This window comes from Podarcis erhardii (genome assembly GCF_964252035.2).
Source record: "Podarcis erhardii genome assembly, chromosome: 7".
In the NCBI taxonomy this organism is placed as follows: domain Eukaryota; kingdom Metazoa; phylum Chordata; class Lepidosauria; order Squamata; family Lacertidae; genus Podarcis; species Podarcis erhardii.
Window position 1 is genome coordinate 81,266,744 of NC_138511.1, and position 138,979 is coordinate 81,405,722.

General features: G+C 48.1%; 9 protein-coding genes and 1 long non-coding RNA gene across 18 annotated transcripts in view; 4 read left to right on the forward strand and 6 right to left on the reverse strand.

Moving 5' to 3' along the window:
• Positions 1-291: 291 nt before the first annotated feature.
• On the reverse strand, positions 292-30,637 carry LOC309345910 (urokinase plasminogen activator surface receptor-like). Of its 4 annotated transcripts, XM_081869384.1 has the most exons (10): positions 29,405-29,581; positions 27,842-28,423; positions 10,241-10,697; positions 8,367-8,480; positions 7,620-7,655; positions 7,176-7,322; positions 6,027-6,164; positions 4,704-4,880; positions 3,626-3,757; positions 292-1,729 (listed from the first exon to the last, which is right to left on the reverse strand). In XM_081869384.1, the coding sequence occupies exons 3-10, from the start codon at positions 10,320-10,322 to the stop codon at positions 1,518-1,520; spliced, it is 1,038 nt and encodes a 345-aa protein (XP_081725510.1). In that variant the 5' UTR covers positions 10,323-10,697; positions 27,842-28,423; positions 29,405-29,581; the 3' UTR covers positions 292-1,517. The 4 variants fall into 4 exon arrangements, with proteins under 4 accessions (XP_081725510.1, XP_081725511.1, XP_081725508.1 ...); XM_081869385.1 differs by lacking the exons at positions 27,842-28,423; positions 29,405-29,581 and adding an exon at positions 30,617-30,637; XM_081869382.1 differs by lacking the exons at positions 27,842-28,423; positions 29,405-29,581 and adding an exon at positions 27,536-27,832.
• Positions 12,134-25,548, forward strand: LOC309345939 (urokinase plasminogen activator surface receptor-like). Its single transcript, XM_081869449.1, has 7 exons — positions 12,134-13,580; positions 16,664-16,792; positions 18,959-19,096; positions 20,132-20,275; positions 21,464-21,610; positions 22,438-22,569; positions 24,345-25,548. Exons 1-7 carry the CDS (start codon positions 13,532-13,534, stop codon positions 24,560-24,562), a joined length of 957 nt encoding a protein of 318 aa, XP_081725575.1. The 5' UTR covers positions 12,134-13,531; the 3' UTR covers positions 24,563-25,548.
• A 1,050-nt stretch (positions 30,638-31,687) lies between the features above and the next one.
• LOC309345945 (phospholipase A2 inhibitor NAI-like) lies at positions 31,688-44,693 on the reverse strand. Of its 2 annotated transcripts, XM_081869460.1 has the most exons (8): positions 44,542-44,691; positions 43,103-43,285; positions 41,595-41,714; positions 40,217-40,351; positions 37,253-37,393; positions 35,754-35,897; positions 34,989-35,126; positions 31,689-32,496 (listed from the first exon to the last, which is right to left on the reverse strand). In XM_081869460.1, the coding sequence occupies exons 2-8, from the start codon at positions 43,149-43,151 to the stop codon at positions 32,291-32,293; spliced, it is 933 nt and encodes a 310-aa protein (XP_081725586.1). In that variant the 5' UTR covers positions 43,152-43,285; positions 44,542-44,691; the 3' UTR covers positions 31,689-32,290. The 2 variants fall into 2 exon arrangements, with proteins under 2 accessions (XP_081725587.1, XP_081725586.1); XM_081869461.1 differs by lacking the exon at positions 40,217-40,351 and having other exon boundaries at positions 31,688-32,496; positions 44,542-44,693.
• Positions 44,694-48,584: 3,891 nt separating this feature from the next.
• Positions 48,585-54,150, reverse strand: LOC309345680 (interferon-inducible GTPase 5-like; the record flags this gene model as incomplete). Its single annotated transcript, XM_081868960.1, has 3 exons — positions 48,585-50,834; positions 52,494-53,121; positions 53,880-54,150. The coding sequence occupies 3 exons, from the start codon at positions 54,148-54,150 to the stop codon at positions 49,631-49,633; spliced, it is 2,103 nt and encodes a 700-aa protein (XP_081725086.1). The 3' UTR covers positions 48,585-49,630.
• Positions 54,103-63,916, forward strand: LOC309345726 (interferon-inducible GTPase 5-like). The gene is made up of 4 exons (XM_081869051.1): positions 54,103-54,197; positions 55,711-55,761; positions 57,731-58,433; positions 60,714-63,916. The coding sequence occupies exons 2-4, from the start codon at positions 55,737-55,739 to the stop codon at positions 61,879-61,881; spliced, it is 1,896 nt and encodes a 631-aa protein (XP_081725177.1). The 5' UTR covers positions 54,103-54,197; positions 55,711-55,736; the 3' UTR covers positions 61,882-63,916.
• A 3,885-nt stretch (positions 63,917-67,801) lies between these two features.
• LOC309345995 (uncharacterized protein) lies at positions 67,802-71,166 on the reverse strand. Of its 4 annotated transcripts, none has more exons than XM_081869559.1 (3): positions 71,104-71,166; positions 69,803-70,028; positions 67,802-69,004 (listed from the first exon to the last, which is right to left on the reverse strand). In XM_081869559.1, the coding sequence occupies exons 2-3, from the start codon at positions 70,020-70,022 to the stop codon at positions 68,415-68,417; spliced, it is 810 nt and encodes a 269-aa protein (XP_081725685.1). In that variant the 5' UTR covers positions 70,023-70,028; positions 71,104-71,166; the 3' UTR covers positions 67,802-68,414. The 4 variants fall into 4 exon arrangements, with proteins under 4 accessions (XP_081725685.1, XP_081725684.1, XP_081725686.1 ...); XM_081869558.1 differs by having other exon boundaries at positions 70,943-71,125; XM_081869560.1 differs by having other exon boundaries at positions 67,802-68,932; positions 70,937-71,125.
• Positions 71,167-73,587: 2,421 nt separating this feature from the next.
• Positions 73,588-78,503, reverse strand: LOC309347633 (zinc finger protein 629-like). Of its 2 annotated transcripts, XM_081872334.1 has the most exons (4): positions 78,348-78,503; positions 77,789-77,899; positions 75,436-75,534; positions 73,588-74,958 (listed from the first exon to the last, which is right to left on the reverse strand). In XM_081872334.1, the coding sequence occupies exons 2-4, from the start codon at positions 77,871-77,873 to the stop codon at positions 74,393-74,395; spliced, it is 750 nt and encodes a 249-aa protein (XP_081728460.1). In that variant the 5' UTR covers positions 77,874-77,899; positions 78,348-78,503; the 3' UTR covers positions 73,588-74,392. The 2 variants fall into 2 exon arrangements, with proteins under 2 accessions (XP_081728460.1, XP_081728461.1); XM_081872335.1 differs by lacking the exon at positions 77,789-77,899 and having other exon boundaries at positions 78,348-78,496.
• An 11,710-nt stretch (positions 78,504-90,213) lies between these two features.
• On the forward strand, positions 90,214-122,322 carry LOC309345942 (basal cell adhesion molecule-like). Its single transcript, XM_081869453.1, has 9 exons — positions 90,214-90,337; positions 104,419-104,566; positions 107,576-107,700; positions 110,874-111,075; positions 113,851-113,993; positions 116,435-116,600; positions 117,709-117,844; positions 119,006-119,110; positions 121,110-122,322. The coding sequence occupies exons 2-8, from the start codon at positions 104,488-104,490 to the stop codon at positions 119,094-119,096; spliced, it is 942 nt and encodes a 313-aa protein (XP_081725579.1). The 5' UTR covers positions 90,214-90,337; positions 104,419-104,487; the 3' UTR covers positions 119,097-119,110; positions 121,110-122,322.
• Positions 122,323-123,768: 1,446 nt separating this feature from the next.
• Positions 123,769-129,123, forward strand: LOC309346303. Its single transcript, XR_014158585.1, has 2 exons — positions 123,769-124,960; positions 124,999-129,123. It is a non-coding gene; the product is annotated as an uncharacterized lncRNA (long non-coding RNA).
• A 3,789-nt stretch (positions 129,124-132,912) lies between these two features.
• The window catches only part of CADM4 (cell adhesion molecule 4), a 135,191-nt gene continuing 129,124 nt past the window's right edge, over positions 132,913-138,979 (reverse strand). The window contains exons 7-9 of the mRNA XM_081869314.1: positions 138,910-138,979; positions 137,883-138,011; positions 132,913-135,308 (exon numbers count right to left, since the gene is read on the reverse strand). The exon at positions 138,910-138,979 is cut by the window's right edge and continues 103 nt beyond it. Of these exons, the coding sequence (XP_081725440.1) occupies positions 135,199-135,308; positions 137,883-138,011; positions 138,910-138,979 (309 nt within the window). The 3' untranslated portion in view covers positions 132,913-135,198. The remainder of the gene's footprint in view (positions 135,309-137,882; positions 138,012-138,909) is intronic.

Here is a 138,979-nt window from a genome sequence, read left to right on the forward strand (position 1 = left end):
GGAGGCTGCAAAAGCATGCTGCTTGGTGCTACAAGGTCACCTCCAAACTGTTGGTATTTTGTGGGAGGCATTCCAGGCATTAGGTTTGTGCGAGTATTAAAACACCACTGTCCTGGGGCAGCGAGATCCAATTAAAATGAAAACAGACTTTCTGTGGTCAGGAATATGATGGGGAAAGCAAACTTCAAGCGTGGGATGAGGAAAAGTTGAATGAGAAGACGCATAGCCAAGCAAGTCAGGATAGACTGCTGTTTGTTGTCTAACCTCCCCACGAGCAAATCAGAACAAATGTTCAATGAAGACGCCCCAGTTTACTGTGCACTTGCTGCGTTTCCGGGGCCGGGTTTTTAATGGATTTCACACTCCCTTGTCCAAAACACATACCCTGTACTTTGTAATAAAACACTACTGTGTGATGTGCTACTTCTCAAATGAGCTTCATGCTGATTGGAGTCCTTAAGCTGGTCCTTATTCATCTCTAGCCAAGGTCAGACCACCTTTGCATAGTGTAAAGACAAACTTTGCCCTGTCATTACCCCCGGGTGTGTACAGAAACAGAAATAAATCTGACATTAATGAAGCTGTGCTGATGTGGACAATGCCTGGCGGGAGGGAACAGATGAATACACTGCAGGGGACAACTTCACCACACTCTAAGGTGCTAATGTGAACACACTCATCAGGAGTGCCAACTTGACCCTGTGTCTGTGAATACCTGGGGCAGCGGGTGCCATGCAGCGTGCATGGCCCTGGCACAGAAATTTGTGGGTGCCCAGCCCTTTCATGGGGAATTTTGTGAGTCCTCGGGCACCCAGATCCCCAGGGAGTATGACACCCATAGTCTAACTTCTGCATTAAGCTTTGCACAAGCAAATCAGGATAAGTGCTCAATAACCACTCCACTCTTCTTAGGCTTTGGTGCAGCAGGCGAGAGATGGAGGTGACTGCTTAAAGGTCTTCCATGGACAGTAGCCATGCCAAGTCGCTGTTGTTTGTGTCTACCACCACACCTGGAATGAAGGAATCAGTTCTCTAGTTTCAATCAGGGCAGCAACAGAGAAGGAAGCCAAGGCTTCTGAGATTGGCAGATGAGAAGCAGTTGCGAGGGTGTGTGGTCGCTTTGGGGAAGACTGACATTATTTCAAGACTGGTACTACAAGTCTGGGTGTCTCTGCCAACCTATTGCCGCCATCCTGGCATTGTTTGTAAACAGATCCTCTCTTCCCTCGCAAGGAAACTGACCCTTCCCTGACAGTTCCAGTCTGGGAAGTAGGAAGCAGAAGTCGCAGAGGGTGCCGTGGAATCCAGCCTTGCATGCAACACTGCCACATTCTTGGACCAGATGCTGCAATGCGCAGGCACCTGCGATGCATGGCAGACCAGAGCAACGTTGCAGGTGACAAAAATGCCGCATTGGCTGCAAGAATGTAACTGCGCATGCAATGCTGGTCAAGTGTTTTCTGCCCTTCTCCTGTCTTTGGCCCTTTCGGTGGAGTCCACACATCCTTAGGTGTCCGTCAGAGCAGCCGCATCATCATCATCATCATCATCAGGAGAGTGGGCAGCAGCAAGTGCAACAGCATAGCCCCCGAGGTCAGCTCCGTGCTGCGGTTGCAGAGGGAGCCAGAGCAGCATCGGATGGAGGCATTCCGGCTCAGGCCCAGCAGCTGTGGCTTCTCCCAGCAAAGCTTCTCCAAGCTGCAGCCACGCAGCAACGTCTGGCCTTCCTCTAGAAACAAACACAGATGAGACGTCCAGTATAGAGGCACAGCAGGGACTTGCAGATCATGTAGTAGTAGTAGTAGTAGTAGTAGTAGTAGTAGTAGTAGTAATTTATACCCTGCCCATCTGGCTGGGTTTCCCCAGCCACTCTGGGTGGCTCCCAACAGAATATTAAAAACACAATAAAACATCAAACATTAAAAACTTCCCTAAACAGGGCTGCCTTCAGATGTCTTCTAAAAGTCAGATACAGTGGTACCTTGGGTTACAGATACTTCAGGTTACAGACACTTCAGGTTACAGACTCTGCTAACCCAGAAATAGTACCTTGGGTTAAGAACTTTGCTTCAGCGACAGCAGCGGGAGGCCCCATTAGCTAAAGTGGTGTCTCAGGTTAAGAACAGTTTCAGGTTAAGAACCGACCTCTGGAACGAATTAAGTTCTTAACCCAAGATACCACTGTAGTTGTTTCATTGTTTCATTTCACTGTAGTTGTTTCATTTCATTGACATCTGGTGGGAGGGCGTTCCACAGGGCTGGCGCCACCACTGAGAAGGCCCTTTGCCTGGTTCCCTGTAACCTCACTTCTCACAGTGAGGGAACTGCCAGAGGGCCCTCGGAGCTGGACCTCAGTGTCTGGGCTGAACAATGGAAGTGGAGTCGCTCCTTCAGGTATACACGGCCAAGGCCGTTTAGGGTTCTAAAGGTCAGCACCAACACTTTGAGTTGTGCTCAGAAACGTGCTGGGAGCCAATGTAGGTCTTTCATGATTGGTGTTATATGAGGATCCTCTATTGCAGGGGTGGAGAACCTCAATCCCACAGGTTGATTGTGGTCCTAGGGCAATGCCACTTGCAAAATCCACACCTCTCACTGGTCCTGCTCAGAACTCTCCTCTAGTGGTTTTATCTGGCTGGAATCTGTCAGTGGTGTAGCAGCCCAGGACCTGCGGTGAGTTGGAAACCCATTGCTATTTCTGCAACGGAGTCCCAATCTCCAGCAGACTACAGCCACCCAAACAGCACAAAGGGGGAGCTCTGCACCCACTGTCTGCACCAAAGCTGACCATTTAGGAACATTGAAAACAGAAGGTGCTTCCATTTCAAGAGAATTTACCGGTACATTGCGTACAGTGGAACTTTAAGGAAAACACAACTTAAGATTGCTCTGAAAGAAGACATTAGAGCAGCCCTCCGAATCATTTGCCCATTTATGTGCACCAAAAATAGTAGATCTATCAAAAAGGCAATGCATGGAAATCTGCACTGATTCCTACGTCTGGGGCCCTTATTAAGGTCCAGAGATTGCATACTCATGGGAGTGGTAGGTTGCCGATGGAGGATACTGAGTGAGAGACAGGGAAAGGTTGGTCTCCCAGGACAAGAGGCAAAGGGGGAGAATGGAAAAATCCCCTGTGAGAGCTGTCATGAGCTACTGTCTTCAGTGAGTGTAAGAGCTAATAATTATTTTTAAGAGATGACTCTGTATTTGACTTATTCTATTTGTAGTTTCTTGTAGCCGAAAAACTTTAATAAAAATCTCATAAAGGAAACCTGCACTGATTGTTGCAGTGCATCCCAGATTATTATTACAGTGGTACCTCGGGTTAAGTACTTAATTTGTTCCGGAGGTCCGATCTTAACTAGAAACTGTTCTTAACCTGAAGCACCACTTTAGCTAATGGGGCCTCTTGCTGCCGCCATGCCGCCGGAGTACGATTTCTGTTCTCATCCTGAAGCAAAGTTCTTAACCCGAGGTACTATTTCTGGGTTAGCAGAGTCTGTAACCTGAAGCGTATGTAACCCGAGGGACCACTGTATTATTATTGCATAACTATAAGATCTCTAATGGCATCACCTCAATTCCACCCGCTTCCTAGTACCTACACACACATAAAGCTCACCTGTGACATTCACACACATGTTCTGGTCCCCAACGCACTTGACATGAGTCCAGTTCCCTGTGGCACATTCCCCTTGTCCTGAGTCACAGCAGCTGGCGCATTCCAGGCCATTTTCAGGCTTCCGCTTGACTCCTGGGAAACAAAGAGGAAACTGGGCTTTGACTTAGAGCAGGGGAACTCATTGACCATTCAGATGTTGTTGGACTACAACTCCCATCATCCCACACTAGTGGGGTTTGGTAGGAGTCCAACAATATCTAGAGGCCCCTGTGTCCTTAAGTTCCTTCCAAGTTACAGGTCCTCTGTCCCTGAGGACCACCCCTCCAAACCTAATGCTGAACACCACCACCAGTCCATCCTAGAAGCCAATTTCAGGACAGCAGGGCCAGTCTGCATGGATGCAAAGAGCGAGCCTCCTGTTCTAGCCCATACCTCACTGTGCCAGTTTGCTGTCACTATCCTGTCAAGTATAACTGATTTAATTCACACTGCAATGGGAATGGCTGTGTGTATTGGTGAAAAACTTTAAGTGGAAGATTCCACTGAAGTATGCTAAGCTCAATTAAGAGCAAAAGGGGCTCTCTGCTGCCTTGATGAGTGGATTATTAACCACTGTTGTTTTCTGCAAGCTAACATGTGAGTGTTTAACCTAAGATCACACTAGAGATGTTGAATTGCAAATTCGCCATCTTGGAAGGGTGGTGGCTGAAGTATTTTGCTCTCAGACTCTGTGAGAGTAAGGGTGCAAATGAAGCTTTCCAGGTAAGCAGCCTCCAGCAAACTGCAGGCTGCAGGGAGAGACAGACCTCTGCTTCTAGGTCTGTTGAAATTATGTCATATTTTGGAAGATGCTGAGCTTATGCCTTGGACAGACATACGCCTTATGGAACTGTTTGGATGTATCGTTTGGTGTTTCTGTTCTGTTTAGAAGAAAGTTCTGCAAGGAAAGGTTTGAATAACATCTAATGGGTCTGGACAATGCTTCATTTTCAAAAGGGGTTGGTTTTTATGTATCCAGTTGCTTCAAGCTGCACACTATTAATATCTGCAATATATCCAGGAAAGGCACAAATGTTACCTTGCTCTGAAAAGTGGCTGCAGATGCTCTTCTGTCCCGGCCGGCCATCATTACACAGCGGGGTGGAACAGCAGCTGATGTCCAGCCTTCCCGAGAGCTCCGGGAGTACGTACTGGCGGCGGCACAGTGTCTCAAGGCCGCACGTCCGGTAGGTCATTTTCCAGGCACCGTCGGTCACTGGGAAGCAACATTCATTTATAAGAATAGCACATTGCAGCCTGCAAGCAGCTTAGAACAGGGGGTCTCAGAACTGGCTATGGCTTCATTGCTTGCCTGCTGCAAGCCAATGTACAAATTTCAGCCTTCCTCACTCCTTTAGGCTCTTGGCCTGCCTTCTCCAACCAAGTGACCTCCAAATGCTTTGGCCTACATACAACTCCCAAGAGCCCCAGCCTGCTGGGAGTTTATAGTCCAAAAAAAAATCAGGAGGACACCAGGTTGACAAAGGCTCTCCTGGTTTGTTTCTTCCTTTGTGCCCATCATCTCTCCCAGTTCTCACTTCCCCTCCTCCCTCCAGCCTTTGCCTCTTCCCCTCCTTCCTCTGGACCACTCATTCTTCCATCCCTCTATCATTAGCCACTGCTGCTTCCTCCTCAGTCCACTGCCTCTTCATTTCCTAGGACGCAGCTGCTTCTACCTTTGCTTCCCAAACACCTTCCTCACCTGCCTAGGTCTTCAGTGCAGAGCAGCTCTGCTAGTGAAAGCCAGAGACCTGTCTGCCCGCCACATCCCTTCTGTGACAGCATAGCAGCATAGCCAATTGCCATTCCTAGGCCCTTGAGTGTCGCCCATTTTGCTTCTGCAACAGTTCCTCAGAGTTACAAATGTGCCCCCATCACCAGGTACCAAAAGGTTGTGGGACTCCTGTTTTGCATATTCATGATCCTTTCACGCTATGACAAATTCTCCCCACGTCCTCGAAGCGCATCCCTTAACCCCTGCTGGTCTAGCACTATTGCTAATAAATTCCTTCCCAGCAAATGCAACATCCTTTCTGAGGAGGAGGGTTAATTCCTTAACACTATATCAAAACTTTGAAAGTCTACACACACAAACATACACCCATTTTTACTATATAGCAGGAGGGGGCACACTTCTGCCAACAGAGCACCTTGGATTGTGCAAAGATCTACAAGGTGCAGGGAGTAAGCAGGATTTGACCAACTTGGTGCACTTTCAATATGTCTTGCAAGCAGGCCGTCCTTCTTCCCAAACCACTTTCACATTCCTTTTTTTCTCTCCCCGCCCCCAACAGCCTCCCATTCACACTCTGTCCTTTCAATAGCCTCTGATATACATATTCCAAAAGAGGCCCCATCTTACCAGTAAAATCCATGCACTGGTTCATGTCCCCCAAACACTTGATCCGGGTGGCATTCCCTGGAGCACACTCTCCAGTGCCTCGATCGAAGCAGCTGTAACACTCCATGCCATTGGGCACCTGGGGAGAACTGGCCGGAACTGAAAAGGCAGAGAAGGGTGACAGTTTACTGTGTGATTTGTATTGCATTGCATTGCCTTGTCTGTAATCCCAGGTCAGATTCCAACATACAATGCAACTCAGTTTTCAATATCTTTAAGTAAAACTAATTATTATTATTATTATTATTATTATTATTATTATTATTATTATTATTATTATTATACCCCACCCATCTGGCTGTGTTTTTCCAGCCACTCTGGGTGGCTCCCAACAGAATATTAAAAACACAATAAAACATCAAGCATTAAAAACTTCCCTAAACAGCTGACTGCTTTTAATGTAACTATTTTTTACCAAGGGCACAGGAAGCAAGTCGTTGCACATCATACAAACAAAACTTACTTGAGAAATAAATCATGTTCCAGTCCTAGTAGGGTTTCTCTCTCATGAAACCACTGTGAATAACCCAACAGTAGCCAATTAACTCTGTACATCAGGAAAGAAATTTGTAGCTAGATAAAACTCAAATCTGTGCCCTGGACTAAGTAAGCCCCACTTTTGCTGGTGTGTCATCTCTTTTTTAAAAAATCTCATTTTTCTTCAACAGCCATGATTTCATCACCTCTAAGCTGATGCTTTGGGTCTCTTTCTGCATGATATTCTGGCTCCTAGCACTTATAAGTGAAAACAGAATGCTTTAAACAAATTTCCCTCCTCTCTATTATTCAGTTGTTCTCACTTTCTCAGATCCAAGCACAACTGCATCTGTCTAGAGGTCAATAACAACAGTGGATCTCATTGAGGAGGATGTGAGTTGTTTCGACTCCAGATGTTTGGGGTTACACCTCCAGATGTTTCAGGTTACGACCCCAGATGCTGTGACTCAATATTTGACTCTCACGTGGAGGAGGCACACGAAGAAGGGCCTCAAGTGATGAGCGCAGAGTCTGGGTGGTTTATATGGGGAGAGGCAGTCCTCCAGGTATTGTGGTCCTGAGTTCGGGACCTGCTATCCCCCACAAGAAAACTCCCCAAAGGGTTTTGCTCACCGCCTGTGAAACGGATGTTGCAGAGGTCTGAGTCACAGTAGTAAGTATTGTGCACCTCTCGGTCATCTTCAGAGTACACATTGGCTGTGCGGTTGGACACACCCTCCCCAGAGCAGCCTTTCATGACGTATTCGGCTATTTCCAGGTCTGGGGACATAAAATGCAGGGAATTGAAAATACGGAGAGAAACAGCCACATCAGTGCATTTAAAGCCATTAGCCCTGGAGGAAATAAGGCACCATAGCCTGAAAGTTCTTGAAGCATCTGCTCCTCACCATGTCAGGATGTTTACTTAGGTATCCCATCCACACGATAACATGTGAAGCACTATGATACCACTTTAAACAGTAGTGTAAACATCCTGGCAGGAAAGAGCAACACTCAGGTTTGAGTCTCGGGTCTTTCATTAAGTAAACAAGCAAGCATGCAAACAGTGTGACTCACCTGGCAGCATAAAAACTCCAGCGTAGTTGTTTGTATCTGGAAGACAATTGGGAGGCAGATGATCAGTAAAGCGGTCTGGGGCTCAAATGAGGCAGAGTTGCTTCTTTCGTTTGTTCTACCAGAACGTTTCACACCAGGCGTGCCAACTGTAGGGAGCCAAAGGCACCTTGGCCCCCTCAATATTTGTTTTGAGGGGGGCCGAACCCCCTCAGTCTTAAGGTGCCCCTGCATGCGCCACATGCATGGCACACAACATGTGTCACAGGCATAGCAGTCGGCTCCTCCAGAGCACTCAGCCTCCTGCGTCAAGCGTACCTTGCACATGCGTCATAACACATGTGCAACATGTGTGACATCACACGTACACCTCATGTGCCAGCCCCCCCCCCCCCAATCTTGGGGCAACCCAACGTCTTCACCAGAGATGGAGAACCTATGTCCCTCCATAACTTCCTGGACTCCAACTCCCATCAGTCCCAGACACCATGGCCAATGGCCAGGCATGATGGGGCCTGTAGGTCACATTCGCACTATACAGTTTAAGCACTATTATACCACTTAAGCAGTCCTCCCCCAAGGAATTCTGGGAACTGTAGTTTGTCAAGGGTGCTAAGAGCTGTTAGGAAGACCATTGGTTCCCCTCCTAGAACTACAATTCCCAGAGTGGTTTAACAGTCAATCCCTCTTCACAGAGGACTCTGAGAACTCTAGGTCTGGGAGGAGACCCGTGCTTTTTTGTTCTCTTACAGAAGAGCTTGATGGTGGATGAGAAGCAGGAGCGATCTCTGGGCGTACAGAGCTGCTCGGACTGTACGCATTCATGGAACATCCCCACGCACTGATAGCACCGCAGGCTGTTGGCTGAAAGGGTGAAAACAATAGATTAGCCAAACAAAAACCATGAACACTGATGGTAGGAAAGGTGGGGTTCTGCCACTGCTAAGGCAGCACACAGGATGTGACCCCAAGACTTCCATGTTATTTCCTCTCTGGGGAGGGAGAAGCAGTTGCTGGTTGCTTTCAAACTGCTTGTAGATTTATAATTGCTTTTCTATATTCCAGTGTTTTAACAGTGTTCAGCACTGAGTGACTCAGCAGGCAGACTAAGCTTGTGCTTAGGGCTAACAAAAACGATATGGGAGGGGGGTTACATTTGACATTTTTTAATATAAAAAAGCATTAAAAGTAGCCATGATAGGGAAGAAATCAGAACTTTGTTAGACTTCCTCACACACTTTCCTCATTTTTTATTACTTCTACCCAAATTAACCAAGGGGCGTCCTACTAATGTTTATTGAAATAATGATCCTGTTATGTTCTGCAATAAATCTATTTTTTTGTATTTTAAAACTTTATTTTATGCTTTACTGTTGTTTATATTTTGAATTTACATTGTAGGAGTGGACTATGGGGATTGTGTCCAATGCTAGTTCAACTCAGAGGGCTTATCCACACTTGTCCCATGCCTGGAAAGCACGAGTCTAAGCAGTTTTTCCCTTGCCCCACTCCTTTCCCAGGGAAAACCCGCTCTCTAGTGCTAAATTGGAGCAAATGTCAGTATGGAGAAAATTCATTGACATTTGCTTCGATTACGCACTAAAGAGCGGTTCCCCTCGAGGGAAAGCTGCAGAACAAGAGGAATTGTGGGTCAGCCCAGAGTAAACTCATTGAAATTAATGGGCATGACTAACTTAGGTAGAATTTGGCAGGAAGGAGGGTGGGGCCAAAACTAAAATTGACTGGCTTTGCCGGCCATTGGCTCTGACTCCCCCTTACTAATTGCCTCGCCCCGAAACCTTTGCAGGAGCCAATAGTAATGAGCGTGGGATTGCATATACCCACCGTGATACCACAGCGAGCGCAAGTCATCTGTTTGTTCATTTTTACAACATTTATATACCTTTTGATTGTAAGCAGAACCTTTACGCGGTTTGCAAATAATGAAACAAACATTAAAATTATCAATTAAAGTTTAAAAAGAGGTGTTTGGAAAATTCAAAATGTAATTCAAATCAACAGTTGAGCTTTAAAAGAGCTTAAAACACACATCAACGTCTGTATGCCTGGATAGACTTGCCGGAACAAAAATGTTTTTAGCAAACACCGAAAATAGTAAAACAAAGGTACTGCCTGGTGGTGCACAGGTTTTTCCTTCCATCCATTCACCTATAGAACGGAGTGGAGGAGATCAAAATCCCCACACAACCTTCCTCCACCCCCAGTACAAGATGCAGGAGGGAGACAATGGCAATGGCATTATTTTTCATTGCTTGCACTGGTCCTGGGCGGGTTGGGTTGCCTGGCAGATCAGCCAAAGAGGATCTGCTATGGAGGCAGAATACCCTGGTTTCAATTATTTGGCTTCTCCAGGTAGGGCTAGGAATGTCCCTCTGCCAGAAACCTTGGAGAGCCTTTGGTGTTAGTCGGTGTAGGCAATCCTGAGATAGATGGACCATTTGTCTGACTCAGTATAAAAACTCTTTCTGTGTTCCTGCAAGAAATATTCTGTGGGAGAGGGGGGAGGAAAAGAATAGAAGCCTTTCTCCCCTCAAGCCCTGCTTTGCTCTGCCTTATTCCACAGCAAAAATCCACCATTAAGCAGCTTAATGAATAGATCTTACCTGCAGCCAACATGGAGAAGAAGACCGTAGCTATCGCCAGCACAGCCTGGCTCCTGTGCCGGAACATCTCCCGTTCTCCCATCGTCTTCGTGGGTTAGGCAAGTGGCTGTTTTCCCTTTCCAGTGAAAAGTGTGTTTGCAACAGCCGCGTCTGGCTAGGTTTAACCGGAAGATGCGTCCTGTAACCTCAAGCCAGCTGGAGGCTTCTGGGAACTCCTGCAACCCACTCTCCAAAAGCCAAAGAGGCTGGGTTTGGCAGAAGACAAGGTGCAAGATACAGTATGTTTCTCTTGGGAAATTCACCACCATTTGATTTCCAGAGTACAAACAGGAGGCTTGTTTGGAGATTCCAGCTTAACACAACCTTTGGGGGTTTTTTAACTGCATAGCAAACAGAAGGGTTATTTCTGTGGACTTCAGACTCCAGAGATATTCCCCAAGCAGCCTCCTTTCATCCCCTGGAAAATCAACAGAAACGTAAGATTTAGATTCATTCATCTGTATATGTAGTCATCAGGGCAAAAGATTTTGACAGTGCAAAAGTAACACAAAGGTGACATCGATAGAAGTCAACTCAGACCCAAACAGGCTGTGATGTAAATGAGCTTAAAGTGCTAGCATGTCCCTTTAAACAAAGATATTTCAAATGAAAATGTTAAAGAAAAATGGGATGAAATAAAAAAAGGAATTAATGCAAACCTGAATGGAATTAGGTAAAATGTACATGAATGAAAGCATAAGAAAAACTTACAGTTGTGAATCTCCCTGACAAGATATGGCAGAAACATAAGGGGCACATTGAGCCCATTAACTTTCCATGCAATGCACCGCTGCTCTTCAGGATTTCAGTTCTCCTGACTTGCTGGCCCCTTCTGAACACAGTCTAATTTCTGGGTACCCAACCATAGGGAAAAAGTCAAAAAGTGGGTTCAGAGAACCACAGTGCACTGAGGCTTCTAGGGACACCCTTCCCACTGCTGTCCTCCAAAGAGTGCTCTGGAATGGGTTTTCGCTGGGATCAAAGTATCAGATCTGTAGTACTGGAGTCTGGGGGCAAATGGAAATGCTGCCAGACCGCACTGGAGGCTGCAACAAAGAAAGCTTTTTTGCCCTTCTCCTTCTGCTCCCAAGCCAAGAAGGCCAGCACACCCCCAAGCTAGCTGCTCAGGCAAGGAAAACTGCAGCTGCCCAGCCACTGACGGTCCAACTGAAAATTATTCACACCTGACCTTCCATGAAGGTCTCTCATGCTCCACCTCTGGGGTTGGTCAGCCTCCCATTTAAGAAATACTGCTGTACACACAAGCACATGACCTCCGACATTTCACAAAACAAAAACAGAAGCATGTTTGTAACACCCTATTCTCACATCAAAGATACAACATAGGGTTCCCAGACCTCCAGGGCTGACCCCAGGTTGAAAAAGTTTCCCCACCCCTGAACTCCCAACAGATGGATATCCAATTTCTGCTTAAATTCTTCCAAGGAAGGAGAGTTCCCTGTTAAGTTCTTATTTAATACTAGGGGCTGCTACCTGTCCTTGCTTCATTCACCAGTCGGCAACTATGCAGTCCTCAGCGTGACAGCATCCTTACAATTCATTATATAGATAGATATGGCAAGGTTACTCACTTTGTCGACCCAGAACTAGAGGCTGTTTATTAAGGCTAGCACACAACAACAATGGAAAATGAAAATATGCCCCTGAATAAAAGTTGCTGGGATTCACTAGTAGGGGAAGTGTCATTGCATTCTAGTCCTGCTTGTGAGCTCACAAGCCCATAGGTTAACCACTGTGGGAACAGGATGCTAGACTAGATGGGCCACTGGACTGTGTGTTATTAACTATTAAAGCAAATATGACTGTTTGTAGCAAAAAAAATTTAAAAAACAACTGCCTCCCAACACAACACACCTCCCTGGAAGCCTGAGCAAAATTGGGCAATGCCATCCAGGGGGTGAAAAACACTCCATTTATGAGGAAGCCATGTGGGTGATGAAGCGAGACATTACCTTAGGTGTTTCACAGTATATTTCTGAAGTTATGCCTCATAAATTTTAACAAGCTTCAGTTGGAAAACAGCCAGCTCCCACACTGAGGCTGCACTCCCTAACCTTCGGTGACCAAAATTTTCCACTCAGTCTGCTTGCTGCTATTGCTGTACCCACCTGCCTGGTGTTGTTATTATTTGCTACTGCAATCCATGCCACCGGGAAGCCGAAATTCTGCAACTGTGCGACGGGGAAACAAATCATTCTGCAACTGGAGTGCATTGCATTATGCAATGGCTACAGATTTGCTATGCTCATGAACTATGATCCCAGCCTTCTTTTTTTAAACACTGGCCTTAGAAGCCCCTTGCACGGCCGCCAACCTGGAAAGTCAGAATACTCTTAGCTATTGGACCACCTAGTTCAGCATTCCAGGGTTTCCCAAACTTGGGTCTCCAGCTGTTTTTGGACTACACCTCCCATCATCCCTAGCTAGCAGGACCAGTAGTCAGGGATGACGGGGTTGTAGTCCAGAAACAGCTGGAGACCCAAGTTTCGGGAACCCTGGTCTACACTGTTTACACTGAGTGGCACCCAGTGTTGGCTGTTGCCCATTGGGAGCCCAAACAGTAAGGGGAGCCAGAGCCAATGGCAGGCTCCAGTTTTGGAGCCATCCTCCTCCCTGCTAAGTCCTACCAACAAAGGCAACAAGGAGACTAAGGAAGGAGGAGAGGAGGAGGAGGCAACTGACAGCCAGGGCCATCTTCTGGCCAGGTTGTAAGTAGATATGTAGGCAGATGCGGGGCTGGCTAAGGGGACACTGTAGACCAGCCTCCACTGCTTTCAACATCTCTCCAGGATCTCAGGTGTTCCCTGGAGATGGCGGGTGGGGATCAAACCTGGGACCTTCTCCATGCCAAGCAGATGCTCTAACACTGAGTTCTGGCTGCACCTTCCATCTTTCCGTCTCTTCCGAACCACTTCCCTAGGAGCCCTGCAGCCCATCTTGAGATCTGCTCTTCCCCCTTTTCACACTTCGGCTTGTCCATTCTGTCCCATCCCCGAGAGTGCTGATTTCATCTGGTCCAGAAGGAACTGGCCAAGGTTCCCAGGGCAGCATCTTGTTGATGAATGGATGGGTTGCATCACCCTGTCCTCTCCCCTGCCAAGCAGGTTTTAGGACCAAGCTGCCTTTCCCAACCAGAGGCAATCAGGACAGAGAGCTGGGAGTGTACACCTCGCCAAGCCAAGCCGGAGAACAGGACAGACCGGAGAAGTGATTAAAAAAGGGGGGAAGACAATGAAGGCGGCCATAGAGCTCACCATCCTGATTGCCTTGTTGGCCACAGGTGGGTTGCCACCAGGGGAACTCCCTGCTGCTCCGAATAACCTTTCTTCCCCTTACACCCAAGAGAGAAGGCAGTCGTTCTGACTCCCGGCTCCCTCAGGTAGAGTAACCGAGGCTGTGTACACATCATGGACTTAAAGCATTCTCCCCTCCCCTTCCAAGAATCCTGGGAACTGTAGCTTACCTCTTCTCAGCACCCTTAACAAACTACAGTTTCCAGGATTCTTTGGGGCGGGTATGCTTCAAAAGTATGTGCAGCTTCAGAGCAACAGGGACGAGGGCTCCTGCACCTAAAACAATTGCACTGAAGACAAAATTTTGGTGGGGATTAGCTTGTCCTCTCACAGTGCTACAGAGTGGAGAAAAGCTGCCCCCCACAAAATTCCCTCTTCCATTCCAATATTAATGGTTCCACCCTTAGTAAGGGACCTTCTTTGTATCAGCGCCTTACTTACTCCTTTGCCTAATTCTCAAATAGAAATACGGCAACCCGTGGCTCCCATCCCTCCAATTTTAACCACACAGTTCCTCTCCCACATCATGTACTGGAATCCGACCAACCACAGGCTCATCTTCTAATTATCATCTACCGGTCCCTTTCTGAGCTGGAAAAAGTAATGTGTATCCCTGGCTTTTAGCAGCACCCGTCATTGACCCTGTTCGCAGCATTCGATTCTACTGCTCCTTTCCTCTAGGTGGAAAGTGGACCCAAATTGGTTCTGACCCACAGTTCTTTCCCTCAAAAGCAGGTGGGGAATAGGGCCAGCTCCAGAGCTTGGTAAGGTCAGGCATTTGCTGAGGGTTGCCAAAATTAGCAAAGGGTCACTGCCCCCCATCTTCATTTGCATTCTCTCTTTTGACATAGAGCATTCAAAATAGGTGTGTGAAAATTCTGAATTTTCACCCCTGCCTATTCCAGATATCCTATTCATTGTGCATTCAAAATTATTTGTGCTCATGAAGGTATCGACAATGTAGTTTTCCTTGCAGTTTTCAATACAGGTTGTGCCTTCAGAGTTTTCAGGGCAGACACACAGCATGGCTTCCAAACCAGTACATGTTCCAGAACATCCTTCTGTTATCCTGAAACTCTTTATACAGTCATACCTTGGCTCCCAAATGCCTTGGGAGTCAAATGTTCTGGCTCCCAAAGTGAGTGTTCCAGTTTCCGAACATTGTTTTGGAAGCTGAATGTCTGGCTTGCCTTCCACTATTGCTTCCGGTGTGCCTGAGCAATCAGAAAGTGCACCTTGGTTTCCAAACTTTTCAGAAGTCAAACTGACTTCTGGAATGGATTCCATTCAGCTTCCAAGGTACGATTGTACAGTAATTGCTCTGATTTGTTTCTCCATCCCACTTTTGTTGCTCTACACCGCAAGAGCAGCCCTCCAGATAGAAATAATGCAATAATACTGGACAACTTCTAAAGCAGAATGATGTGAGGACAGGATAAATCCACCACTCATGCAACTGTTATTGTTGCATGAACGACGTGTTGCAGAACACATACAAACACACAAAAACAGACCAGGTGGAAAGAAACCCCCTGCAGGACTCCCTACAGGTGCCTTGCCACAGAGTCACCCCCCCCCCCGCCACAAACACACACACACCAAACTTTCAGATGGTACCACCATGGAATTAAAATCCAGGATCCCTAGCTTTACCTGCTCCAATCGCTTCTCTTGCCGAATGGTTTCAGGGAGGCAACTCAGGAATCTCAGCCTGCATCCTGCCTTGCATATGAACACATCGCCGTACAACCTCAGAAACACCAACCTACCCACACAATTCAGTGGGAAAACTTTAAGTGAAAGATAATTAACTCTTCCTCCTTCGTTCCTCCACTGCCCTGGGCTGAAATGGGCTTATTGGTCAGCTTGGTGCTTATTTAATATACATGGGTTCTTGGTTTCCACAAAGTCCATCAACACTTTTTCAGTGGGCCTTAGGCTGTAATACGAGCCCCACATGCCAGGCAGCAAAGCCAATTTAATTCTGAGTGGACATAGCTAGGATCATGCTGTTAAAGAACAACTTGCTTTTTATTGTTGCTCAAAGTGCCTATTCCACAGTTATTGCTTGTTTTTTTTGCTACGGTCCCATCATTCTACTAGGTACTAGTTCTAACAGCATTTTGGTGCCGTTTGGAGTGCTTCCTTCCCTTTTTGCTTTAAAACTGAGTTGTGATTTATTTGCTGATGTGTATTGCTCCGAACTTCTTTGTGAAACTTCTTCTATGAAGAGGAGCATATGCTTTTTTAAAATAAAAAATTAAAAGTTAATCAAATGTGGGGTTTTTTTTAAAAAAAAAATTATTTTAAAAACAGCCCAAACCTCACCCTCAATAAAACACAGAGAGATGAGGAAATCCTTGTTCCTTAAAAAAAAAAAAAGTGTTGTAAGGTAGGCATGTCCAGACCCCGAGAAGGCCCTGTACATTTAAGGCAGAGCTGGGGAAACTGAGGCCTGGGTCCCAAATGTGGCACTTGAAACACTTTCGGTCTGGCCCTCACAACACTCTCCAAACCTCTCTCCCTCCCAGCCACACCCTCACTGTCCCTGCTTCACACCCTCTGTGAAATTGTTTTTTCTGGTTGGAATCTGTCCTTGAACTCTGATCACGCTTCTTGCTTGGCTGGAGGTAGCGGGGTGGGAGTATGTTTGTGTGTGTGCAAATCCACCTTCTATACAAAGGCTTTTTTTTTTTTTTTTTTACATTTACTGCTTCACCTTCTTTTGCCTCTGGCCTCACCCACCACTGGCATGTGGGTTTTTTATATTCATTTTTGCTTTTCTAAAAGCGAAGGCAAAGTATCCCAAAGAAAGGCAACCTCTTGGCTGGTAGCTGATCTGAAGAAGGGCTTTCAACAGAGGTTAGGTGCCCATCCATGAGGAATTTTTTCAGCTGCAATTCCTGCTTTTGCTAGATGGCCCCTGAGGTCCCTTCCAATGTTGCCCCAGGAAGGTTCTCCATCGCCAGATTTAAGGGGTGCCCAGTTCCACAGGGACATCTTATCCAAGCACTCTGATGGGGAAATATGTCCTGATGAGGAAAGACTCCTTTGCAAAATGTCATTTCAGCTTTGCTTCCTGAAGCTCGTGGCCTGTCTTGCCACAAGTGCCTGGGAACACGTGAGAATTGCACGAACCAGCAGCAACTCTGTGGCAGCAACGAGACCCTTTGCATGGAGGAAACCCGAGCTACCTACGGTACGTGGCCTGGGGAAGAGGTTGCCAACTGACCTGGCCTGCGCATGTCCCTTGATCTGCAGCAGGGCCGTCTTACCCATAAGCGCTAGGGGTGCAGGGCACCTGGGCGCCAGGCTCTCAGGGGTGCCAAGCCAAGAGTCCAGGGCCGAGATTTGGAATCCAGGGATTGGGAAGAGCCGACAGCCGCTGCCGAGTGGAGCAGAGCCTGTTGGAGAACCGCAGCTCTTCTGCTGCGGGTGAGCGAGGCACTGAGGCAGCCATCCAGCTCCGCTCTCCTGCGCACCAGGGATTGGTGGACCATCGAGAGGTCTGCCCAGCGCACATTGCACACACAAGGTGCCCTGTTTCACTCAGTCGCTGCCACTGCCGTCTTGGGCTCCTCTGTTGCTGCTGAGGCAGCTGGCCAGCTCTGCCGTGCACATCTCACAGGCCCGCCCTAAAAAAAGGTCGACAACCCTAGCGCCACATATGCTTAAGATGGCCCTGATCTGCAGAATGTGGTGCTTTAAGAAAAAAAATGTTGCAGAGAGTTGTGCATCACCACCTGCCTGCAATGTAGTGGTCAGAGTGTGGGAGTGGGACCTGCGAGACCTGAGTTCAAATCCCCACTCAGCCGTGAAGCTCACTGGGTGACCTTGAGCTAGTAGTCACCCCAAATCTCACCCTAACTAAAGTACCTGACACAGGGCTGTTGTAAGGATAATGCAGAGAAGGGGAGGAGGCATGTGCACCACCTAGAGCTCTTTGAAGAAGGCATAAATGCAATAATATACGAAATAAATCCAGCCGCTGCACAGGCACAGTGACACACTGAAAGGGTAGTAGCCCTTTGCTGTCCCAACAGGAAAAGTTGGTCATCATTCCCTCTAGATGCCCCACTCGCCTTAATGAACGGGTTCATCAAGCCTGTGTTTGGGCTGTGTTTTGCCCAGTGCGTCACAATTTCTACAGGCCCGATTTGGAATAGTCTTATCTCAGATCTCTATCACTTAAAAAAAAAAAAATCAAGTGTGACCTTGGCTGGTTAGCCAAGGCAAGGAGGGTCATTAGCTGCCTGTCTCCAGGCAAGGAGGGTCATTAGCTGCCTGTTTAAGGGCTTCCTGGCCTGGCATTTAACATTCAATTTGCTGCTTCAGAGGTTTATGTGTTTGTTTAAAGGAAGCATATGACTAAGTAAGAGAAGGCACTGCTGTAGGTTAACATCGGGCAGGAAAACAGAGGTCAGTTCTGAGAAGCCTAGAGGCCTAGTTCACTACCTTTTGGAACTTTTCTCTTTGCAGAACTCAGCAGGGAGGAGGAGGATGGGTTCAAAACCAGAATCAGCTGGCTCTGCCTGCCATTGGCTCTGGCTTCACCTATTGCTGGTTTCCCTGCTGGGGTGGCACATCTTGTTTTGCAACTTACTGCTATGCATACTTACCCCTAATATAGGGTTGCCATACAGTCGTACCTCGGAAGTCGAACAGAATCCATTCCGGAAGTCCGTCCGACTTCCAAAACGTTCGACTTCCAAAGCGCAGCTTCTGATTGGCTGCAGGAAGCTCCTGCAGTCAATCGGAAGCCGTGGAAGTCCCATCAGATGTTCGGCTTCCAAAAGAACATTTGAAGACCCAAACAGTCACTTCTGGTTTTCAATTGTTCGGGAGCAGGAACGTTCAACTCCCAAGGTATTTGGGAACCGAGGTATGACTGTATTTCAAAAAGCAAAAATCTGGACACAAAAAGTTGTTGAGGGGTTTTTGGGGGGGAAATTGCCCCAAAAGTTGTTTGGGGGAATCGCCCCAAAACAACACTTCCTGCTTCTGTTTTCAAAAAACCCAGACGTTTTGCCTATTTTTGAAAATTCCCCCTGGATGGTAATTTTGCCATTGCAATCCCAGACGTGTCTGGAGGAAAATGGATGTATGGCAACCCTACCTAATATATGCCTTTTTATAAGTATTGTTTAGTTAGGTAACTGCATTGCAAAATTCGGATAACTGCAAATTCTGAAGGATGGCTGTGTTTCGTCTCCTTTTTTTTAAAGTGTGGGTTTCATAACCGCACATTTAAACGTGAACTGAAGCAAATTACTCCCCCCCTCCCTAGTGATCAGTGAGTTACTTGCTGTTTGTAAGCCTCATCATGCACCTTAGCTACCATCTTGCTGTGCCTTCCCTTCTCTAGGCCCCATAAGTGAGACCCTGAAGAGAGGGTGCACCACATCCCAGTACTGCCAGTCCTACTTCTCCACCCGCAGGGGCTTCATATCACGAAGCATCTACTGCTGTTCCGAAGACCTTTGTAACGATGTCCCCTACAATGGTAAGAGTCCCTGGAGTATGGTGAACCCTGAAGTGGAAATGATCAGACCTATGCGCTCTCCAGAGTCATGTGTGACACACTGGAAAAAGAGCTGACTTGCTTACTTTCATGAGCTACTAAGTATGGCCACATTCACACCATACATTTAAAGCACGATGCTCTACGCTGTCATGGCTTCCCCCAAAGAATTCTGGGAGCTGTGATTTAAAAGTGCCAAGAGGAGACCCTTGTTTCCCTCACATCATTCCCTCTTCACAGGGAACTCTGGGAACTGTAGCTCAGGGAGGGAAATAGGGGTCTCCTAACAACTCTCAGCACCCTTAACAAACGACAGCTCCCAAAATTCTGCGGGGGAAGCCTTGACTGCTTAAACTGGTATCATCATGCTTTAAATTTATGGTGTGAATGTGGCCTATCTCCTGCTCTCTGTATGGGGCAGTCAGTGATGTCAAATATTTATTGTTGTTATTTTGGTTTAATACCCATCCTTGATCAGGAGTCCCCAAATGGGTCACAACCATTTAAAACAACAATACTGAAAAGAGTTTGAAACAAATTCCAATTGCAAGAGTAGGGTGGGTCCCAAATATATATATATATCTGTCAAATGTCAAAGGCCAATGAAAACAGGTGTGTCCTCTGCAAATGACCAAAATATGTATAATGAAGGTGCCAGACGCACCTCTCTGGTGAGGGAATTCCACAACTCAGGGACTGCTGCAAAGAATGCCCTCTGCCAGGTCACACTCACCCCAAATTTCTGAGGGAGGTGGAACCACCAAGAGGGTCTGTGCAAAAGGAAGTGGCCTTTTAGATATTTGGGGTCTACATTGTTTTTAGGGCTTTAAACATTGGCATGGGCTCCTTGACCACCTTCTGGACTACTGCTGCCACCGAAGCTCCTGAGGGAGGTAGAACCACCAAGAGGGCCTCTTAGAATGTGGATTTTTGAGGTGCTATTTACTGAAGCCTTCCACAAGCAGTGCTCGTGAGCCTCAGAATTGGTGACCCTTCTTTTTTCTTGCCTTCCCGCAGTCACGTACAGCACCGAACGCAACGGAGTGGAGTGTTACAGTTGCATCGGCAGTTTGGAGGAGTGTAATGGGACCAGCATTCCCACAGCCCAGTGCAGAGGTAAAGAGAACCTCTGTGTGGAAATCTCTCGCCAGTGGCTGCCAGGTAATCTATCTGAGAGGTGTTTTTGTGCCCTTCCAATTTGTCACTTCTTTCAAAATTCAGGCCCCCACCCCACCCCTGGCACAGTTGCCCCAAAGCTATAACTGCATCTATGGTTCCCCCGCTTTGATGTCAAAAGGCATTTTGTACGTCCTCAAGCCCTGCTGGGAAAAAAAATCCATTTAAAATAATAATACAGTGGAACCTTGGTTCTCAAAAGGCTTAGTTGATGAACAAATTGGTAAGTGTTCCGGTTTTCGTACATTTTTTGGAAGCCGAACATCCGAATGGGCAGTCAGCTATTGTTTCCAGGGCGCCTGCACCAATCAGAAGCCGCGCCTTGATTTTCGAACGTTTCGGGAGTCAAACGGACTTCCGGAACAGATTACATTCAAGAACCAAGGTTCCACTGTAATAATAATAATTACTAAACTGCTCCCATCAGTACCCCACTGTGATGCCAAAAGGCTTTGGGAGATGAACCCCAGAATTTGCCCTTTAAAAAAAACAGTTTAAAAGTTGTGTGCGTGTATGCATTTTACCAACCACTTCTGCAGATCCTCGGCTGAGGTTCTGGGATGCCAAAAGGTTTTTGTGATTCCCCGACTCCCCAGAGTGTAAAGAAAAGAAAATGAAAGAAAAGCCACACTCACGTTGCACTTTGGTATGTTGCCCCTGCCCACCTTGGCATGGGGGCAGCAGGCCCCAGCCCTTGACCCCAAAAATGATTAGCCAGCCCTTATAGAAACAGAGGTGTATCTGCTGAAGAACCCCTGCTGGTTTTTGTGGCAGAAGCCATGTGTGCATTGCAAAAGATCTCAGGTTGGATTCTAGAGTGCACTCTCAGTTCATGTGGGGCAATGGCCTGGCCTTTCCAATGTCCCGTGAGAACTGGCAGTGTGCTGGTGGCGCCTGGTGCCCATTGGAACTGGAGGAGCAGAGGGAGAGGAGACCAATGGAAAGTGGAGCCAGAGCTATTGAGAGGTGGAGGCATCTCCTGCCTGGTTGTACGTAAGTGCACATTGTACTGCAAGAGAAGATCAAGGAGTCCTACATGGTTGTCTACTCACTGCGAACGCATTGAGCTCCTCTGTAGTGTGCTTGGCGTACAGAATAGTCCAGCCTTTTGCTCAAATACATTCCCCAACAGCCATTGGCAAGGATCTTTGACACCCTCCTCTGTTTCTACAGGAACAGGTCTGGTGGAGCCCATCATCAAAGGCTGTGGGAATTACCCCAAGGAGGAAACACTCTTGGCATACAGCATAGGAGGCAAAATCAGCTACGTGACCATCCGTGTCTGTGAAGGTTCCAGGTGCAACAACAGTTCTTTCACAGGTAACTCTGGGTTGCAGGTTTCTTGGGATGACCCAAATTGGAGCGGCAGGAGTCCAGAGCCAATTTCAACTCAAATGTGCATGCCAAAATTAAAATAAAACTTTGGGTGCTTTGTGTTTAGAATTCCTTCCCCACTGAGGACTTTAAAACCAAAATTTGAAAATTGCAAAAACTCAGAAGTCCGGGGTTTTTTTTAATATCTCTGGATTGCATAAATGTATTTTTGAAGTCCTTTTGGCTCACATGCTTCCCCCCCCCCCTTATAAAAATATCCTACCCACAAAAAGCAGCATTATTAGGCAGTAAATATCTGTGGACAAGACTGGGAAATATTTGTTATTATATTTAATAATAAAACTGGGGGGGGCAAAGCAGTTCCCCCAAATGTGGGTTAACTACCCTCCTACAAGTAAGTACACAGGCAAGAATCCAACACAATAGCTTTCGCTCTCCCCCCCCCCCCCGCATCTCTGATCCTGGAAATATTATATGGTCATCCCTGAATAATAGCCATGAATTTGTCCAATCTTTTTTAAAGTCCTGCATTACTTCCAAGCTCCTCCACTCTCACTGTCTCAGTATGACTGTGTCAGAAATGGAATCCATGAATTTCTGATTCCAAATTTTGTCCCACGTCATTTCTGGCCTCAAAAAATGCAAATAGCAGCTTTGGGGAGATGAGGTTTGTGTTGGGGCTGGAAGAAAAAGAATTAAACTCCTCATTCCCACAGTCCAGAGGCTGCTCAGCTCTCCTAACAGCAGAACAAACAAACAAAATCATGGTAATTGTCACACCTAATCTGGCCCTTTCGTCTCCTACCTTTCAGAGTTTTCTGTGAGGGAACTCAACGGGCTGGTGTGTTACAGCTGCCTAGATACAGGAAATGATGAATGCAGCGCAGGGAATCTGCAACTCATGAACTGCGTGGGAAACATGGACCATTGCATGAATGTCATAGGTAAGAGATGGTGCAAGATTTATGGCAAAATGTGGATGGAGGCTTTTGACTAGGCGGTGCCTCCTCAGGTGGTGGTAATGATAATTATCTTACCATTCTAAAGTGCCTAACATTTTCTAAGTGTTGTACCAGTACTAAAAGATAGGGCTGTCCCTGCCCACAGGCACACAATCTGATAGGCATCATACGAAAGGAAAAGGGAATGGGGAGGGTAAAGGAAAGCAAGCACCAAAGCAGGTGTGCCTTCACTCACCAGTGGATTGGGCCATGTTGGTTTCCTCTTTGTTGTGATCCTAAAATACCTTCTTAGGTCCAACTCACATGTACCAATCACGGTACTAGCCAAGGTAAGTTCTCGTTCCTAAGGCCTACAGATGGCTTACTTGCAGCACTGGAAAGCCCAAATGGTTTAAGAACCCAAAGCTTACATGCACACCAGCATGATAATAAACAGCTTTGGCCCAGTATACCTGAAGGAGCATCTCCACCCCCAGCATTCTGCCCGGACACTGAGGTCCAGCTCCAAGGGCCTTCTGGCGATTCCCTCACTGTGAGAAGTGAGGTTACAGGGAACCAGGCAGAGGGCCTTCTTGGTAGTGGCACCCACCCTGTGGAATTCCCTCCCATCAGATGTCAAGGAAATAAACAACTATCTGACTTTTAGAAGACATATGAAGGCAGCCTTGTTTAGGGAAGTTTTTAATGTTTTATGTTTTATCGTGTTGTTAATATTCTGTTGGAAGCCACCCAGAGCAGCTGGGGAAACCCAGCCAGATGGGCAGGGTATAAATAATAAATTATGATGATGTTGATGATCCTACAGCCAGGGCCAGCCCAAGACATTTTGGCACTTGAAGCAAACCACAAAATGGTACCCCCCACGCCCTGCCCAGGGAAGGAAGTGTGAGTGAAGATCTACATCAGGAGCAATTGGGGAGACAAATCAACCTTATCCAGTGGGGGATGTTGGAGTCAAAGAGTTTCACAGCGGGGAAAGGGGCCCATTCTGAATCATGCCAGGCAGGTGCAGAGCCCAGGAGAGCCCATAGGGCAGCCAGTAGACATTCCCAGCTCTATCTGAAGATGTCACAGACTGAACCTGAGACCTTCTGCATGCAAAGCAGATATGGCCCTTCCTCAGAGTCCTGTCACATTCTGGCCCTTCCAGCTTCTGGTTACAGGAAACTGAGTAAGTTGATTTGCCCCAAACACAAGGAATGCATGATTAGGATTCAGATGAAGGATGGATGAGAAATTTGATTCAGGATGCATTTAAAGCTGAATCAATCAAATTTGCACTTTCTGAAACAATACGCAAACCGAAACACAGCGATCCTACAAAATTCACACTTCTCTGAATTTTTCAATGCAGTTCTCCAATCAAGCAATGTTCATAAGAATACATATATTAGGGGAGAGTGTGCATCGAAATGAAGCTATAAAATGCATTGGATACAAAAATGCATTAGATTGTAGGGAATCGCTTGCCCAAAATGTGTCACATTAGTCAAAAGTGCCTGGAATGATGTCTTTGTTAGGAGAAATTTGCCCTGAAATGCTGGTGAATTTGTGTGTGTGTGTGTGTGTGTGTGTGTGTGTGTGTGTGTGTGTGTGTGTTTGCAGCAGAAATGTGATGAACTGAATTTAAGATTGGGGAAATGAGTAATGGAGAGAAATGAAATTGACCAACACTCCTGTCCCTACTCATATGATCTGATCCCTTGTCTTGGGAAGATATGCAACTCCCTTCCCTCCTTTCCTCTCTTCCAATGCAGATTACGTCCGCGGTGCCACTCTCCGAGCTGGCTGCGCCAACCAGCAGCTCTGCCAGGATACGGTCTTCTATGGAACACTGCTGCCCAAACTTCCCGTCAGCTACGTGACCTGCTGCCAGGGCCCCTTCTGCAACAGAGCGGCGGGCCAGGGTGGAAGGAGAGGCGAGGGCATCCTCTTTGCCCTCCTGGCAGCCTCATTGCTCATAGCCCTGAACTGAACCGCAAATGCCTTCTTCACCTGTCTGCCCCCATCCCAAATGCAAAACTCCTGTAGATCAGCCTCCACGGAAAGACAATCCCTCTATCCCAGGTCTGGCAGTGCCCCACCTGCGTCACCAAGGTGTGTCTTTCTTTGGGAACGTGATGGGAGCAGGACTTCTGGAAGTCTTCCTACCCACAAGGCCCTCCTTCTTAGCCCTGCCAGGTTTCACTGAACTTCGCCAACCCTCCCACAACAACTCAAAAGGACGCAGCCCGCAAGAGGGCAAGCTGTTTGCTTCTTTAACTTTCCACCCACGTCCGGTGCAGCCACTCGGGATTACTTGCTCCGGGAGCTTTAATAAGATTATATAATGGAAAAACCAGGCCATCTCTCATGGCCCCTGAGCCACCCCCTTGAGTGTGAAAAGGGGCTTTTAACGTCACGTTTTGTATTTCCCTTTTTTGTAGCGGTTGCCTCTCTCAACTCATCTCAGAAGGTTGAGAGGGAGGGGGGAATAAGCAAGCGGAAAACCAAATAAATGGCTTGGAAAGCAGTGGCGCAGCTGGGTTAGTTCCAGCCTCGGATCCAGGGAGATTAATTTCTACTTCATTTCTGCAGATTTCATGCCAGTGGCTGGTCTGTTTGTTGGCAGGACCATCTTCGGCTGTAGCAGGTTGCAATTTCCAACCCTGCAGTGTCTCTAGTTTAGCCAGAAAAGGCAAGGCTTTCGATATACAGTGGTGCCTCAGGTTACGAACTTAATTCGTTTCGGAGGTCCATTCTTAACCAGAAACCATTCTTAACCTGAGGTACCACTTTAGGTAATGGGGCCTCCAGCTGCCACCACACCGCCACCACGCGATTTCTGTTCTCATCCTAAGGTAAAGTTCTTAACCTGAGGTACTACTTCAGGGTTAGCGGACTCTGTATCCTGAAGTGTTTGTAACCCAAGGTTTTTGTAACCTGAGGTACCACTGTACTCTTCCTGGAGGATTTCCCCCCTACTTCTCCCCAACCCCCCAAAAAAACTTTATAACATTTGTTATAACCCCAGATGAGCAGGGTAGAAATAATAAATTATTATAATTATAATTATTCAGTTGAGGGGTTGCACAGGCAAATGAACTGCAATCAGGTTGAAGATGGGTCATCACAATACAGTGGTACTTCAGAAGTCGAATGGAATCTGTTCTGGAAGTCCTTTCGACTTCCAAAATGTTTGGAAACCAAGGCGCGGCTTCCAATTTGCTGCAGGAAGCTCCAATTGGCTGCAGGAAGTTGGATGTTCAGGTTCCAAAGAACATTCACAAACTGGAACACTCACTTCCGGGTTTGCGGCGTTTGGAAGCCAAAACGTTTGACTCGCAAGGCGTTCACAAACCAAGTTACGACTGTACATCATAAAAGCATCTTTGGGGAAAGTGGGGAGGATTGGGGAGGCCCAGGGCAATCCAGGTTCAAATTCCTGCTCATCCTGAAAGCAAATTTGGTGATGTTGGGCCAGATTCTCACTTTCAATCCAGCCTACCCCATAGGGTTGTTGAAATGATAAAACTGGAGGTAGACCATGAACAGTACTCTGTGTTCCATAGAGGGAGGACAGGAGAAAAATATAACTACATAAATGAATGAAGATGGATGGAGAAATACAGAGAGGAAGCTGACTAAGGCGCATCCACACTCCTGCTTGTCCCATGCCTCGAAAGCTTGGGTCCAAGTAGTTCTCCAATGTGCTTTATAGGCATGGATCTGAGCAGTTTTCTGTTTGCCCTGCTGCTTTCCCGGGAAAGCCTTCTCTTTAGCGCAGAATCAGAGCAAATGTCAAGCAGTAAAGGGTGGTTTTTCCCGGGGGGGGGGGGATGCGACACAACAAGCAGAAGTCTGGATGAGCCCAGAGGTCACTGCCAGGCAGGGGGTGGTGATGATTTGCAATAATTTAACATGCAACATTAAAAATGGCTTAAGGGCCATTCACATATTGCAAGGGGGATGTTGACAACAGTTTATTTGTTTTTAACTGAGGGCCTCAGGATATCCATGCACATGCACGATGATTTGCGCTTGTGCTGCTATCAGGGTTGGTCATACACAATCGTGCTTTCAACACTGGTTGTGCCCCCAAGGTTTTGGGGTGATCATACGGCTTCCTTTCCAAGCAGTGCCTATCCCGCAACTTCCTAGTGAAATACCGTAACTTTTTACACCACAAATGTTCTGGTTTGCTTTCCTTCCGCTTTTTGTTGCACCATAGCCCTTTTGGACAGCAATAATAAATTCACCACAAATGCACTATTGTTGTGTCAAGACTGTGTTGCAGAATGCATCCACAGTAAAACGCCAGCCTCAAGGGTCCCTTGCTTGATTTCTCCTGGAAAGGGTAAATTCAGATTAAATTTCCAACAATGCCCTGCAGATGCTGTTTTTTAAAAAATGTTGCACAAATGAGGAGCACCCATGATAGATACCTATCTGGAAGCACTCAGAGAGAAAGGGGGTTGGAGGTGATTGGTTAAGCCCAAAACAGCACATGGAATAACAATATTTAAAACAGTTGCTATATTGCAGGTTGGTGGGTGGACCTTGGCTTTGAAGCCTGACACTTAGTTTTCTGTGTCTGTTCCTCAGAACTGGGGTTGGGGGGGGGTCCTCATAAGCTTGTCAACAGTTCCTTGTTAAGGGCAAACAAGGGCCACGTTCACACCATACATTTAAAGTGCTTTGATACAGCTTTAAATAGCCATGGCTTCGCTCAAAGCATTCTGGGAGCCATCGTCAGTTAAGGGTACTGAGAGCTGTTCCCCTCCCAAAGAGACCATACCCAGAGTGGTTTAACAATCCATCTTCACAGAGGATTCTGGGAATTGTAGCTCTGCGAGAGGAATAGAGGCCCTCCTAGCAGCTCTCGAAACCCTTAACAAACTACAGCTCCCACAATTCTTTGGGGGAAGCAGCGCCCTAGGTTCCTCCCTATCCAAGGTGTCTCTCTTACCTTGGACTCTGCTTTGAGATGTAAGGCTTTCTGGCTGGAGATACCATCCTCTTCTCTTCAGGAGTGACTCAGTTTCCCACTTCCCTGCGTTCCTTCCTCCTTTGAGGAGGAAGGGCTGAAACCGCCCTAAAAATAAGCAGATGCCAGCGACTGTTCCGGAGCCAACTGCGCTCTGCTTTGCCAGAAAACACCACTCCGATTCCAAGCTCTCGGCATGGTTCCCACAGTCATTTTACATCTTCCAGAGTCCACAAGGGCCCTCCCCAAAGCCAGCAGGTTGCTGTGCCTCGTTATTATCCTAATTACCTTGCATCACAGGAGGGTACAACCTTTTTATGAAACATGCTGTTTGGCTGCAGCTCAGCCCTGATGGTTTTAATTCACATCCGTAAGCAAAGGAGCAGCTTCCAGAGGAGTGGAAGACGATGCATTAAGGCTCCTCCTGACTTGCTTGTACAAAAACTACACCGTGGTTAGATGCCAGGTACTTCCAGAGAAATTGTTTGTCGATCATCCACCCTGATTTGTTTGCGGAGAGGTTGGAGACTGTGTTGGCTCCTTAACGAGCATCCTTTCTGTGTGGAGGTGTGATGCCCTTGCGTCACAGGAAGTGTCAGTCACTTTCCAGCACATCTTCCCATCACTTTCCTTCTTGCACAACCCAAAGTGGGTTTGTTATGCAGGACCTCCCAATCGACTTCTCTCGCCCTTTGAAGAATGGCTGCTAGCCAAGGTGACTGTTCTACACCCACAGTAAGCCTCTAAACGCCAGCTTCTGAGATGCATGGGTGTGGAGATTGCACTTGTGCTCAGGCCCAGCTTCTCGGCTTCCCATAGGCATCTGGCTGGCCGCTGTGAGGTTAGATGGGCCTTTGGCATAGCTGTCAACTTACTGATTTGAAAATAAGGGACCAGCAGCCTCGAAAATAAGGGATTGGCAGCCAAAATAAGGGATTTTAGTCAACCAGCCGAAATACGAAGTTAAAAGGGACCAGATAATTTTGGAGAGCAGCGCCGGCTTTTGGCCTTTCATTTCCAGAGGTTGCTGCTCAAGACACCAGCTGATGAAACACTGTGAAATAACTACAAGCAGCAACCACTTTTTGCACAAAACGAAGTCCAAGCTACGAAGATGCTGCTGCAGTTCTGTATCTTTTCTCTCGTGCTCCATCTGCAGCTCTCAGTTCCATCAGGCGGGGTGGGAGGAAGGGGGGGGGAAATAGCGCCCGAAGTTAACCTGCAGATCAGAGCATCTATGCTAGTCTACCACTACAAATATATGGGAGAAGCACTTGCGGTCCTTCCTCCGCTCTCCCCCTCTATGGTTAGCCCTTGGAACACCTGCCCGCGCCTCTGCCTCCGCCTCCTCCTCCTCTCTCTGAACTGCTTTCTCTATGGTTGCCCTCGCTCTCCTCTCAAGGCTCCTCAGCAATTCATAGGCCACGCCAGGCTGCCCATCTCATCCAGGTCCTTTGGTGGCACAGCCACAGTACGGCCTAGTGGGAGCGGCGGTGGCGGGTAGAGGGGAGATCCCAGGCAGAGACGCTCAGTTTGGTGGCTGCGAGGAGGATGGCAGCGGAAGGGGCCCGAGGCTCCCGCCAGTCCCGGCAGGGAGGGGCTCCCAGGGGCCGAGGCTGGTGAGAGGAGGCCAGAGGGGGGTGGGCCGGGCAACCAAGCAACACAGTTGGAGCCTCCCTCCTCCCTGGCCGGCAGGGAGAGAGGGAGAAGAGCTGCTTCCTTTGAAACCCAGGAAATTTAAGGGACATCATCAATAAGGGACAGCAGTGGGACACGGAGCTGGGATAAAGGAGTTTCCCGCCAAATAAGGGACGGTTGACAGCTATGGCCTTTGGTTTGATCCAGCAGAACTCTCTTTATGTCCTATTGCTGGGGTGGAGAACCTCACGCCCAGGGTGTGTGTGGAATGCAACCTGCCATGTCTCTCTTTCTGGCCCTTGGGTCTCTCTCCCCACCATCATTCTTCTCTCCTAGCCAGCTAGAAAGGATCCCAAGTGACAAGGCAGGGAAAGAGCTCCGCCAGAGATTTAGGAGAGTCCTTATGCGCTTTGGGTTTTGAAAATCCAAAAACATGTCCTTTGGGTGGGAGTGGAGGAGAGAAACATCATTTAATAAAATAGGACTATAGAAAGCTGCTTCATATTGAGTCAAATTACTGATTCATCTAGCTTAGTATGTTGGAATAGCTCAACCGGTAGAGCATGAGACTCTTAATCTCAGCATTGCAGGTTCAAGCCCCATGTTGGGCAGAAGATTCCTGCATTGCAGGCGGTTGGACCAGATGACCCTCGTGGTCCCTTCCAACTCTGCAGTTCTGTAACTTGGTGATTCTGCAGCAGCTGTCCGGGATCTCAGACAAGATTCTCTCCCAGGCCTCCCGAGAAATGGCAAGGACTGAACCTGAGACCTTCTGCATGCAAAGCAGATACTAAACAGGAGGGAGGTGTGCATTTGTAGCTGTAGGTGAGCCTATTTTGAAATTAATACTTCCGAAGGTCTTTGGCAAAAGCTGGCATCGGATCCCATGGGAACACATCCTTCTCTTGGCTTGCTAACATAACACAAGCAAGTCGTAATTATTTTCTACTGCCAAATGTTAGTAGGGATGGTGCAGACCTCTCTCTCTCTCTCTCTCTCTCTGTGTGTGTGTGTGTGTGCGCGCGCGCGCGCGCACGCGCGCATGCACACACACGCACATGTTTAAGAAGAGTTTGGATTTGGAGTTTGGATTTGATATCCCGCTTTATCACTACCCGAAGGAGTCTCAAAGCGGCTAACATTCTCCTTTCCCTTCCTCCCCCACAACAAACACTCTGTGAGGTGAGTGGGGCTGAGAGACTTCAGAGAAGTGTGACTGGCCCAAGGTCACCCAGCAGCTGCATGTGGAGGAGCGGGGAATCGAACCCAGTTCACCAGATTACGAGTCCACCACTCTTAACCACTACACCACACTGGCTCTGAAATTTAAGAAATTTAAGGGCTGCAGCTCAGTGACTGAGCATCCACTTTGCATACAAAATTCAATTCCTGGCATCTCCAGGTGGAACTGGGAAAGTCACTTACCTGAAGCCCTAGATAACTGCTGCCAGTCAGAGCCATAGAAAACACTGAGTTAGATGAGTCAGTGGTTTGTCTCCTGGTATAAGCAACCTCCCGTGTTCTACACACACCCCTGTCTCTCTATGTGTGCATGCACACACACACACACACTTATATCTTACCTCATACACACAAACACTTTCAGAACTAATTTCTTGGGCTGGCTTCTCTGTCAGGTTTCGCTTGCCATAATATATATGCATAATTCCTTAGGCTCGCTGTCACTCTGGCGAAACTGGTTTTGCAGGGTTTTGGAGCTGCAAAATTAAAAACTAACGCAACCCGCTTAATGAGAGGCAAAAGTACACACTGCCACCAGTGATCCTTTCAAGTGGCCTTCAGTTCTCGGGGTGGAGGTGGGAGGTTGAAGCCTCTCCAAAAACGGGACTTGATGGCAAGCAATGCTGCACTCAGAATGGCCCTCTCTGACAACTTGAAGGGTTTTTTAAACAGGATCTAAATCTCTTAATTGTTGGCAATATTGAACAGTGGGTGCTTCTAGATGTGGATGACACAATCACTGCTGTTCTGCTTTTGCCCTGTGGAATAGCAGCATTCCAGATTTGTAATAATCCGGAGTTAAGCAAACCGTCCTTTCCATAGTGTAGAAGTATCCAACAGAAATCATGAGAATGATTGTGAACCTGGAAAAGGTAATATTTTGTCTTCTCAACCTATAGGATTTGGTTTTTGTTGAGGTGTCCCTTAACACAACCACGTTTGAGACTTGTGTTTGTGAGCCTGCATGGATGTCCCTCATGCAGGCAGTGAGAAGATGAGACTCTTAAAAATCAAATGCCCACTCTAGCCAAGAAAGGGCATTGCATGTGAACAGTAGGTATGGGAACTGCCCCTCCAAAAACACCCGATTTCGACATTGTGTGTTTTGTTTATTGTTTATTTAGTTCATAAAATTTCCATACCACTTGATCGTAAAAAAATAAGAATAAAACGACAAAATTATCAGTAAAAACAGCTACTTAAAATATTCCCCCCCCCAAAAAAAAAACAACAACAATGAGCTAAAAAAGAAGATGATTAAAATACACTTCGACATTCTACATATCTGGGTAGCCTTGCCTAAGCAAACAGGGTCTTAGCAGGCACTGAAAAAGGTACAATGAAGGCTGCTGGCTGATGTCAATAGGCAGGGATGCTGCCACAGGAAAAGGTCAATTTCTTACAAATATTTTGTGGCATCTGTAATCGAAGCGGTCAAGCAGGCATACAATATGTGGGGTAAAACGGTTCGCAGGTAAACTGGTCCCAGGTTGTTAAGGGCTTTATATACCAATAGTAACTCTTTGAACATGGTCCAGCAGCAAATTGGTAGCTACTACAGGCCTCTAAACAAAGGTGTCCTCTGTTGACCAGGGTCTTAATCTTTTGCCACAGCATTCTGCACTAACTGCAGCTTCCGGATCAAGCACAAGGAAAGCCCCGCATGCTGCACATTGCAGTAATCCAATCTTGACATGGCATATAGACAGTAGGGGAGCAGTGCTTCAGTGCCACCTCCTTCCAGGCAGATAAAGGAGCCCCAGTAGCCGACAAGCACCTATTCCCATGTATGCAACCAACTTTCAAAGACTGGCCCGATCCTTTCTTGAAGGCTCACCCAGACAGCTGCCATTATGGTCAAGCCATCCATGCCAGCCACCAGGCAGAAGCAGCCACCATCAGTAGCATCTGTGGGCCAGAAAGCTCTCTGGCTTGGTTGCAGAAGGATGTTTTGCAACACTCAACAAAGGAATCCGGCCCCATCAGTTTGGAATAGATATCCTCGTAGCTGCTGCACATGGTCTCGGTGGCACAGCCTTTCTGAAGGGTCACAGTTCTGTTCTCTGGGAAAGAAGGAAGACAGGTTTTTTGGATTTTTCAAGGGCCACATTCCCTTCTGGGCAATCTTCTGAGGGCCGCATGGCAGCAGTGGGTGGAGCCAGAGGGGAAAGTGGGCAGGGCAACTAATGGAAGCTTCACCTTGTAGTGTAGGCTAGTTTCTACCCACACTTAAACAACTCTCTCCATTATCGAAGTTCAAGGACAGGCAAAAAAAGAGAGAGATGTGGCCTATGGAGAGTTCTGTAGAGCATGAACTCTTTACCTCAGGGTCGTGGGTTTGAGTCCCACAAGGAGAAAGATTTCTGCATTGCGGCGGGGTTGGACTATATGACCCTTGTGGTCCCTTCCATCTCTACAATTATATGATTCTATGAAGGCCAAATAGAGATACAGTCGTACCTTAGAAGTCGAACGGAATCCGTTCTGGAAGTCCGTTCGAATTCCAAAACATTCAAATACCAAAGTGCAGCTTCTGAATCTTCTGCAGCCAATCGGAAGCCTCGGAAGCCCCAAAAATCAGTGCTTTTTTTTTCTAAACATTTTGTGAATCTAACTTTGGCCTCATTGAGGGGCAGTCTTTCTTTCTTTCTTTCTTTCTTTCTTTCTTTCTTTCTTTCTTTCTTTCTTTTTTAAATGCTTTATTGAAATTAAAAAGAAAGAACGGACAAAAATTCATCCAAAATGTAAAAACAGTAATATATGTTATATCAGATCTCGATAAATTCTTCTTACATCTATAACTTAAGAAGTATTTCAATATGAGTAGGAAAAGGAGAGTACCCCTAAACATTTTTTTAGAAAAAAAGCACTGCCAAAAATAGTTCGCAAACCAGAACAGTCACTTCCGGGTTTGCGACGTTTGGGAGCCAAAACATTCAGGAACTAAGCTGTCTGAAAACCAAGGTACAACTGTACCTGGTGGCTCCCCACTCCTAAATTGGAGATTTTTAGAGCAGCGTAAAACCTGCATCACATTCCACCTATGGACACTAGAGGGCGAAATGGTCCTCTTAGACTAAGACCTATCCTACAAGTAAAGAATGAGTGAGAAATTGAGGGGCCCTCCAAGAAACGATATTTTATTGCAGGTGTATTCTGCAACATGTTCTCAACACAAGGATGGTGCATCTGTGGTGGATTTGCTCTATGATGCCTCCCCAATGCTGCCACATCCTTGCCGTCCGGAGGGGCTTTAAAACTCAACCAAAGCAGGACAAAAATAAACCAGAACATTTGTGGCATACGGTAAATAGTTACGGAGATAGGCACTCATTGGAAGTGAAGCAATGTGATTTCCCCAAAACAGATGCAATGCTCGATCTTTTGAAAATGGGATAGCGTGTGCAAACGCCTTGATAGCATCAGGAGCACAAATCAATACGGAGGTGCAGTTAAAAGGATGTCTTCAGGGGCCGTGAAATTGACCAGAATCTGCATGCTTCACTGTGGAAGGCTTATCTGGGATCAGGGCGACCTAAACCCTTTGCTTTGGTGCTTTCTACACTTATGATGTTAGAGAGGCACACCTAATCCATTCAAAAAGGAAGACTCCAGAATGTTTGTTTACCCACACTTTTATAACACTTTAACTGTCAAGGTTTCCCCCTCGCCCGCCGAGAATCCAGGGAACTGTAGTTTGTTAAGGGTACTGAGAATTGTTAGGAGACCCCCTCCTACCACCCTCACAGGACTACAATTCCCAGAGTGGCCCAAGTAAAAGGGTTGGTTGTTAAAACCACTTTTAAATCCATGGCATGGGTGGTACAAAAGCAAGAATCTCCTGTCCTCAAAGGAACCCGGCTCCTTGTGTCTCTGCATGAATAACCAAGTTCAGATGTTGATAAAAGAAGGGACACCAAGAACAGTGACTCACACAGAGAAGCGATGGGGCACCTCACCTGAGAACAGGTCACTTGGCTGCATCCTCTCTGTCAGGAATTATTTCCTACCTGACAGAGAGGTGTTGCAGAATTAATTGCTCCTGGCACAGTGGTACCTCGGTTTTCGAACGTAATCCATTCCGGAAGAGCGCTTGACTTCCAAAGCGTTTGAAAACTGAGGCACAAAGGGCATTCTGCAAATTCAATGGAGAAAAAATGCTCAGCAGAAGCCGTTCAACTTCTGAGGCATGTTCGAAAATGGAAGCATTTACTTCTGGGTTTTCAGGTTTTCGGCGTTCAAAACCGAAATGTTCAGCTTCCAAGACGATCAAAAACCAAGGTACCACTGTAGATACTGATTGGGATGAATCAAAGCCGGAACAAAGATGTAACAAATAACCTCCTCTGTGTATGGAGACTCTCCTTGTTTAAGGTAATTTCACATGGCCCTCAAGCAGTGTATCCCAAAGTGTGGATTCCTGTAGCAGCAGTTTTTCTGATCCATGCTTCTCTCTAACACTTTGAGATAAGGAGTTGTGCCCTCTTTAGCATCTGATCAGGCCAACAGGCATGCTTCCCAGTCCTCTGTATACGCACCCTTGCCGCTTTCTTACCTCTGTCGATGACACGTACGCACTGATCCATGACTCCTGTGCAATTTAAAACTTGCAGTCTGTCCTGAGCGCACTCCCCATGCCCGGACTCCTGGCAGGTATAGCACTGCAGCCCATTAGGCTGTCCGGAAGTTATGACTGTAGAGTAAAAAGGGGGGGGGCTTTAGTGATGATGATCTATTCAATTTCTTAAGTCATCTTTCTCCAAAATGCCTCAAGGCAACTCACAGAAATGATGGGTTTTATGCAATGCTGCACCAGCAGGGTTCTGCTGGCCCTCTCCTCTGCACTGGGCTCAACACTCAGACTCCCCCCTGCCCGATGATGCAACATCATACACATAAAGTCACAGAAGTGTAAAGTTGAAAAGGACCCCACGGGTCATCTAGTCCAACCCCCTGCAATGCAGGAATCTCATCTAAAGCATCCCTTACAGAAATAGTGCATGCAATGCGCACCAGTGTGTGGCATGCGCTGGACCCCCTCAATCTTGGGCACAAGACAGCACCTCTATCTTCTGAAAAATGAGTACAATTTTTACCTAAATTAAACATTCTGTGGATTTCCTATTTTTCAAAATATTAATTTGGAAGAGGTGCGACGACTTTCCTGCAGCTCTCCTGTTCATTCCCATGGGGCTTGCGCTGGGGGACTTCCCTGCAGACTGTGTCCTAGATTGTTATTAATTGGCATACAGGCAGGATCCTACACCCAGGCGGCACCTACCTGGCAGAAGGTTATCAAAGCACGACGATTGTCATTTACCTGGGAAGCTCCTGTTGTTGCAGTTGGAACTGCGGCAGACCTTTTGCTCAACAAAGGCAAAATCTCTCCCGATCTGGTACGCCACCAATGTGTCCTTAAAGGAACTGCCTCCACATCCCTTTATGATGGGTTCTGTTTCTTGACCTTGGAGAAGCAATCATCAGGTGATGTCCACAAACAACAGGACCATTTTTGGATATAAGAAATGCAGCTAGTAGATTGTCTCCACTTTTAACTCCATTGGCGCTGTGGGTTAAACCACAGAGCCTAGGACTTGCCGATCAGAAAGTCGGCAGTTTGAATCCCAGCGACAGGGTGAGCTCCCGTTGCTCGGTCCCTGCTCCTGCCAACCTAGCAGTTTGAAAGCACGTCAAAGTGCAAGTAGATAAATAGGTACCGCTCCAGTGGGAAGGTAAATGGCGTTTCCGTGCGCTGCTCTGGTTCACCAGAAGTGGCTTAGTCATGCTGGCCACATGACCCAGAAGCTGTACGCTGGCTCCCTCGGCCAATAAAGCGAGATGAGCGCCACAACCCCAGAGTCGGCCACGACTGGACCTAATGGTCAGGGGTCCCTTTACCTTTATTATCTCACTAAATACATATTACAGCATCTCCATATACTATGTATGTTTAAATTTGCATGGTGGGTGATATTTTGCTGGTCTGTGGAACAGCTTCCACAGTATCCACTGCCCTTTAGCATTGAGGCACTGTTCCTTTTTAGCAATTGGCTGGAAATGCAATTAAAACAGATTTCACACAGAACTTGATATAGTTCTATATTATCCAGCAATGCCAATGGCCAAGATCCATCTATGTCTACTCAAAAGTAAGCCCCTTTCAGCAAAGGTCTCTTGTAATTTGAAGTTTCCACTTAGCTGGCTCCACTCATTTCATTGCATGGATATGGGATAGTGGTGCATTGCCCTTTAATTGCCCCATATTTGTCAGTTTCCGTTCCCCACTGTAGCGGAGGAGAGTAGCAGATTATTTGCTTCCTGTTTTTTTCTTTCCTTTCTTTTATGGCTAAATAGCTCTCTTTCACTATAAAAGGAGTATAAAAATATGCAAGGAAATTGGTAATTAAACTACCGACCCACCAAGCAGGAAACAGAAGCCCTCTAACAAGGGGCAATTTATCATGAATCCAGCAGGAAGAAGTAAAATGGTGAGAACAAAAAAACAGAAAGCATTTAATTAAAGGAACAGTTGCCTCTAAAGGTTTTCATAGTGCTTTGCCTGTCCAGCCTAGAAAGACCAGCTCTGCAATTGCATTTTATTGCAAAACACACACAGTCTTAAAAACATAGGAGAGCAACTCAGAAATATGTTTTTCCAACACCATGTGCATCATTTGCAGTGGTGATTACGCAGCAGGTTGCAGTTGCAGAGGTTTCCCTGCACCTATTGGCTAGTGACCATCACATCCTTAGCGATGCTTTAGTCTCTCCTATCCCTGTGTGCTTTGAATGCTTTGGTACCCACTTGGCAATCAATACCTGGCAGGAAGCGCTGAGAGATCTGCACGCATTGGTCTTCACTCCCATAGCATGGCTCTGTGGGCGCATTGTGGCCACATTCAGCTGCGCTCCCGATGCAGCTTTGACACTGCACACCATTTTTTGATCCATTTCTGTGAACTGTTGGAAGCAACAGTGAGCAGCAGGGGGAAGAGACAGAGATCATCAGTTTCCAATTGCTGCCTGCCACCCCCCTCTCACCCATATGCCCACCATTTCTGATGCCTCCTCCCAGCTCTCAGCAAACTTGGCAAAAGCAAGAGCACTCCTCAGAGCATTGCCATTCAGCTCCTCCCCGCCCCAGGGAGGGGTCACCTGATCAGCAACATGGCATGCAGGAACACCCTGCCTGTCACCAAACTCAGCAGGAGCCAGGGTGCTCCTCAAAGCATTCCACCTGGGGAAGATAAGCAGCAACACTGTGCGCTGTAACACCTCCCTCTTGGCAGTGGAAGAGGTGGGGCGGGCAGAATGCCGCCTCTTGCACTTCTGCCACCTGAGGTGGACTCTTCACCCTACCTCATGGGCAGGCCGGCTCTGTCACATCCCCTAATTGGGGGTTGTGTTTTCCCTCTGGCAGATGATGTGTGATGATGAAAGAATGGGCCTTTTCTGTAGCCTGTGGAATACTATCCCCACGAAGGCTTGCTGGGCACCAACACTGATAACTTTTCAGTGTTAACCTTTTTCTTTGCAGCAGTTGGTGATTGGTTTATTGTTCCTTGGGGAGCTGTTCTGTGGTGGCCAGACCTATGTTAGGGGGGTGGAGGGGTTGGCTCACAAGTTCTCCATTGATTTTAGCATGTCTACTCAGAGTAGGACTGGCTTTGGATACAACACAATAGGTTTTGGCTTTCAATTGTTTTGTTTTTCATGTTCTGTATAGCTTGCTGTATAGCTTGCTTTACTCTGTCACTTGTGCAAAGAGGAGAACCAGCTGAGGAGGAGGAGGAGGGGGGGGGAGGAGGAGGGGGGGAGGAGGAGAAGAAGAAGAAGAAGAAGAAAAAGAAGAAGAAGAAGAAGAAGAAGAAGAAGAAGAAGAAGAAGAAGAAGAAGAAGAAGAAGAAGAAGTTGTTTTATTATTAGGAATTCATTAAGGAAAATGTTCCATCAGCACAAGTATTCCAGCTTGCTCTGACAGAACATTATTCCCTCTCCTGCCCCTGAATACTATTGTGCCCCCCACAGATTGCAAACCAATTTCAGGGAGCACACCAAGGGAAAGGAGGAGCAAGCCCCACTCTGCTAGCAGAAGTCCTTGCATGGACGTCCACTAGCAGGACTAATTAGTTGAATAGGTGACTAAGTTTATATATATATATACGGTCTCTGCTTTTTAAAAAGCAGAGACATCACCTTGCCAACAAAGGTCCGTATAGTAGATTAAGTGGGCACAAGATATTGGTCATGATATTATGTTTGCTGACTGGGAGCAGTTATGGACCACAGGTATTAAATTCACGGCATGTAGTGCCTTAAAAGAGAATATAATGAAAATGATCTATAGGTGGTACATGACCCCAGTCAAGCTTGCAAAGATATATCATTTGCCCAATAACAACTGTTGGAAGTGTAATGAATGCGAAGGAACTTTTTATCATCTTTGGTGGACCTGCCCGAAGATTAAGGCCTACTGGGAAATGATCTATAATGAAATTAAGAAAATCCTTAAGTGGACATTTGCAAAGAAACCGGAGGCTTTTCTCTTGGGCATGGTAGGCCAAATGATTCCAAAGAAAGATAGAACATTTTTTATGTACGCAACAACAGCAGCAAGAATTCTTTTGGCAAAGTACTGGAAGACTAAAGAACTACCTACTCTGGAAGAATGGCAGACCAAGGTGACTGAATTTATGGGACTGGCAGAGATGACCGGCAGAATTCGTGACCAGAGGAGAGAGACAGTGGAAGAGGACTGGAAAAAATTTAAAATTTATCTTAAAAATTGTTGTAAAATTTCGGAATGTTAAGATGTCAAGGGATTTGATATAAAGAATTACAGCTGTAAAAATTTAAGCTCAAGAAAATTTTAAAGAGAATTAAATATAAAAATGGATGAAGGATTGCTAAAAAATTTTAAAACAAGGATGCAGTGAAGGGGAGGTATGGGGAAGTCGTGTTATGTTTGTTTGTTTTTTGTTTATGTTGTAAAATTAATAAAAATTATTTTTTAAAAAAACAAACAAAGGTCCGTATAGTTAAAGCTATGGTTTTCCCAGTAGTGATGTATGGAAGTGAGAGCTGGACCATAAAGAAGGCTGATCGCCAAAGAATGGATGCTTTTGAATTATGGTGCTGGAGGAGACTCTTGAGAGTCCCGTGGACTGCAAAAGATCAAACCTATCCATTCTGAAGGAAATCAGCCCTGAGTGCTCACTGGAAGGACAGATCCTGAAGCTGAGGCTCCAATACTTTGGCCACCTCATGAGAAGAGAAGACTCCCTGGAAAAGACCCTGATGTTGGGAAAGATTGAGGGCACAAGAAGGGGATGACAGAGGACGAGGTGGTTGGACAGTGTTCTCGAAGCTACCAGCATGAGTTTGACCAAACTGCAGGAAGCAGTGGAAGACAGGAGTGCCTGGTGTGCTCTGGTCCATGGGGTCACGAAGAGTCGGACACGACTAAACAACAACAACAATTTTAACTGTTGCTATATCTGTATTGTCCCTGATATACCTAATTGCAAATTCAAATGTATCCCTATCATGTTTTATGACTTCCTTGATATTGTACGTGGGCTGGAACTGGTCTGTGACTGAAATAATAAATTCATTCATTCATTAGTTGAATAGGCTTATTATTATTATCATTATTGTTATTTATTACTGGCAAAGCACTGAGGTGATGTTTTCATGAAAGTGTTTATCACTGCCCCCAACATAGCCTCACCGCTAAATTCAGATCACATCAGCATGGGCATGCACCATTTCTGTATCACATACCATCACGTGTCAGAGGCTGGCATAGATCGAAGGAGCAACAAATCATCGACCAGCTTAAAGATCCCCTGTTCCCTTTATGATAGCGGCGGCACAAATTTGAGTCACCGCAGCCCAGTTTCACTGTTCCCGCATCCACTGCAAACAGAAGATCAAACAAAGGAGTTAACCCACTGCCAGCGTAGGTCGCTATCGCAAGCGTCATTTAAATTTGCAAAGGATGTTATGTCTGGTCCAGGTCCAGTGTAAATAATTTTTTTAATAAACTCAAAGAAGAAGAAGAAGTGAGGCCTTGAAATTCCCCACTGCTGGTGAGCAGACTGGCAGGTGCACAGGTCCCCTGGTAAGTTTCCACCTCTGTGGGGAGAAGTACTTTAATTAAAGTACAGGGATTTTTACATGATAGCAAGTATTTAAATTATGGGAAATGCTTGGATTATGGGACTAAGCTGTCTCAGCCAGAGGACCACATTCTGGGTAACCTTCCTTCCACAGGTCACATGCCAGTGGTGGATCGGGCGAGAGGCAAAAGTGAGTGGAGAAGCAAAGGCAAATTTCACCTTTGTACAGTAGGCAAGTTTCTGCATGTATTCACACATCCTTCGTTGTCCTTCATCCGAGGAAGCATTATCAGGGTTCAAGGACATATTCCACCAAAGCAGACACACTCAAGCATAGTCTGGAAGGGCTGTAGCCTGAGAACATTTGCAAGAGCCAAAGAGAGAGTAGGAGACTCACATTCACCCCCGGGGGCTGAGATTCCCTACTGCTACTCTATAGCCTTCCATGACAGATGCTTCCAACCATCAATGATCCTGGAGCAATGCAGAGGATCTTGCCCAACCCCATTTCCTCACCAGACGTTGGCCAGCTGCTGCCTCTTGTTAAATTTTGAGGAATGTCCATAGAGAGGCATGAGCCCCAATCAAATGGTCGCTAATGCACTTCTGATCTCCTGCCACTGTCTGAATAACAGTGTCCACCTGTCCCTATTTTCCAGGGACAGTCCCAGATTTACAGAAGCCATCCCGGTCCCCGATTTGGTATCCGAATGTCCCTCTTTTTCTTAGGATGTCCTTATTTTCATCAGAAAAATTTTGGAGGATATGGAGTTATGCAATCCCCAAGCCAAGTACAACCTTTAGAAGGCAGCCCTGTCTAGGGTAGGTTTTTTTTAATGTTTAACGTTTTATTATTATGTTTATATATTGAAAGCTCCCCAGAGTGGCTGGAGCAACCCAGTCAGGTGTGTGGGATATAAATAATGAAATTATTAATGTTGTTGTTGTTGTTGTTGTTGTTGTTGTTGTTGTTGTTGTTGTTGTTATGGGATGGGACATCCCTATTTTCATCAGAGGAATGTTGGAGGGTATGCACTTACAACCAGCGTAGTCCTTGGTCTCAATGAAGCAAGCGTCTTGAAACTGCTCACAAACCTCCACTTCGTTCTTTGCACACTTCCCGTTCTTGCTCAAGCACTTCTGGCATGTCAAGCTGTCGGCTGGAGAAAGACACAAAGATAGTGTATGCTTTTTCCATGCTACGGTTAACCTGTGCTGGTGATGCACAGGCCCTCTCAGAGTCCCAGAGAGGCCACTTCCAGGTTTTGAGATGCTAAGTCATAAGAACAGCTAGTAGTAGCTTGTTCATAGAGTTAACCGATTTCATCGTGGAATAAGCTTGTGCCATCTGAACAGATATATTTCTCTTTATACTATATTTGCACCAGTCTGTCTTCACCCTGTTTTCATGGGCTGTCTCCCAAGGTTCTAAAAGTGGGGGAAGGAAGAGGGGCAGGAAGAAAAAGTAGGGGGATCCATATCTGTAGTAAATGAATTGGAGAGGAAGAAAGGTCCCTGCGTGTGTGACAGTTGTAGTCTTCTGTGGACAGGGGGGAAGCGAAGGGAGGAACTGGGAAAGAGGCAGGTGGAATTGGGTTAAAAGTGGCATTTGGAGGAATGGGATGTAAGGAGGAAGGGAGGACAGTTTCAGGGCTCTGGGTAAGAACTACTTGTCAGTTTCTTCCTCCTTAGTCTCAAATTCCTCTAAGAAATTCCTCTAAGGAAGAAGAGAGGTATGGGCCAAAGCTGGCTTAGTTGCCCCTGCCTGTCATTGCCTCTGACTCTTCCTGTATTGGGATCTAGCGCCACCTACTGTTGGGCTCCTTGCCTTCTGCCCTACCAGTCCAATGCAAACCAACCACCACTTCTGCTTCGACTAATGTTTCAACCCCGCCCCTCTGATCTTGGTGGGATCTGAGCTCAATGATGGCTTCAATCTTATGCACCATCTGAGAGTAAGCACTGTGAGTGCTGCTTCTGGAAAAGAAAAAAGTAGCATGTGTATGATTGCATTGTAAAGTTAGCTATATGGTGGTCGAACAAATTTGCTGTGGCTTTTGCAAACTAAAGTTGAAAGCTCAAATTTTCTGGGGGGTGGGGAGAGCCGGAATAGAGGAGCCCTTAATAAAATCCAATGGCCCCTTTCTCCGGCCCACAAGTTTTAGCCATATTTATGACCCCCTCCTATAGCTGGTGACACAGGAAGTCCTATTGAGTTCAATGGGACATACTCTCATTTCAATGTATATAGGATTTCAGCCTAAGTGAGACAACACAAAGGGCAAGGGGGATGAAGCTATTCTGCCCCTTCCCCTGTAATCTAAGTACCACAAAAGTCCACTTCTAGAGGGCTAAAGAATTAATTTCAATATATTGTATAGCTGCATATCTTTCAGACATCTTAGTCCCCATCCACCTGAATTGTCCTCTGTGCAAGCCTGGCTGAAGTTAGCAGGGGGAGCACCCAAGAGGTGCTCTCAATAGATCAACCCACTCAGTTCCCACATCACACAACGTGCACATGCAGCCAGATGCACCTGAGACTTACCTGCACCAAGGCAGAATATGAAGATCACAAGGGACACCTGAAACTTCATGGCAGCTTTGATGTTCAGATGAGGAGGAGCAAACCTGGCTTGCTTCAGAGGTGAGGGCTTGTCAGGAAGCTGACGTCAGAAACATAGAAGGATGTGTTTGAAACCTTCAGAACAGGAGATGATGAAGGGAAGAACTGGAAAGAACAGGGGGAAACCTGCGCTTTAGGTCTTTTATTGTGGGAAGGAAGAGCGCTGCAAAAATGCACAGATGACTCTGTCCGTAAGCGAATGGTACAAATTTGCATTCAAGCACCGATTTATTGATTGCAATTATATCCTGCTCTTCCAATCCAAGGAGCTCAGGGTGGCAAACAGATAAACAATTTAAAAACAATGCAAAAAACATTTTAGAACAGTTGATGACATTCTAAAAACAATTGCAGTTAAAAACATCTCAAAGCAGTTACAATTAAAAACATGCTTCCAATCAATGATCTCGAGGTTGCCAGGAATAGTGTTCTTCAGCCACCAAATGCCTGGGTAAACAGGACTGTTTTCAGATTCCCCCTGGAAGTTGGTAATAATGGAGACAGGTACACTGCACTAGGGGGGGTCATTCCACAACTGAGGAACTACCACTGTAAAGGGCCTTTTAGATGCATCTGGGCAAATTAAGATGCTGGATTGCTGAGGTCTTGCTTATCTGCAGTGCCCCCAGACACTCTGTAAACAAAATAAAACTTTCTAATTTTTACATTTTACAACAGGGAGGGTTCATGGAAATGACCCAAAGGGTCACCCTCCAACAGCACCCCTAACATGGAAATCCAGTTTCCCAGCTAATTTTCATCACCCTCCTTACAGAACTTGGGATGGAGAAAGTTCCCAGCAGTTGCTATCTCAAATAAGAGACGTTGAGCTAGCAACACCTGTCCGTTTCAGACTCAGGTGGTACCTGTTCACTTAAGACTTCGGGAAGAGGGAGAAATTGGATTCAGTTTGCATCTGAAGGCAAAACTAATCACACTCTGTGAAACAATATGCATTCCGAAAACCAACCACCCTTCCACATTTTAATTTTACAATGTGATTCTGCAAAAATGTACATGCTAAAGTGTATATTCACTAATGTGCTTCTTAGTGAAGCTAACATACTAAAATGCTGCTGGGTTTTTTAATTGCAGACTGTTGTAGAAATGCGGACAACTGAATTTAAGAGTGGGGAAACGGGAAACTGTAATTGGCCAATTTGCCATTCCCTCTTACAGTTTAAATTAAATGAAGATGATTTCTTCTAAATTTTATCCAGAACAGACCCATTGAAATTAACGGGCTTAATATAATCATGCAAATTAATTTCAGTGGTCTGATTTGAGTAAAACTTATCAGGATACCACCCAATGCTACCGAAAATGACTTAATCGCTGATCAGCTCCACCCCCACACTTACCAGTTGTGGTTGATTTTTGCAGAGGCACAAATGGATCTCCCTGCAGGTCAGTCTCATTACCTTGTGGTTCATCTGCTGTTAAGTGCTTATCCCAAACCCATCTCTGTGCCTTATCTTCTGCCTCCCATCCACACAGGAGCCTGGCCATATGGCCCACACCCCTTCCTCCCTGTCATCAATGCCACTCCCGCACTTCCATGAATCGAGAACGTTTATCATATCCAAATACGACCGAGTTCACTGCACCAAGTTGGAACATGTCATTTCTGAGGAACTGGATTGTTGCGACATGTGCCGCCACTTGGCCAACACACGAGGATTGGGAAGTCTGGGCAATCTTGAAAAACCTCATCAGAACAGTTTCTGTTTAGCAGCCACAGACCAACAGTCATTAATTATCCAACTCTCTTTCTAGCGGCCTTAAAATGTAAACCCAGGTCAGGGGCCCAGCGTGGCCCTCGTGGTGTTGCAGGATTACAGAAGTTGGCCGGCCCTTCCATAAGGCAGACTGAGGCAAAGACCTCAGGCGGTGGGGTGGACATGTAAAAGGGTATTGGGAAATGATCTATGATGAATTGAAAAAAATGTTTAAAAGTACTTTCCCCCCAAAAAAGTACTTTGGGGATAATTCAGTCTGAATTCCCCAGGTGTCAAAAAAAGGTTATTTATGTATGCAACAGCTGTGACCTGTGTTTTGTTAGCCCCAAAATGGAAAACGAGCGAGGTCCCAACCAAAGAAGAATGGCTACTTAAGTTGACAGAATATGCACAACTTGCAGACTTAACATATAGAATAAGAGAACAAGAAGAACATGTGTTTAGAGAAGATTGGAAAACATTTATTGAATATATGGAAAATAATTGGGTACAGCTGAAAAAGCTGGTGGCATTAAGATAAATTAAACAGTGTAAATAAGTTTTGATGGATGCAATAATGGAAAACTGACTGGTACAGTGTTTGTAAAATATGCAAGGATTTAAGATATGTAAAATGAACCATGGAAAGAAAAGAAGCGATGCCATTGATAGCTTAAGGATGTAAAATGAGTATTTGAAATTGAAAAACAGAAAATTTAATCCAGAGGTGAGGCCCTCCACCTCCAGCTCCTCCCCTGCTCTAGGTAGGACCAATGGGGTCCTCAGAGCGAGGAAATTGGGGCAAGGTGGTCATATAAGTGCTTGTGTCACCATCACAGTTTTTGCTCTAGCGGTTAATTGTGTCTAAAATTAGGGCCTCGTCAGTGCCGACGGTACTAAAGCAGAGGCAGAAGGTAAAGGTAAAGGTACCCCTGCCCGTATGGGCCAGTCTTGACAGACTCTAGGGTTGTGCGCTCATCTCACTCTAGAGGCCGGGAGCCAGCGCTGTCCGTAGACACTTCCGGGTCACGTGGCCAGCGTGATGAAGCTGCTCTGGAGAACCAGCACCAGAGCAGCACACGGAAACGCCGTTTACCTTCCCGCCATAAAGCGGTACCTATTTATCTACTTGCACTTAAGGGTGCTTTCGAACTGCTAGGTGGGCAGGAGCTGGGACCGAACGACGGGAGCTCACCCCGCCGTGGGGATTTGAACCGCCGACCATGCGATCGGCAAGCCCTAGGTGCTGAGGTTTTACCCACAGCGCCACCCAGGCAGAAGTGAAAGTCCCCAAAAAATGTAAGCTGGGAAGGAGGCCCCTGGTGCAGGTAGTGCAGATCACGTAACACGAATAAATCAATTCGTAAAAGAAGTTCTTGGCATGCGTGCCATCTACAAATGTTATTTGTCATCTACAAATAAATTACAGCAAAAAGTTGTCAGCACACCCCAAACTGGCTCAATTCTAAGCATTATGTTTTGCTGTCAGCTACTAACTTTCACGGACTTATTCACAGGCTAAAGTGTGTTGCTTGGTTATAAATGGCTATTCGTAACTGAGGGTTTTAGAAAAGCTTTCCACACCTAAACAGCTCCAAAGAAATAGTCAAGAGACTTCACAAATAAGCATGAGGACAACAGATAATGCCTTAACAACTTTATTAATGGTAGCAGGGAAATATGAGTGTTTCAACACAGGAGAAAATGGGGAAGGGGGCGCTACGTAATTAGAAACTGCGAGATTTGGCAATTTCCTCAACATGCATTTTCTCACGTACAAACACACACTCCCCTTTCCCTCTCCTTCCAATGCAGCAAAAGGATTGCAAGTGCAAATTTTGCAGGTGTTATTCCAGAAACTGCATGGCCCTGCCCTCTAGTGGCATACTAGGGAAACTGCTGTTAGAGGCACAACATTCCTCCCCAACCTCCAGCCCATGCCTTGGATTGCATTCTGAAATGATCATATGGGATTTTCCCTCATGGTCCAGGTAAGTATTTTGCCCTCCCTTTCCCTCACCTCCTTGCACACTGTAAAATGAGCCGCTTTCCGACAATGTCCATCACTTGCAGTCAGCAGTCTGTGGGCCCACCGAGATCATAGAATCATAAGGGTAGAGTTGGAAGGGACCACGAGGAACTGTCGGCATGCAGAGGGCTGGGAGGCCAGCTGGCTAGCCCCGGCTGAGCCGTCTCCTTCCAGCCATCCCGCTGCGAAGACCATCACCTCTGCTCCGACGTAAATCACTGATCCAGGCTTCTGAGCCAGGGCACACTATCAGCAGATTGAACTGCAAACACAGAATAGGTGTGAGGCTTGTGGAAGCATACTACAACTACAGATTTATTAATCATAGATCAGGACAAAGAAACATGTCTCTCTCTCTCGTCATCTCAGAGAAAAAAGCAAAAGCTATACACAACGGAAGTTCCCAGCAAGCTGTGCTGGAATGTAAACAGACATGTGACACGCAACAATTCCACACGTCTGCTCCTTAAGGTGGAATGGAAATGTCAACAGGAACATCTAGTCCAACCCACTGCAACGCAGGAATCTTTCACCCAACGTGGGGCTCAAACCCACAGCCCCGAGATTGAGAGTCACGTGCTCTACCAAGCTAAGATGACTTCATTGTTAGACTTGTGGTCCCAGTAAGTGGTCAGGGATAATGAGAGCTGGACTCCAACCATATGGGCTGCCACCTACCCCAATGGGTAGCTCCTTTGCGAGGTCTTAAGACAGAGGCCACTGAAAGCTCTGCTTCCCAGGATTTTCTAGCCCAGCCTTATAATTTAGTGCTAGCCTGGTCGCCGCAAGTGACCGGGAATTCCATGCAGATCAAGTGACCAGGCAGGTGGAGGAGAGACAGATTGCTCCATCCAGTAGTGACTGGGATTGGTAGGGCAGGAGGAAGGGAGCCCAACAGGAGGCAAAGCCAGAGCCTATAGCAGGTTCCTAATAAGAAATATGTGTACAGCCTATTTTCATAGAATCACAGAGCCCGAAGGGACCCCCTGCAATGAAGGTATAGGCAGCTGTCCCTTACGGGGAATCGAACCTGCAGCCTTGGTGTTATCGGCACCACGCTCTAACCAACTGAGCTATCCAGCTGAGGTGGAGCCGACTAATCCCAGGTCTGACCCACACCAACCTCCCTGCTGAGTTGCACCAGGGAACCCCTGAAAACTAAAGAGGAGGCAGCTGGAAGCCAGCGTCACCTGATAGACTGTGTTGTGAATTGCCCTGAGATCTACGGGTGAACAAATTTAATAAATAAATAAATAAAAATAAGTAAAGAGGTGACCAACAGGGTGCTGATTTGAGGTGAGCAGGGCAGTGTGCCAGTCACCCTAATCAACCAGGCTTCATGGGGCTCCATACTTGCATCAAGCCGCTCTTTCGATTCCGCCAGCAAGTGGACTGGGCTGCTGCAATACACCGAATTGTCTCAAGTGCCATGGAGCTCCCCTCCACCAGGTGGCGCTCTGACTCCACTGCTTCCAAGGAAGTAAAGCACATAAACACCAGCCCTTTGTTCTTAAAGGGCCAGGTCACATCCCTCCAATTCCACCAGGCTTAACTTCTGCCCCTGTTTCAATCATGTGCATTTATAAGGACAACCGCATGGGGAAATCCCTAAAGTGTTAGCAGTGTGACGTTTGCCGCTTTTGAAACCTGCAAAAAGTATCATTTTTGTTCTATGTTTATTTATACCCCACCTTCTTCTCTGATGGGGACTCAAGGCAGCTTACAGACAAAAGTAAGAATAGCTAAAAACATAGCCGCATCACAGCACTTAACACGTTTTATTGTGGCCAGGAAAAAAGCATGTGAGGGCCAGAGTCCGATTCCATCAGCTGCATGAGACGGTGTAGAAAGTTTGATAATACGTTAGTTTCCTTTCCTACACACCCTTCTCCACCATGTCCATGGACATATCTCTAGGAAATGTTCCAAATTATGTCACGTATCTGGGGCAAAGTGAGCTCCAGTTTCCAAAAGCTGAAGCTACCACATCTGTTACTAAACCTGCCACTGAATGCTTAACGGCACAGAACAGACAAGTCTTTGGTCCTCCAGATGTTGACGGACTACAGTGTTAAAGGACTACAACTTCCATCACCCCAAGTCAACATGGCCAATAGAAAGGGAAGATGGGAGATGTGGTTCAGCAGCATCCAGAAGGCCACAGGTTAGTCATGTAACATTATCATAAAACAGTACGGGGAACCAATTGCCTTCCATCTGTTGGGTTACAGTTCCCATTAGCCCAAGTCAGCATGGCTTACACCAGGGTTTCCCAAACCGGGGTCCCAAGCAGTGTTGGACTACAATTCCCATTATGCCTGACCACTGGTCCTGCTGGCAAGGGCTGATGGGTGTTGTAGTCCAAAAACTGCAGGAGGCCCAAGTTTGGGAAACCCTGGCTTACATGCAGCGGTGATCAGCAACATTTGGAAGGGTTGGCCGCCCCTGAGTAACAGGGAACTGTGGAACCTTCTGGGACACTGCACAGAAATTGTTCGTCTAAATCTTGCTCTCGTTGCAATGAGGGATGGCGGCCTCATGCAACTCCCATTCGTCAAAACCAGGTTCCAAAACAAGATCATGGTCCCATGACTCCATAAACATCAACAAGTAGATGAAGCTAAAGCAGGAACATAACAGTGCTAAGGCATCTGAGGAAGAGTCACAGAGGTGCCTAGGGACTGCCGCCTTATTCCAGCTGCCTCAGACTTCGCTTTCAAAGGCCTTCATGAGGACTCTTTGGGAGTCATTGGCCAGCTCTTCCAAGCACTGGCTCAACATGTAGTAAGTAGTGTGGAAGGAAATCCCGCCGGAAGCCAGAGCTCCGTAAATCGGGATCCGGTGGATGAAGAAATTGGCCACCACCAAGCCTGTCCCGGTGGCCTTCCCCAACAACCCAATGACCACATCCCTGTTGATGCTCCGGCCTAGAGTGCTGTGGACTTCGGCCCTCAGGACCTCCAGCGGTTTCCCCGACCGCTCGGCCAAACGGGTCAAGGACGCTGCGTCAAGGCCAAAGTCCTGGCGGTAGGTGGACAGCTTCCTCAGCAAAATGGAGACATCGCAGGTGAAGGCCAGGCCTGGCAAAGGGACAGCGGCCACCAAGCTGGAGATCAGAGCTACCTTCCATACCTCCTGGTGAAGGAGCTGCCTCTTCTTGTCAATGATGACCGAGGAGACATTGGGCAGCGACAGCAGGAAGGCATGGCGCTTATGGCTCGGAAGTTCTTGCTCCAGGGTTTCCTCAAAGACTTGGAAGTCAAACTTGTCAATCTCGAAGCTGCTGAGCAAGAAAACCTTGGTGTCTGCCAGCCCGGCCTTGGCGAGCTTCTCCCGGCAGTCAGTCCGGATCTCCTCCAGGACTTCCTCTTCAGTTGGAGGGTTCTTCCGCCTCTTCATGGACTCCAGGTCATTGTCCAGCTTGGTGCGCACAAAATAGAACCGCTTGCCTTCTTTGACAATGGCCTTGGCCAAATGAACGTGGTTCTCCTTAAACCTCTCTGAGGCCAGGATGATGAAGAAGTCGTAGCGAGAAAACTCCACCGCTTCTAGGTAGCTTTCGGCCTGGAAGTTGGGCGTGCCAATGCCAGGGAGATCCCACAGGATGACGTTGGGGTGGCCAGGGTAAGGATATGGCGTAGGCTGGGCTGTGGTCTCCGTCACACCCGTCTCCGCGGCTCCCTCCTCCTCATCGCCCACACCCCTCAAGGCATTGACAAAGGTGGATTTCCCAGCGCCTGACTCCCCTGTGACGCCAATGTCAAGTTGGGCATTCCAGAGGGTCTCCAGGCTGCACTGAATGCGGGTCACCACTTCCGAGAGGCCTCCCAGCTCATAGGCCTCCTGGATCTCTGCAATCTCCTGCTCGCTGATCACCTCGTAGTCCAAGCGAGTGGGCTTTAGGACCCTGTGGGGGTAAACAGGACACGGCAAAGGATAGGGAGCAAGAACTGGGATTAATATTGTTAACTATAACTGATATCCTATTATATTAACATCATTAGTATCCAATGACTAGAATTAATATCATATGAAATTAATGTTGTATTGTGGAGTGCTCCATTCCATTTCCCGTTCCCCTTCCATTTCCCATTGGTCAGCAGGCATTCCACAGCAACTAAGCTCATTCAGAGGTTGCCACCCTTTTCGGTTTTTTGTATATAATTTTTGTTAAATTTTTCGTTTTTCAATTTTAAATACTCATTGTTACATCCTTAAGATATCAATGACTTCCCTTCTTCCCTGGTTCATTTTACGTATCATAAATCCCTGCATATTTTACAAAAACTATGCCATTCAGTATTCCATTATTGCATCCATCAAAACTTATTTACACTGCGGAATTTATCTTAATGCTGTCAGCATTTTCAGCTGTACACAATTATTTCCCATATATTCAACAAACGTTTTCCAATCTTCTCTAAACGCATGTTCTTCTTGTTCTCTTATTCTATATGTTAAGTCTGCAAGCTGTGCATATTCTGTCAACTTAAGTTGCCATTCTTCTTTGGCTGGGACCTCACTCGTTTTCCATTTGGGAGCTAACAAAACATGGGCCACAGTTGTTGCATCAATAAATAACCTTTTTTGACACCTTGGAATTTCAGTCTGAATTATCGCTGACAGGAAGGACTTTGGTTTGGGGGTGGGGGGAATACTTTGAAACATTTTTTTCAATTCATTATGGATCATTTCCCAATAATCTTTTACCATTTTACAGGTCCAAAGAGGTAGAGGGAACGTTCTTTCCTATGTGGTGGACTTGTAAAAGGTTGCCACCCTTTTTAGAGGTCAAGACTACGCTACACCGGATTTGCACAGCTTCGTTTGATCACAACTCTGGGTAACAGGAGCATCTTGGCGGTGGGGGTTGTTGCTTGTAAACAAACACTGTTTTCTCCACAGGGGAGGCACAAACAGAGACCAACTAGGCCACTTCTCTGGTTGCTTTGCTCTGAGCAAAAGTCCTGATGACACTCGAGCAAAGGCTGCCAGGATATAAATATCGGCCTGCGGCTGTAATTTACATTCCTTGTCACGCTACAAGAACATCAGCCAGAGGCCCTTGTCCTTATGAGCGATGTGCCCATGCCCGCAGGCACCTGGCCTCAAAACTCTGTTCATGAAGTCTCTGTAGGTCTTCTTCCATTAAACTTAAGAACCTAAGAACCCTGGTGGATCTGATTGGCTGATTGGCCCCGGAAACAATGCCAACAGCCGAAACAGACGTTCGGCTTCCAAAAAACGCTCGGAAACTGGAACACTTGTGGCGTTCGGGAGCCAAAACGTCCGAGTACTAAGGCGTTTGACAACCAAGATACGACTGTATTTTGACTATCCACTTTATCTGTGTCACACTTAATTTTACTCACCTCTATCATGTCCTCTCCCTTTAATCACCTTTTTTTCTAAACTCATAGGGGAGTGGCTTCATCCCCTTGATTGCTTCGGCCACCCTTTTCTAGCTCCGCAATATTATTATCATCATTATGAATCTTAGTCATGTTCATTCATTGATAATGATTCTATGTTCCTACAGCTCGCTTAAGCTGGTTGCCTGACTTACCTCTCATATGTGTGGACGTCCTCCAGCAACACTTTTCGCAGCTGGGGGCAGTCCAGGGCGTAGGGTTCAAAAGCAGAGATCAGGAAGACAAAGGGTTCCCCGAGACCGTGGGGCCCCAGAGACTCAGCACAGACACACCGCAGGGCCTGCAGGGCCTCGGGTCGGTTGTAGCGCTCCCCCATCAACCGCTTGAGGGTATGAAGATCCAAATCGGCCTTGGTGCGGGCAAAATAGACCTTCTTGCCAGCCGTCCGGGCCTCCCCGGCCAGGTGGGCATGAGTCTCGTCAAACTTGCCATCTGTCACCACGACAAAAACGTCAGCCTCCTTCAGCCACCGGTCGGCCTGCCCCTCACAATCCAGAGCTAGTTCCCATATCAGTAAATTGGGGTGGGATGGGTCGGGGTACATGACAGGCCCCCCGGATTTAGGCGGGGCCTCCAACGGGGCACATCCGACATCGTTTTCGGTCACCCCACGCAAGGCATTGAGGAGGGCCGATTTTCCCACCCCGGATTTTCCCACAAGGACCACAGAGACATCCCCTTGCTCTGGGGAGCTCAGCGCAGAGCCCTGGGGGGTCTTTAGAGCCATGTTGGGTGCAGGGAAACAGGGCTTCTTGAGGGATGCTGTGGAAACGTAAGGAAAGGGGAGAGATGGGAGGAGAGAGAAAAACAACATTACTCAGAGGCTGTGATTAAACACAAGGAACTTGGCTGTATATATTTTAAGTCCCCCCACACACATAAACAACCACCAAAATGGAATGAGCCAGGCCTCAAGCTGAGGACCACAGCCATGGTGTATCTCCCAGGTCACCTGGTCCTGAATGGTATGACCTGGTATAATCTTGAACCTGGGTAGAAGATTGGCAAGCAGTACAACCCCCGCAAACAAGGTGTTATATGCTGGCGGGGGGGGGGCGGTTTCACCCCAAACGGGCAGCCGGTGCAGAGCTCTGAGCAGGAGTGCTATATGCTAACAGGGCCTCACTCCTGGAGAATTCTGCAGCTTCCAGATCAAGTTGCAAGAGAAGCCCCACAAAAAGAGCATCGCAGTAATCCAGCCTTGAAATCACCAGCCCCTGAAGTCGGTCATCCCCCGCCAGCAAAAGACGCGACCCTTCGCTTAGCCTAGTTTTGGCGTAAGGGTTGTGCCTATGGCATAAGAGGGCTGCTGATTCTTAGGCAAGAAAACAGGTTGATTAAGCGATCTGGCAGACGCAGCGGCGCACTAATGCGGAAAGAGGCCAGAAATTATTTTTGCCTTTTCCATCAGGCCGGGGGGGAGAAGATCTTCAGGCAGCCAGAACGACCCGCCGCCTGACACTTCGTTTTTGGGAAGCTGAAGAAGATGGGGAGACACCCGCCGGCCTGGGCTTGCTTACCCGCTACAAGGCTGCGCCCCGGGACCGTTCGCTCGGCTTCCTGGCCTTGTCCCCCTATGGCTGGTTCCTCATCCCACTCGCCTGCCGATGCGCTCTGATCTGTTTTCCCTGCGCATCCCAGAGACGTCAGACCAGCCTTTCCGCCTGCCAAGCACAGCCAGCCGGGAGGAAGAGGAGGATCGCCCGTCTCCGCCCCCCTCCAATAGGTTTCTATTTCCCAGCTTTGGCTTTGCGCGTCATCTGGAGCCGGGGCGCAGGGGCGCAGCAGCATCCAAGCCTCGCCGCGCACGGAAGACCCGGAGAGGCAGAGACGGACGGGTAGGTCTGGGACGCCTCCCTTTTCATTTTGGGGGGCGGCCGGGTGGGGTTGGCTGGCTGGCAGCCATCCAGGACTCCTGGGTTCCTTTTGTTGGAGGGAGAAGGGGAAATGGATTAGTTGGTGTTTTTGCTTTTGTAGCAGGCATTCTCCCTATGCTGTAAGTCCAGAACCGGAGTCGGGGGTGGGGATCCGGGACTCGCAAAAGAGAGCATATTTATGCACACAGCGCCTAATTAAAACTGTTGTTTAAAAAATTAAAATATAAAAATCATAGCCGCGTTTGTCCAGGAACCAAAATTCTTACGTTGATTTTACTTTATTTGTATTAGGACCAACCCCGCAAAAGATCACAAAATAGTGAGCAAGCTTTTGAGCTCTTCGGCGTTCTTCCGCATCAGGCTTGATGTTCAAAAACAAACGGAAAGAGAGCAGTTAAACGAACAAGGGTAATTATTGACGGTGTGTTGTGCTCAGAAAGGCCTGCATCTATCAAGATGGAGGCCGGCAGGCTTGTTTTGATTATTAAACGTCTCTCTCAAGGTCTTGGTTTACAACCAGGATTCTGTGACAAAGAAGCCGTTGGCTGACCCCCATGTTTGGGAAAGTCTAGCAGTTCCCCAGATCTGCCTCCAGCAAAACACACCTGTTCTTACGGCATTTGCTGTCACGGGGAAGGGCTTGTAGCTCAGCTAGTAGAGCATCTGCTTTACAGGCAGAAATTTCCAGGTTCAATGCCTGGCAACATCTTCAGGTAGGCCTGGGAATGTCCTCTGGATAGCTGCTGCCAATCAGTGTAGGTGCTTCTGAGCTATGAACCAACAGCTCCGAGCGTGATGTGGCCACCAACTCGGAATGTTGTGACATGTTTTCTGGCAGGGGTGAGACCCTGTCAGCCTATAACTCCTCTGCTCTGATATCTGCAGTGGCGGCCAGTTTGCTACTGGTTAGTTTTGACATGCTACTATTAGCATATAAAGCCCCTTAACTGCTTGGGGCCAGTTTACCTGCAGGATCAACCTCATCCCATAAATGCTTTGATCTGCAGAACTGGCACTCTTGCAGGTGCCAAGTGACATAACACTCTGTTTGCACTAGTTAAGAAATTAGGCTTTTAGGGGTTGTTTTGGTTTAATGTATAAGTCGCTTTTTGAGTTGCTTTTCATTTGTTGTTTTTTAAGTGACCGATAAGTTCGATAACTAAATAAAGGATTAATAATAACAATCCCTCATAGAACTGATATTCTGCTGCTGATCCTGAAAGTTGCATATAACCATTGTGACCACTGAGAGTTTTCTCCTCCATTAATTTGTCTAACCCCCTTTAAGCTAAAAACACGTACATATTATATATAATATGCATTGGATAATTAAAAGCCGAAGGCCAGGCAGAAAAGAAAGGTTTGTGGCCTGTTGCCTAAATATAGGTAATGATGGGGAGAGTGTTCCATAACTGGGGAGCCACAACTGAGAAGGTCCATTCTTGTGCTTATTGCTCTCACTTCATCCTTGCAGGCTTCCCTTTGGTGTCTGGTTGGCCAATGTGGGAACAGGCTTCTGGACTAGGTAGGCCTTTCATGGTCTGATCCAGGAGAGTAGTTCTTAGTTCTTCTCTTACAACCTCTAGGTTTTCTCCAGGGGCTAAGGAGTGTTCCTTTAACAAAATTTAGAGTTCTATCCAATGCTGGTTTGCTCAGAAGTAGACCCATTGAAATTAATGGGATGTGGCTAACTGAGGTCCATTGATTTGGTTGGAGCTGCTCTGAGTAGAGGTTAGATGCAGCACTTAGTTTTTGACAGGAAAAAAGAAACCAAATATTTGATTTTTCTGTTGGGCTCGTGGGCTGGCTTTGTTTGTTTAAAGTGGGCAGAGGTGGCTTTGCTTTGGAAACAGGACTCCTGACTGGGACATATTTTTAGTGGTCTGATGCTGGAGCCAAAGTCTTCTTTCTTTATATAGGCTGACTTACTGGGTTCTTTTTCTAGGCACTTTTTCCCTGTCGTTTGGGGACTGGTGCATCCCTTACTCTCCAGTTCCCTCCCTTTTGACTCTGGTTGCTATTAGATTGTAAGCCTGCTGGCAGAGCTTTTAACTGCAGACAGTGCCTAGCAACTCTCTGTTGTTGTTGTTGTTGTTGTTGTTATTGTCACTTATATAAATTTGCCTTTCTTCCTCTCCTTCACCCGAGGACTACAGGGCAGCTTACAATATGAAAACACCAACAAATACATAACATAGCAACAAGCAAAAACAATAGATTCCCCTCACAGTTTTAAAGACCATAGATTGTTTAATTAGTCAAAGGCCTGGTTGTACAGGGACGCGGGTGCTGCAGTGGTCTAAACCACAGAGCCTAGGGCTTGCCGATCAGAAGGTTGGCGGTTCAAATCCCCGTGATGGCGTGAGCTCCCGTTGCTCTTGCCAACCTAGCAGTTCAAAAGTACGCCCGTGCAAGTAGATAAATAGGTACCGCTGTGGCAGGAAGGTAAATGGCATTTCCGTGCACTCTGGTTTCCATCACGGTGTCGGGTTGTGCCAGAAGCAGCTGGCCACGTGACCCAGAAAACTGTCTGTGGACAAACGCCAGCTCCCTCGGCCTGAAAGCGAGATGAGCGCCGCAACCCCATAGCCGCCTTTGACTGGACTTAACCATCCAGGGTTTCCTTTACCTTGTACAGGAACGTTATTTGCTTGGCACCTCAAGATATGGAACAAAGGCGCCAGGTGAGTCTCCCTGGGGAGAGCACTCTACAAAGAGGAATCTAACCATACTACAGACATAAGCATACTGTTATATTTTTTTCTTTGGGGGTGTGGGGTAGGATATGTGCCTGAGTGCCCTTCTAAATTCCAGGATCCAGCACGGCATTCATTTCCTGGAATAGCCCAGGCTAGCTTCCTGGTGAGATAATGGCCCTCAAAGCATGGACCAAGGAAGTGGCTCTGAGACAGATCACAAATGGGTGGCCTCCCACTTCCTCAACTCACTGTATGGATGGTCAATTCATGTGTGTGTGGGAGAGGGAAGGAGGGAGGCAGGCAGAGATAAGCATCTGCCCATGCATCCCAAAAGAGCACACAGAGAACTGCAGATAGCGTTCTCTCCCCCCCCCCTTTTTTTATTTAATCATTTTTTCAATACAAACAGCAACCGCAAAAGACACGTACAACAAAAACCATAATAACACTAATAACACAATTTGACAATTCAGATTTGAATACACTGATATACCTATGACTACACCTTTTTAACAATATTTTCCCACCTCTCTCTCCTTCCCCTACTTCCCACCACTGTCCGCCTTATCGCTTAAATATTCTTTCCAGATTTCTTCATATTTATCCATTCTTAATTTGCGTCGACATGCAATTCGTTCGTATGTAGCTAATCTGTCCATGTTATCAATCCATGGGCTCAATGGAATCTTTTTGCAGCTCTTCCAATTCGTCAAAACAAGTTTTTTTGCTTCTAATATAGCACGGTACATCCATAATTTTTTTGACCCCTTGTAACCTCCCACGTCCTCTTTGCAGCTCCAGCCATGGCCGGTTCCTCGGTCCTGGACGAATCGCACCTGAAGATCCTGAAGGCCCAGTATGAGGCCCAGAATGCCAGCGGAGCTGCTTCCCAAATCCAGGCTCTGGTGGACTGTGTGAACACCCTCAAGATCCAGGTTGGGATCCTGGGGGAGCGTGACTCAGGGGTGAGCACTCTGGTCGGGGCTCTCCTGGACAAGCCCCGCCGGGTGACGGATCCATGGGCTTATCTTCGAGAGGCCCCTGAGACCACGAAGCAGCCAGTTGTCCACGCTCACCCCATCTACCCTGACCTCACCCTGCATGACCTGCCAGGCTTTGAGGCATCGGAGAAGCCGTCCGTCTACCTCAAACGCTTGGGCGACCTGAGCAAATTCAGCTGCTTTGTGGTGGTGGTCGGGGCTGGAGGCTTGAGGGACAGCCACCTCCAAGTCCTCAAGGCCATCAAGCAGAAGGGGAAAGGCCTCATCCTGGTACGCACCAAGGTGGACTTGGACCTGCACACAGCCGAGCGGCGGCTCAGATCCAGGTACAATCCGGCCGAGCAGCTGGGGCTGATCCGGAAGGAACTGGCAGGTGTTTTGACCAAGCATGGGATGGACCCCAAGAAGGTATTCCTGGTGTCAGGGCTGGAGACGGACAGATATGAGTTTGCACGCTTTGAAGACAGCCTGGAAGGAGAGGTGCTCAATTTGAAGAGGTGAGTCAGGAAGCAAGTGCCTCTCTTGATTCACTTATTTATTTGTGAGTTGCCTCCAGTATCTACGCTCCAAAGCAGTTTACAGAGATATCCTTAAAAACAGCTAAAATAAAAAGAGCGCAAGAACAACCAAGTATGGGGTTTTTTTTTAAAAAAATATTTTTTTATTTAACTCTTTTTTTATTATTTAAATCAGATTTTTAAAATAAATACTTTTGGAGGAAAAATCTTTCTAAAGATAGTTTTCTATTTGGGTTACATTATAGTTCAAAGGCTATTCATCAGGAAATAAGGATTTGTTTTAAGTTTTTCATGTGTGCTAAAACTCAGTCTAAGTTTGTTTGTTTTTTAATTGTTTAACCACATCAGATAACAAACATGGATACATATGCTATAATGTTATTGTTTTAGTTAAATAAATTGTTATCAAGGAAATGATTATTTTTCTCCTTCCAATAAAGCACAGCAGAAAAGTTGTCCAAATATAAACAGTTAACTTATTGAACCTCAGAATAATTTCATAATTATCTGTCTGTGTATTTCTAATAGTATAACCAAATCAGTAATTTTTGATATAACTGTAAAAACGACTCTGAAAATTTATTATTCCAAAAATGAAACCTTCATCTGGTTGTAAATATTAAGATTACACCAGCAAGAATGAGTCTTTCTAGGAAAAAAATGGTTTGAATCAAGTCTTCCTGCATAGTGATTTTGATTGTGATTTAAATCGATTTGATTTAAATCAAATCCACCCCGGTTTTAAAAGGCAGGAACCTTTTAAAAGGCTGTGTCCCATAAGAATGGTCCTAGCAAGCCCTGAGAAATAAAAAATAAATTATGTAATGGAAGACTCCTGTGAGTCCAAAGTACTCGTCTACAAAGGAGGTTGCCTATTGCATCTCTGAATGAGTTGCTGTCCTGTCCTTTCATCCAGGCGCTCCTAAAAACAGATAATTCTGGTGCAGCAGCACCATGGGAGGGATCATTCAGCCGCTCACAATGTAGAAATGCAAAAGTGTTTGTTCAAGCTGCGAGTGGTTAGGGCTATGTAGCCAAAACTGTGCCGCCTTCAAACAAGAAGAAGATACTAGCAGTACTAACTTTTTTCAGTAGCACAAAAAAAAAAAAAAAAAATTACCATGGGGGAGGGAACCTGGGTGAAGTGTGTGCTAAAGCTTTGGGGTCATGAACTTTTTTTCTCACATAGGACCAGTGGAACATCAGAATGCTAGAACATGACAGCTGGCTTAGCTAAGGCAGGGATGTGAAAAAGCAAGAGGTGAAATAGACTAGGATAAATTCTTGGAAATGGGGTTCCCTTTCATACCGTTCTGTGAACTCTGGAGACGGGGAAAAGCTTCTCAAATTTCGTTTTGGCGGTATCTCATAATCTGTCAGTGACAAATCTGTGGCATGGGGTGACACAAGACCAGGAGTGGGGAACTTCAACTCCCATCAGCCCTAGTAGGAATGGCCAATTGCTAAGGATGATGGGAGCTGTAGTTCAGCAACCTCTGGAGTACTGAAAGTTCCGCACACCCGCACTAGATTATGCTTTGCAAATACTGCATTGTTTACCTCCAATGAAAGGAGCCTACCACCTCCCGAGGGAGTCTGTTCCACTGCCAAACAGCTCTTACTATCAGAGTTTTGCCCCATGTTTAGTCGGAATCTTCTTTGGTGGAACTTGAATCCATTGGTTCGAGTCCTGCCCTCCAGAGCAGGAGAAAACAAGCTTGCTCCATCTTCTTCTGTGACAGTCCATTAGATATTTGAAGATGGCCCCTCACAACCATACTCTCTTCTAAGACCATGCCAACCATCTTATAATTATTTTACAATAATAATCATAATTAGGGATGCATTGCAACAATCAGTGCAGAACTCCCATGTGTTGCCTTTTAGCTAGATCCACTATTTACAACTTTTGGAGTTGTGTTTCCTCGAAGTCCCATTGTAGCCCATTCTCTTGCAGCCCACTTGCAGCCCATTCTCTTGAAATGGGAGCACCTTACCTTTTCAGTGTTCCTATGTACTTCACTTCGAAGCATACCGTAGCTAAAAAGCTCCCCTTTCCTTCTCATTGGGTGGCCCTAGGAAGCTGGAGACAGGGAGTGCTGGGACCCTGCTGCAGAAATACCAATGGGTTGGCTATCCCCTCCGACCCCAGACCACTACACCACTGGCTTTGGCTTTGCCAACTGCCAACGTGCAACTCCTGAGGAAATGCAGCCCCAGACTGTGGATATTTATTATTCTGTTCTCACTCCTCTCTAGAACTCACGATGGAAGCCTGGAGGATTTGAACAAAGTGAGCCAGAAGAAGATCAAGGAGCTGTACGCAATCTGCCAGGACGGCACCTTGTCAGAAGTCCCAACTGTGATCTCATCCGTGTTGACGGACCCCACACAAATACGACTGGACGTCGCTGTGATAGGTGAAGTTGGCTCAGGGAAGTCCTCGCTGGTTAATGTTCTGAGAGGGGTGGGCTGTGGGGAACCAGATGCAGCCCCCACTGGGGTGACCGAGATGACGAAGAAAGCCGTGCCCTACCTGCTCCCAGCTGTCCCCAACCTTTACCTTTGGGACTTGCCAGGAGTGGGGCTGACAGAGGAAGACGTGAGCCACCTGGATCTCAGCCGCTACGACTTCTTCCTGCTGGTGGCTTCCGAGCGCTATAAGCACACCCACAGCTGCCTGGCCAGAGCCATCACCTCAGCAGGGAAGCAGTTCTTCTTTGTGAGGAGCAAGATAGATGTGGATGTGGAGACCCGGCCTGGGAGCCAACCCGTCGCCAAAGAGGAAGTGCAGAGTCAGGTGCGGAAGAGCTGCGAGGAAGCTCTGAAGAAGGACGGCGTGGACTCCCCACAGGTCTTCCTGGTCTCTTGCCTCAAGCCAGATGCCTTTGACTTGCCGCTCCTCCTGGGAGCCCTCAGCAGCAATGCTCCGGACTTGAAGAAGAAAGCTCTGAGGAAAGCCCTGCCAACCGTCCTGTCCCGAGTGGTTAGGCGGAAAGCCAAAGTGTTGATGAAAGATGTGTGGGGGAAGGCCCTTCAGAGCTGCCTCTTCTGGGTGGAGCATCCCCAGCCGGACGTGGTCGACAGCCTCACCACCACCATTGCCAGCTTCTGCATAGAGTTTGGCCTGGATGAGGCCTCCTTAGAGTACACTGTCCAGGCTACCGGCACAACCCGCCGGCTGCTTCAGGCAGTGATCCAAAGCCCCTTTGCTAAACCACTGGACCCTGCGTACGTGCTCAGCCTCATCACCAAGCCGACCTCCCTGACCAGCTGGGCATGGAGCTATGTGCCCTATTTGGGGCGGGGTGTCAAGGTGGAGCCCGAAATCTCCTTTGAGTCCACCTACCAGATGTTGAGGCGAGCTGTGGTGGAACTGTCTGAGAATGCAGAGGCGGTGCTGCAGCTGGCCTACACGGAGAAATAGAGCTGGGTAGGAACTGATTTAGAGGGTGTGACGCTGCACACCACCCTTAACAATATAACCTATCAACGTAGAGCATAAGGAGGATGAGATGGAACAAGACCAAGGGTCTCCAAGGAGAGTGGTATTACGATGGATTTTAAAAAGTAAAGCATCCAACTGCCTTGGTTATATACCATCATGACTATCTGAGACCAAGACTTGTGGCAGAACTTGGCTATGAGAAGGGGGGTTCTATTTGTCACTGAGATGAGAAGCGACACACTGGGTTGCATCACTTTAGCCAGGGAAGACAGGGGTGTCACACGATTCACCGCAACTATCTGCTGAGGCGGCTATGCTAATTTCTTGACAACAGCAGCCTTCTGTTGGGAGGGAGCTTTTTTTGGTTAGGGGAAGGGATGAAGAGTCAGTTCTGTAAGCCCCCAGTGGTATAGTAGGCACGAAGTTGTTGAGACCCCAGAATTGTTGAGCTTCGTTGGGGAAACCTCCCCTGAAAATAGCTATTTTAAGCTTTTGGAGCTGTTTTTGCTATTTATTCCATTGCATTGCCATACATCCGGGTTTCCCCTGACATTTTGCAGATTCAACATTTTTGCTACTTTTACACCTGAAAACCAGGACATGTCTGGAATGTTCCTGACATATGGCAAGCCTAGCACAAGGGCAACTTTACCATCTTACATGATATTTTATTTAACGGAGCCAGATCAAAACAAATCCTTTTTGAACTCAGCTCATGCATTGTTAAGCATTGCATGTGAGAGTCATTCATTGCCCTTTTGCAGTGCTTACCAATCCATTGGGCTCACACTGGCCTCGCCTTGAAAATGTCCTCCTGAAAGTGTGCCAGTTATCGTTTTAGGACCGTAATGAATGGAAGAGGGGAAGATTGTCTAAACGCTCCTTGCTGCCCAGTTCAAACCAAGTAGGCAGAAATGTTGCACATATTAGCCTCAGCCACAGGGCAGAGCCAGCTGGGTTCCTGTTCCCTCCCTTCCACCTCTCCTTGTATTTCCTTGTCTTTGGTTGCTTATTGTGTGATCTTGCTGTTTCAATAATCTTACTTACAGGGGAGGCTGACCCAGGTCAAGTGGAGCACTGCCTCACCAACGTTGAGTGCGCCCACCTGCCTGCCACCTCCTTTTCAAGCGGTCCATGGCTGCCAGCTTCCTTCTCCTCAGTTTCAGTGTTGGCTTTGTGGAACTCAACAAAGGGAGGAGGAGGAGAAGGAGGAAGACAATTTTATTTGGTGCTCATTGGCTCAGGCTCCATCTACTGCTGGTCTCGCTGCCTTCCATCCCCAATGGGCTCCATCAGCCACAGCTTACTTGTGAATTCAAGAACCCTCCGTAGAGCAACTTTTGACTAATTGTTCTGGTTGAGAGTAACTTTCAACATGCAAAAAGCAAGTTGCCTTAGGAGCACTTACTTGGCCTTGGTTTAGAAACCATTGGTTTAGAAACAAATACCTTAAATCACAGCCCAACCCTTGCTTGGCTTTGAATGGCAGACAGGGAATGGAGGCGGGAGGGAGAATGAAAGTGCAAAACCTCTTTGTTTGCACAAAATTAGGTGTGCATCTTTTCTTTTCTTCTGGGACCCTGACCTATGCACCCTGACATGTGCTCTTCCTTTTCAAAAGTATTTGTTCTTTTGAGGAACAGAAGAGCCACTGAGCCTGTATTGGGAATGGACCCTCAGAGGCTTTGTGTTGTTCAAACTAACTGTGTTTTTTTTTTAAAAAAAAGGCAAACACAAGTTGTTGATGGGCACTAGGAAGAGTTATTAGTCAGCCACTCATTATCTATGGCTTGTTATGTATTTGTTAAGTCATGCTGCAAGATGCTGCCAGAATGGCCTGCCATTCCTTATTGCTTGCTCAGTAATAGGATGCTGATGCTGGGGTGGAGCCCAAACAGCTGTTTATTCGCGAGTCTCTCACCCGGCACCTGCTCAGCTCAATGCAAGAACTGTTGTTATGTGGCATTGCTTGCTGTTACCTATATGATAAATAAAGTTGTGAAACGGTGGGAAATGTTGATATTATATGGAGGTGAGATTGAAATCTTTACTTGGTTATTAATTTTACACCAGGGTTTCCCAAACTTGGGTCTCCAGCTGTTTTGGGACGTCAATTCCTATCATCCCTAACCACTGGTCCTGCTAGCTAGGGATGTAGTTGTAGTCCAAAAATAGCTGGAGACCCAAGTTTGGGAAACCCTGTTCTGCACCTACTATATACAGGGTGGTATCTATCTTTGACCTGCCATGGCCACTAGTGTGTAATTATGGGAGATGTAGTCTAGTCCCAGGTTCCCCATCCCTGCCTTGCTGACCAACCTGGGCAACATTTTCATTGCTGTACAGTCATACCTCATGTTGCGTTAGGTTCATGTTGTGTCTTTTCGGCTTGTGAACGCCGCAAACCCAGAAGTGTATACTTCCGGGTTTCTCCTAGCACACATGCGCAGAAGCACTCTATCGCACTCTGTGCTTGCACAGAAACTCCACTCTAGTTGCGGACTTTTCAGGGTGTGAATGGCACCCCAAAACATATCGTGTCCACAACTAGAGGTACCACTGTATTGAGATAGCAAATCATAGAACTGTAGAATTTAGAGGGACACCCCCCCCCCCCGGGGTCATCTTTGGATTACTTCCAGAACAAATCCATTGTTGTCCTGAGTAATGTTCCTGCTCTCTTAACTTAAAAAAAAACAGTAGCTATATTTATACATCCCAGAAGCCACTATTATTTAAAAGTTCACAATATTGCCATAAGACTTTGGGGAAACTTACTGTAGCTCTTGGCTCAGATAGGAGCAGGATACTGGTGACTTTCTACCCATCCATCTCCCTCCCAAAGCATGCTAGACTCTTCTTTTCCTACAACACTAATGTGACACAACACAAATCCAAACATTATTTTCTTGTTGGTGAACATAAATCATTATTTATTTCCAGAGGAGATCTAGGTTCTATTTAAGTACTTGTGATTAGCTATGCGTGCCATCAAGGAAGCACTTTTAAAAAACAGGTTGTGTGTGCTTTGATCTGGAAAGGTGTGTGTGTGTGTGTGTGTGTGTGTGAGAGAGAGAGAGAGAGAGAGAGAGAGAGAGAGAGAGAGAGAGAGACACTTCCTGGCAGGAACATGCAGAAGGAGAACAAAACAGTCCCACACAGGGAAATATGGGGAGCATAGGAAGCTGCCTTCTACAGAGTCAGAACCAATGGTCCATCTCGGTTAAGTCTTGCCGAGATGGGTGGGAAACAGCTCTCCAGGATTTCAGACAGGGCTTTCTCCAAGCCCTACCTGAAGATGGATGAAGACTGAACCTGGGACATGCACCCAGACACTTCTAGTAGCCCTACTATTTATGGGCACAGCATACTTCCCTGCTTTTAAGACACATTTCATTGCTAAGCAATTTTCCTCCTCCCACTAAAATATCCATTGTGTGCTGGGTGGAATGTGGCTGAGCAAGTATGGCAGGCACCTATTGGCTAGTGTCTGTGTTATCAATGAGTAAAGAGCAACAACTCATTATCCCACATTAGACATGTGCACGCAAATCATTGTTAACATTTTTCAGTTTTATTTTGTGAATTCAAATACTGAGCTTTCTGCTGTGCTCCTCTAGCACAGGAGTACTTGTATAGCCCTGTAGCAATATATGAATAATGGCAATCACAAGCTGTAAATGGGGATAGAGCTCTCTCAAGACAGCCACACAATTAATTTTAATGGGAAGAGCCATCTTTAACTACTACTACTACTACTACTACTACTAGAGTTGCATTAGTGGGGAAAGAAAGAAATCATGGGCTGTTTTTATTATCCAGGGTGGAAATTATAAAATAAAAAGGACCAGGAGCTGAATTTGAGGCGCCATAAGCAGTATTGTACTACTATAAACAGTCATAGCTCTTCTCTAAAACATCCTACTTGGTTAAGGATTCTGAGAGCTGTGAGGAGACCCCTATTCCCTTCACAAGGCTACTGTTCCCAGAGTGGTTTAACAATCAATCCCTCTCCCTAGTCAACTCTGGGAAATGTAGCTCTGTGACAGGATTAGAGATCTCCTGACAACTCACAGCACCCATAACAAACAACAGTTCCCAGGATCCTTTGGGGGAAAGCCATGACAATTTAAAGCCGTATAACACAGCAGGTTGTAGTGCAGGAGGGGCCCAAGTGCCTATTTGGGCAAGCAAAAGCCATTCCATGTGATCCAGCATGGTTTAGCAGTGTTCACAGCTCAGTTTTGGGAGAATGGAAGGTCTCCTGTTCCATCTGCAGCATCACCAGTTTAAAAGGATCTGGGATTTGAGAGTGTTCTCAAATGTCAGCTGGCAAAAACGGTACTGGACCAAGCAGACCAATGACTCAGTATATATAGTGACTCAGAACAAAGTAGATTTATTTGTTAGTGTTACATGCCTTGGAATGGAGACTATGCTTTCAATTTCTAGCTGGCAGTGCCACCAAGTGGACAGCATAGGGCTGTCACATTTCTAACACATCGCACTGGCCAGAAGAGCCAGCGTAATCTGTTCCATGCTTGAGTAGCAAACAAACTGGAGTGTAAAAACTACAGTGGTACCTCAGGTTAAGTACTTAATTCACTCCGGAGGTCCGTTCTTAACCTGAAACTGTTCTTAACCTGAAGCACCACTTTAGCCAATGGGGCCTCCAGCTGCCGCCGCGCCGCCAGAGCACGATTTCTGTTCTCATCCTGAAGCAAAGTTCTTAACCCGAGGTACTATTTCTGGGTTAGCGGAGTCTGTAACCTGAAGCGTATGTAACCCAAGGTACCGCTGTATACCACTCTGCCATTCTCTTTTCAAGGCATATGTTTACCTCAAGGGACAAGGAGGGGGATGGAGAAAGGGTAAAAGGTAAAGGGACCTCTGACCATTAGGTCCAGTCGCGGACGACTCTGGCGTTGCAGCACTCATCTCGCTTTACTGGCCAAGGGAGCCGGTATACAGCTTCTGCGTCATATGGCCTGCATGACTAAGCCGCTTCTGGCGAACCAGAGCAGCGCACAGAAACGCCGTTTACCATCCTGCCAGAGTGGGTAATCGGCGGACTTCAGAGTATCATGCAGCCTAATGTCTGGGGAAAGAGGGCAGGAAGGGGAAAAATACAGAAGGAAGGCTGAAATGGATGGAGGTAGCAGAGAGACTCTGCAAGACACTGGCTCAGATCTCTGGGAAGCACAGATATGTACTTCCCCCAGCTGCCTGCTGGGTGGGGAAGGAAAAGGAAGGAGAGAAGAGAGGTGGCCCTGCCCACTTTTGACTCCGCCTCCCTCCCTCAAGGGAATGCAGCCATCAACAGGAAAATGATTCTCCACTGCTGGCCTATTGAGAACTTAATTTATATTGTCTTCTGCAGTGCTTTTCCTCTTTTAAAAAAAAAGTGCCAGTATTCACCATGAGGTTGTTACAGTAAGTGCCATGTTTTTAACCACTGCTTTTCTTCTAGGAAAAGAAAAGGTGCCGCTACTGTGTACCCTCGAGTACCCCCAAGGGGAAAAGCACTGGTATTCTGCCTCCAATCAGCCGCACTCTCACTTGAGTAGAGAATCCAATCAGGATACTCACAACTGAAGGGGTTGGCTCAAATCCAAAGCTGTGTATACAGTGGTGCCTCACAAGACGAAATTAATCCATTCTGCGAGTCTCTTCGTCTTGCGTTTTTTTCGTCTTGCGAAGCATGGCTATTAGCGGCTTAGCGGCTATTAGCGGCTTAGCGGCTTTAAGAAAAAGGAAACAAACTCGCAAGACGTTTCGTCTTGCGAAGCAAGCCCATAGGGAAATTCGTCTTGCAGAACGACTCAAAAAATGGAAAACTCTTTTGTCTTGCGCGTTTTTCGTCTTGCGAGGCATTCGTCTTGCGAGGTACCGCTGTAATTCAGGTTTAAAAAGCAAGAGAATAATCTCACTTGAATTCTCCTTTCCCTATAAAAAAGCACTTGTAGGGTTTAATCAGCTGACTTAACTTCTACTCTGCACCCTCAAACATTTAACTCTTCCCAACCTTCTGCAGGAAGCAAGCAGGTTCTCTGCAAGGCTACTCAGAAATTCCAAGCTTGGGGAGGTGGGAGTGCAAAAAGTGTGCCCTTCATGACAGCCGAGCATCTAGAAAAGGCAAAATACTGATGGAAGCTTCCCACCCCTTTGACCAGTAGCAAATCTTGCCATGAACTAGGTGGAAGTCAGCATCTCCTAAAAGTGAATATTCCCATCCTCGGTCCTTCAGTTATCCTCACTCTATGGAAACAGCACTTCCTATAAGGAAAATACAGCTTTGCATATATCCCTGTACCAACTATCCTTCCTGGCTGTAGCAAAACCATATGTGACACCTCCTGAAAATGGCGGCTTCCCCCTTCTGTTTCTGAACCAGAAAGGACCCGTCAATTCTGTTCCTTGTCTCTTTCTGGCTCTTCATCTCACACAGCAATGCCTGTCATCTTCCTGCCTCCATCTGGATCCAGGGAATAGATACGAAGCTACAGCTTATATTAGAGCTCCCCGCGGGCATGGCGGATGTAGTGTTCATGCAGCCCAGCCTCCTGGTTAAAGCTCTCCCCACAGTCCATGCAGGAATAGGGGAGGGAGGGCAGCAATTCCTGGGTCTGCTGGTGGAAAGCCTGGTGGCGACGCAAGTTCGAAAGCTGTCGGAAGCTCTTGCCACAGTCCGGACACTGGTGAGGCAAGCTGTGGCCCGCGGCATGGCCCAGGCGGTGACGCTGGTAGTTGGCCAACTGGCTGAAGCGGCGGCCACAGTCATGGCAGTCAAAGGTAGGGCGCAAGGAGTCAGTAGAGTCGGAGGGCGGGGCTGGTGCATGGCCCCGCTGGTGGCAGATAAGCGCACGTGAACTCTCAAAGGCCTTGTTACATATGAAGCAGACAAAAAGAGCATCACGCAGATTGGCCTGAACGAAGTCCTCCGGGTGTTCCCGCTTCATGTGCCGTTCCTTGAACTTCTCATCTGGGAAGGTGATCAGGCAGTGAAAACACTGATTGGCACCCAGGCTGTCTGGAGATGAAGAGAAACAGAGGAAATCAAGCAGGGCCTGGCAGAACCTGCAGCTTACTTTGCAGAACCTCCCTGAAGAGAAGGAGAAACAGGTGGAAAGAATGCCATGAAAAGTCTGCCTTCCTGGCAATCAGTTTTTCATCAGCAGGACACTATTCATTCTCACAACCTTTGGACTACGCAAGCTATGTGGGCTTAAGTCAGCATTGTACACAAACTATTGAGGAGGTGGTTGCATAAGCTACTCTCCATCAGCTGTTGATGAAGTGTGATACCTGATAGCAGAAGTGGGGAGAGGGGAGATACCAAGCATCAGCTGCCTTTACACACTGTTGTGTTTCTCCAGTCAAGTAATCACTGTGGAACACTTTGGCTGTTCCCTAGCAGGGATAAAGGGAGAATGAAGAGTTGATTAGGAGAAGGGCCTCACATGCAAACTATCAGGATGAAAGTGACATAGGCAATAAAAGTGGACAGCTATTCCTCACCTAGAGGCAGTGGTTACTTACCTGAAAGTGAGCATTAAATTAAGTAGCAGTTTTTAAGATTTCCCTCTATAGTCATGAGAGCTAGAAGCTTTCCCCTCGTTTTTTAATGAAAACTAGGAAACTGCAGAACCTGGGCAATACATTGGGTTGCATGCATAGACCTAGAGCTGGCCGTCTGCACTGCAAATGGTGCCATGCAGAAAACCTGTGTCTCATGATGCCATGCAGTCACATCCTTGTTCATATTTCAGAATGCTGGCAGAGAAACATGATAAAAGGAAGAAGATTAGGACTTCTAATGCAACTTTTTAATAAGGGTGCTATTTCACCAGTTGGAGAATCATTTAAATTCTAAAAGCAAGAACAAAACCATAGTACTCACAGATTGTACTGTTGCTAGGGGGTCCTTTTTCTCTGTCATTTGTGCCTGGGCAGACAGGGGGCAGCATTGTGGAGCTCACCTCCTCTACACAGATAGGCTCTGGCTTACAGATTGTTAGATGCTCCTGGGCTATTGAAACATCAAGCCCATTGCAGTCCGACACCTTTGTAAGAAGATGCTCAGTCAACAGTGGCGTACCGACTGCAGAAGAGTCAGCCATTGCTACCTGTAAGAATGAAACCAAGTTGTGAGCAAAAAAACCAATCCCCCTTGGCTCCCTTCCTCATACACAACTCAGGTTATGCCCATGTGTGATAAACTCCTTTTTAAAGGAGATGCTCCTCATAGCTTCTGCTTCCAGGAAATGTAAAGAGCAGTTAGCGAAGCAGCTTTTTTCAACCTACTGTTTCAGGTCAACCAAGCGAAGAGGCACCTGTAAACTAGAAGACAGGCGGACTCTTGTTGTTGCTGTTTATGTGCAAACATACTGAAAGTGTTGTCTTCCAAGGAAAAATAAATGCACAAGCATACAGATGTTGCTTTTTTTAATACTGTTGTGCTAGCAAAAGTATATGCGGACATTCTAAGAGGCTATTACTACTTGTTTCATGGACCAGCTTACCAGGTTTTTGGTAATCATCATCACCATCGTATTATTTATTTTATTTATATAACACACTTCATCCAAGGATCACACGGTGCTTTACGAACCAAAAACGTGAAAATATATAACATGCTAATAAACACAACCACCCAACGTGTCTTGAAAGGTTGTTTTAACTAATAAAGTGCTATACATCTGGGCCCGCCCCCAACATTTCCTCCTCGCTTACCGTCTCCTAAGAAGAGCCTCCTCCCTCCCGCAAAAGCGCCCACCTCACCCCTAGCCCCACAACATCACCCCCACCGAGCCGGGAGGGGGAGAGCCCTCGTGGGACTACAACTCCCACAATCCTCAGCCATGGGTCCCGCCGGCTACTGCCGCCGGGAGCTAGAGTCCCCGAATGGGCTGCTGTGGGGAACCATAGGCTCCCAGCCCCTTCTCTAGGCTAGCGGTGCCCCCTCCCCACCTACGCGGCGGTTCGGCCCAGAACAGCCTCTCTTCCTCCCTCCGCCCGCGGTCAGGTCTCCCACCTTCACCTCTCGCCAGTCCCTCGACTGTTCCAGCTCCTCCTCAGGCACTTCCCTCTGCCATCTCTCCACTCCCGGCCCTTAAGAAACAAGGAAAAGCCTCTCTCGAAAAGGCCCGCTCAGCTCCCCCGTCAACGCGAAAAAATAAAAATCCACATCTCAACCGTCACCTTTCTCTACGTTTCTTTTTTTTTTTTCTCTGCTTCCGGGGACCTTCCATCAACAAGGCCCTCCCTCGCCAATTTCCTGTAGGGCGATGTCTAAACATCCACCTGACTAATATCCATGCACATACTTTTATGTCGTTGCCGCCGCAGCTTTTTATTCGTGGCCTGGATACAGGACTAGACTGGGACTGGGGAGTCTTCGCGCGTTTACCCCTCTGTGGTCCCTAGACGGGCACACTCCGTGATTATTTTTTCAGGCAATATTTTAGGCAGCCCTGGTGCGACGTAAGGGGCGCGATGCGTCCAAATAAGACGTTGGCGATAGGTGGGAAGGCTCTTTTACCATAGAGTTATGGGGTAAGCGCAGCCACCTCAATGAGGTCGCCTCCGATTCGTCTAAGTCAGTCTATGGTGACGACCATAGATTTCGTCGCTTTGTTGAAAAAAGGGGGCTTATGCGCATGCTCTTTCCTGCTTCCGATCCCAGCCGCGAAGTGGAGGGCTGAGATGGCGGGGCGCATGCGCTGGCTTGATCAGCCGATGTCAGCTCTGTGCTTTTAATAGCAAGCATAACGGGAAGATGTTCAACAGGTGAAGCTTTGGCCAAAGCTGCGGATAGGAAGGAAATCTTCACCGGCTGAAATTCTGCCTGGCCGTTCCTACTGCCGTGCCAAAGGCAGGGCACCTCTACCATGCAACTTTCTCTTATTTTAGCCCCCGCTTTCCTTGTTTTCATTCACACACACACAGGGGGCGGACCGTGAGAAGATGGTGAGGGTTCTCACACTTTCCACAAATTGCATGATTGCTCGTTTCGAGAGCGAGTATAAAAGTATTTAATAGTCGTCCTCATCATTATACCCCGTCTTACATGGTAAACAATTTCCAGAGGGGTTAGATGTGTTAGGACTGTTGGCATCAAAATCAACAAGTCTTGTGGTGCCTTGAAAGACCAACAAGTGTTTTTTATTGTGGCATGAGCTTCCAGGAGAGTCCACTTCCTAACAGAAGAGCTCTGCTGGATCAGGCAAATAGTCCATCGGAGCCCAGCATCCTTTTCTCACCGTGGTCAACCACGTGGCTCTTCATGTAAGCCTGCAGCTAGCTGCTTGTTCTACCCAGCAATGGTTGATACCAGAACATGTTTTATAATGAAGGCAGAACTGAGCAGATTTAAATCCGTTTTGGTTCACAATTAACAACACATTGTTTGCTTGTTCGTTAAAAACAATTGGAGGCAGCACCAAAAAGCAATGTTTTTAAAATAAAAACTAATATTGTAAGTGGCATTTTGTTTATCATACCTATTCTGAAAACTGAAGTTGCTGTCTAGAATAAGGAACTGGAATGATGGAAGTCTCATGAAAATCTGGGGAATCTGGAGAAACAAATCACTCTTGGGACAGCCTTGCAAACTTTCAAGGTATAGCTACAGAGCAGGGAGGAGGAAAGCCTACAACTCCCATCATCCCTAGCTATGCAAATTTACTTGTGAAATCCCACATACTGGGACTTGCTTGACAGGAAGTACCGTATATAGGATATAGTATTTAAGGATGCACAGTAGTGAAGGGATATGCCACCCAACAGAGCTGCAAATATGTGCGTCTGAATTAACAGATCCTGACAGAAGGAAATGTTTGCCCAACAGTTTCAGTGCTTTTTTGAAAACTTAAAAATAAAGGAGTGAGTTCATTCTGTATCAAGAGCTACCTGGGAACTATGCCAAAGCAACACAGCTATTTCCTAATATGTGCTTCAAGTGCATGAGACAAGCGTGTTCATCTTTCCTAACAGAGCTAAACCACCACACATATGGCAGAACGGTAGCTCCTAAGCTATACTACAGATCTATTTAGCTTCTCCCTCAACTGTCACCTGGCAGCAGCTATGCCATCAGGCTGCAGCAGATGGAATAAAGGGAATGAGGGCTCCTCCATCAGCTCTGCTGGGAGACCAGTTCCATTTGGCTCCTCTGTTCCAAAATCCAGCTATTTAACTTAAGAACTGGTGTGCGAGTTGAAATTGTTCCTCTTCTGTCCCATCTCTTTTCCTTTTTGTGTTCTGTCGCTTAGATTCCATGCATTGATGGTAGCATTTTTACTGGTGGTATGTAAACTTCCCTTCGCTTCTGTGTCTTCTCCCTGTACTTTTGGCTACTCCAAAAGCAGCTTTCAAACAGGAACTGGACATTAAGGCTGCATGGTTCCCTAGTTGTTTCTCTAGCAGGGATTGGGGACCTCTAAATAGTGTTGGACTCCAATTCCCATCAGCCCCAGCCAGCATGGCCAATGGAAAGGGATGATTACAACTATCTTCGTCCCTGGCTATGCTTGCTGGGGCTGATGAGACTTGTCATTCAGCCAACACCTGGAGGGTCAAAGAGTTCCCCTGCAACTGAAATAGCCCCTCATCCATCTCTGCAGCCAAATCCAGTGCCATCGGGCTTCCCCCATTCACGAAGAGAGAGATGGGCACAGTGAGAAGTCACACATACAGAATCACTTTTATTAAACTGACTCTCCCAGCTACTGCGAAGAGAGGTTGTTAATATTCATGACTGATGCTGAATGGATGCCGTCTCTAGAAGCCGCTCTCTTTGAAAAGCCAAACACACGCACACACACGCACACACAGAGACAGACGGAACACAGCTTCGGTTCAGCATGGACCACCCAGGTGCCAAAGATGGTGACAAGCGAGAGGATGGGCACCTAAATTGGGGAGGGGACTGTCTACACAGTAAGAGGGTGGGCAGCAGGGATGCAGGACCCTTGTGCACAGGACATGCCGTTCTAACCCAGCCCCTTCCTCCTCCCTCAACCTTGAGATAGGCCTGGAATAAAATCTCTCCTGGTTCAATTCTTTAAAAATGAGCAACACGCCCAATACTGCTTAGTGCTTCCATTGCAAAAAGCCCATTGACATGGGCTCCCTTTGGGGAATAATTAGCTAGGACCTACAGGCGCCAGACCAGTAGATAGCTCCTCTCTCTGGGGGCAGGGAGAAGGCAACAGCTCCCTTCCCTGCAGGTGGGCAGGGGGCTCCTGCATTTGCTACACTTAGTCTGAGGAGGCAGGGCATGCAGGAGGGATTGCTCCGAAGCAACCGCGTACCCTACCAACTCTCCTCCCCTCCTGCTAAATTCATTTTAGAAAAATAGAATGAAACTAAAAGAGGACCTCAAAAAATAAAAAAAAATGAAGGAGGCTTCACTTCTCTCCCAGAGTCCTGGCAGGCGCCACTGATTAGATTAGGGAGTGGGATTGGGGAGGGGCAGAAAAGATGTGCTCTACAACTCTCCTCGGGCATGGAGCATGTAGTGCTCGTGAAGTTCTGACACCAAGCCAAACTCCCCCGGGCACTCGGTGCAGTGGTACGGTCCGTCGGCCCCATCTGTGTCCTGGTCCCCATTGGCCTCCCTCTGGGTGGGGGAGGGGGGGAGCTTGTTATGGGGAGCAGGCGGGGGGCTCCAGCACCAGCCGTGCTCGCAGCGATGGCCCTCCAGGGTGGCCGGGGAGGCAAAGCCCAGGCCGCACTCGGCACATATGTAGTGAAAAACTCGGCCCCGGCCAGAGGTGGGGGCTGCTCGCCCTTCCTGGTTGTTGGGGTTACTGGGCAGGATCAGAGGCGGTGGCTGTTTGGAGGAAGAGGAGCCGCTGTGTGGCCGCTTGCGCCCCTCGTGGTAGCTGCGGTGCACCTTCAGGGCGCGCGAAGTGCCGAAGCCACGGCCGCATTCGGGGCATTCATGCCACTCAGGGCTGGGAGCCAGCGAAGAGCCCAGCTGATCCTCCCCAGCCTCTCCGCCATCGTCCACTGGCTCCCCAACTGTCGCCTGCGGCTCTTTGCTCCGGGGGCCTAATAAAAGAGGCAGAGGAAGAGGGGAAATGCAGTGAGGTACAAACAACAACACCTCCAGGTTTTGGAGTTACAGCAAGTTCTTCCCATTTGCCTAATATTTATTTTATTTTATTTTTTGCATATCAGCTTCTGTCATTCAAAGCGAGTGGGGGAAGTCAAATCCTGGGGCTCAAAGCCAGCCTGAAAGCCACACCCTGTAATCCAGAGATTCTGCTAACTCCTCTAAAATGTGCAAGGATGGCAAGGGCTACAGTTAGCGGTACTGGAAATGCACTCCTGAAATGCTCAGAGGTGCTTTCTTCATGACTAGCATGAGGCTGCTGAGCTGAATCCCTGGCACTGCAAATGGGTGGCTAAATCCAGACTCAATTTGAGCCTCAGCTCCAACACAAGATCCCCCTTTAACAGTCTAGTTCAGCCATTTTGCTACAGGGAAAGCTTGCTTTGTGATATGACGTTTTCATGTCCTTGTACCTGGAAGGCTTTGGGCTGATGGGGTAGGGGGGCTGCTGTCTCCGGAAGATACGGATGTAGCTTCAGATTCATCCTCTTCCTCGTGCATGGTGGAGACACCTAGAAGAATCACAGTCCATAACTGGCAGCTCTAGGCTAGTTCATCAGAGGAGGAGGCTTGAATACAGATGCATTCAAAAGTAAGGACTCATCCCAAATATCCCAATCCATTAATGATTTTCTATCTCCACCTTCTCTCCCTTTCCACACACATAGCTCCACATCCCTCATGAACTAACTACTCTTTTGAAACCTCAAGTATGTTTCATGCACCTATTTATATAGATATAATGCACCTTTATCCTCCAAAGGTCTCATTTAAAATGTTGTATCTTCAAAATATATTCTTAAAAATGCAGCTCCTTTGTGTAACACATTACCCACCTTTACAATGAAGTAGGATATTGACCAAAATAAGTAGTCAAGATATTCAACACCCCTTGAATCTACTCAGGCTACACCCATGTCTATTTTGCAGGTGGCAAACTGAGGCCGAGACCATTTTGTGAGCTGAGATTTTAAGGCAGGACAAAAGACACTTCCAAGGCCATGTTCTCAATCTTAGGGACTAGAAATTTGTTCCTCTTCTTCTTTTTAAAAATGGAAAGAATAAAGCCAAGACTGAGAACACTAAAATCTGTATCTAGTTCGCATTGTCACACTTTCCATGTGCTTGTGCAGGACTAAGAAAGACACACAACCTTGCCTGAACCCTCATTCCACTGAAAGGCTAGCCATCATAAATGAAAGCCCATCAAAAGGTCTCACAAGAGTTTTCCACTCCTGAATGATGCTCAGGCTTGCACAAGTTTCTGGGAGAAAAATGTATATTCTGCAACTGCCTTTTTTACATGTTCTAGGTGTCTGAACTGGGTCCCCGAGATAGGATGGATGAGCAGACAGTGTGGTTCAACTGCTGTGTTTAGACTGGGGGGGGGGGGGAGAGAGAGAGAGAGAGAGACCCAAATTCAAAACCCTCGTCATCTATGAAGCTTCATTCACTTACACCTTCCTTTGCATGTTTTTTGTTGGGTTATTGGATATATTACTTTTTTTAAGCCCACCCTAAGCTCCATGGTAATATAATATGCCTAAATAATGAATCAAAATGATGATTTTGGTCAAAGAGAGCTCACAATGAACCAAGCAGATCATACATCTGAATGCTATAGAGGCTGGCCACAAATTGAGCACTGCCATGAACACATGGCACCATTGCCAGCCATGCAGAAGAGATCACCATAAAGACAAGTATCTCCTCCTCAGTGCCTACTCCTGCTCCACAAATGTCACCTTTCAATTGAGAACTGGGATTTCAAAGCCAAGAGGTCTATAGACTGAGAGAATATAATGTACAGAGAGCCCGTCTAGCCCAATATCCTGTTCTCACAATGGCCTACCACATGGCTATGGGAAACCAGGGAGAAGGATCCAAGCACAAGAGCACTCTCCCCTTCCAAGGTTTCTTGCAAGTGGGATGGATACCACCTCTGACAGCCTTATACTCTGCCCCTTCTCCATGAACCCACTTGGTAGAAGGCTTTTCTTTCCCCCGCAGCCCCCCCATGCCCTGTAGTCTGCTAAGAAGCTACTATTCTGCACTTCCCATGCTGCCTGCAAAAGAAGGCACCTCCTCTGCTCTACAGCCAGAATGGAGACACAAACCACTCCAGTAGACTACTAACAAAATACTAGTAGCTTCAATGGGCTTATTTAAACAGCTGTGCTACTCAGCTCTCGGGAGCCAATCCAAGAATAGCCCACCAACAACAGGTGGGGTGTGGGTGGGTGTGGATCATACCTACTATGAAAACAAACCAATACTTAGTACTCAGCAGTACCATGGTTAGAGAGTGGGACAAATGTTCTCCTAAAAGTTCTGCAGCTGCCTGCGCCCTTTCTTGTAGGATACCACCCCCTAGTGCCCCGCTGAAACAACTGCAGCCAGTGGGAAAGTTAACGGTAACACTATGCAGCCTAGCTCTACAGGATGCTAACATCCAGCCCTCTCATGCGAACGGAGACTTACTACTCTCAGGGCCTCCCTTGGATGTAAATCAATTGTTACTCTGCTTAGGTGGGCCTGCAGATCTGCAAGTTGGCAGGAAAAGGGCACCTGGAAGAATTTTATTATGCTCCCAGTCCCCCTAGCGCAGTGGGGTCTGGCTCCTACGTACAAACCAAGGCTCCCTCTACCTGACCACACAGGCCTACTGGCAGGAGGGAGGGGAACTCAAGCACCCCCATACCCTACCCTCCCACCCCCTCAAATCAAATGGGAGTTCTCCCTTGCAGCTCACTACACTTTGCTCACCGGTCGAAGTCCCCTCCTCCTCCTTCTCCTCAAAGCCAGTGTCCTCTGAGCTCCCAGCTTCCACATGCTTGGGTACTTCAGACATCACCCCTTAATGCCAGCAGCCCAAACCTGGAAGAGGAGCAGAACTAGTTATAAATGTCTGGCAAGGGCTCCCCGGCTCGCAACATGGATGGAGGCAGTGGGGACCTGGGGGATTTGAAGGGTAGGGGAGAGACCCCAGAGAGCACAGGAGGAGGAGGGAAAGAGTGGGGGGCTCAGGGGGAGACCTCATCCCACAATGCACTGGGGCTGACACTGTATGGACCACTCCCATAATGCTCTGGGAGAGCAGAGGTCAGCCCCGCGCCCCAGGTATGGAACAGAGCTGAGTTCAGTCCCCATAATGCTCTGGGGCTCCATGGACCACAAGAGGAGCCCACAATCCCATGCTGCACTGCGACTGGAGGGGTGGGGGGGTATTAAGAACCATAGGGGGAGGGCAGGCAAACAAATAAAAAAATCTGCCCCTTTCCCATAATGCACCGGGCGCGCGCACACACGCACACCCAACACTCACCGGTTCCTCCGGATTTGGGGAGGGGCAGCCCGGTCCCCTCTAGCCACAGGACCCTCGCTGCGCAAGCGCAGACAGGGAGAGCAGGCGGGGCCTGCCCGCTCAGCGCTCGTCCCCTCTTGCGCGTGCGCCGTTAGGGCCTCGACGGCGAAGGCGAAGTTATTTGCGACTCTGCTCTGCGCATGGGCGGGTGACGGAGAAGGTGGTCGGCGGCCGGCGCGCCGCGCATGCCCGTCTGGCAGGTCGCAGCCTCGGGCGGCTTTCCGAGTCGTGTTGCCGCGCTTGCGCAAGAAAGGCAGCTGCCGCGCCGTGGGGAGGCCTTGCGCATGCGCGTAGGAATTAACCCATTCGATGCGGGGAAGGTGAAAGGGAGAAATAAGTAAATAAATGTGGATTTTGCAGCGCAGCCCTGAACGTGCTCTCTCGGATGCAAAGCCCCATTAAATTCAATGGCCCACGCGCAATGTAGGATTACTTACATGGGACTAAGTGAACTTTCCTGCTAGTCTTGGCGCAGCCTTACCCAACCCTCCAGATGTGCAGTAAGGCTCCAAGCACCTGGACTTTGGAACTCCCTGCCCATTGATAACAGGCAGACTCCTCTACTGCACGCTTCTCGGCGCCTGCCGAAAATATTCTTATTTAATAAAGTGTGCCTGGATGCTTAGAAAAATTGCACGAGTTTTCATTCGTTTTGGTCTAATTTTATTGTGGTTTTAAACCTTCTGTACGGTTTTTAAATTATGGCTGCAATTTTTGTGTGCGTGATGATTTTATTGGTTTATCTTTTTTGCAAACCGCCCCATGAGGTTTTATCTGCAATCTACAATCCCATCATCCGTGAGCTTTGGCCAACCGCCTGCTGGGGCTGATGGGAGTTGTAGTCCAACAACACCTGGAGGGTGCGACAGCCAGGGCTACTTTAGCCTTTTGCAACCGCGAGGAATACCAGTGAGGTCACAGGCCTCCAAGGTTGTTCGCTCTATTCATCACTACCGCCATCACCTTGGATAATAGAGGTCGCCTGCCTTCCCTCATTTGTTAAGGATACTTTCCTTTCAACATTGCTTTCCTCCCCTTAACATCTGGAGGGGGCCGCAGGTTTTCCCCATCCCTGATCCCAACCATCCAGCGTTCTCTCCGCCCGGCTGACAACGGAATGGCACGGAGGTGTTGACCACATTGGGCAAAAGATCCCTGCATTGCAAGCTCCTCTTGAAACGACCATGCTGTAAGTTCTAGACTCCCTCCATGCAGACTGAAAGTCAAAATACGTGAATAAATCATATTTCTTAAAACTACGACACCTCCGCTGCATCTTCAGTTCTCCGAAGGAGCACAGACCCCTGGAACCACCTGGGATTTTTGCTACCACTCGGCAGAGAGTGCGGGTGGCGCCCAGCTTTTTTAACGGTATGAAACTTGGGAGTCCTCGAGGCTGCATCTAGCAACAATTTGAAGGATGAGAAACCTGCAGCCTTCCAGGTGTTATTAGACCTACAACTCCCATCAGCCCCAACTAACATTGACAACAGCCAGGGACGATGGAGTTCATAGAATCATAGAGTTGGAAGAGACCACAAGGGCCATCGAGTCCAACCCCCTGCCAAGCAGGAAACACCATCAGAGCACTCCTGACATATGGTTGTCAAGCCTCTGCTTAAAGACCTCCAAAGACGGAGACTCCACCACACTCTTTGGCAGCAAATTCCACTGTCGAACAGCTCTTACTGTCAGGAAGTTCTTCCTAATGTTTAGGTGGAATCTTCTTTCTTGTAGTTTGGAACCATTGCTCCGTGTCCACTTCTCTGGAGCAGCAGAAAACAACCTTTCTCCCTCCTCTATGTGACATCCTTTTATATATTTGAACATGGCTATCATATCACCCCTTAACCTCCTCTTCTCCAGGCTGAACATGCCCAGCTCCCTTAGCCGTTCCTCATAAGGCATCGTTTCCAGGCCTTTGACCATTTTGGTTGCCCTCCTCTGGACACGTTCCAGTTTGTCAGTGTCCTTCTTGAACTGTGGTGCCCAGAACTGGACACAGTACTCCAGGTGAGGTCTGACCAGAGCAGAATACAGTGGCACTATTACTTCCCTTGATCTAGATGCTATACTCCTATTGATGCAGCCCAGAATTGCATTGGCTTTTTTAGCTGCTGCGTCACACTGTTGGCTCATGTCAAGTTTGTGGTCAACCAAGACTCCTAGATCCTTTTCACATGTACTGCTCTCAAGCCAGGTGTCACCCATCTTGTATTTGTGCCTCTCATTTTTTTTGCCCAAGTGCAATACTTTACATTTCTCCCTGTTAAAATTCATCTTGTTTGTTTTGGCCCAGTTCTCTAATCTGTCAAGGTCGTTTTGAGTTGTAGTTGCAACGTCTGCATGAGAGGGAGGAAAGCAATGTAGAAAAGAAAGGGGGTGGAAGGCGGGGCCTGTCATTCTCAGCCCCCCAGAATTGCTGTGAAGGCACCTCAATTATTCAAAGTAATTGCCCCTGGTGGTTGTGGTGTCCATATGGGCAGAGGGAAATGGGAGTTGGAGATCAACAGAAAGCCACAGGTCGCCTCCATCACCTGTTTATTGCTCTCCCAGTCGGGTATATTTGTCAAAAGCGCAGGAGGACGAGCCCCTCTCTGGTCCCTTTTGCTAGAGGTTTGCAATGGGGGTGCTTAGTGAGACGCTCTCCTGCCTGGGTTTTGCGGGCAAAAATCGAGATAGCAAGGGGCTCATGGTGGGTTAGAAAACAGGCAGGCAGCAGCCACGAGAGGGAGCTCGTGTATTAAGACAGCTGAATGAGAAATCCAGCCTTGGGTGGGGGGAGCGCGGCTGCATGGCGCTGCTTTTACGCTTCAAGGGAGGCAGCGCGCACCACTGGTAAGCGCGTTGGGGCTTGCAGTAGGCAGGTGCGTGGCCTGGGGCGGGGGTTGTGTCTTAAATGGGACTTTAATTATTATGGATCGACTCTGAGGCGAGCTTATGCCACCCACTGTCCCGACGACATTTATTGAAATATTCATTCAGGGAGACTATATATTATAATAGGACATCGTTTTCCAGTGCATTTTTCTCATGGCACTCCTTATCGCAAAAAAAAAAAAAGTCTGATCTGTTGGAGGGAAGCGACTTTGCTTCTTAGGAGCACTAAATCCACTGTAGTTCTTCACCTGGAGTTTGCCGGTATGTGACTGAATCCAGCCCGTGAAATAGCAGCAAAATACTTCCTAAAGTAAACAGACGCAATTTCCCGCTGCCCCTTTAAAATAACGGGGAAGTGTGGAGAGAGCGCGGTTAGAATGAGGGTGATGTCATCTTCCTGGGGGGGTCACGTGGGGCTGCTGATTGCTACTGAATGAAGTCAGATTTATTTTTATTTTATCCCCCCCCCCCGCCCCAGCGGAGGCATGGAATGCAATCCACCTATGGGAGCTTTCCGCTTGGGCTGCTGCGTCTCTCTCGTGTTGCAGATATTTTAAAACGGTCAGGGCTCATGCAACGTCTCACTGGAGCGAGTCCTCTGGGCGGAGGGAAGGTTTTGCAGGACTGCGCAGAGTTCCAGCCAGCTGCTAGATGGTGGGGAAGGTGATCCAGTGATGGACCGGGAGGAGCTAGATCAGGCACAGGGAGCCTCTCCCACCAGCTGCAAGGCCAATGCTGGTCTGCGGTGATGGTACCAGCAGTTCCAACATCATTTAGGGTCACAGAGTCTGAACTAGATCTTGTTCCCTGCCCTGGGAGGGCAGCACCTACATGCTCTGACATGTCGAGCGATGCTTTCTCTCCCTCCCCCCCATTACGTTTTATTAAGTTTTAACATTTTTAACATATACAATCGAAAGAGAATTTCGTCTTTTCTCTTATTTTTAGCAACTTCCCATCCCTATTTTCCATGGAGTTGTGCTCTCTCCCCTGCTGCCTTGGTTAGCGCAAATACAAAAACAACAAAATGACATTTACTGTATTGTTTATACCCCACCCATCTGGCTAGGTATAAATCCACATTTACACCATACATTTAAAGCATTCTTCTACCACTTTAACAATCCTGACTTCCCCCAAAAGAATCCTGGGAGATGCAGTTTGTGAAGGGTGTTGAGCAGGCTTCCTCAAACTCAGCCCTCCAGATGTTTTTGGCCTACAACTCCCATGATCCCTAGCTAGCAGGACCAGTGATCAGGGGTGATGGGAACTGTAGTCTCAAAACATCTGGAGGGCCAAGTTTGAGGAAGTCTGGTGCTGAGCTTACAGACCTACAGTTCCAAGTATCCTTAAATTACAATGCCCAGGATTCTCTCCATGACTCTTAAAGCGGTATAAGAGTCCTTTAAATGTACGCTGTGGGTGCCTAATTGATATGTCTGACATTTATTACAACAGATGGCGGGGAGAGGGCAGGAGGCCGCGATATAGCTGGTTGCTTCTTAGAGACAGCAGCATTTTTGCAATGAGCAAAATTTTTGCAGTGCAATCCCCGTGAAATTTGGCTCTTCCTCCTCGTCACAGATAAACTCGGGCCTGAAAATAATTCCTTTTTAGAGGAGGAAGGCATGTTGCATCTTGAATTTGCCTTTTCCACTTTCCAAGTAATCGGTGGTCTTCAGTACATCAGCAGCTCAGTAGGCAGTTGAAGCACGTGGTTAGGGCACCCAGAAAGCAAAGGCATGTACACAATAGGTTGCGGTGGTTTTTTATATAAAAAAAGAACTTGACGTTTGATTATTTTTTTAAGCATCAAAGTAGACATCCGGAAAGAAGTTATATTAATTTCAGCATACCTTTAAGTTTTGCATCATTTCAAAAAATAAAGTTATTTTACAATTTAGATTTGTTTTTATTTTGAATTGCATATGGGGTGCGGGGTGACCGGCACCACACACACACCCCTGCTGCGTCATCTCCTCCATGTGAACTCTCGTTTCTCACTGGCACCCATCTGCCATTGACACGAGCCCATCCATCTTCCAGGGATCCGTTTGAGTTTTTGTGTTTTTTTAATGAAAGAAGATGAAGAAAAAGCCGAAGTAAATGATTTATATAAGAGCTGTGAAGCGCTTTGAAGGGTTGAACCGCGCGACACAAAAGCAAAGCATTCTTCAGAAGCGCAATCCTTTCCGCCAGGGACAGGAAAAGGGACGCCTTAAAATTGGCTACCCAGTGACGCGCGCGGGCCCAGAGTTACGACTTGCCCCAGCCCAGCCAGGAGAGCTTTGCGTCTCCGTGCCAAAGGAACAGCCAGCGGCGCGTGCAAAAGGCTCCCCGACGCGCGCCTTGCGCGCTCATACCTGCACCGCGTCTCCAGCCGCCTCCGCTGCTGCGCTTTCATCCTGTCTTGTCCGCGCTTGTCCCGCCCGGCCTCTCCAAGGAGCTCCTGCGCGCTTCCCCGGGCACTTTGCCTGCGAGCCGGCCGAAGCCCTTGATCTCTTAACAAGCCGAGTTCAGAGCTGACAGTGCCGGCCCCGAGCAGGCGCTTTGGTTCGCGCTGACCCAGGTCCGCCCGGGGAGTTTTCTCCAGCGTGTTTTTCACTTTTCGGTGTAAGGTTAAGATCCAAGCAGCTCCTCCTTTACCTAGTCCTAGGTCCTTCAAGGGCTGGGAGGAAGGAGGGGCACAGGCCCGGGGCTGAAATTTGCATACACTTCGCATGTGCTAATTTACTAGCTATCGGAGCGGTTTAACAATCAATTCGTCTTCCTAGGAAACTGTGGGTACTATAGCTCTGTGCGGGGATAAAGGGCCTCCTAACAATTCTCAGCTGCCCTATAATCAGAAAAGGGTATTGTTTTATAGCATAACATGAAAAGGAACCAGGAACGGGCTTTGTGATCCCATATGCACTATACCGACGAAGCAGTATTATATTACTATAAATAATCATAGCTGTTCCCCAATTAATCTTGGGAACTGTAGTTTGTTAAGGGCGTTGTTAGGAGACCAGTGTATTGCCATCACCCTTATAAATTCCAGAGTGGTTTGACAATCCCCTTGAGGGATAGCTCAGTAGAGCTTGAGACTCTTAATCTCAGGGTCCTGGCTTCGAGTCCCACATTGCGTGAAAGATTTCTTCATTGCAGGGTGCTGGACTTGTGGTCACTCCCAGCTCTATTATTCAGTCCCTCTTTCCAGGGAAGTCTGGGAATGGTAGTCTGTGAGGGGTGGGGAGTAGCCTAACTCTCAGCCCCCTTAAAAAACACACTATGGTTCCCAGGATTCTTGGGTGGGGGGAGCTGTGACAGTTTAAAGTGGTATGAAACTACAGTGGTACCTCGGGTTACATGCGCTTCAGGTTACAGATGCTTCAGGTTATAGACTCCGCTAACCCAAAAATAGTAGCTCAGGTTAAGAACTTTGCTTCAGGATGAGAACAGAAATCGTGCGGTGGCAGTGCAGCAGCAGCGGGAGGCCCCATTATCTAACATGGTATCTCAGGTTAAGAACAGTTTCAGGTTAAGAACGGACCAACGGAACGAATTAAGTATTTAACCTGAGGTACCACTGTACTTGAAACGTAAAGTGAAGATGGGGCCTTGTGGGGGTGTGACAAAACATCATTTGTTCTTAAGTCCACATCCCAGTTAAATGCACTCCAGTGGACATCATTGCCCAACCCCAACAATAATTCTCTCTTATAGGCCTTGTGGTGGAGACTGGAGAGGGATTAGGAGATCTGTCCTTGTCTACAGATTTTGTCCTAATAAAAAACAGCTACTTATCAGCAACAACAGAAATGCAATCACGGAAGATTCAACTAACTGGAGCCAGCCTTGCCCCCCCCCCCCCCCATATTGGGTAGTATGATTACAAGACCCAGCAACTAAAGCCATGACATCAAGGACTTGTCCAGCTGCTCATCTTCCTCTGTCACCTGCCAGCAATGCTCATGACAAAACATGTTGGTCTCTCTGTGCAAAAAAGGACAGGCAGGCACAAAAATGATACAAGGAATGTCTACATTTAGAAATCAGTGGGGGAGCACTTCAGTTTCCCAAGAGGACATTCCATAGCAGACTAGAACATTGCCCTTGTCTGCCGGAAGAATTTTAAAGGGAAACATTCCAGGGCAAAATAGCTGAATTAGAATGTAGCACAGAGTTTTATTCTATCTGTTTGGGCTTGAATAGAGGCAATGGCTTTGTATCCCATTAGAGATTAATTAACACGGCAAATCAAGAACAACCAAGCACTGCTGTTGTGAATGGACACTGTGTTTATTTTGCAAATATTTAAGGTTTAATTGAACTGCCACAGTTCACTCGGCATGGCCATTTGACCCCACTATTATTGCACACTCAGAAAATCATAGAATTGGAAGGGACCCAGAGGATCATCTAGATCAGCCCGCTGCAATGAGGGAATTCTGCCCACAGCCATCCCTGAGCAGGCTCAAACTACAGTACCAACCTTCTGGTTGGCAGCCAGACACACTGATTCATTGCGCCACAGATACAACAACAACAACAACTTTATTACTTATAGCCCAGTCTTTAAGGTGCCAGAAGACTCTTGGTTTTGTTGCTTTAAAAATACTTGCTTGTGAAACTACAGTGTGTAAGAATTGGGTCTCTGCATCGGCCAACGTAAGCAGCACCTAAGGCAGAATCAGTGCCAGACCCCAAATTCAAATCACTGCTGAGACAGAGGGCGCATCATGCGGGGCTATTGGCCTCAAGTTTTTTTTTCAACCTGTATCGTGGGGGAAATGGACTAGAATAGCAAGTGACTAATAAGTCTATCAGCACCTTCATTGTACAGCTTTTGATGTATCCTGAAGATACAGGTCTTTCTCATGGCCTTTGACGCTCAAGATTATACATTTTTAGGATCTGTTCTAGTTCTGACTGTCATTTAAAAACACTTCTTTTAATGCTGCATTTTATATTGCTGTAACCTGCCCTAGGACCTTCAGGTGAACAGCAGATAATAATAATAATAATAATAATAATAATAATAATAATAATAATTGCTTAAGAACTTTCTTTAAATCATATACCTGTCAGCATAAGATCACATTTCTGTATTCTGTCTTTTTGAAGTGTTTTGGTTTATTCTACTTTTGTTTTGTTTTGGAAGAGGCAAAGAATACTCGGAAGCTCGAACACAGCTTGTGCCCAGATCCTGGATTTCTTTTCATTGTTTTCTATGGGCCGCTCACATTTCTGCTATGAAGCAGGCAGAAGGCGTGGGAGGGGATTCCGAAGGACTCGGGGAAGTTTAATCTTCAAAAAATTTGAATTGCATCTCCAGCCTTTTCCTGCTGATGTTGCCCAAGAGGTTGTTAGGGACCAGCTAAGATTTCACACTGCTGACAGCGTGTGGCATCCAACTAAGCGCTACTCAGAGTAGACCCATTATCCTTAATGGACTGATGTTAATGGCAGAGCCATACTCTGCATACAGCTAATGTTGTGTCAAATGCATTATTGTTCACCTTTCACCGCAAATGGGTTTTTCATTTATTTTTTTTCCTGACATACAAGATCCAGCTTCTTCCAAAACAATGGGATGATGGAACTGTTGCAAACGTACACTATACTGGTTGGGGTTTTTAATGTGCTTCGTTTTCAGAACAATATTGCAAGGTAGGTTAGGCTAAAAGATTGTGATGAGCCCAGACTCACACTCAAGAGCTACGGTGGTCCAGCGTCTGCGGCATGGTCCCTGCCTCCAGCATCCTAGAGTCACCCAATCATCATGAAAGGGGAGCATTTTAGCCACTGAAGAAGTGGTCTTCTCATCATCTGAACTGATCAGAGCCAATCAGAGTGAAAGGAGGATTGGCTCCTGTACAGGAAGAATAAGAAGGTGGGGCCCAGCGACAGAGCATATGCCCATGCTGCCCAGGGTGGGCGCACTCCTGAGGCGGGCAGGGGGCATGGATGCCCCCCCCCCAGGTGCGGGATAGCCACTTGAGTGCATGGAGTGGCGTGCGTGCCCTGCAGCCAGGGGTGGAACAAGCCGCCAATGGCTCCACTGAGAGCTCGGGGTAGGCTTGGGAGTCATGGGTGGGCAGCGCGCCAAATGTCACCCCCCTCAGCAAAGACAGCCGGAGCAGTCCGCCCCCACCACACCTCCCTTCCTCCACCCCTGACGGTGGGCATCTTCTGTATGTTTCAAAGGTAGGCTGTATGTTTCATTAGGAACACTGACAACAACAAGTGCTTCCGTTTTGAGAGAATGGTGTGCAGGTTCTGTTACGTGCAATCGAACTTTGTGGAAAGCACAACTCGGGTCAATCCAAATTAAGGTATTGGAGCACTCAAAATCCTTTGCCCAACTTCGTGCACAGAAAATAGCAGATCTAGCCAAAAGGCAACACATGGATCCCCTATCATTAGTACTGTATAATAATGTATATTATTGTAAAAAGAAGCGCTGAATCGCAACCCGCCCATGCACAGACGTGCTGCTGCGGGTTGCAAACGCTGCGGGATGCAAACATGCATCCTGCACAGATCACGTTCACAACCCGAGTGTCCACTGTAATCGAGAGCAAGAGGAAGTGGGTAGATGTGATTAACAATTGATTGGCACAGCAGGGGGGAGCAAGGAGAGAAATTAAGACAACAGGGTGGATGGACAGGTAAAAGGTAAAAAGGTTAAGGACCCCTGGACGGTTAAGTCCAGTCAAAGGCAACTATGGGGTTGCGGTGCTCATCTCGCTTTCAGGCTGAGGGAGCCGGCATTTATCCACAGACAACTTTCCGGGTCATGTGGCCAGCATGACTAAACTGCTTCTGGCACAACAGAACACCGTGACAGAAGCCAGAGCCCATGGAAACACTGTTTACCTTCCTGACGGAGCGGTACCTGTTTATCTACTTGCACTGGCGTGCTTTCGAACTGCTAGGTTGACAGGAGCTGGGACAGAGCAAGGGAGCTAACTCCATTGCGGGGATTCGAACCACCAACCTTCCTATCGGCAAGCCCAAGAGACCCAGTGGTTTAGACCACAGTGCCACATAATTTATAAAATTATTGTACAGGCAATTTTCATTATGCATCGGGGTTCCGTGCTGGACTCCCGTATGTGTTGATGCAGTGTGCCTAGAACCATACCGTTCTATTATTCTATGACCCCATCTGAAACCCAAACAACCTACCTGCTGTAGGCGGTACTGAGATAGCTGGACCAATGGTCTGTGTTATGTACTGAAGTTCTCACCAGCAGGGGGATACTGTAGATAGTTTTCACTCAGGTCCACATATGCAAATAAGGAATTGAAAGTGACGTTCAGTATTTGGATAGTTACAGAAAGTTGTTACTGTTGCGTTGTAGTGGAGCTCTATATACGCAGGCTGGCTGAACCCTTCAGTTCAGTTCTGTTCTGGCCTGTGAATAAACAAGAGCTGTTTGAAGAATCGCTGTGTCGTCTGATCTGTTCACCCACAACTTAACAGTCTGACTCAGCCCAAGGCAACTTCCTAACCTACCCAAACACTATTCCAAACACTAAAAGTTTTTGGGCCGGATTTACCTAACAAACCCAGTGCAAAGACTTCTCTTGCATGATGGATCTTTCCCCTTCTTCTTCTTCCCTGCGCCCCTGAGGTTGGCTGGGGGTGGGGTTTTTTTTTTTAAAAAAAACCTCCCTGAACAGAGTGTGGAGGGATGAGAGGGAGGATCTTGCCATCTGGCAAGATGAATTGCATGTGCAGACAGAGAATTTGTAAGAGAGCAACATTGAATTCTACTCGTATAGCCTAATATTTATCAAAATATTTCAAAGGCATATGTTCCGACCAAGACAAGCAAGTTAATTGCTTATTATATAATTACCAGTGCATTTTTTAAAAATAATTATAATAAAAAATTGTGCCCCAGGCTCTCCCAGCTAGAATGATGTAGAAGCCTCCCCTGCCAGCCGCCTGAAAAAATGTTGTTTGTCTTAATGGCATTCTTTTAACTTCTCTCAAAATCCTCACAGATGTTTTGCTTCAATGGGACTCTCCAGATTTGCTTTGAAATGTGGTGGCAGATCTAATTGCGCTCCTGGTTACTGCCGAGTAATTAAAGGTGCCATTTTGCGCTTCCCGTTGCGCTTTAATTTGTTGCTTTACTTCCTCTGCTCTTGTGCCTTTAACTGGCATGAAAGATAAGGAACTGCCTTTCCTCCCTTAACTGATGCACGACAAGCTGCGGTTAGCAGCATAGGAAGAGGGGGAGCTTTTTTAAAAAAACACAAGCATTGGCAATCTCTCTGCCACTCATCCAATTGTTGCTTATTATTCCACAGCAACGGCCAAGACCCTCCCAGTTGTGTGTTTACAGTGGGGCTCTCAAAGCTTTATAATAACCACAAATGTCGAGGTGCAAGGCCCCGGAAACTGAATTGGCACATCACCAGGGGATCAGGTGCCAATTCTGGGACAAAGGCCCAGGTAATTAGCTTCTGGGACACCTGGTTTTATCGTTAAAACATTACTCCATGAGCAGCGTGCAACATTGGAGATGTATTTGAGTTTTATTTACATGCCGTCCCGGTTTCCGATTTGATCCCAGAATGTCCCTATTTACGGCGTCCTTATTTTCATCGGAGAAATGTTGGCGGGTATGGAGCTATGTGACCCCCGAGCCTGGAGATAAGTAACTACACTACTTTTAGAAGACGTCTGAAGGCAGCCCCAAATGTTTAATGTTTTTATATATGTTAGAATCCACCCAAAGTGGCTGGGGCAAACTAGTCAGATGGCCATAAATAATAAAATTATTATGAATATTGTTATTATGGAATAGGATGTCGGTATTTTCATTGCAGAAATGTTGGCGGGTATGAGGGTCCCCGTGCCACCAAAGACTTCCTGAGCCAACGCTTCAGCATCAAACCCAACCAGCCTTTGCCCCGCCCACCCTGCTCTGTGATGTCATTGGGACTCATAGATTTCTAAGGAAAAGACGCAGCCAGCAGCTGCCCAGCCTACTTGGGGTGCAACAAACCAGTCCCTCCATGTGAAGGTGGTGATGGATGGGCCCAGCTTCTCCTTTCCCTCTTAAGCGGTCAGTTTCCTTCTTGCTGTTTGTGGGTAGCCAGGGGATATCCTGAGTGGTTATTTCCTTATAGTGTGCACAAACACAAGAATTCTCATGACACAAAACCACTCTGAAACGGACGTTGCGGCTCCTCAGCTCTTGCAGTGTTGATTCTAATAGCTCAGAGCAGAGGAAAACACCTCACACAGGGCTGTGACCACTGTTGTTTTACTATGAAGGTGCCCATATTCATGCCTGAGGCCCTAAAAAAACTGACATCAGCACCAAATATCTGAAAAACAGCCTCTTTCTCTACAGACACTCTTGGGTGTTAAGATTGTCAGAGGTGAGGGGTGAGGGTCCCTGGGCAGTTTTGCTGCCCTCAGAAGTTCAGGGGGTGGCAGGCCCAGGAGAGGGCTTTCTTTGTGGTAGCCCCTCAGCTGCAGAATTCCCTCCCCACAAAGGTGAATCTGCCACCTTAGTTATGTACAGTGGTACCTCGGGTTAAGAACTTAATTCGTTCCGGAGGTCAGTTCTTAACCTGAAACTGTTCTTAACCTGAAGTACCACTTTAGCTAATGGGGCTTCCCGCTGCCGCTGCACCACCGCAGCACGATTTCTGTTATCATCCTGAAGCAAAGTTTTTAACCTGAGGTACTATTTCTGGGTTAGCCAGGTCTGTAACCTGAAGCGTCTGTAACCCGAGGTACCATTGTAGTTTTTGTTGAATGCTAAATATGCAAATATTTGCCCTGACTGTTGACACCTGAGCTATATAGATTTGGATCCACCCTAGTATCTCGATTGTCATATGTTTTAAACCTTTTAATGCTCTGTTTTCTAATCACTGTACATTTGTTGTCAAATTGTTGTAACCTGCCCTAGGATCTCCTGGTGAAGAGTGTGTGAGAAGGCATAAAAGTATTAGTAATCATCATCATAGCAACAATATTATATTTTATCTTGTTAAGTTGCTTTGATATTTTCTTTTTTGCAAAAACAACAAATGTAAACAACAACAGCAATAAGGCTACCCCCATCTTGCAGAGGCCCAGCTTACCTCAGCCCAGTGGCTTAGCGTGGGGGGTGCAGGGGGGGCCGGCCGCACCAGGCGCAACATCTGGGGGTTAGGGTTAGGGGGTGCAAATCCACGGGTTAGGGGGCGCAAATCCATGGGTTAGGGGGCGCAAATTACTTGCCTTGCCCCGGGTGCTGACAACCCACGCTACGCCACTGCCTCAGCCAGAAGTCGGACATTTAAGTTTCTCCATTCCCATACTTTTCCAGCAGAGATTCAGCAGGCATCCTTGCTTTTCACTTGCTTTTCAGGTGTCTCTTGGAGGCTTTTTTTAAAAAAAATGCCCACAGGTCTATGCAGTTGTTCAAAAGTTTTATTTCATTTTAACGATCTTTTGGTATTGCTTTTTAAGTTTTCTCTTTGCAGTACACCTCCCTGATGTCTTACGAGAGGGTGATACTTTCATAAACAAGATAAATAAAAAGACGTATTGCAAGCCCAGTTTTGAAAAATGACTCCAAGAGTGAGCATCACAGAACAGATACCTCAGAAAAGAGTCTCCGCCCCGCCCTCTCCCCGCAATACCTCCCACCCCATTTGCTAGAATGGCCTCCCCAAGTAGACCCACCCTTACACCCACTTTCTTAAGGTTTAGGTGCTAAGTTAGGGTGCTTCCATTTGGGCATATTGGCAGAACACGGATTTTCAGAGCAGAGACGTGATGGGATATTCATATCGCATTCCTGTAATCACTGTTTTATCTGGGGTGTCTCATTGTTATGCTGCTTCTGTCATTTTTATGATTTCTCTTTTAAGCTTCTAAATCTATTGTTATGGTGATTGTCCCGTGCTCTTTTTTTATGATGATAATGTTATTTATTATGTTGCCTTACAGTGATTGTTCTGTGTTTTTAGCGTGAGCCGCTTTGGGAATGTTAGCTTGAAATGGGAAATGGGCTATAAATATTTGAAATGATATATAAATACAAAACAGTCCCTTGTCACCAACCAGTGGCCCAATACATTAACAGGGCTGCTTCCGCTAGTCCATGTTGGTTGATCCCTGCTAATGCTCATGATTTTATTTAATTTACCGTTGCTGCGCCGACAGATGACACAGGAACCTTCGGATTTGTCGGCCGTCACAGGGCGGGAATAAAAATAGCTTAAACAAATAACTAAACAAATAAATGGTAGGCTTTCTAGGCAAAGGGTCCAGCTGGAGTAAGTGCCTCGTGTTATCTCTTCCTCCTCTGTCTCTGTCTCTCTGTCCTGGAAAGCTTCCCACAGTTTTCTTGGCTTAGTTGACTTTGCACAGATAATGGTATAAAGTTCTTACTGTTATTTCGAAGGAGAATTTAATACATTTGTGCCTTATCTAGCCTGGCTAGGACAAATGCAGTTCCCACGTGGTTATTCTCAAGGTTATAGCAACAACCAAGTTACCTTGTACTTTATAATACTTGAAATAAATGGAAGGAAGTTTCAGTGGTGGTAGGCTGGTAATCGCAGCAACGAAACTCTCATGCTCTCAGGGAGAGGGTCATACAGACCCCCCCCCAGGTGTCCCTATTTTCCAGGGACAGTCCTGGATTTACAGAAGTCATCCCATTTTCTGATTTTATCCCAGAATGTCCTGCTTTCCCTTAGGACATCTCTATTTTCATCAGAGAAATGTTGGATGGTATGGAGTTATGCGACACCCACCCCCGCAAGCCAAGGAGATAAGTAACTGTACACCCTTTAGAAGGCAGCCCTGTATAGGGAAGTTTTTGTTTTGTTTTGTTTAAATAATATTTATTAAAGTTTTAAAGGTTACAAAAAGAAAAAGAAAACACACCAAGTTAAACACAAACTTATAAATAACAGAAAAATAGAAACAAACAAAAAAACCCCACGAACCTTCCCATAACTTATCTTTCATTTGCTTGTTTCCTTGACCTCCTCGCACCTCCCTTTTTTGTATTCTAGTTTGGTTAGCTATTTCAGCAATTCCTTTCCATCCTTCCCAATTTTTTTGCTATAATTTATCTTAATATAATGTAACTTTACCTTTCCTCCTTTCATCCATTAACAGTCTATTTTTACTTAGTCCTTTATAATATTTCTGCTAAAGCCACATAAATTCATTCCAGCCTCCTTCTAACATTCCTTAATTTTACAATGTTTCTGTAAATAAACTTTAAATTTCTTCCAATCTTCTTGCAGCCTGTATAGGGAAGTTTTTGAATGTTTAATGTTTTATTATGTTTTTTATATATGTTGGAAACCACCCAGAGTGGTTGGGGCAGATGGGTGGGGTATAAATCTTCTTGTTGTTGTTGTTAAATAGGATGTCCCAATTTTCACTGGAGAAATTTTGGAAGGTATGGGCTGATGCATGTATCTCCACACCCCAAAATTTCTCACACTGCTCTTAGCCCAAGATGGTTGGCATCCAATCCAATCCATCTTAAAACTAGGGTCACATATGTACCATTAACTGTGTGACCTACAGACCTTAACTCACTTTAAGTCCACTTATACCCACACTGTAAGAGTGAAGTAAAAAGCAAAGGTTTGGTCTCATGTCCAATGAGCGAGCAGCCATATATTTACCCAGTTCAGGAGTGAATTACCTGAGTAACCTCTGAAGGCTGCAACCCCCATACACACATTACCTGGGAGTAAGTCTCACTGAACCCAGTGAGGCTTACTTCTGAGTAGACATGCACAGGACTACACTGAAAAAACACGGAACTTTGTCTACATATGTGTGCCAGCTATTATTTAAGTTTAGCCAACTGCATGGTGTTCTCTTCGCTGTTACTTGAATTACGATGTTGGCCAGCACAGTCTCCTTTGCTTGCATGAGTAGCAGCGAAACTACAGTAGCCTCCTGTGTGGAAGGAGCCCAAGGTTTCCAGCTGGCTGCTTGGTTTTCAGATGCCAGCCTGCTTGTATTTTGCTGCTCATGAAAATGAGCCCTTCTAGATAAGACCAAGGCCACGTTCACTCCCTACACTGAAAGCCCTATGCTACCACTTTAAACAGTCATGGCTTCCAGCAAAGAATTGTAGGGGGAAGAACATAAGCTCCAACATTTCTCCAATGAAAATAGGGACGGTCCTAAGGGAAAGCAGGACCTTCTGGAATGAAATCAGAAACCGGGACGGCTTCTGTAAGTCTTAGAAAATAAGGACACTTGGAGGGTCTGGAAGAATTCCAGGTTGGCGGAAAGAGCTGTTAGGAGACCCCTATTCCCCTCACAGAGCAACAATTCCCAGAGTTCCCTGCAAAAAGGGATTAGTTGTAAACAACTCTGAGAATGATATCTCCGTGAGGGGAACAGGGGCCTAACAACCCTCAACACTCTTAACAGACTACAGCTCCCAGGATTCTTTGGGGGGAAGCCATGATATATCCATGAGAGGAATAGGAGGTCTTCTAGCAATTCCCAATGCCCTTAACAAACTACAGCTCCCAAAATTCTTTGGTGGATGCCATGACCTTGTAAAGTGGTAGCATAGCGCTTTCATCTTATGGTGTGAATGGCCCCCACTATGGCATCTAATACAGCAGGAGTAGCTGATTTGATGCCCTCCACATGTTGCTGGACTTTAATTCTCATCCCTGAACACTGGCCATGTTGATTGATGGGTGCTGGAGGCTGACAACATCTGGAGGGTACCACACTGACTATCCCTATATAACACAGCAATCTCCTTCCCACGGTAGCCAGCCAGGTAACTCCAGAAAGCCCACAGCCAGGGCCTGATGGCAACAGTCTTCTCTCATTAGTATTCAGTGTAGGGTACCAGATGCAAAAGATGACAGAGCGCCAGCTTGTCTTGCATGACAAGCTACACCTGCTCAAATTCCCTCTTCGAACATGAACAACTTGCCCCTTCTGCATGACAAGTGACACCCTTTTCAACGCAGTTACTGCTGGCGCAGGAGCACCATTTCGCTTCGTATCTGGCTGCTCCAGCCAAGATTGGTTCCTTTTGCTTGTTGGGTTCCTTGCTTTTGCCTCTTCTCTGCTCTCTAGACCCGCCCCCCCCTCCTGCCTCAGAACCCCTTTCCTGGTCTGCACCTAGCCTGGCATGCTGCAGGTAAATGAATCTCCTTCAAGAGCCACAGAGGGGAGTGACTAGTTAGCAGGGTGGGCAGGTGGCAAACCTTCTGCACAACTGCTACGGCTGCAGGAGCCTTTTCCGTTTTTTGTATCTGGTCACCCTGGCTGCTACTAGGAGGAGGGCTGTAGATCTGTCGCAGGCAGGTTCCACGGTTCAATCTCTGACAGCTCCAGGTAGAACTGGGAAAGATCCTTGCCTGAAATCCTAGCCAGTCAGTGTAGACCAGGAATGAGGAACCTACAACCCTCCTGAGGTTGCCTGACTACAACTCCCATCACCCCCTGACCGTTGGCCATGCTACCTGAGGGGAATTGGAGTCCAACAATATCCAGAGGGCCGCAGGTTCTCCCTACTGGTGTAGACAACACTGAATTATACCATACTGATGTAACTCAGTATAACGCAGCTCCCTATGTAAAAGCCTTCTCCTCCCAAGAAGGGATGGGTGGTTTACACAGGTGTGGGTTCATTTGTGTATCTATGTACACATGCCAGAACCATTTCACCCACAATGTACTATGCAGGAGGGGGAACTGTGAGGGTTGTGGCAGCTAGACTGGTAACACCGGTCCTGAAAGACCTACATTAGCTCCCAGTACGTTTCCAAGTACAATTCAAAGTATTGGTGTTGACCTTTAAAGCCCTAAATGGCCTCAGCCCAGTATACCTGAAGGAGCATCTCCACCCCTATCATTCTGCCTGGACACTGAGGTCCAGCACCGAGGGCCTTCTGGCGGTTCCCTCACTGCGAGAAGCAAAGCTACAGGGAACCAGGCCGGGGGTCTTCTTGGTAGTGGCACCCGCCCTATGGAGCGCCCTCCCATCAGATGTAAAAGAGATAAACAACTACCTGACTTTTAATGTGTGACATTTTAATGTACAGTGGTACCTCGGGTTAAGTACTTAATTCATTCCGGAGGGCCATTCTTAACCTGAAACTGTTCTTACAGGTACCACTGTATTTTTTATCTTTGTGGGAAGCCACCCAGAGTGGCTTATTATTATTATTTACCTATTGGGGCACGGAGTGAAGTGACTTGGATTCCTGGCTTGGTCAAAGTTTGCATCCCACCTAGAGCATCTGGGTGCAAAAGGGGAGAGAGTTCTTGTGCCCTGAATAGTTCTGATGAAGAGGGGATTTCAGAAGGGAGAGCTTGCTGTGCATGCTTAAACCTGCTGAAGTTTCCTCTACTATGCAGCTACTCAAGGTGCCAAAGTCCTGTCTCCTTTTGCACCCGGGCAAGCTAATTAAGTGGTACACGGCCTCTGAACATGGGAACTCCAAATAACTGTTGTTGGTAAGAACCACAGACAGACCCATCCCCAGCCCAGCCAGCAGCCATCACCGCATCTGGGGACAAAACAGTCCTTGAACGAGGAGTGGGGGGAAGCTGTGGACGTTCGGATGCCGTTACGACTCCAACTCCCATCAGTTCTAGCCAGCATGGCTGTCCAGGACCTGGGCAATACTATATCTTTGAAACATAAATTACATTTCTTAACGTTCCTAAGCTAGCACAGCTTTGCTTGTTTCCATAGTGCCTCTGTCCATTACAGAAAGCTCCTTTTACTCTAGGACTCGCAATGGGACAACCCTTTGGCCACTGAAGAGTCTGAATTGAACCATTCAGTGACGTAGATCTAGATCAGGGGTGAAAAAGTCATGCCTGGGGTCCAAATGCAACACTCCAGGCCTCCCTGTTTGGCCCTTGGGACCAGGGCCGGCCCACTTATGAGGCAAAGTGAAGTGACTGCCTCGGGTGGCAGGATCCATGGGGGCAGCAGATCTCAATGCAGATCTTCATTCCCCCCTTGTTCCTGACGTAGATCTTCACTCCTTCCCTTGTGGGGAGGGGGGGGAAAGCATTTTGTGGTTCACATCAGGTGCCAAAATATCTTGGTCCGGACTTGCTCAGGACTCTTTGCAGGTCACATGGCTCACATCCCTTCTCCCCGCCAGACCCCACCCCTCACTGGCCTGCTTCACCCCTTGGGTCTGTTTGTCTGTTGGAATGTGTCCTTGAACTGTGATAGTGCCTCTTGCAGGAGAGAGGTGTGCGAGCTTGTGTAGAAATTAAGTCTACTGTTATGTACTGAGTTGAATAGGATCCAAACTGCAGCAGTCTGATTGGTCCTAGAACAATAGGCTCCAAAAGACAGCAGTCTGATTGGTCCTAGAACAATAGGATTCAGAATGCAGCAGTCTGATTGGTCCTAGAACAATGCAGCAGTATGATTGGTTAGCAGGAACCACCCAATCATGCTCCAGATAGAAGTGAATCCACAACCTGATTGGCCTACAGTAGAATCCTGGAATTAGCCAATCATGTGCAGCCCATTGTGTAAATAATGTATATAAAGCAGATACTTTGAGGGGACATTCATTCATTCCTCCTCACCACTATGAGCTGAATAAAGAGCATGAAATCACTTTGCGACTCTGAGTATATTTCACTGGCGACGAGGATGGGATCCCGCTGAGCTGACTGCCACACACAGCACCGCAGCACCGCCACCTGCCGCACCGCTGCCTCGCACCGTGTATCCAGGCTTCAGCTCCGGGACACAAGGAACTCAGAATGGCAACTGACAGCAGCTTCTCGCCATTCAACCCAGCATCTGGAGACTGGGAAGCGTACGCCTCCCGTTTCACCTTCCTCCTAGAAGCCAAAGGGGTCACCGATGAAGAAGACACCAAGAAGAGGGCAATATTCTTCAGCGTCTGCGGAGAGGAGACATTTGAAATCGCCCGGGCTCTCCTTGCGCCTGAAGACGTCGCTACTGTTCCATACAAAACAATAATGGAACAGCTGAAGGGGCACTTTTCGCCACAGCCCTCAGTGGTGGCTTGTCGAAATGCCTTCTACGCAAAGCGGCAAGCCCCTGGGGAAACCATAACTGGGTTTGTGACCTCTCTCCGCCAAGCTGCCCGGTTCTGCAACTTCTCAGAGCTGGAGAACATGCTTCGTGACCGCCTCGTCGGTGGCCTGAAGGATGAGAAGCTGCAACGACGCCTCTACGCTAAGAAGAACCTAACGTTCCAGGTCGCTCTGGAGGAGGCCCTGGCAACGGAAGCTGCTGAGAGGTCGACGCAAGAGGCACGGCTGAGCCAGCCGTCCCAACCGAGGGTCCACCACGAAGACCTCACCAACGACTCGGGATCCGACAGGGAGGAGGTGCACCGAGTACAGCAGCGCACTCAAGCAGCCCACATACCACAGCTGCCTCGACGAGAAGGAGGGAACTGCGCAAGCTGTGGAGAAAGTCACGAGAGGAGGACCTGCCGTTTCCGCAACGCAGAGTGCAGGCAGTGCAGAAAATTGGGACACATCGCCCGGGTGTGTCGGGCTCGGCCCACCCGAAGCCAGGCATCAGATGACCAATCCAAGAGCCCCAGGTCCCGGGGCCCAACGCACCAAGGCAACTCGACGGAGCTCACAGACTTCCAGGTATACCAGTTGCCCCACCCCAACGTAGAGAAAATTTATGTAGAGGTACAGATAGAGGGGGCCCCATGCCGCATGGAGCTTGACACGGGTTCAACTCTATCCATAATCTCGGCAAGGACCTTAAGGAAACTGTGTCCTACTGGGGGTCCCAAACTCAGGCCGGCCCCATTCACCCTCCGGGACTTCCAGAAACGTAAGGTCCCCACAATGGGGGTGGGGACCTTCAGGGTGCAATACCGAGGGCGGACGCGGCAACTGGACTTGCTTGTGGTCAAGGGCCCCTACATTAGCTTACTGGGGTTGGCATGGTTTGGACCACTGGGACTAGCCATCACCGGGGTGAACCACATGAGCTTACAAGTGGACGTGGACGCCATATGCAATGAGTTTCCGGGGGTTTTCGATGGGAAATTGGGACAGTATACGGGCCCCCCCATTGCTCTACAGCTTGACCCCGCAGTACGACCAGTCAGGCTCAAGGCCCGCCGGGTCCCATTCGCCCTGAAACCCCGTATAGACGAGGAATTGGACCGACTCGTGGAGCAAGGAGTGCTGGAGCCGGTGCCTAATGCCCCCTGGGAAACCCCAATCGTCACACCCGTCAAGCCTAATGGTTCGGTCCGCATCTGCGCAGACTACAAATGTACCATAAACAAGGCCCTCATGGCCCATGCATACCCAGTGCCAGTGGTCAGCCATGTCCTTGCCACCCTGGCTGGGTCGAAAATTTTTGGCAAGCTGGACTTGGCCCAAGCATATCAACAGCTGCCAGTAGATGAGGCCACAGCAGAGGCACAGACGATTGTGACGCACAGAGGAGCGTTCAGGGTAAAGCGGCTGCAATTCGGGGTCAGCGTGGCACCAGGCATATTCCAGAATCTAATGGACTCTCTCCTTAAAGGGATTCCTGGTGTCACCCCCTTCTTTGATGATGTGTTGATTGCCGGGCCCACACCAGAGGAGTTTGAGGACTGCCTCCGCACTGTTCTGCACCGTTTCCAGATGGCGGGTCTCAAGGTGAAGCGGGAAAAATGTCTACTAGGAGTGCCTCAAGTGGACTTTCTGGGATTTATGGTGGATGCAGAAGGGGTTCACCCGACTGGGGACAAGGTACGGGCCATTTGTGATGCCCCAGCGCCCAAGAACAAGACTGAACTTCAGGCCTTCTTGGGATTATTGAACTTTTACCATTCCTTCCTTCCCCACAAGGCGGCGGTAGCGGAGCCCCTACACAGACTCCTGGACAAGCGGGCCCCTTGGGTGTGGGGCCAGCGCCAGGAGGCCGCATTCCAGGCAGTCAAGGACTTGCTTGTCTCAAACTCGGTCTTGGCACACTTCGACGAGAGGCTGCCGGTGGTGCTAGCATGCGACGCCTCGCCCTATGGCATCGGCGCTGTCCTGGGACACCAACTCCCGGATGGAAGAGAGGTACCGGTAGCATACTTTTCCCAGACACTCAACGAAACCGAGCGGAACTACTCGCAAATCGACAAGGAGGGTCTGGCAATCGTGAAGGGAGTAAAAAAATTCCATGATTTCTTGTACCCTTCACCGTGGTGACTGACCACAAGCCGTTGCTTGGCTTGTTTGCCCCCGAAAAGCAGACCCCCCAAGTGCTGTCTCCTCGCGTCCTCAGGTGGTCAATTTTCCTTGCCAGCTACCAGTATGCACTGATTCACCGCCCTGGAAAGGCGATGGGCCATGCAGACGCCCTCAGCAGGCTACCACTACCGGAAACAGGCCCCGACCCAGCACCTGCACAAGAGGTTATGAGCCTGGAGCTGCTTCCTGACCGCCCCATTCAGGCACAAGAAGTTGCACACCATTCCAAGAAAGATAGGGTCATCTCCCGGGTCCTGGACTGGGTGTGGAGGGGATGGCCCAGCCGCAGCCCCGGGCCAGAATTCGCCGGCTACACAACCCGCAAACATGAACTGTCAGCCCACAAGGGGTGCCTGTTATGGGGAAGCAGGGTCGTTGTTCCCCAGCCCCTCCGCAAAAGGGTCCTCACAGCCCTACACGAGACACACCCAGGGGTAGTAAGAATGAAGGCCCTTGCCAGGAGTTATGTGTGGTGGCCGGGGATCGACGGAGAGATAGAGGCCTGGGTCAAACACTGCCAGGCCTGCCAGGAATCCCGCCCAGATCCCCCAAGGGCCCCAGTCCAGTCCTGGGAGTCCGCCCGAGCACCATGGTCACGCCTGCATGTGGACTTCGCTGGCCCCTTTCAGGGGAAAACATTCTTCATAGTGGTGGACTCCTACACCAAATGGCTGGAAGTCGCACTGGTACCGTCCACTTCTACGTCCGCAGCCATCCGGGTACTACGCAGGCTGTTTGCAACCCACGGGCTCCCTGACACTCTCGTCTCAGACAACGGGACTGCATTTACATCAGGAGAATTTCAAACCTTCACAGTGCAGAACGCCACCCGCCACATCCGTTCGGCGCCATTCCACCCTGCCACCAATGGCCAAGCAGAACGCATGGTGCGGACCACCAAGGACACCCTTCGCCGCATGACGCAAGGGGATTGGGAGTACCGCCTTGCCACATTCCTTCTAGCACAGCACAGCACCCCCAGCTCAACGACTGGCCGGAGCCCCGCTGAACTACTAATGGGTCGGCGCCTTGCAATCAGATTGGACCGCCTTCACCCCGATAGAGCTCAGGATGAGGTAGTGGTGGGGGAAGGCAGGAACCCCTGGACCTTCGAGGCCCAGGACCCAGTGTACGCAAAGAATTTTGGGGCAGGCCCTGCATGGGTACCTGCCACAGTCACCAGGGTCACGGGCCCCGTGTCGTACGAGGTGCTAACAGATGGGGGGCAATGCTGGCGCCGCCACTGCGACCAGATACGGCGACGATTCCCGGGAGAAAACCAGGAGGAGGAGGACAGGTCAGAGGAGTCCCAAGGGAACAGTGGGGCAGTGAGGCCCATAGAGCAGCAGGGGCAAGCAGGAGAGGCAGAATCAGTAAATACAGAGAGGACCCGCGAGGCCGAAAGGACACCGGAACCAGAACCACGACTGAGCGAGCCGGTTGCGCCAGACCAAACAGCCCCATCCTTGGAACACGAGCCAGAACCTGAACCCCGGACCAGGGAACACCCCAGGCCGCAACGCACACGTAGGCCACCGGCGTACCTTGAGGACTATGAATGTGACCTTCCGGGCAGGACTGGAACTTAGAGGGGAGGGGTGTTATGTACTGAGTTGAATAGGATCCAAACTGCAGCAGTCTGATTGGTCCTAGAACAATAGGCTCCAAAAGGCAGCAGTCTGATTGGTCCTAGAACAATAGGATTCAGAATGCAGCAGTCTGATTGGTCCTAGAACAATGCAGCAGTATGATTGGTTAGCAGGAACCACCCAATCATGCTCCAGATAGAAGTGAATCCACAACCTGATTGGCCTACAGTAGAATCCTGGAATTAGCCAATCATGTGCAGCCCATTGTGTAAATAATGTATATAAAGCAGATACTTTGAGGGGACATTCATTCATTCCTCCTCACCACTATGAGCTGAATAAAGAGCATGAAATCACTTTGCGACTCTGAGTATATTTCATCTACTGTACGAAGGAAAAATGTGCACCCGCTCCTCTTTTGTCTCTGAACCTGCCCATGTGGCCCTGGGAAGGTTCCCTAGAAGAGAATATGGCCCTTGGGCTGCAGAATGTTCCCCACCCCAATAGGGGGCTTTAACTATAGAGGCACTAGGGACCAGACTGTACCACTCTGCTGAGAATCAGGGGAGCTCTCCATTTAATACAGAAGCACAGCCCATTTGTGACTTTTCAGCCGCAATGGGCTTACATTACTTTCTAGAACACAACTCCCTTGTTGCGCATATGATGGAGGGGAACGCATTTCTGTAAAATGAACATGTGAAACACACTAATGCTTTAAAAAAAGAAAAGAAAAAGCGTTCGTTCCCCTGAAGACTGTTTTGGCTCGTCCAGTGTTCAGTATGAGAGAAAAAATCTCACCAAGGTCATTCTTAAGAGTCCTTGTGGTCCGGCTGCTGTAAAGGTTGGGAAGGAAATGCCGACTCTGAAAGTTTATGTTGTGCGAGGCTGGGGCCAGTTTTACTTTCATTTCTGCACAGCTGCGGACTTTGTTCCCCAAAGCAAAGAAAACACTTGAGGGGAAAACCTTTGTGTGATGTGCGTGCATGAAGAGTCAGGTTGCGCAAAAACTTCAGCAGCTTCCCTGCGGCAAGCGAGGCCAAAGGTCCAAGTGGAAATTCCCCAGGTGGAGAAACCCGATCTTTCACATCGCTTCAGGGGTCTGAGTCTTGCCAAGATCTCAGCATCTCAAGCCTTGAGATTCGATCACAGATTCTGCCCCCCCACCACGCAAATTTATTCTGCTCTGTTAATCTCACTGCTCTTTGCCCAGTTTTCTTGAGAGGGGCTGTCATAATCAGACCCCCTGCCCTTTCCTGGAGGAGGGGATTCCGGGCCTGTCTGCTTGCTCTGCTATGCGAACGCTGCGTCTGCGAAAGTTAAACGGGCAAACAAAGCAATTTGTTAAGAGGGTTCGGTTCCGAAACGTGTCCTCCCGCCCCATCTCCAACAGCCCCCCCCCCACCAGGGGAATTATTATAGACTGCCAAAAAATTAACAGCCTGCAGTTACAAGAAGTCGTAGACTTTGCGTCGTCCTCCCACCACTCCGTAATTTCCTATACGGAGAACAGCCGCCTGATCCGGTTACGGGTGACACCATCGGACTCTCCTGGTGTGCGCGCGTGTGGGGGGCTCCCCAAATTCTCAGACTAATCATGCCCACCCCTAAGATTTAGCTCCTTCTCCTGTCGGCCGGCTGCGAAAGTTGCGGTTGGCCGCAAGAATAGGAGAGGGAACTTTCACCCACCGCAGCCACCTTTGCGCTCTGGTGGCGCGACTATCTTCCCCCGCGTCTGCAAGAACTTAGAATTTAGAATTGCGCCTTCGGTTAGGGACGCGCCAGCAGACCAGCTCCAGCGCTGTTGCGCCGGCGGGTGAGTCGGTGCTGGGGCAAAGAGAGACGCAGCGCGCCCTGCCCCGCTACCTTTCACTTCCCGGCTGCCTTCTCTACCTCATCCCCGCCGCTTGCCCCCCCCCCCACCTCCTTTCCTGTCGCACTTTCTTTGTGCCTTTCGTGCTTGAACTTCTTTACACCCCGACGGCTCTCTGTGCGTGCGCGTCGACGGAGCTGCGTCTTCAGTTCCTCAACTGGCCGCTCCGGTTTAGTTTGTTATTAACTTCTTCCCCCACCCCTTTGGCGCGGGCAAACAAGTACAGAGACGCCTCTCGGTCTCGTGGGGGGAGAGACACACAGAGAGAGAGAGAGAGAGAGAGAGAGAGAGAGGAAGAGAGAGGTTGGTGCGCAGGGGAAACAGAGGTTGGGGAGACGGTTTGTTTCGGGGGTGCAGCCAGAGCGCCCCACTTCCTTCTTCTGTTAAGCGCGGCCGGTTTCTCACGCGCGGGTGCGAGGCTGCTAACGCGGTGGCTTTCTCGCTTCTTTTTTCTTTAAGAGCGAACCAGGAAACGGAGGAGGGAACTTTCTCATTACCCAAAACAGAAGGCAAGCAGGCAGCAGGGCGATGATGGCGCAGTTTCAACAGAAGCTCTTCTGGCTGGTGGCGGCTGGCCTGGCTGTGACCCTGCGCACCAGCCAGGCAGGTGAGTCGAATGGCACAGCACTCTCGAAAACAAGGAGCCGGTGCGGAATTCACTTTGTTGGCCCACCTTTTAAAACTGCCCCGTGCTCCTCCTGCCCCTTTGCTTTGGGAGGCCAGGGTGGTACGGCGGGTGCTTGGCATGCAGAAGGTAGAGGGGGTGTTAATCCCTGGAATCTCCATTTAAAAGGATCAGAGAGTGGTTGATGGGATGTACATGTCTGCCTCAGACCCCAGAGAGCTGCTGCCAGTCGGAGTGGGCAGCGCTGAGTGAGATGGACACATATGTAGCCGCTTGACATTTTGCAGGCAAAACCTTTTGATTGCTTCCTGTTAACTGAGCATTCAGTCTGCAAGTATTATTCCACACTGCAGTTTTGGGAAACTGGACTTGTTGCACAAGAGCACTAATCTCATTTTAAGTTGTACAACCTGAATTTGCCGGTGGGTAACCAAATCCAGCATGGAAATAGCGAGCGCCTGGAAGCTTTTCTGGCTCGATTTCTGCATTTCACATTGTTGCCGAAGGCCTTGTGAGGAAGAGCTGGCAATCTTCTTTCCCACTCTCACGAAGCTTTAGTTCTGTTTCTGTGTGGTAAGACCAGTTGGGCTGGGAGATCTTGTGAGGCAAGGGAAGAGCCAGTCCACCCCAGAATCGGCATCGAAAACAGAGTTTGTAATTAATGAAAGGATGGCGAGAGGATGAACAAGAAGTGTTTTGTTGAGCCAGCTGTATGGTCACCTACACACTGCAGCCAACACACTAATGCGTCACGGCGCACAGTTTGGAAATCTCCGGTGTAGTGGCCAGGAGACTTAACACACACAGCATACCTTTAAAGCACATTCAAAGCACTATTCCCCCTGAAGAACCCTGGGAAACGTCGTTTGTTAAGGGTGCTGGGAATTGTAGTTCTGTAAGGGGCAAACTACCATTCCCAGGATTCTGTTGTGGCGGCGGGCAGGGAAAAGGCCTTTGAGTGTGTTTTAGAGGTATGGTGTGTGTGCAGATTGTGTTACGACTCAGAAAAGTCCACTTGAATCTTAATAATAATAATAATAATTTTATTATTTATATACCCATAAACTCTTTTGACTGCCTTTGACAAGCCAGCCACTGTTACCACCCTCTCTAGAAATTTGGGGGTAACTTTCCTTGCAGGATTGTTGTAAAGATTACAACTGGTTGCAAACGCTAAATATTCCTGAAAGAGATTTTTGGGCTCAGGCCTGCTTGGGTGCTTGTAGACATGTGTGGGCTGGCTTTGGGTTCTTGGAGAACGGATCTAGGAAGTGTGTGCAGAGTCAGGCCATCTGTCTGTCTGTCTCAGTATTACTCATGCTGACTAGCAGCAGCAACTGTCCACACTTTCTACAGGGGTCTTCTTCTCTCTCTGCCTGACTTTTGAGATACCTGCAACCTTTTGCATTCAAAATGCCTTCTTAGCCACAAGCTGTGACCACATCTTTTCATAGAAGGTGCTCTGTGCATGCTTGTTTTGCCCCCTGGGTTGTGTCAAGGGCCTATGGGACAAGTTCTGAGGCTGAGCCTCCGCAGTCAGTAAGATTAGGAGGCAGTGTGGTGTAGTGGTTAGAGTGTCGAACTAGGATCTGGGAGAGACCAGGTGTTCAAATGCCCACCTGGCCATGAAGCTCACTGGGTGTCCTTGGGTCAGTCACTTGCTGCCTCTCAGGCTAACCTACCTCACAGGGTTGTTGTGGACATTAGAGGAGAACGGGGAGAAACATGTATGCCACTGTGAGCTCCTTTGAGAAAAAGGGTGGGAGAGAAATGCAATAAATAAATAAAAAAGATATGGTTTGGCGAAAGGGACACAAAGATGTAGAAATGTTTACATATATATAAATAAACATTTTCCTTCCTAACTGAAAGCACTAATCAAGGCTGCTTAAGACATTTAAAGGTTTCAGTTTCAGTATATATCTCAAGCGTGAAGTTTCTTGGGGGCAAAGTGTTGACAGTTAAAAACCTAAGCAGAAAAACAAGCAGAAAATCAGCAATTGAGGCTGCTCAATATATTTAAATGTTAGTTTCATGATGATGATGATGATGATTTTAAATTTGTGCACCACCCTTCAGCCAAAGATCTCAGGGTGGTTCAAAGCACAGAAATACAAAATGAAAACACATAATAAAGACCAGAACAAATCCATAACCCCTCCCCAACCAAAATGAAGGACACAAAAAGCTTTTCAGTGTAGAACAAAAATAGAATGAAAAATGGCCTTTAGCAACAAACAAATAAACCAAGAAAGGAGCCGACCAAACTTCATGGGGCAAGGAGTTCCATAATCTCCCTCTCACCCCTTGTATCCAGACGCATTTTGACCCTAGGTGGGACAGAAGGAACCACCTCTCCTTCCTACCTTAAGAGAGCAGGAAGGATGATACAGAAGGAAGTCCACACCAGACATTTAAATCACTGTTATGCTCCCCCACCCCACCTCAAAGGAACTTGGGAACTGTAGTTTGTTGCAGGGACTGAAAGTCTTTAGGAGACCCTCACAGATCCACAATCAACTACAGTTCCCAGGATTCTTTTGGGGAAGCCTAGGCTTAGATTCGCCATCCCCAAATATACAAGGATTACATAACATAATCTCTTCTTCGTGTGCCTTATCCACGAAAGGTCCGGAGAGTGTCAACACAAGAAGGGGCTTTTTCTGCAGTGGCTCCCCGTTTATGAAATGCTCTCCCAGGGTGCTTTGCCTGCTGCCTTCATTATACACATTTAGGCACCAGGCAAAAATGTTCATCTTCAACCAGGCCTGTGGCTGACTGACATGCCCTTTTAAACGTGCTGTGGAACAGAGGACTATTGGTTTGTTTCTGTTCTTATTTTTGACATGTATTTTGTTTTGTTTTGTATTGTATTGTAATTTTGTGTTGTGGGTGCTGGAGCTGATCTACGCAACGAGCTTGGGGGACCCATTGGCTCAGAGTGTGGGTGGCGGCCTCTATCTCAGGCCATCCCCTCTTTTATAATTCCAGAGGTCTCCATCGTCCTTCGCAGCGACCAGGAGGGTCCTGTCCTTGAGGGCGGGAACGTGACTATGGAGTGCCTGGGCAATGAAGGAGAGGAGATGAGCGGATTCACTTTCCAGAAATACAGCAAGGTGAGGATAACTTCCAGATGTACGTAATTGCAAGACAAAGCAGCGAGGAGGGAGATGGGCAGCTTGCTCAATAGGGGGTGCTGTGCTGCAGTTGTGGAACATTTGGTTGCAAATACAGTCATACCTCATGTTACATTTGCTTCGTGATACGTTTTTTCAGGTTGCGTCCTGCGGTGACTTGGAAGTACTGGAAAGGGTTACTTCCGGGTTTCGCTGCTCACGCGTGCGCAAACATGCAAAATGACGTCACATGCATGCGCAGAAGCGGCAAATCACAACCTGTGCATGCGCAGACCTGCCACTGCGGGTTGCATTCTATTCATGTTGCGAACGGGCCTCCGGAACGGATCCTGTTTGCAACCAGAGGTACCACTGTAGTACAACGGGCAGCACCCAGAGGGGTGTCCAAAGTTATTTCCTAAGTTCAAGTGTGCGTGCTGTTGCTTTTCGGCATCCTAAGTGGGCCCCATCCACACACAGCGGAGGAGCAATGCAAGTAGGACAAGTGGCTGAAAGGTTTGCAGAAGTGGAATGTTGTTATTTTGAAAAAGCCTAGGGCAGGAGATGGGGAAATCCCAGGGCAGCGCAAGGGAGGCTGAGCATGCTCTGTGCTGCGGCTGCCGAATGCTGACTCACTTGCGGCTGGAGATAGAGATAGAAAAAAAGAAACCATAATAATGGAATGTAGCAGACAGGCTCCTGATCAGCAGAACTCCATTCTGCAACACCCCCCTTTTGGACTTTGTAACAGCCAGGTCTTTTCCTCAGGGAATCTGGGAGTGGGGTTGTGTTAGCTATCCTAGAAGTGTAGAATTGGAAGGGGCCCCATGGGTCATCTGGTCCAACTCCCTGCAATACAGGGATAATGATCCTGACCTGATAATTCTCAGTACTACTTCACCATGCTAAAGTTCCCAGGATTCTTTGGGGCACAAGACCAGTATAAAAGGCAACATCCTAGATAGCTCAGTCGGTAGAGCAGGGGACTCTTCATCTCCGAGTCATGGGTTTGAGTCCCATGCTGGGCAAAAGAGTCCTGCAATGCAGGGGGGGGGTGGATTAGATGACCTCAGGGTCCCTTCCAATTCTACATTTCGGTGGTTCTTATGTGGGCAGGACCCTTTTGCTAGGCCCCAGGTGCGCAAGTTTCAGGTAACTCAGCCTAACTTCATGTGGTGGGTAGCATGTAAATTGGGGGTGGTGAATGGCAGAGAGAGAAAAGGGCAACAGAAAGGAAGCGAGACAAAGGGATGGCCCCACTTATCTTCTGTTCTGATGTCATCCACATTGGGCTCCAGCCCTACCATCTGCCAATGTCTACTCTGCCCCCAACCCCAAAGGATTGCCCCAGAAGTAATGTAGCCTCTGACAGCTGCCCATCTCTGACTCAGGAAGAAAAAACTAAGGACAGAGATTGGTAACTAAGGCTGAGCACACACTATACATTTGAAGCACGTTTCCCATCCCTGCAAAGATTCCAGAGAACGATAGTTTACCCCTTGTGGTGCTGCAATTCCCTGCACCCTTAGCAAACTACAGTTCCCAGGATTTTGGTGGGGTTGTTTTTTGAGGGGGTGTGGTTTGAATGTGTGGTGTGTGCAGCCTTACTAGTAAGGATTTGGTAGGATAAGAACCATGTGATAGTACAGTATGGACAAGTATATTTCAGAATTGGTCTGGACCCAGTTTCGTTGTAGCAACATCCCTCACGGAACTTGAGAAATTGTACATTTGCAATGCGGCTGGTAATCACTTGTCCCAGAATTGACACTTCTCTTTGAACGACGGTTCTCCCCTACCCACATAGCTGTCAACTTTTCCCTTTTCTTGCGAGGAATCCTATTTGGAATAAGGGAATTTCCCTTAAAAAAAGGAGAAAGTTGACAGCTATGCCTACCCAGCCCACTCAAGTCTCTTGGTTCGCAGCCCCTATAGTGAAACAGGTTTGTTGTGTGAACATGCTGTTCATGAGGAGGAAAGGTCTTTAAAGAAAGGCTTTGCTAAACCCAAGCTGCTCACACGTAGACTTCAATGAAGAGTTCTGGAGGAGGTATTTTATGACAGGTGTTTTGTTGACTGGAGAGGGAATGGGAGGCTGCTCTTAAGCAGGATTGGGAGGAGATGGGAGAAATGGGGAGGCCACAGCTCAGGATTAGGGAGTGTCCGGGAAAAACAATAATCAAGGCCACCAAGTGGCCACTAGGGGGCACTGTTCCCAGGAAGTAGAACCATGCCCTTGCAGCTGCTGGGAGTCAAGATGGCAGCAATTAGAGCAGGGATTGGGAGCCTTTGGTCCTCTAGATGCTGTGGGATGACAACTCTCTTATTTCCTGACTGCCTGTTGGCCATGCTGGCTGGGGCTGATGTGAGCTGGAGTCTAACATGATCTAGAAGGCCACAGATTCGGCATACATGGCAGGAACACTGTTAGAATTCCTGCTCCGTGATTGCAGTCATGGGATTATTGTCTATCACATGACGGTGTATGTTTTGGCTCTACAGAGTGGGAAGTGACGGAGACAGGATGTTTGTGTTACTGTGTTCCGTGAAGTGGGACTATTGTCCTTTGTTTTTTGTCTTTGCTGTCTGATGCTAGAGAGAGAGGGAGCCATGTTGCAGTGCTCCATGTTTATATGTAAATAAAGTAGATTAGCCAAAATGCTGAGTTGCTGAGGTCTGTTACGCAAGCTGCGAAGACTCTGCAGAACCCTAAGTGCACCGATGTCTGTTGGCAGCGGTCGCTGTGATGTTCGGGCTGAAGAAAGCTTTTGAAGCTCCCGAACGATCGACCAGGAGGGAAAGAACATGCCAGTTGGGCATGTGTCTCTGCCAGGGTCCTACTCGAGTGTAGGACAAGCTCCTGACAACTAAAGGCCAACTAAAGGAACCTTATTTTTGGCTCCCTTTGCTTCCTCACTCAACCACGGTGCAGCTGCTCCGATTGCCGTGTGCCACCGTAGACTCCAAACGCAACACTTAACAATGGTCAGGTCTCCAACCAAAAAGCCTTAACGTTCACTGAACGGCCCCAGGGTGCATTGAAGCCCATGTCGGTGTGGCTTGAGTGGGGTGGTGCTCGGAAGGGGACTTGCGCCGCCACCAGTTGTCATTTCAGGTAGCACCACCTTGCAGAGGGCATTGACTAATGCGAGGCATTCTTCTCCCTGTTGCAGTGGCTCCACTCCTGGATCTCCCTTGACAAAGCCAGCGAGATGCGCTGCTGGTTTTATGACGTCAACGTCAGCTATGACGACGGCCGCCTCCAGCTGACCATCAGTGGACTGAAATCTTGGCACGCCGGACCCTACCGCTGCGCCGGCTCCAACGGCACCAACAATGCCTCTGTCTCCAATGAGCTGGACCTGCAGATGGAATGTACGTGGGAAAGTTTCTTCTTTCCTCTGGCTCCTAGTGGGTGATGGAGAAATAGCAGGTGGGGAGGATTAGCGGGGCTGCCTTTGCAACTGGTCTTTGGCAATCTGTAGGTAACTGGCAGGAGTGTAACCTCTTGCAGGGACTGTTGGTGCCAGCCCTGCCCTCGCTCCCTTAGCCACACACACCCCAGCTGTGGCCATGGCCTTTCTTTATGGAAGAGTAATAAAGAAGAGCACTCCTGAGCACCAACAGAGTGCTTTCTAAATTATCCTGAGCACATGCAACCTGTCAACACACATTTACAATATGAACGCCACCAGCACTTCTCTCCTTAGGACACAGGAAACGCTTAGCCCTCCTTTAACGGCATCCTGAGCCCATAAAATATATCAAAACTCTCCTTCTTCTTCTTTTTGATCGCTTACATCACAGACGTTGTTATTATTTTATTATTACTTATTAAATTTGTATACTGCCCTATCTATACCTGTGGATCTCAGGGCGGTTCAAAACATAAAACCACAATATTATATATTCATTCAGACCGTATATTCATTCATTCATATATATATATATATATATATTCATTCAGACCACAATATAAGAAAAACACAAAATACATCATAAAAATGACAGTGAAATCAACACAACACATCTTAAAGGGGCATTAGATGTCAATCAACCCAAGGCCTGGTTGAAGAGGAACGCTTTTGCCTGGCACCTAAAAGTGTATTATGAAGGCGCCCGTCACAGCCTCCCTGGGGAGAGCTTTCCACAAATGAGGAGCCACTGCAGAAAAGGCCCATTCTCGTGGTGCCACCCTCTAGACTTCTCGAGGAGGAGGCACACGAAGAAGGGGCTCAGAGGATGATCTCGGGGTCTGCGTAGGTTCATATGGAGAGAGGTGGTCCTTGGGGTATTGCTGTCCTGAGCTGTTTAAGGCTTTATAGGTCAAAAACAGCACTTTGATCTTGACCGGAAACTAATTGGTAGACGGTGCAAGTTGGAGCAGTATTGTTGAACTCCAATCCCCCATCAGATTACTTGCCCCCTATATAATGCCTACTCAACTGCTTCGATCTGTGGAAATGACACATTTACAAGTGCCACATGACATTCTGCACTTGCAAGGAGCTGATCCTTTGGTGTGGCGTCACCTGCCCTTTGGGACTCCCTGCCCACTGATGGCAGGTGACTTCATTGGGCTGCTTTTGGCACCTGCCGACAACGTTTTGCTGAATCGAGCGCATCCAGACATGTAGATTTGGCGTGCATTTTAATACGCTGATTTTATTTCCACCGTGCATATTTTTAAAACTGCTGATCTTAAATACAGAAAAGAATTAAGCCAGCTTGTTTTTAAATATCTGGTTTTTATTGGCAATCCTCCTGCATGTTTTATGCAAACCACTGAAGAGCTTTTGATGATTAAGTGGTACGGAAATCCTCTTTGAATAAAATCAGCCCCATCCGGCGTGGTCAGTGATGATGAGAGGTGATGAGCCCAACAACATCTGGAGTGCCACAGGTTCCCGAACTTTGGCTTACTGCGATACCCTTGTGCCACACCGAGAGTCTGTGCTGGTGCTCTGTGCCTGCTTGATTTAACCACGGACTGGTGCATATGTGTGCGGGTTTGCAAATTCTACAAACTTTGGTCCCAACGGAACAGTAAAGGCAGCGGCTCATTACCCACGTTCTGTATTTCTGGGCACGCATGACCTGTCATCAAATGACAGCACATACTGAAGATCAAACCTTCAGTCATTTTCTGCATGGGCCGTCGCAGCTCTTAATGGAATGGGGAAGCCTTTTAAAAGTTGTCTCTCACAATCTAAAACATCTCTCTGGGGAATATCCCTGCAGCAGACTTTTTAAAAAACAAACATCACCTTCTTCCCAGGGAATCCTGGGAAACGTAGTTCTGCAAGGCTTCATTAGCCGGACCCTCGTTAAAGAGAAATTCCTAGGATTGAACTGGGCAGGAGGCATAGGAAGTTAAAGTGGACCTAAAACCTATCTTACGCAACTGTTTTAAAGCATTTTGATTTAGCTATTCACTTTCATGATTACTTTGTATTTATTTATTTTTTGTTGTATGCTGCTGCCCTGGTAGTGTTTGTTTGTTTAATGCCACATTGGCATATACAGAGTTTTTATATGTAGATTCTATCAGCAAAGCTCAATCAGCACAAACTCTTGTTTTGCATAACTTGCACCTAAAACTCAGTAAAGAAGGGGTGAGGGAGTAACTAAAAACATCAAGAAAGGAAGGGGAGAGAGAGGGGACGACGACAACGAAAGAAAGGCACATTTGCTTAAGCCTCTCCTCCTGCTCATATTATTTTGCTAGGGAAAAATGAAAGATTTAAAAGGTTAACCAGGCTTGGAATTCCTAAGTTTATGCCTTCATATAAAAGTTCCTTGAACCCGGTCAGGCTGGAGATATTTATAGCAAATACTTTGAAATTGTGATTATGGAATATTAACAACAACAATGATAAAATATCAATAATGTGTCAATATTAGCCCTGATATTTATTATTTATTTTGTTGAATGTTTATTCATTTTGTTAAATCTGTGTTCCACCCTTCATTCAAAGACCACAACATATATTAATTTTTTAAAAATGTTTAACGGTTTAAACCAATCAATCAGCAGCAATAGGATCTAGGTGACAAAAACCCAGGGATGGCATTATAATGATGATGATGATGGTGATGATTACTATTACTATTACTATTATTATTATTAAAATCTCTCTCCTGCTCCAGATCTGCACAGCATCCTCCTTGCTCGCACAAACACCTGGTGTGGGACAGTAGGAGATTCTGTCACGATGCTTGAAGGCAGCGACTTGCACCTTCGGTGCTCTGCAGGTGCTTCAAAGCCCCCGCTCTACGAATGGACCCGAGAGGTGAGAAGACCTTTAGCACTTTAAAGCAGGGCCAGGGAATCTATCTCTGCCAAGGCCCACTGGCCCACAGACCAGTTACTTATGTGTTATAAAAGTCATGTTGCAACGCGTAAGAAAAATAGCACAGGGCTGGTTGCCAGGTGGAGAGTGGCGCGGCGACGAAGCTACCAGCACCTTCGCAAAGCTAAGCAGGCTCCAATAAGGTTTCAGATTGGATGGGCGACTGCGCGTTGAGATTCCTGCATTGGGGTGGGCGGGCTAGATTACCCTCAGCTCTACAACTCTGTGGCCCCTTGAACCCTTGGCTGTTCCTATTGGGATCCAAGTGGACGCTTAGCCAAGAACGTGCGGTTGGGGCAGGGCAGGGGGCTTAATGTAGGGGAGGGGAGTGCCTGGGCACATGGGCCAAAGTAAAACACTGAATGTTGGGAGCCAGCTAGTTTCTCACTCAAAAACTGTGGAGAAAAGCGCCTGAAGATTTTGCCTCATATCTCAGGTTTTGTAAATTCTGCAAACTTTTTTTTTTTTTTTTTAAGATTAAAGGCTGGCAATTACGATTTCTACGTTGGGGGGGGCGCAATTGCCTACTGCACACATATAGATGGCCATGCCTCAGCCTTTCTTTGTTGAGTAGGAAAGCGCCTCGTAAGGATGGTCAGCCTGTCAGAAGCTGCTTTCGCACCCAGGCCTTTAAAGCACGTAGCTTCCCCCAAGGAATCCTGAGAAGGCGTAGTTTGCCCCCCTTCCCAGAGCTACAGTTCCCAGCACCTTGAGTGAACTACGGTTCCCAGGATTCTCTGGGAGGGATCCATGTGTTTTAAAAATATGGTGTGTGGGGGGGGGGGAATGCAGCCAGGCATGTCCAGAAAGGACAGGGAGAAATGGATGCATGAAGCATGTGCAAGGACACATGTCCCCTTCCTGGGTTTAAGCCCTCGCATGTTCCCTTAAAATGCTTGAATGGGACTCAGAGCTATACTAGAACTAGCCCTGAAGAGGGAGCTGAAATGGCACACCTGCCTCTTCTATTGGAGAATATAGTTATATATATATAATATAGTTATATAATAATAATAATAATAATAAAAGTTTGTTCAGGTTGATGCACCTTGTTGGGGTTTGTCCTAGGTAAACAGTGTGGCTACTTAGCAACCCTGGAGAAAGGAGTCATTTCCCCCCACTAAAAGTGGGCTTGCAGTATCCTGACCCCTCTGTGCTTGGAAGAACCTACCTGCACTTTCATTCCAAGGCAGTCCAATGAGATTTTCACCCCACAGGGAAGGAAGGGACCCCCCAGCCCCAACCCTCCAATACATACGTCAAATGTTTGCCCCTTTTCTTCACAGACAGGGCATTTCCTTGAATCTGCACCCCCCCTCACACACACCATCATTCACTGCTGCTGAGGCAATGTTTGTCAAAAACCCAAGTCCATTGTCTTTTTCCGCCCTCGCCTTATTTGCACTTCCATAGTTCGATGATGACGATGGAGAGTGCTATTAAAGCCATTGTGCGAACGCAGGGGAGAGCATTTCAAGGTGAAACCGGCTTCTTGTCCAAACACAGTGGCTTTCCACCTGTGAATTTTGCTCCTTCGTAGTCACCTCAGCTCCCCCTTGGCCCTGTGCCCATGTTAGCGTTGTGAGGTAAAAGGCAGATCCAGGAAGCCTGTGTTTACCTCATCGTCATAACGTCCTCACAAGGTGAGGAGAAAAGTGTGCATCATAAATATTTAGGGATTCGAAGATGGATCTCCAAATGTGCTCGGCCAACATTTCCCCCCTCACTTTGCGATTTGGGGCGGGGGGGGGGGGGCGAGTCCAGTAAGCAGACATTTTGTGCTGAGGGGAGCTGAAGGGGAAGGATACACTCCTTCTTAGAAAAGCCAAAAGGGCTGTCTCAGTTAAATCCTACTCAGGCTGGGCCTAAAGTTAGTCACGTCCATTGTTTTCAGTGGGTCTACTCTGAGTAGGACTAGCATTGGCTGCAACCCAAACTTCTACGTTGTCATTCTCTGCCCCTCATCTACTAGGGCGCCTGGCTCCCCAGGGATACCCCAGCCCCTAAAACTATTACACAAACCCTCAAAGTAAAAAAATGCACACTAATTTCAGGAAATTTAATTGCGGAAGAGGGGGCGGGGGACGAGTGCAGGCAGTATTTGACTCAGGTGTTCCCAGTGTTGTTAAAGGGTGTGTGTCAATGAATGTAAAGATGCTGCAATAACTGATAGGCAAGTTAATCTTTATTTTTTTTTTTTTTTGTTTAAATAGAATAACTTTATAAACCTATTGCACGCGACTAGGATTTAGGTTTTCACTGTTTAGCATCTGCTTCTCTTGCCGTGCCTAGTTCAGTGCTGAGTTTGCAAATGGCTGGAGGCTTGGATCTTTTAAAAAGTGCTCATAATTTTAACAGGGTTTCTCCCCCCCCCCTTGCAGGGAGACGACTGGGTTCTGGTCTCCAGCGACTTGACGCTTTCCAAGGTGAACCGGGAGCAAGCCGGGACCTACACTTGCCGGGCGCAACACCCCACCTTGCCCCAGTTGACCAAGAGCAAGTCGATCCATCTGTACGTGGAGGGGAGCGAGCGCGGATTCACCCTCGGTGAGAACAGCCCTTCGCCTTTACCCACAGAGCCCTGCCCGAGCCCACGTTTCTTTCTGAAGGCAGCCAGCACCTTCATCGTCAGGGACCGTCTTCAGTCTTTACCCCCCAAGTCCTCTTTCTCAAAGAATCATAGAATTGCAGAGCGGGAAGGGCATGGAAATTCCTGAAATGCAGGAATTCTACCTTTACTAATCCAGTAGCATCACAAACTGCTACAACCATAGCCCAGTCCCAAATGCGTCTGTAGGTTCAAGGGGGCTTCGTCCCAGTCAATATGCACAGGACATGGGCAAAGGCATGTCTGCTAACAGGACCACAGAAATAAACCGAGCCTCCATGTTTGCAGCTGTAGCTAGTTTCCCCAACACAGAGACACAGAAAGTGTGGTTTCTAAGAGGAGTCCACACATGTCACCAACCTGCAAAAGCAGGTTCAAAGGCATGGGCAGAATAATGTCCAGGTGGACATTATTATTGTTGTTGTTGTTAGTTTTTTTCTGGGGGGAAACTCACCAAGAAGTTTGTTTGTTGGGGGCCCAGTCACAGTGCCACACACCCCGCCCCAGGCAGTGGCTAAATGTAACATGTGATTAATAAACTCAAGCAGTCAATGATCAGGATTAGAAAGGGCCACAACTTTATGTGATGATTGATTTTTTTTGGCTAAGGCATTGGGTGTAGGCATTCTAGCCTCCAGACAAAAAAAAATCATTATTTAATTTTTAAAAGTTCCCCTGAGTTCCTGCTAAAAAACAGCAACCTTGGTGATGATGCTTACTACTACTACAAGTCCCCTCATCCCTGACCGTTGACCTTGCTGGCTAGAGCTGATGGGAATTGGAGTCCACCCCCATCCAGACGACCACAGCTTCCCTGTCCTCCTTTTCTAAAGGGCTGCTGGTCAGAGGCAGCAACACGTCTGAATGCCAGCCTCTGGCAACTGCAGGAGAGGAGGGCGAGTGCCCCAAGTCCTGCTTACCACTTTGCCACGGGCACCTGATTCACTACCAATAACCACTGGCCTGATCCAGCAGGCCTCTTCTTGCACCCTCCATGGAAGGTGCTGACCTGGCTTGCCTTTGTCGTGTCTGCCTTGTTCCCTGCAGAGTCCGTGCTGTCCCTTAGCACCCCAATGCTGGCCCTGGCGGTGGCATTGCCTGCAGTGCTGCTACTGCTGGTGATCTTGGTCTTTGCCTTCCTGATCCCCCGGCATCGGGCAGCTGCCAAGAAGAAAGCCGGCCTGTGAGTACTTTGCGGGGTTGTATTGCTGGGGGAGCTTAATGGTCTGCTGTAACCCTGCTGCAGTGGGTGGGTGGGGTGTTAAAGGGACCCCTGACCATTAGGTCCAGTCGTGACCGACTCTGGGGTTGCGGCGCTCATCTCACTTTACTGGCCGAGGGAGCCGGCATACAGCTTCCAGGACATGTGGCCAGCATGACTAAGCCGCTTTTGGCGAACCAGAGCAGCGCACGGAAACGCTGTTTACCTACCCGCCGGAGTGGTACCTATTTATCTACTTGCACTTTGACGTGCTTTCAAACTGCTAGGTTGGCAGGAGCAGGAACTGAGCAACGGGAGCTCACCCCGTCACAGGGATTCGAACCGCCGACCTTCTGATCAGCAAGTCCTAGGTTCTGGTTTAACCCACAGCGCCACCCGTGTCCCTGGGTGGGGTGTTACTTCACTGTTAAAGCAGGAGCAAGGAACAGATCAGGCTGAGAGGGTCAAATGTAGCAGCCAACCGGCCATCTCTCTCTCTCTCTCTCTCTCTCTCTGTCTCTCTCTCTCTCTCTCTCTCTCTCTGGTACCTGGGGTTTTCCATCTCCTTAGCCAGATCCTTCTCCCCAGGCTCCCTCAAATACTTGCACCCCAAGTATTTGTGCATGGGTGGAATGTGTCCTTGATTTCTATAACACCTCTTGTTTGTCTCTATATAGTGAACAGAGAGGGGTTTGTGTATATGAAACCTTTACACGCTATGAAAGGGGAGCTTTTACTTTTGTAGCTCCACCCACTTTTGCCTCTGGCCCCACCCATCTCTGGTGTGCAGTCCCCCCAGGAGGAAGGAAATGTGGCCCTCGGGCTGAGAAAGGACAGCTCAAGCATCTTCCTCTGTTCCTGGCTGTGCAGATAATCCAGTTGCAACCCAAACGGTGGTGGTTTAATTCTTCCTTCCTTGGGGCCTCTTGCGATTAATTGGTTCCATTAATATACACGTACAGATGAACCTGTACATGTAGAATGAGCCTGAAAGATGAACCTCCTCTACTGGACTTTTGTGTCAGTCTATGGCAGCTTAATTTCTTTTTTTAAAAAAAAGAAAGAAAGAAAACGTTTTGCAATCTTATTCAAGTGATGGAGAAAATGAAACCCGAATGCTACTATCCACCTTTCTCTTTCCAGGGAAGACTCCGGCCAGCGTACCCCAATCTACAAAGGCAGCCTGGAGTCTGTGCCTTCCTCCGTTGGAGATACGCATCCCCTGGTGATGTAATAAAGAAGACACAGGTCAGCAGAAGTGCAAAGGATGTCTGACGCCATCCCCTTTCCTGTCCATTCCCTTCCTTTAATCCAAAGGTCCAAAGTCCTGTAGGGGCAGGTGTTTGCCTGTTTTTGACGACTCCTCAGTTCGGAATTCTGTAGGGGATCTAGAAAGCAGCGCAAAATCTGGGGTTCTCCTGAGAATATTTGCAGCAGTCGGCCTCTTGGTCATTTATCAAGGGCAATCTGTTGTGGCATCCATAAGTAACAGCTGTGCAAATGCTCCCCCGTGTGGACACAGGAGGGTAATGCAGGCACAGGTTTCTGGCAAGGCTGAAGTAGGAATGGCTGAATCTGCCCAGTTTGGTTTCTCGTCCCCCTCCCCCCATGTTGAATTTCCCCCTTTCCATTTCTGCTAGAACACTTTTTTTAAAAAAAGAAGCCCACATGAAATTCATATGCATTTTCAATATTATTCCTCTGGATATACATATTTTTGTGTAGGCTTGACTCTTCATGTGTACCTTTGGGGAGCGTTGAAGTCAACTGCGTCAAAAATGTGGAGAAATTTGCTTTGTGTATTGGTTTGGGAATTGCATGTCTACCCTAATCTCCAATTTAAAGACCAGTTGGCCGGCTCTACTATTAGGGTGAGGCAGTCACATGGGGCAGCAGCTGCTGGGAGGTGGGGCAGCAGCAAGGGGTCAGAGCTTTGTGTGCCACACAACACCCCCACCCTCGACCCACTAAGCCACCCTCCTGCCCTGAGGTGTGATAAGAGGACACCATCCTGTTGTCAGCATTGAAGTAAAGTTCAGTTTCCAGTCCAGTTAGTTCTGTACTTGGCATGGGAAGACACCTTGTTGTTCGTCTCAGGCAGTTAAAACATCTCAGGCCTGTCCTCCTGAGTATAGCATGGGCATACAGATATAGCGGATCGTGCCCTGTCTTTCTCCCTCTCCACTGCCCCAAATCTGCCTCCTGAGGTGCTCACCTCAGCTCGCCTCACACAAGGACTGCTTCAACTCATGTGATAAGCGGCACCTGCCAGAAATCCCCCCCCCTAATTTCTGTACAACCGTTAAAATATACAGAAACCTTCACCTCATATGCAGCTGTACTAAGATGGATGCTGCAAGCAGCCCAATCCGTAACAGTGACTTTTGCTTAAAAGACGTGCACTCACTTACCACGTTGCTACTTAAAATATCACTTCCTTGGGGTACCTTTCCTTACCCTCCAGCTCTGGTTTAAATATTTAAGCAGCTGACTGGATGCAGCTGAAGAAACAGATCCAAAATAATAGGAGAACTGGAGATGTAATGAAGGACTGCTCAAAATTAGGGGAGTCACCGTAGAGATGGGGGAAGGGTTCTAGAGCAACACATGGCTGTCATTGACTGTTTTCATTCTCAAGTGAGTGGCAGGACCAGAGCTATTTTTTTTTTTTAATGGAGAGGGGGTTAAAAGAAAAAGAGGTGCCAGTATTTTTACCTTGATAGAAATGTTGTAGGTCCCAGCATAAAATGGCTATTGTTGACAAGAAGAAAGAAAAGCCGCTACTTGGTACTGGTCATAAAAGAAACAACATCACAAAAGAAGCCCTGGGTTTAACCCACGGCTTCTTTTTGTCCTGCTTCTTTTCCCCTGGGGGAAAACCGCTCTTTAAGTGCTCAGTCAGAGCAATTGGCAGTTCAGATTTCCCTTGGATTGCTGTTTGTTCCGATCAGTCGCTAAAGAGCGGGTTTTCCCTCGGGAAGGAGCGAGGCAAGAGGGAAACCGCTTGGGCCTGTGTGCTTTCTAAGCATGGCACAAAGGAAAGTGTGTGCGAGCCCCATGTGGCCCTCTAAGGGAGAATGCCCCATTTGCCTGCAGTTGGTTGCTGCGTTCCATTGGCGGGTTGCTGCGTTCCATTGGCGATGGGAGATGCCACTCAAAGTGGAGTGGAACTGTGCCATTGCTGTGGCTCAGTCTGCAGCCATAAGACTTCACAACATCCTCAGCTCTTTTTTCTTTTTTCTCCCAGGGTGAAATGGATCTCCCTCCTTTCTTTTGTCACTTTCAAGTTCCAGCTTCTTCGGAAACTATGGGATGGTGGGGATGCTAACAATGTACAGCGGTTGTTTTTGTGTATATGTTTGGGACAGTCATTGAGTTTTGGATGTTTTTGGGAAGGAGGGAGGTTGGAGCTATCAAGACCAAAAATGTAAGGGGCGATGGTGATGCTGAAGTGTGTATGAATCCCCCCTCCCCTTTCTGGGTTACTTGCTCTTTGTCTGCAGCTCTCCCCTTCATGAGGTTGAGATGTTCTTTTCTGCCAGCGGACTGCTTTTCAACCTCTTGCTTGTCCTCGCAAGTGTTAGCCCTTTCCGGTTCAGAGGGACGCATGCCACCTCGGAAAGCGGTTTTGCTTCCAGTTGATTGGCAAGAGTTAGGCTCAAAGCCACCACAGAAGGATGTGCCCTGCGGGATTTAAAAACAAATAAACCTGGCCCCTCCAAGCCAGAACTTGCCCCCTAGTTCCCCACAGACTGTTTCGCTTGCCAAGCAGGAAAACCGGCACATGAGTGTGGCTGAATTTTTTTTTTAAGCTCCCACCCAGGACAGGAACGTCCTGGGCTCCTTGGGGAGGAAAGGCATGGTATAAATTATATATATAATATAATATTAAGCTAAGTTTAACCGCTTTCTAGAATCCCCAGGCAGCAAAGAGGGGCTCTCCTCATTTCTTCCTTCTGAGAGCTCTCATCCTGGAGTCTTGGGGGCACCTGCCATTGCTGTTTCTTTATCTCTTTCCGCAGCAGACCCTGGATTTCTGCCTGACACTGCAAAGAGCAAGGCGAAATAATTAGTAGTCACTTTGTTCCTGTAGCGATTGTTGAGGAGTTCTCCCACTTTGGGGGAGGGAGGGGGTTCTGCTCCTTGCTTCAAAACGTAACCCCCACTCAGGGTTCCTTGGGGTTCTTTTTTTCCGTGCCTTCCTTGGCCTCCGCTGCAGTCCTGCACCAAAACGCGCAGAGTCTTCTTGCTCAAGCTCTGTGCTAGTTCCGAGACCAGGAAGCGGCAAGATGTGCCTTGGAATTTCAGTTGTTCCTCGCTATTATTTGCATGCTAACACGCGGGGGGGGGGGCTTGTAAAGAGGAGTGAGTGTATATCATGCTTGTCTCTGCAGCACGCAGTTTAAATGTCCCCCTATCCAGCACTTCCTTTCATCAAAATAAAAAATAACAAAATCTTGCTACGGTGGCTGTTTGGAGCGTGCGGCATCGGGGTTCCCCCCTCCCCCTTTTATCACCAGTGTTCTCCATGGGACCCAGGGGGGATATAAACCAAGCCAAGCCACGGACGGGCACGGCTTCTCACCACTTCTTCCAGAACCAGAGCCATAAAAGGCCTCTCTTGGAAATTAAGTCCTTGTAAAAACACCACCATCCCCTGTGTCTGCATATAGGTCAGAGGCAGAGGCTGTACATCACGCAAAAATCGGCAGTCAACGCGTTCACCCTGGGCAAAGGGTGAGCAGGATGATGCAGTAGCTGCAGCGTTAAGAAACCGACCTGCAGCCGGCTTTCTGAGGTTGTACGACCGTGGCTGTTTTCCTGCTGGGGCAAACTAGCTTTTGGTCTGTTTCGGCTCTGGCGCATGGTACTGTGCTGGTCTTTGTAATAATTAATTTTATCATTTATACCCCGCCATTCTGGCTGGGTTTCCCCAGCCACCCTGGGTGGCTTCTAGCACATATAAAAACAATAATAAAACGTCCAACCTTCAAAACTTGTACTCAGCATAGAGGCAGCTGTTGCCCCAGCTACGTACATCTGCACACACACAAACCACCTCAATGAGCCTTATCAAAGCTGGCAGAGCAGGAAATGGCTTGACATTTTTAATGCTCCAATTCAGCTAGCTCCTTGTATAATCCCTGTTGCTGTATTGACTAAAAATGGTGTTCCAACCCCCTACAATGCAGGAATCTCAACACATGGGTCCCCCATCCAGTTTGAAGCAATACACCCCACCTAGTCCTGGGTTAATGGCAGAGCAAACAGTACATTGCAAACCTCTTCCCCAGAGTGTTGAGCCCAACCGTAATGCAATTTACTGAGAAGTATAGTATAAATGCAATTGTTAGGGCTGGTCACTTAATAGAAACTCAAAGTGCATTCAGCGAGCTCTGCCCAGTCTAGTGCCCTACATCTGCTTTGAACTGCACGTTCGCTGGCTAAGCATGATGGGATTTGTAGTCCAAAATGTCTGGAAGGCACTTGACCAGGCTTCCTCAAACTCGGCCCTCCAGATGTTTTTTTGAGACTACAATTCCCATCATCTCTGACCACTGGTCCTGCTAGCTAGGGATCATGGGAGTTGTAGGCCAAAAACACCCGGGGGGCCAAGTTCGAGGAAGCCTGGACTAGATTGAGGAAAGCAGAGTTAAGCAGTGTAATGAGGAGGCTCCTGTTTTTGTCTACATGGATGTAAGATGATGTTTGGCATATTATTTCTCCTGCCATAACCCTCTCTGTCCAACTTGTGTGAGGCCTTGTAAAATAGTTTGGGACAATTGGAACTTGCAATCACACCTTGTAGCACAAATGCCCTTGAGCCAAAGGATCCATGCAGCTTTTATGTCGGTTCAAAGTATTATAGAATTTCAGTGTTGGAGGGAACTCCAAGGGTCATCTGGTCCAACCCCCTGCAATACATGGATCACAACTTAAGAATCCCTGGCACGTGGCTATCCAACCTGTGTTTAGAAACCTCCAGGGAAGGAGAGCTCGCCACCTTCCGAAGTAGTCCATACCACTGTCAAACAGCTCTTAGCATCAGAAAGTTCTTCCTAATGTTTGGTCATAGTCTCCTTTCTTGTAATTTAAATCCATTGGTTCAGTCCCTCTGGAGCAACGAGAAAACAAGCTTGCTGCATCTTCCCCAAGATACTTCATAGCCCTTAGCTGACCCTGCTTTGCTGTTAAAGACAATTTTTTTACTAGAAGGGACAAAGATTGCCAACACGCTCAGTGTAGCTTAAAAGATGCCTCAGTCATCACTGCCCAAGTATCTCTTGCAGTAATTTCATTTCTCGCTGAATCCCAGGACATGAGACCCAAAGAGGGTTTTGTGCCAGCAGCTGCAATCCTAAACCCACTTTTTGGGGAGTGAGCCCTACAAAATGCACTGGGACTTCCTTCTGACTACAACTCCCAAGTTCCATCCTCAAAAATGACAAGTTGATTTGAATAGGGGAGGGCAGAAGATTAGCACAGTGGGTGCCCTCCTTCCCTGCCCCCAGTGCCCAGTAGGGAGCTGTTTGCAGAGAGAGAGCGGTAAAAGTTAATGTGGGATGTAATGCATGCAGCACAGTCTTATGAGCTGTTGCCATTTGATGGCCGCCATGAAAGTTGGTGCCCATGACTGCGAAAAGAGAACAGAGTTTCTGTAAAAGGGGCAGAGGCGGCACTGCCAGGCAGCCTTCTAAGCCAGCTTGTTGCAGAAAGGGAACTTCGGTTGCAGATGCAAGCAGGAGAGAGAGCTGTGCCCCACAGTTAGCATTGCTAAATGTCCTCCCACTTTTCAGTAGGGCTTCCTGTGCTTTGGACAGCTGTAGGACAGGTTGTTGTCCAACAGGTGAAGCTTTCCTCTCTGCCAACATCTTGTTTTTGAAATTCAGCCTAGCCCAGTCCTTCCCTTCTCCCTCTCCACCAAAAGGCACCATTTCAGCTTTCAGGAAAGGGGGGGGGGGGTTGGAGTGCGCTCAGCTTCCAGCAGCGGGGAAAGGAGTGATTGACAGCAAGGCTCAATTTTCTCTTGGATGTATTCAAGATTAGATTGCAAAACTGCAGTGCATTTTAAGAGGATGTGGCTACATCATCATCATCGTCGCCAGAGAGAGAGAGAGAGAGAGAGAGAGAGAGAGAGAGAGAGAGAGAGAGAGACGTGATCCTGAAGAATAATTACACGGGGCTGGAAACACAAGAGGACCGCCCCCCCCCCTTCTCCCTACTCTCCCTCCCAAATACTGAACCCAAAGAGGGTCTGGTAGAAATTAGACTCAACTACTCATTTGCAGGCTGCAAATTTGTAATGCCAGATAACCCACAGCAGATTCCTCTCCCATGCTTCGCTTCCTTCCTACTAACGAAGCTTTCCTGGAGGTCTTCATCTCTCTCATCACCTTGCACTTTGTTCAGATACTGTACCCTGTTTCTGCAAGACCCAACCTACCCTAGCTCTCTCTATGGGGTGGTACAGCCCTCAGTTGCTCCTCTATCTCTCTTCTCTTTCCCCCGCCTCCAGGGAAATAAGTATCGCTACTTTCTTTCTTTCTGGTTCACCTGAGAATCATAAAATTGTAGAGATGGGAGGGACCTTAAAGGTCTTCTAGTCCAACCCCTCTTGCAACACAGGAATCTTTTGCCCAACCTGGGGCTCGAACCCTCAACCCTGAGATTAAGAGGCTTGTGTTCTCCTGGCTGAGCTATCCCAGTCAAGCCGCCAAGCAGGATTGAACTTCCCTGCATCAGTTGATGGGATAGGGAGTTCAATACTGTTTTCTGAAGGGCAGGTTTTGGCTGCATGTCTATATCCTCCACACCGGGCATTGCGCAGGATGTCCAGTGTGGGGCAGGTGTTTGGGGCGTGGAGGAAACAGTCCCATGGGACACATGGGGAGGTCTGGCACACCGCATTTGGCACAGAGGCTGACCATTATCCACTACTGCTTTAATCAGGGACATTGCAGGGGGTTGGACTAGTTGCCCCTTGGGTACCTTCCAATTCTAAGATTCTATGATTTATTTATTTTTTCATCAAAAAGGGGAGGAAGGGGCTTATCGGGGGCCTGGCACAGAAGACCTGGGGCTCGAGGCCCCTGTGCCATTGACATCCCTGTCACTCTCCTTTTATCAAAGTTCAGCCCCAACTTTTCCTTGCAGTCTCATCCCTCATCGCCAGCTGATGCAGAAGGGGAAATGCAAGGAAGGCTGCCTTTGCCCTCTCCTTATCCTTGCCTCTCCTGCCCCACTGTCTAAATTTAGGCTGCCAATTCCTCGGGGCAGGGACCTGCCTTTTGTCTGTGCATCTCTGTGCCAGGCAGCCTACGCTCTGATGGAGCTCTGTGTGCAAATCAATGAAAACACAGAAAACCAATTACCATCCTAATTCTAGGTTTGCTCGAGAGACATGTTCCTGAAGAGGAAGCGGCAGAAAGGTCCCACTCACCGCCCGCTTTTCCTTTTCCAAGAATCTCGTTCCTTGCAGCTCTCTCGGTTCACAGCTATGGCCTCTTGTTGTCTCTACCCTAAAGAGGCCGGGGAGCCCTCTGTCCCTAAGTGGCGTAATCCCATCATGTCCTACCCATTCTCCCTGGGCAGCACCTGGTTCCAATCTCAGGACTCTCCCTGGACTACAACACTAAAAAGGAGCATGTTGCTATACCCAACGGTGCAGTGGTTCAGGGTTGTGTAGGGACATGGGTGGTGCTGTGGTCTAAACCACTGAGCCTCTTGGGCTTGCCAACTGGAAGGTTGGCAGTTCCAATCTGTGTGACGGGTTGAGCTCCCATTGCTCTGTCCCAGCTCCTGCCAACATAGCCATTCGAAAGCACGCCGGTGCAAGTAGATAAATAGGTACTGCTGCAGCGGTAAACGGCATTTCCGTGCGCTCTGGCTTCCGTCATGGTGTCCCATTGCACCAGATGCGGTTTAGTCCTGCTGGCCACATGACCTGGAAAGCTATCTGTGGACAAACGCCGGCTCCCTCGGCCTGAAAGCGAGATGAGCACCACAACCCCATAGTCGCCTTTGACTGGACTTAACCCTTTACCTTTAGCAGCAGCAGCAGGAAGAGGCGAAGGAGGAAGTGGGAGCGAGGCAATGGGGTCGCCACCATCACCATCCATGTCCCCACCATAGAAGGCTGTGACTCTCTGGCCCAGCAGGCCTCCAGCCATCCATCCTGCCGGCCATGTCAAATGAAAACAAGGAGAAAGTGAGCCAGGACAGGCCTGAAGAGAAGGTGGCAGCAGGAAGAGACTCTGGATGAGGAAGGGTGTAGCTTGTAGGGTGCAGGCAGGACCGTAGGCGGCTGGAGTTTGAGAGGTGTGGAGGGTCAAGGAGGTTATGGGGACCAAGGGTGAGAGCTGGAGCTAACTGGGCTTCATAGGTGGGGTGGGAGTTTGTTCGTAGCATGAAAAACTTTAATAAAAATCTTAACGTGCAAAATAAAAAAGCCCTCTTTTCCTAGTGATGCTGCTGTAGAATAGAATGTCCCTATTTTTCTCTGAGGGATATTGGAGGGTGTGTCAACATAGCCACTATTCAGTCTAGTCAGGTTCTCTACATGGGGAGGGGGGGTATGGCTTGTCCTTTGCCTCAGGTGGTAAAACGTCCCTGTCTTCTTATCCGCTCGGCATCTTAACCGGTCGCTTTGCTCTTGCCCCGACAGTGGCTGGCGGCTGATTGGATTAGGCACCCAAGGAAACCCTCTCGACCAAGAGGCCAGGAAGACACTCACCTTGCTAATGAGCAGAATGAGGCTCGTTAGGAACAATTTGATTCCGAGATGAGTTTGCTGCCCCAACGATCAGGCGCCATCCATCTTTGTTCTGCCAGTAGCCGTGACATTTGGGATTTGGGGACAGATGGGCCCAGCGGCCTGATTCGGAAGAGGCTGCAGAAGAGCTGTGCAAGGGCTGTGGGGCCTTCTCAAACAATTGTAGGTGGGAGGCTAATAAAAACGGCCAAGGGATAGGTAGGTCCTTTTATTCCATACCGCAGAAGCCAGGTAAAGGAGCGCAGGCAGGTGTGTGTTTTTTTACCAAAACTGAGAAGCAGGAGCTACTTAAACTTTGCGCTAAAAATGGGATGGTATCCATGTTCTACCTCCACTGGCAGGAGCAGAGTGTCTTTGAGTACCAGTGGAACAGAATCACAAGTAGGGATAAAGCTCTGTTGGCAGAGTGTGAGACTCTTAATCTCAGGGTTGTGGGTTCGAGCCCCACGTTGGGCCAAAGATTACTGCATTGCAGGGTGTTGCACTAGATGACCCCCGTGGTTCTTCCAACACTACAGTTCTATGATTCTTAACTGTTGTGCACAGGTCCTGCTTTTGGGGCCCTGGCTTCTTTCCTCCTTGTCCCATTGTGTGTTGTGGTGGTGTTTTTTCAGACCATAATCCTGCAGGTAGAGACTGCCTTGTTTTGATTGCCTTCAAGCTGCTCCGGCAGCCTTTTGGCAGAATAAACTCATGCATAAAGATAAAGGGACCCCTGACCATTAGGTCCAGTCGTGGCCAACTCTGGGGTTGCGGTGCTCATCTCACTTTACTGGCCGAGGGAGCTGGCATACAGCTTCCAGGTCATGTGGCCATCATGACTAAGCCGCTTCTGGCGAACCAGAGCAATGCACGGAAATGCTGTTTACCTTCCCGCCGGAGCGGTACCTATTTATCTACTTGCACTTTGACGTGCTTTCGAACTGCTAGGTGGACAGGAGCAGGGACCGAGCAACGGGAGCTCACCCCGTCAACCTTCTGATTGGCAAGCCCTAGGCTCTGTGGTTTAACCCACAGCGTCACCATGTCCCCTTTTTGTGCTGCTTGATGTGCTGGCTCTGAGGGGAAGGCAGAGGACAGGGCTGGGTTGGAAAAAAGGGGGGGGCAGAGCAGGATAGAAGGAGTCTTGATTTAAAAAAAAAATGCTTTGTGCTTCCGCATCTAATCTTGCCCCTTTCCCAAAAGAGCCAGTGTGGTGTAGTGGTTAAGAGCGGTGGACTCATAATCTGGTGAGCAGGGTTCGATTCCCTACTCCTCCACATGCAGCTACTGGGTGACTGTGGACTAGTCACACTTCTCTGAAGTCTCTCAGCCCCACTCACATCACAGTGTTTGTTGTGGGGGAGGAAGGGAAAGGAGATTGTTAGCCATTTTGAGACTCCTTCGGGTAGTGATAAAGCGAGATATACTCTTCTTCTTCAAAATTAATTTATTCGTGTGTTTTTCTTCTTGTAAATCTACCACAGAATAAAATAAGATAAAATCTGGATTTGATTTGTGTTTTGTTTTTTCAGGACAGTGGAGGGCTTGTGTGCTGTGTCCCATAGGTGTGGTGGCACTTGTCCTTCTTCTGACAGGAAATGCTCTGAAGGGTGGGGAGGGGGGACCAAAATTGGGGGGCTGAGGAGGGTCAGTTGGGGGGAGTGAGACATGTCCTTATTTCCACCTGACGAATGCTGGAGGATATGTATGTGCTTCTTAATGCTCTGAGGGCCTGGATGTGAGAACGACGGCAAGGGCCTTCAAACAGCTACTGTCTAGAAACACCTATCAAAGTGGTCCAGAATGGACAAAGCCACAAAGATGACCTGGAAGCACGGGGCAGATAGAAAAAGGGTCCATTGTTGTGGAGAACAATCTCTGGAGAGGGGCAGAGTTAGGTTAAGTGGAAATATGGCTGTGATCCAGCAAGATAGAAAGCGCTGCAGGTAAATTCAGGCCAGGGAGATGAACACTGCAATCCCAGGCAGGGCCGGGGCCTGAAAAGAGGCGGGTGGGCCCTTTCTTTTTTCTTTTTCTAGAAGGCAAATTCTTCTCCCTCCTCCTCCACTTTTCAAGAGCCCTCATTTCTCGGCTGCTCAGCCTTGGACTCGCCGTTCTGCGGTGGTGGAGCTGGGCATCTGTTCGTATTAGTTGCCCAGCGAAGCCCAGGACTGTGATGATGGGAAGACACTCGCCCGCTAATGAGCACAGCGAGACTCATTAGGAGCGATGTGATTCCCAGACAGCTTTGCCTGCCTCCAGCTTAAGAGAGTTCACCGCTGTGACCCGGAACGGGGAAAAGGCAGGCGAAAGGGCACACCGAGGCAGGCAAACAGAAACTCTTTAAGAGCAATGAAAGCGGTCTGAGCATCACACACACACACACACACACACACACACACACACAGAGTCGCGGCAGCCCAAGGCTTCTCTTTTCTGGCCCCAGACGCTTCCTCCACTTCTAAACTGCTGTGCTCCTTACCATATTACCTGCCTTCATCCTTAGCCTATCTGTGGAGGAGGAAGTGACAGCCTTGGCAGCAGCAGGGCCGGCTCATGGCATTTTGACACCCGAGGCAAGCTACAAAATGGTGCGCCCCTCCCCAGCCAGGGAAGGAGAAGTGCGGAATAAGCGTGGAAAGAGACCAGCAGGGCCTCCTGTTCCCCAAGACTGCTGTAGAGGCAGATACAGCCTTGCCACGGCCTTTGATGCCACCACAGGGTGGTGCATTCCTTGGAGGCTGATCTGCTTCCTCTGTAACTCCTGCCACCCGAGGCAGTCACTTCCCTTTGCCTCGTGGGTGGGCCGGCCTTGAATGTCAGCATGGGGCATCCTCAGGCAGCCACTGGGATCCCAGTAAACTAATGTTAGTCCCAATGAGCACCGGACTGCTGGGTGTTTCCCTTTCGATTTCTCACAATGCTCCACTGCAAGTCACTTTGGATTGTTAACATGGTGCGCCCTCCCCCTGTCACCCCCCTGAAGGAGTGCTGCCATTTAAATTTCCCACAATGCCCCAGACCAGGGATAGTGAACATGGTGCTCTCCAGACAACCCTATCTCCAATCGGCCCCAGCTACCCTGGCCAAGGATGTTGAGGGCTGTAGTTCAGGAACACCTGGAGGAAATCATGCTGGGTACCCTGCCCCCAAATGCTGCTACATCAGGATACGGCAGGGTCTCAAAATGGTGTGGCTGGCCACTGTGAGAGCAGGATGCTGGATTAGATGGGCCTGATCCAGCAGGCTTTTCTTATGTAACCTGGAGCTGGTGATTTGGATATACAGTGGTACCTCGGGTTACATATGCTTCAGGTTACAGACTCCGCTAACCCAGAAATAGTACCTCAGGTTAAGAACTTTGCTTCAGGATGAGAACAGAAATCGTGCTCCGGCGGTGCGGCAGCAGCAGGAGGCCCCATTAGCTAAAGTGGTGCTTCAGGTTAAGAACAGTTTCAGGTTAAGAATGGACCTTCGGAACGAATTAAGTACTTAACCCGAGGTACCACTGTATATTATTTGTTCTCCGGCCCCCTCATGCCTTGGAATGCAATGTGCATCTGTCCAAATTGTTTTCATCACGTCTTGGTCTTCGTCACTCAAAATCATGGGGGTGTCACCACAAGAGCCCGAGAATATCAGCCAAGAGGGTGCAAAAGGGATCTCAAACGGAGACCACACCAATAGATGAGGTCATGGGCATGATCCAAAAGGCTCAGCCAGATGGGTTTCTTGGCCTGATCCTGACCGGGGAAACCACAGCTGTAGGTCAGGAATAACAGAGGCCAAGGCAGGAGGACTGCATGCAGTGCTGGGTCCGTTGCTTTTACCTAGATTGCCACTCCAGCTTCTTGGGCAAGCGCGAGCAGAAAGTGCCGCAAACCCAGAATTTATGCCATTTTGTTGAACATTAAATTCCCCCCACTCCTGCAATTGTTTTAAAATATTTTTTCCGGTAGCTCCCAGTCGGAATGTTTTCCACGAGAAGAGAGTTTTGTACAGAATGACAGATGGGGGACGCGTAGAGGGACCCGGCGGAGTAATAAAAATGAGAGTGAAGGAGAGAAATGGAAGGGAAAGCAGGAACTAATGTGCAAGGCTCTCCGTCCTCAGCCGAAATGGGGGCTTAGCGCATTTGTTCAGGGACTGGAAACAGGCACAGCAGAAGACCAGGGCAGAGCAGGTGTGTGTGCGTATAGATGCTGCATAAAGATGTGAGAGCAGTGCATGCAGCGGCAAGAACGTGGACAAGAGGAGCAAGAATCCAGGACCGGGACAGCAGTGGGGCAGAACAGCCACGGAGCATTATGGATTGCAGGAAGAGCCGGATGAGCACAATGGCTTTGGATGGGGAGCTACTCAACACCCAAGTTCACTGGGTGGCCTGGGGCTCTGGCTGCATCTCTCAAGCCCCAACATTACTGTGAAAATATATCAGAGGGGTTGGGGAGGCATTTCCCCAAGGCCCTCAGAGAGGGAATGTGAGGAGGCCGACCTGGAGGACAGAATGGGATCCGGCAAAACAGAGATTCAAATCCAATTTTTGGCACAAATTCTTGTGCAGCCTTGGTTGGGGGCAAAGCACACTCTCCCAGCCTCCATTTCTTATCTGTGAAATGGGAGCCTCTGTGCCTCCGCGGATGAGAGTGGCTTTGGCGTTTGGCTGAGCGGCGGCAGTGAACCCCCACGGGGCTTTGCTGTCCCTGTCGGCTTCATATGTCTGTTCTCGCCCCCCCTCCCCCCCCCACTTTTGCAGCAGAAAGATTGTGACAGCAAAAGCACCGAATTTGCTTGTTGCTGCCTTAAGTTCTGTCAGTAGCATCCCTGACACAGGAAAACAAGTTGGATCTCCTGCACGGCGTTTGCTCCAGAGGACTTTGAGGCTGGGCAGCTTGCTGGGGCTCCAAGACTGGGAAATAATAGCCCCCACCCCACCCTGTTCCTCTCCACTTTTCCTGGGCACCTGGCTAGAGATGGATGCAGTGGAGAAGAATTCTCAGTTTGTCTGCTTCAACTCTTGAAGGATTGGGGAGTTGGGCAGGCGAACAGAGCTCACATCATTACCTCCACTTCTGAATACCAGTTGCTGAAAACCACAGGAGGGGAGGGGGCTGTGTGGCTCAGGTCCTGCTTTTAGGCCTGTCATGGGAGCCTGGCTAGCCTCTGGGAAAACAGGTTGCTGGACTCTATGAGCCCCTGGCCTGATCCAGGACAGTTCTCATGTTCTTTGCATTTGCAGAGCCAGAACCGCTTCCACAGCACGCACTCATGAACAAGGATACCACAACCACTGGTGTTAAAAGAATTAATCAGGGGGATTTATTGAAGTATCAAAGGTGGTTAAAAGGCAGACATAGATATTTACATATATATTAACTTTCGGGCGTGGGGGAAACAGTCTTGGGCTGCAGAGGAACAAGCCCCCCTGCATACTCCCGACCCCCAGTTATATATTAATTATTATATTTTCCATTCTTTTCATTTTTTTTAATCTCCCCTTCCGAGACACAAACAATATAAAATAAAAACCGCGAGCCAGAGACGGACACAGAATCACACGTCGGTTTCTTTTCTTCTGTTTTGTTCCCCAGACAAAAGACAGAGGGAAAGGGGGTGGGATGGAAATTCGAGGGAAAGCGAGGAGTGGGCATCTACTGGCACAAAATGAGGGACGTCGGCAAGGATGGAAGGAACCAAGAAGACCAGGAGTGGAGTGCAGGGCGGGGGAGAAGGGAGCGGGGAAGAGACGGGGTTCAGCACCCCCCTTTTGTGGTTAAACGCTCAATCATGGGGCTGGACCATGGGGTGAGGCGGCAACTGCCTCTGGAGCAGCCATTTCCACAGGGGATTCCTCCCATTGGCAGTCACCTGCACTGCATCCTGCAGCAGTGCATTGCAGCCACCTCTGGGGCAGAGCAGCCATTTGTAACAGGGGTTCGCTTAAAAAATGACCCTTTACCGCAGCTGTGTTTGGGGGAGGCTGAACCCATGAAAGCAACATCCAGGCAGGTGCTGAGGGAGGGGTGCCTATTGCTGAGCCTCTCGTCCTGCTCTTCTTTGCCGATCCCAGCTGCTTCCGGGGAGGGAGGCCGAGCGGAGAGGGAGGGAGGAAGGGGCAAGGGGGTGTTGCGAGCGACACAGCGGTTTCTCTCTCGGGGTCTGGGGATGGGATGGTGTACCATCGTGGCCACCAGGCCCAAAGGCCAGGAGGAGGAGGAGAAGGAGCTGAAACTGGCCACAGTCAAATCTGCACATGTTGGCAAATTCAGACGGATGCATATTCTTTTCCCATGTCCTCCACTCTCTGCAGAAGCTGGGCTGTGGGCCAGGGGGCAACGCTTGGCTGTCAAGGACAAAGTGTGGGCTGTGGGGGGTCAATGCGCCGATGGGGCTCCGTAGTCCCATCGCCTGTCCCCAGCTGGGCACATCACATAACAAGGACGACAGAGACAGACAGAGACACCCCCTTTCCTCTTCCCACCCTCCCTCTCCCTCCCCAAACTATCATGGCTTTGAAGGAAGAAAAAAAAAGAGTCCAACTTGCTTCATAAGGCCCCACACGGCTTGAGCGGCTCTGGGCTTAGCAGTGGGGGGAAACGTGCGGCTGAGAGAGATATGGTGCCAGGCGCCCTGAAGAGAACTCAAGGTGACCCGGCGACTCCCAGCCTCACTCTCCTGTCATGCTGCACGCAAAACACTCCAACCCGGCGGCTCCCCTCCTCAGCGGCTGGGGGCAAAACACACCCGAGGGGGGTCCCAACTCACAGAATGGCTCTCTCCCCCCCGACCGCCTTCCCTGAACTTGAGAGTCTCCTCCAGGGCTGCTGGGAAGATCCTTGCGCTCCAGAGCAAAATATGTTAGCCCCATCTCCCTCCCCAGATATTTTGAAACTCAGTGCTAATATCGGAAAGAAAAGCAAACAAGCAAACCCAGAGCTAACGGGCCACAGTCCCTCCAAGGGGAAGGGCCCTTTGACACCGTGACCCACCCTCGCAGTCTCAGCAGCCCTGGATCTCTGGGTGTCCTCTCCCCCTCCCTCGCTGGGTGGCTTCTACGCTATTTACAAAGAGACCCAAGCCCTCCCACAGGGCTCTGCCTGTCCCCAAAGAGAAAAGGGTTGTGGCTATCCCAGCCTCCTGCTCTTTTTTATGGAAGTGGGGCCATGCACACGCACACACTCTCTCTCTCTCTCTCTCACACACACACACATACATCCTCCCCAAAAGTAACAGGAAATAGCTCTGGTGCAGAGGGCATGGAGGGGGGAGGAGTCAGACAATGGCAGGAGGCGGAGCTTCATAGCTGGGGGTGGGGCTAAAGTCCTCGGTTTCAAAAATAAAACCGAACAAGTGGTGGCCATGTGTGTGTCCCCCCCCCTTTTTTTACACAATGGATATTTTTTTAAGCGTTTTTTTTTCTCTTTTTAATCCAACCCTTCTTTCCCCCTCCCTCCCCTCCCCCAGCAAGAGTGGCAGCTTTTCTATAAATGTCTCTCCCCCCCTGCCTTCGGCGCTCCCCCTCCTCGGCCATTCTGCCCCCAGCGCTCAGCACCCCTCCCCTTCCCCCTCCCCTCTCCCAGGCTCAGATGAAGAATTCCTCCTTGCGTTTGTGGCCGTCGCCGCCGTTCAGAAAGGCCTCGCGGGCTTCTCCGTGCTCGTCCAGGCCGCTTGCCTCGTGCGTCAGATAGGAGCCTGTAAAAAGAGGACGGGGGTGGGTGTGAGTTGAGGAGAAGTCTGGGCACAAGCAATGGTAAGTGGGGCGCACAGGGCCCTGGAGGAGACTCAAGATCTTGCTAAGGTGACTCCATTCATAGAATCATAGATTTGGAAAGGTGTAGGAATGATCGCTGGGTGCGGAGCACACTCCCACTCACAGATAAGGCCACAGCTGTCTGAACATCTTCCCCTCTGTCTAACCTTTTGCGGTCTCAGTAGTCTGCGGTGTCCTGTCTGTGACCTTTGTCTCTGAGACCTTTGTCTCCTTCATCATAAATTGTGCAAGGGGAAAATGACGCGGTGGAAACAGGGGCCAAAATAACTTTGTACCACCCCACCATCTCGGGACTGGAAGATGTGTAAAGGTCACAGCCCAAAATGTATCTGCCTGGGTTTGCATATTGTGTCAATAAAAGGAGCCTCCACAGAGCTGGCCAGCAGCTTGCTTGCAGCTCACCTGTGCGCAGCTCACCTGCATTATCAACTCCTGCCTCATGTCCTTCACTTCAGAAAGAACCCCAAGGGTCCCCCATTCCAACCCCCTGCAGTGCAGGAATCACACCTCTAATTACATGTGTTGGTCCTCATCCCACAACTAGAGAACAGATCCTTGCTTTGGAACTATTTCTGTTTGTATGAAAGCCACACTCTGTCACCCTCAGTTTGGAATGGCTTTGAAGACACATAGCCAGCGTATGCATGTGCAATGGGACCTCACGGGTGTTTAGTCACAAATACGTCCCTACTGGACTTAACTTTCAGCATTCGCTACTGTCAGAGCTGCCCGAAGTCCCAGCTCATAGAGGACCAACGCCAGGTCGTTGTTATATACAAAAGTCTTTATTGAAGTTCAGTCTCTATTTCAAAACCGTGGCGCGCAGCTCTACGTCTTAAACCCTAGACCGCCGAAGCTCCGTCTGAATCTCCTCCCCCCTGACACCAGTTTAAGACTCTAGACCTGCTCCACCTCTTCCTCTGCTCTCTCCTCCTCTGGGTCCTCCTGTCCGCTGGGGCATTCCCCTTTCTGGACTCTTCTGACGCTGAGTCCCCTGACTCCTCCCCCTGCCTCCGGCGGGCTTTAGGACCTGGTTCCCAATCCGGGTTCTCTGCTGTCCCGTGCGCCTGTACATTTGAACTTGGCTCTCGCGCCAACCCAGTGACCTTCCTCCTGACCGTTACACTGCTTCTGTCACTACTTCCCTCTTCCAGGAGGCTAGCTGGACCTGACCTCCCCTCCGTTCCCTGACTCTCCGATGGAGGCGTGGTCAGCCCTGACTCATCTTCTCTCCCTGCTGGGGGAGACACTGGCCCCGAGATCTGGGACTCTTCCCCCCCACTACGCTCTGGTGGGGAAGCTGGTCCTGATCTCCAACTGCTGCTCTGGGAGTCCCCGCTGGCCCCTTGCTTCTGGAGTGTCCCCTTTTGGACCCCCCTTGCCCTGGCCACCGGCGCCCCCTTCTGTGAATCTTCTGATTCGCTGGAGAGGCTCATGGAATCTCTCGGGCCACTGTCATCTTCTCCTACGCTGCCCTCAGATTCTTCCCCTTCGCTCTCCATTTCCTCTCTCCCCTGTGCCTCTGCTCCTGAGCCCCTGACATCTACAATCAAGGAAGAGGAATTCTGGAAGGCAGAGAATATCAGGTTCTGCTCTCTAACGAGTGTCCCCACAGCCAAGTGGGCGTGCAGTGTCAATCGAAGGAGAGCAGAACATTCCCCCATCCGAACACATGCACCCCAAACCAACCAGGTGGTTACACCGCAAGCTGGCACCAGGGCTTGGTAGCTTCACTCACTGACTGAGCCTCGAAATCTCACGTTCCTGATTGCTGCCAAGAGCGGCTGGCCTGCCCTCTCCAACCAGCTGTGGGAACCGAAGGAGCAGATTTCTCTGCTTCTCGTTCTTCCTTTGGGGGCAGAGGTGCAGACTGGGGTCAGAGGGAGAGGGCAAGCGAGAGGCAACAAGGAGAATGGGAACTCTTTAAGTGTCTTGCCCAAGAATTCCTCTCCGAAATCTGCAGCTGGCCGTGAGCGGCTAGAAGAAAAATGCAGGTGGTGTACACACATCCTGTACATTCTGCATCCTGTAGGTTTTTGGTGTGTTTTTTTGAAATACTAAGCTTGGATCCATTTCCCCGCAAACCACCTTTGATCCGAATTGAGAAAAAACCCCACCTCGCTGTGTTTTAAGCCAGCAATTGTGTACACAGCCTTGGCATTCTCCTCCCCACATACAAAGAGGATTGGGAAAGACTGTGAGAGAGGCTGGTTTTAGGAGCCACAAAGTCCTTCCTATGGTGGCAGGAAGCCTCACTCCCAAGCCCTGCGGGGTCTCCCTGCTTTTATCATTTCAAGCTCCTCACTCCAACCCCAAAGGCTAGAAATATGCTTTTTGAATACACACAGAGAGAGACACACACATGAAAAGACTGTGCTGCAAGGCAGTTTCTCAGATCAGTGGTGAGAGATAGATGGAGCAACCCAGCTTTCCTTCTATAAATCAGCACTCGTGTCTCTTATCTGCCCAGCTGGCACCAGGGTTCCGACACTGACCTTTCTGCCGGATGGAGCACCACACCATGACTATAAGCACACAGATGACGAGGAAGACCAGGAGCGCCAGGATGCCCCCGACAATGGCATAGGGCACTGAAGTCTGGGCCTCCACAATGGCCCCGGGGTCTGCCAAAGACAGGGAAAGGTTAAGGTGTGAGAGGCGGGGTGGGTGGCTGGAGGCGGTGCCCGTGAGTTTCATACCTTGGTATGGGCCAGGGCAGAGGACCTGAGCCTACCCTATTTCTGGCTGCCCTCCTGGCAGGGGGAAAGCAAACACCTCCGTTGAGAGACGCTGCCATATGAGCAAGAGTAAGGAACTGGCGGCCCACCAGCCCCAGCCAGGATGGTGATGGGACTGGCACTCCACCGACATTTGGAGGGCCACGGGTCCCCCACCCCTGGCATTAGGGGACAGCACCTAAGACCCTTAATCTGGAACAGGAAGAAAGGGTGTGGTTCCACAGATGTTAATCAATTAAGTTAATTTTATTTGAAAGTAATATTGGAAAACTGCTACAATGACCTATATGGAAACTCAGCTAGGGGGAGTCAAGGAAGTTACTTAACAATGATAGCAAAATTGGGATATTAACAGTGAGGATAAATGTTTGTTTGTTTGTTTTTTCTGTTTTTATATTGTAATGTTTTCTTATTTGTTTGTTATAAATTTGGAAAATCAATTAAAAAATTGAAAAAAAGAAAGGGTGTGGGTTTTTTTTTGGGGGGGGGTCTGGTCATCAGAAACCGCTAACTATAACTCTCACATGACTTAGCGCATCACCCGAACAAAGGAAAAAAAATATTTGGCAAGCGGAAATGTTTCTCCCTGACAGGCTAACTTTCTATGTGCAGGGTTTTAAAAGCGTTCTGTCATGTGACACACCCCCCCGCCTCCCCCGGACCCTGAAACAGACTTTTAACTCCTCGCCCGCTGCATGTGAACATCAGGACAGCAGTGAACTCGGAGGTTCTGGGCTGAGCTTAGGAGAGGGGAGCTCTGGAGCAGAGAACACGTGTTGCTTACCGTAAACCACCAGCACATACTGGTCCGATGAGCGGCCATGTTTGTTGGCCACCTGGCACAGGTAGGTTCC

Excerpts from the sequence above, each read along its gene's own strand:
- LOC309347633 (XM_081872334.1), bottom strand. The coding sequence starts at position 77,873 with ATGTCTGAAGTACCCAAGCATGTGGAAGCTGGGAGCTCAGAGGACACT. Across the intron at positions 75,535-77,788 it reads GGAGGAGGGGACTTCGACCG|GTGTCTCCACCATGCACGAG; the intron begins GTGAGCAAAGTG and ends TGATTCTTCTAG. Across the intron at positions 74,959-75,435 it reads ATCAGCCCAAAGCCTTCCAG|GCCCCCGGAGCAAAGAGCCG; the intron begins GTACAAGGACAT and ends CTCTTTTATTAG.
- LOC309345726 (XM_081869051.1), top strand. The coding sequence starts at position 55,737 with ATGTGGGAACAGGCTTCTGGACTAG. Across the intron at positions 55,762-57,730 it reads GGAACAGGCTTCTGGACTAG|CTCCAGCCATGGCCGGTTCC; the intron begins GTAGGCCTTTCA and ends TCCTCTTTGCAG. Across the intron at positions 58,434-60,713 it reads GAGGTGCTCAATTTGAAGAG|AACTCACGATGGAAGCCTGG; the intron begins GTGAGTCAGGAA and ends ACTCCTCTCTAG.
- LOC309345945 (XM_081869460.1), bottom strand. The coding sequence starts at position 43,151 with ATGAAGTTTCAGGTGTCCCTTGTGATCTTCATATTCTGCCTTGGTGCA. Across the intron at positions 40,352-41,594 it reads GACCAAGGACTACGCTGGTT|TGGATGCGGGAACAGTGAAA; the intron begins GTAAGTGCATAC and ends TTCTGTTTGCAG. Across the intron at positions 35,127-35,753 it reads CAACAACAGGAGCTTCCCAG|TCATAACTTCCGGACAGCCT; the intron begins GTAAATGACAAT and ends TTTACTCTACAG.
- LOC309345939 (XM_081869449.1), top strand. The coding sequence starts at position 13,532 with ATGAAGGCGGCCATAGAGCTCACCATCCTGATTGCCTTGTTGGCCACA. Across the intron at positions 13,581-16,663 it reads GATTGCCTTGTTGGCCACAG|CTTTGCTTCCTGAAGCTCGT; the intron begins GTGGGTTGCCAC and ends ATGTCATTTCAG. Across the intron at positions 19,097-20,131 it reads TAACGATGTCCCCTACAATG|TCACGTACAGCACCGAACGC; the intron begins GTAAGAGTCCCT and ends GCCTTCCCGCAG.
- LOC309345942 (XM_081869453.1), top strand. The coding sequence starts at position 104,488 with ATGATGGCGCAGTTTCAACAGAAGCTCTTCTGGCTGGTGGCGGCTGGC. Across the intron at positions 104,567-107,575 it reads CCTGCGCACCAGCCAGGCAG|AGGTCTCCATCGTCCTTCGC; the intron begins GTGAGTCGAATG and ends TTATAATTCCAG. Across the intron at positions 113,994-116,434 it reads TCTACGAATGGACCCGAGAG|GGAGACGACTGGGTTCTGGT; the intron begins GTGAGAAGACCT and ends CCCCCCTTGCAG.
- LOC309345995 (XM_081869559.1), bottom strand. The coding sequence starts at position 70,022 with ATGGCTGACTCTTCTGCAGTCGGTACGCCACTGTTGACTGAGCATCTT. Across the intron at positions 69,005-69,802 it reads CCCTAGCAACAGTACAATCT|GGAGGTTCTGCAAAGTAAGC; the intron begins GTGAGTACTATG and ends CCTTCTCTTCAG.
- LOC309345910 (XM_081869385.1), bottom strand. The coding sequence starts at position 10,322 with ATGGGAGAACGGGAGATGTTCCGGCACAGGAGCCAGGCTGTGCTGGCG. Across the intron at positions 4,881-6,026 it reads CCAGTGCATGGATTTTACTG|TGACCGACGGTGCCTGGAAA; the intron begins GTAAGATGGGGC and ends GTTGCTTCCCAG. Across the intron at positions 3,758-4,703 it reads CAGCCACTTTTCAGAGCAAG|GAGTCAAGCGGAAGCCTGAA; the intron begins GTAACATTTGTG and ends TTTGTTTCCCAG.